This window comes from Megascapheus bottae, chromosome 15 (genome assembly GCF_031878675.1).
Source record: "Megascapheus bottae isolate mThoBot1 chromosome 15, mThoBot2.hap1, whole genome shotgun sequence".
Lineage (NCBI taxonomy): Eukaryota > Metazoa > Chordata > Mammalia > Rodentia > Geomyidae > Megascapheus > Megascapheus bottae.
The window spans coordinates 15779329-15923507 of NC_143523.1; the positions used below are offsets into that span (position 1 = coordinate 15779329).

At 43.2% G+C, this 144179-nt stretch overlaps 2 protein-coding genes across 9 annotated transcripts; one reads left to right on the plus strand and one right to left on the minus strand.

Annotated features, from left to right (window-relative positions):
* Window positions 1-27772: 27772 nt before the first annotated feature.
* On the plus strand, window positions 27773-40705 carry Smndc1 (survival motor neuron domain containing 1). 3 transcript variants are annotated; one of them, XM_090345908.1, is made up of 6 exons: window positions 27773-27969; window positions 29260-29379; window positions 34712-34854; window positions 36137-36298; window positions 38448-38601; window positions 39419-40705. In XM_090345908.1, exons 2-6 carry the CDS (start codon window positions 29260-29262, stop codon window positions 39554-39556), a joined length of 717 nt encoding a protein of 238 aa, XP_090202034.1. In that variant the 5' UTR covers window positions 27773-27969; the 3' UTR covers window positions 39557-40705. The 3 variants fall into 3 exon arrangements, with proteins under 3 accessions (XP_090202034.1, XP_090202035.1, XP_090202036.1); XM_090345909.1 differs by lacking the exon at window positions 27773-27969 and adding an exon at window positions 28743-28766; XM_090345910.1 differs by lacking the exon at window positions 27773-27969 and adding an exon at window positions 32324-32511 and having other exon boundaries at window positions 29304-29379.
* An 8611-nt stretch (window positions 40706-49316) lies between these two features.
* On the minus strand, window positions 49317-116214 carry Mxi1 (MAX interactor 1, dimerization protein). Of its 6 annotated transcripts, none has more exons than XM_090345911.1 (6): window positions 115713-116214; window positions 94839-94971; window positions 84319-84348; window positions 53774-53888; window positions 52990-53161; window positions 49317-51077 (listed from the first exon to the last, which is right to left on the minus strand). In XM_090345911.1, the coding sequence occupies exons 1-6, from the start codon at window positions 115993-115995 to the stop codon at window positions 50914-50916; spliced, it is 897 nt and encodes a 298-aa protein (XP_090202037.1). In that variant the 5' UTR covers window positions 115996-116214; the 3' UTR covers window positions 49317-50913. The 6 variants fall into 6 exon arrangements, with proteins under 6 accessions (XP_090202037.1, XP_090202042.1, XP_090202038.1 ...); XM_090345916.1 differs by lacking the exon at window positions 115713-116214 and adding an exon at window positions 114195-114284; XM_090345912.1 differs by lacking the exon at window positions 115713-116214 and adding an exon at window positions 96188-96410.
* Window positions 116215-144179: the final 27965 nt, after the last annotated feature.

Consider the following 144179-nt stretch of genomic DNA (forward strand, 5'->3'; position numbering starts at 1 on the left):
TGGTGTATGAGCATTTTCAGAATGAGCTAGAGTGTCGACTATTGGCCCGGTCCTTCATGTAGGGTGGGAAAAGGTGCCAGCCAACACTAGGAAAGTGTTTTCGAAAGCCAACGCTTACAAGCACGGCCAGTGAGTATGTCCCTCTAGAGGAAGACAAGTGGTCTGTGTCATCTGGGGGCCATTCCAGTTATGTTTCACAGGAACACATGGGTCATTGCCCCTTTAAGAACTCTGAGGTAGTCAGCAAACTGGTTTAGATTGCATGGCTACAAAGGCATTGATGAGATTCCAGCAGGTCTGGCAAGGACACTTGGAGCTCTGTGTGTTCTGCGTGTGTGTGTGTGTGTGTGTGTGTGTGTGTGTGTATCCATGCACATGCGTACCAGTAACCGGGGCTTGAACTCAGGACCTAGGCGCTGTACCTTGGCTTTTCACTCAAGGGTAGAACTCCACCACTTGAGTCACAGCTCTACTTCCAGATTTCTGTTGGTTAAGACTTTTCTGTGTAGGTTCCCTTCAAACCACAGTCCTCAGATCTCAGCCTCCTGAGTAGCTAGGATTTTAGGCATGAGCCTCCAGTGCCCCACATGTCTGGCTTTTATATAATTCTTATTTGTTTTGAGGTACAGTTCCTTTCAGCACTTACTCTTTTCTGTTTTCTAGTTTTAGGCCTTAGGGGTTGAGGTTAGAGACCCAAAGGTGGAGTTTGCTATTTTGCACAACCGGCTTGCTTTGCACGTCATCCAAACGCCAAGTTCCGTTCACAGAGGAAGTGAGAGGTGTCTGATTTGGTCATGCAGAACACAGCTGGGCTGCATGGGACGTAAGGCAGGTGCCCTCCCTTCCCCAGGCAGGTCTGGCTTGAGTCAGAACAGATGCCACGCCCACATCGAAAAGACTGGGCCATTGTCCCACGATAAGCAAGCTTGGCCCCTGGCTCAGGTCATTTCCGGCCTACTTCCTGGAATCCACATTAAAGTGGAAAAAAAAGGGAAGGAAAGGAGATGAGGGGAAGAGAAGGAAGAGAAGGCGGACACTGGATGGCTAAAGGAGCCTGACAGAGCAGCCTGGCCAGTGCTTCTGAAGGTTATCTTGGCTTTGGGTATGCCAAGGATCCCAGGAGCCAATCTAGGCTGTGTGAAATCCTAAAACTTGTAATTTAGGATGTATCTTAATAAAAAAAAATGAAATTGTGGAAACAAAATTAAGTACAAAAGTGAATATATATTTACAAGGAGGAAAGGGATCTCAGCAAATTGCTGACACCTTACAATTTTGAGTCTCTTCCTTCAGAGATCTCAGTGGGTCATTTACCAGAATTGTAACAGCAACACTTCCTCTCTGTAACCTGGCCTCCTTCCCCGCACCCCCCTCCCCCACTGTTTGTTGTACCCCTTTCCCAGCTTGTTCTCAGTTTCACAATAAGTATACTTGTGATGAGACCAGAAAGCTATAGGTTTGGGGATGTCACCCAGAACAAGTAGTTATAACCTTTAAAAGGCCTTGGGCCCATTAAGAACTGAATGAGGACTGTGGCTCCCGCCTATAACCCTAGCTACTCAGGAGACTGAGATCCGGAGGTCAATTGCTGATTACTGTTCAAAGTCAACGGGTCAGACAAATCCAAAGGACTGCCATCTCCAATTAACCGGCAAAAAAAGCTGGAAGTAGAGATGTGGTTCAAATAGTAGCAGAAAAAAGTTAAGGGACACACACACACACACACACACACACACACCCCTCTCAATGGATCTCTTTTAGGAAAACTACATAGATCATTAAGATCACTCAGTTTTATATACAATTTCAGGGATTCCTATATCCTCTAAAGCCTCCCTGTAGGAAATTATCAATCTAGAACATTCCTCTTATTCCAGAAGTGAGACAACACAAACCCAGAAGGGGAAGTGACTTGGTCAAAGTCACCTAGTAAGCAGAGGCAGAGTGAGGACAGGATTGAGCCCCACCCCTTCCCTCCTCCAGGGTAGCTGCTCAACCTTCAACTAAACAAAATGTGGCCTCTGAGGAAGGAGATCCCAAATGAAGGCCCTTCAGAGGGTTTTCCAGAGGTTTTTGTTTTGTTTTGTTTTTTATCCTCTTTGCCAGATTTGTCTTTTTGTCCACTGTAACAGACAGACAGAAGAGTGCTGCAGGATCTGGGGGCAGGCAGAGGGTAGGGGAGGGGGAGAGAGGAAGCCAACAACAGCTTCCTCTCCTGAGGCAGACCTTGGGGCTCCGAGGTATCCAGTCACACCTGGTTACTTAAACCCTTGCGAAGTCTGGGGAAGAGTCTTGCCCGATTGGGCCCTCTCTTCATGCCCAATGTGGGCACTTGGCCACTGTGTCCTTAGCAGGCTTGCTGCCCTTGCCCACACAGCTTCTGCCTCCCACAGCCCCCACCCCAGGCTGCCTCAACACTTCCCAGTGACTGGATCTCCTGGTACCTTCCACTCTGCCCCTGGGCCTCCTCTCTCACAGCTGGTCATTTGAGGTTGGATTTACGTTCTGTGGTTTGAAGGCTGGGCATCCCCCAGGACGGAAAGTTCTATTGGAACAGGGCCTGCCTGGGTCCTTCATGCATGTCTCTGGTACATGAGGCTCTCCCATAATCCCATGCTGATTTAAATGGATGTTGGCCTCTGATGGTGTAGACCAGGGCCCTAGGAGAGACTGCCCACCAGCCAAATCATCCATGGGTACCCAGGAGGCTGGTTAAACACCCAAGGCACCAGCGCTGGCACGCACCCACCCCCCCGTGGGTCTCTCTGCAGTGCCCCATTGGAACCAGGGAGCCAGCCAGGGTACTTGAGGCTGCTGGCCAAGTTGGTGAGCCACTAGCCAAGGGTGTCTCCTGAGGCTGTTCACACCTAGGGGTGATTAAGAAACAGCCCCCTCTCCTGTCTTCTGGGATGTCTCCAGAAAATGGAGTCGTCTTCAGAAGACAGCGGTATCTACCGCTCTCCACCCCCTTCATTCTATTTAGTGTTTAGGAACTAGACTGTATTCTTGTTTTATTTTTATTTTTCCTAATCTGACACCCCCAACTCCAGGGAGCCCTGATCAACAATTCTTTCTCTTTCCTTTTGATCGTCTCTGTGTGGCTGTGGGCTGGGGAGGCGAAGGATTTAGGTGACAAGAAACAATGAGGTACAACCTGTTTTTCCTCCTTCCAGGCTGGGGAGCAGGGCTTGTGAGTGGAGAGCCCTGATAACCAACTGCTCTTTCTAGACTCCCTCTGCAGTCAGCAAATCTCCTCTCCAGCAGGGGGTTGGGGGTAAAGTCTGATCCTTGACCTCAGAGGCCAGCGGGTGCTGGGGACAGGTGAGTTCCCCTCAGCAGGTGGTGCCTCATCACATTTGCTCCTGGGGCTTGGCCGACATTGTCCAGCAAAGCAACTTGCTTGCTTGCTTGCTTGCTTGCTTCCTTCCTTCCTTCCTCCTGCCCACCTAGAATGGAATAAGCACGATAATTTCTCCCCCTTTTGACAAGCACTGGGGACTTAATTTTCTTCTACCAATCACCTTTGCCAAGATGAGAAAGAAGCTATGATGGTATTTAGGCAGCTGAAAATAGCTGGTAGGTGCCGATGGGAATAGTTGTGGGAAAGGCATTCTCCTACCTTTCTAGTTAATCACAAGTGGCTTTCAGCAGAGCCTGCAGCCTCAGTAGCTGTGAGCTGTCCTCAAGGCCAGGCTGGCTAGTCCCTGGGCGTCGTGATCAGGCCCCCTGCCTTACTCAGCGGGTGACTCTGCCTTAGATCACTGCACCATGGCTTTAGTGCTTTGTCTATTCCGGAAGGAGCTTCCCTGTGTCATAGCTTCCCTCCTCCCAAGGCCAGTGCATCAAAAGAGAGTCACCACCCTGTCAGTACTTGGTGCTGCCAGGTGAGGGAATCCAGGTGCAAGAGGCTGTCAGAGGGGGAAACAGTGGTGTCTTCTTATGTCCTGTAGCGCCAGGCTTGCATCCCAGCAGGGCTGCATTTGTTCTGTCCAGTGAGTCACTGAACACAGGGTTCTCAAGGGCGAGAGATACAGCTACAGGGCTGTATCTGGTAGGCCTCTGGTAGGCTCTGCCATGTGCCAGCTGTGCATGATACGGCGGCTCTTCAGCAACTTAGGGGTCCTCTGTCTCCTCACCTATGAAGCAGGTCTGGTCTTATTCTTAAGTTGATTGTTACATATAAAACTATTAAAACATTGCCAGCGCACAATAAGCACCACAAAAGTGTTAGCTGTTATTCTGAAGGCTGAGGAGCCACTCCCAGGAATTCAATATTACTTTTTTTTTTTTTTTTTTTGCCGGTCCTGGGGCTTGAACTCAGGGCCTGGGCACTGTCCTTGAGTCTCTCTGTGCCCAAGGCTAGCGTTCTACCACTTGAACCACAGCACCACTTCTGGCTCCCCCCCCCCCCCGTTTATGTGGTACTAAGGAACTGAACCCAGGGCTTCATGCATGCTAGGCAAGCACACTACCACTAAGCCACATTCCTAGCCCTAGATAGCATTTTTTACTCAAGGCTAGAATTCTATCACTTGAGCCACAGTTCTACTCCTGGCTTTTTTTTTTTTTTTGGTAGTTGGAGATAAGAGTCTCACCTCACAAACTTTCCTGCCGCAAGCCTCAGATCTCAGCTTCCTGAGTAGGTGGGATTAGAGGCACAAGACACTGGTGCACGGCTATTACTTTTCCTTCTAAGCAGGACACCATTTCAATCACAATTAGCCAGCTCTGTTGATAAAAGTGTGAAAGTGACCATAGGCAGTATGTAGAATGATGAGGGAGGATGGATTCTAATAAAGCTTTATTTACAAAAAAAAAAAAGTAAAGCCGGGGCACAGTGGTAAAAGTAAACCAGATTTAAAAAGCAGACCATATTTTGCCAATTTCTGAAATACTGTAAACTATTTTTATAAAAATTCAATTTGTAGCCTTGTCTTCTCGTCTTCCTCCTTCCTTTTGTGACAGGCTCTCATTCTATAGCCCAGGCTGGTCATGAACTCAATCCCCTGCCTCAGCTTCCCACTGCTAAAATTATAAGCATACGCCATCACACTCTGTTTTTGCTGTTTATTATTTTTATTTACGTTTTGTGTGTGTGTGATGGTCCTGAGTCTTAAATTCATGACCTGGGCACTGTCCCTGAGCATTTTTGTCCCTCTCTACCAGTTGAGCTACAGTTCCATTTCAGGTGTTCTGATGAATAATTCAAGATAAAAGTCTCACTAGACTTTCCTGCCTGGCTGGCCTTGAACCGATCCTGAGACCTCAGACTAGGATTACAGGACTAAGCCACCACACCCAGTTTGTGGTTTATTTATTTATTTATTTTTGTCCATCCTGGGGTTTTGAACTCTGTGCCTGGGTGCTGTCCCTGAGCTCTTCAGCTCAAGTCTACCACCCTACCCTTGGGCCTATGCCTGGGCATTGTTCCTGAGTTCTTCAGCTCAAGGCTACCCTTTGAGCCTCAGCTCCACTTTCTGTTTTCTAGTGATTAATTGGAGCTGAGTCTCACGGACTTTAGTGCCCAGGCTGGCTTTGAACCACGATCGTCAGATCTCAGCCGCCTGAGTAGCTAGGATTACAGGTGTGAGCCACTGCTTCTGGCTTGTGGTTTATTTTTAAGCCAAATTCTCCTGGGCAAGCTGAGCTCAAACTCTTAATCCTCCTGCCTCAGCTTCCCAAGTATTAGAATTAAAGGTGTGTATCCCCATGTTCCGCCAGTTGTCCACATGGTGAATATGTTACACTTAACTCATCCATTTTCTTTTTGCAAGAGGTGCAGATTGTTCATCAGTCGGTACTTGTATAATAGAGATCCCTTGCATGGGTTTTGGAATCAGAAATTGCCAGGAGAAAACTTGGCTCTGCCAAAAAAAAAAAAATCTGATTGACTTCAAGAAGCAGTACAAGTAGGAGGATCATATATATTGAATTCCTGGGGGTGATTTTGCAGTCTTAAAAATAACTTGCAAAGTCCTGGAAGTGGCGCTGTGGCTCAAAGGGGTAGAGCAGTAGCCTTGAACTGAAGAGCTCAGGGACAGCACCCAGGTCAAGCCCTACAATTGACAAAAAAAAAAAAAAAGACCAAAATTCTTACAAGTTCCTGAATTGAATCTTAGTACCACCAAGTGTGTATGTGAGTTTGAGGTGGGGGAAGGCACAGGGTTGGGAGGGAAGGGGAGAGAGGACTGTCAGTGGGTAGACATGCCACCTGTGTTTTGCCACTTCAGGTGACGTATGGAGGGAAGGAGTGGTAGAAGTAGTCTGGAAGGCTCCATCATGGATGTCCAGGAAAACAAGGAAAAGCCAGTGAAAGAGTGGCAGAGTGGGATGGCCCAAGCCTGGATGCAGGTTTGGGCACTTCAGCACTGAGAGCCGTGTGCCTCATCCCTCCTGAGTAGCATCACTTGGTGGTCTGGCCTTTATTACTTGGTGCATGAGATCCCGTGCCCTTGTCCTGCATCTTCTTCCACTCATGGTTCCCTTGCTGTCCAACACTGACCCTAGGCAAGCTCTAGACTTCCTTTAGTGGTTACCATTGCTTTTTGGGGTCTTGGAAGTAACAAATGGAACCTACTTGTTCTGATCACGGGGTACATTACCCTAGTAGTTTATTATCAACTTTGTGAGCAGTGTCTATTCTACTGCTGTGCATTCCCAAAGGGATGGCAAATACCAAATGACTGCCCAGTGTTGCTACCCTGTGGGTCCAGGGAAACAGCAACCATCTGGTTGGTCCTACCTGACTATGCCCAGCATCTTCCAGTCATAGGAACCAGAGGAGGGAAAAGAACTTAGCGGACACTGAGGGCACCAAGGAGAGACATTGTGTGTGCAGACAACCCTGAGACCAAGCCCAAGCCCCAGTCCTGGTAGGTAGAAAGGGTACATGACTCAGAGGCTTCGTACAATATATACTGACCACTCTGATTTCTTCCCATTCCAGTAAGCAGGACCCTCAGTGACTCTCCCACACAGAAATGATAATAGGGGATAAGGTCAACCCCCCCGCAGGTCAATACACGATGACGACCCAGGCTCTGGGGCTTTCCAGGGCTTTGCTGCAAGAGGAAGGAAACTGCCCTCAACCTGAAGCTCAGGAGATACATGTGAGTCAGAGTAAGAGTCCCTTCCCACAATACAATGTGCAAGCACACAGTCACTGCCACATCTCAGCACCAGACCAGACCCGAGCCCTGAAAGCTGCACTGTCCTTCCTGAAAAAGGGGACGCTCACCCACGGAGGGGGGCCCTCCGGCTGGTGCTTGGCATCTCCCTCTATTATTCAAAGATAGCAAACTCCAGGAAATGAAAACGAGATTTTTTTGTTCTCTTTTGCTGTTTTTATTTTCTTTTTTGTTCTGCATGTTTGCTTTACATCTTTGGGAGTGAAAGGGGGAGGCACAGAAATGGAGGGACAAAGGGTGAAACAAGGCAGCAATGGTCCTCCCCGGACACTCTGTTGACCATGAACTATACAATTTGTGGGTGGAGATGGGAGGGGAAAAGAAGTGGGAGAGAGTGAGGGAAGGGATGGTACTGTCCAGAAAAGAAAGGTACCTAACTGTAACACCTCTGTACAGCTCCTTTATAATAATACAAAAAATTTAAAATAGCCAAAGTCCTGAATAAGTCAGCAAATTCAATTGATCTATTTAAACTTCTAACAAAACGAGTTAGGTAAAAGCACAAATGTTTACTCAACTCAGTGTTAAGTGCTGCCGGAGGCCAGTGCCAAGAGGAGAGAAAATGAACAGTCTCCCAAAAGTCTCTGATTTCCAGAAGATGGAGTTTACATAGAGTAGGAAATTGGCTAAACGGGGCTGAAGTCAAAGGGCTCATGGAAGCCAGGAAAACTCTTCGGCCTGTGTATGTGGGTATCTTCCATGTGGAAATGGAAAGAACAGCTCAGAAGCTTTTAGCTTCATGAGTGAGGCAAGCACTAACACACCACTGAGCCATACCTGTCACTCCTTCACCAATTAATGAGTTGAAAGTCCCCAGCTTTTTGAAACACAAAGGTTTGTCATCTTTTGTGTATCTTTTCATGGAGAGATTTTTTTTTTAACACTTTAATGCTGCCTATTCATTGATCCTCAAACTAGCTTCAGGTAATAGATATTTTTTGTTTGTGGTTTTTCCACTAGTAGTTGACTGGTACATACTAAAATATTATTATTAAAATAAGTTAAAAATGAAAGCAAGCCGGGCACGATGGCTCACGCCTATAATCCTAGCTACTCAGGAGGCTGAGATCTGAGGATCGAGGTTCAAAGCCAGCCCAGGCACTAAGGAAGGTGAGACTCTTATCTCCAATTAATCACTAGAAAACAGGAAGTAGGGCTGTGGCTCACGGGGTAGGGCTATAGCCTTGATCTGAAGAGTTCAGGGACAGGGCCCAGACCCCCCCCCAAAAAAAAGCAAGCAAGCAAGCAAAAAAATATACTAAGACAATTGTCATTGACATTTTGCTGTGACTTAGGCTCTTTGTGATCACCTATATTGATTTAGACATATTGAGACACTTGACAGATGCTTTACAGTGTAGAATGGAGATTATAAAAATATCATGAGGTCTGGATGCTGAAAACAGCATGAAAGAAAAGAAAATCAAGCTGGCAGATGTGAAAAAGAAGAACACTAGCACACTAAGATAATGACAAGATGTTCTCATGAAGTCTGAAAACAACTAGAGGAATACATTCTACCCAGCACATTTCTTGCCATATGAGATGCTCTACCAGAACCATAAGCCAGAAACACAGTGATCTTCTCATTTATATGCCATCACGCAGAATGTTCTAGGGCCTCCTCACTTTAAGGAAGAATGCTGCTAGTGTCAGAGTTTATAAACAAAAGCAAATTAATTTTACATATGACGTGATTATTCACTTCTTTATGGGATTCTCTATTAAAGTTTTAATTTTATGTCACTCAATTAATTACTTTATCCAGATGGTTTCTAGAATATTCGCTAAACTTTCAAATTTTGTGGAGGAGTTAATTCAGAAATGACCTATTTCAAACAGATCTCCTTTAGAAGCCCTAGCACATATTAACTTTTTGTTGAACTCATTTCTAACTGGGTCACCTTTCTGGGCCAGCCATTCCAAAATCAAAGAAAGGGATAGACCGAGACAGAGAGACAGAGACAGAGACAGAGACAGAGACAGATAGACTAGTAGAAAAGACAGGTCTCTCTACTACCCACATCTTCATTTGTAAGAATGAGCCAATCATTTTTTCTTGACCTCTTTGCTCCAGGCTCTGGTCCGGCAGATAAGTGACATGAAATTTTATTAGTGAAGGTGATAGATTTCTTCTGATTCACCACAGTTTCAGTGTGCTGGGTAACGAAAGCAAAGAAATGGGAAACAACTGTAGCAACACAGATGTTCAGACGATGTGACTGTTTGCTTGAGTGTTGAATGTGTGGATGCCAAGGTGTGTGTTGAGTATGTTTATTACATAGGTGCATCTATTATATTGAGTGTGTGTGTGCTGTGTTGAGTGTTTGTGCATGTGTAGAGTTGCATGTGTTGGGTCTGTGCACTGAGGTATGCGTATATGTATGCAAAGTATGTGCATGTATAAAATGTCTGATTAGTGTTTATGTCATTGAAGGTCTATTAAGTGTAGATATGTGTTGAATGAATGTGTTTGCCATGTAAGGGTGTCCATGGTGGAAACGTGTGGCAAAGACACCAGAAAAATTAAGTCACACATTTTGGGGCATACACATTGCAACAGGAATCTAAAGGGCTGCTTGCGTCCAGAGTCTAATTTCTTTTGTGTGCTTTGCAGCTTGGCACCAATGAGACAGCAAAGACCAGCTAGTGTTTATTTGGACTAGTCTGGAACATCAGAGAGGATCCCAGGGCAGATCTTATGGTGGTATCTTCTTAGTCATCTCCTCACTGCAATTCACAGCCCACTTTTGCTGGCTTTCCAGTTAAAAAATAAATCAGGGAACAAACACTGGATAGAACCCAATTCACCAAGAAAGTGAATAGAAATGACCACAGGAGGCCAGCATGAAACTGGCTAGTTGTTACCACTCTAACAGGTACAATCTCTCTCTCTCTCTCTCTCTCTCTCTCTCTCTCTCTCTCTCTCTCTCTCTCTCTCTCTCTCTCTCTCTCTGTCTCTCTCTCTCTCTCTCCCTCCCTCCCCTCCCTCCCTCTCTCTCTCTCTCTCTCTCTCTCTCTCTCCGCCCACTCTCTCTGCATTTTGGTATTGGGGCTTGAACCTTGCTGTCTGGCTTTTTACTTTCCGCTCAACACTGACACTCTACCATTTGAACCACAGTTCCACTTCCAGCTTTTTGCTGCTTAACTGGTGGTAAGAGTCTCAGACTTTTCTGCTCAGGCTGACTTTTCAAACAGCAATCCATAGACCTCAGCTTCCTAAGCAATGAGAGTTGTAGGTATGAGCCACCAGTGCCTAGCTGTAACTGGCACAATGTTGACCACTCAACAGGACAGAAACTATTTAAGGCCTGAGATTTTTCTCTCCCTTCCCCTTCTCAGTCCCTTCCCAGACTACTCAAAGTTGGTGCTGATAAGCTCTTCCCCATAGCTGTGGTAGAGGCCAACATCAGGCATCTGTTTGTTACCTGAAACTTCACTCCAGGTGACAAAATACATGTGGCTTGGGCCCTGTAGGCCTCTTCCTTCTTCACTCTTGCTCCACTCATACCAGTCTTTTGTGTGTGCTGGTCCTGGGGTTTGAAGTCAGGGCCTGGGCTCTGTCCCTGATCTTATTTTCTTAAGGCTCTACCACTTGAGCCACAGGTCCACCTCTGGCTTTTCGGTAGTTCAGTGGAGATAAGGGTCTCACAGACTTTCATGCCTGGGGTTGGCTTTGAACTCAGATCTCAACATCTTGAGTAATTAGGATTATAGGCATGACCCACTAGGGCATGGCTTCATACTAGCTTTTTCTTTTCTTTTTTTTTTTTAATGTTCCTTGAGCTCTCTAAGCTTGTCTTCACTTCAGGGCCTTTGCAACTGCAGTTGGAATGTTTTCTTCAATTCTCAGCAGGGTCAATTCTTTTCAGTGCTACTGGAAGACCAGACAAGTTCAGAACAGGGCAGTCACTGTTGCACCTACACAATGTACACGTTTATTGGACATCCTGACAGATGTTATCTTAGTGGCTTAGCAGTGGAGAGTACACAAAATTGGTAATTACAAAGAATGTATGCAAACACAAGCAGAAAATGCAAGTGCTGTTGTAAGCTTCCTTTGAAAGCCAGAGAGAAGACAGCATGTGTGTATATAGGCATAGGGTCCAGAGAGAAGCGAAGCGGGAGGGAGGAGATAAATTGTCTGGAAGAGTCATTTTGGAGTTGGGCAAAGTAAAAATGGAATCTCATTGGAGTCTTGTGGGGTCGCCAGGCACTGTGGAGTCTGCCCAATAAATGTTCACACAATCCTATGAGGTACATGTTCTTTTTATTTTACAGAGGAAGGACCTAAGGATCAACATGTTAACTTAGTTTAAGATCACATGGAAGGCAAGTGGAGGAACTGGGATTCCAGGAAAGATTCTGACTCCATGTTAGTTGCAAGATTCAAGTGCAAGAAGATGAAGGTTTTTCAGGTACCATTGGCCCAAATCTGTAATCCTAACTACTCAGGAGGGTGAGACCTGATGATTCAAAGCCAGTCTGCTCAGGTTGAGACTTTTTTTGTGGGTCATGGGGCTTGAACTCTGGGCTTGGGCACTGTCCCTAAGCTCTTCAGCACAAGGCTACTGCCCTACCCCTGGGCCTAGGCATTGTCCCTAAGTTCTTCAGCTCAAGGTTACTGCCCTACCCCTGAACCATAGACCCACTTCCTATTTTCTAGTGATTAATTGGAGATGAGTCTCATGTTCTTTAATGCTCAGACTGGCTTTGAACTGCGAGCCTCAGATCTCAGCATCCTGAGTAGCTAGAATTACAGGCATGAACCACTGTGCCTAGCTTCAGGTTGAGACTTTTATCTCCAACTAGCCAATAAAAAGCCAGAAATGGAAGTATGGCTCACATGGTAGAATGCCAGCCTTGAGCAAAACTGCTAAGGGACAGTGCCCAGGCTCTGAATTCAAGTCCTAATATGGCACAAAAATGGAGAGGGTTCAAGGTCAAGTTCTTTTTTCTTTCTTTCTATTGTCTCCAACTCAAAATCCTGCTTCCACCTCCCAAGTGCTGAGATTATAAGTGTGTACCACCATGCACATAATAAAGTCAAATCTGCTGGGCTCGATGGCTCATGCCTGTAATCCTTGCTACTCAGGAGGCTAAGATCTGAGGATAACAATTCAAAGCTACCCTGGGCACTAGAGTCAGTGAAACTCTCATCTCCAATTAACCACCAGAAAACCAGAAGTGGAGCTGTGGTTCAAGGGGTAGGGCGGTAGCCTTAAGCTGAAGAGCTCAGGGACAGCGCCTAGGACCAGAGTTCAAGCCTCATGACCGACAAAAAAAAAAAAAAGAGTCAACTTTAACTAGTTAGTCGAGAGAAATTTTAAAAGTCCCCAAGGCAAAGAAATGATTTATGTATGCTTGATATGCCACTTATTTTGATTATATATATATACATATATATGAATGTCACATGCTATTCTCCAATAAATAAGTATAATTACTCTCTGTCAATTACAAATCAACACATTTTTAAAACAGAAAGAAGTCAGTTTCTTAAATCAAAGGGGATCAATGATATAACTTAAAACCCAAGATGCTACAGGAGTGGAAGAACTCCAGTAGTTTACAGTAGGGACATTTTTAAGACTTTGTTTAGTTGCCAGAGACATATATTGGCACTACTCTATTTCCTAAGCATTAGTGGGACATGGGTATTTTCACTGAGCTACATCACTGAGCACAGGTCTATTTGGGACACTTTTCTGTGTATTATGTTTCACAATAAAAGGTTTAAAAATGAACCCGAGGTGCCTTGCTGATGATAGCTGGTATTTAGTCATCTTCTTTCAAAATGTGTCTTAATTTAGTAACTCCCAAACCCAACTGGTCTTCAGACCACCTGGGGAAACACCTGAAATGATGCCTTTCTACCCAAGACCCAGTGACTCTGTTTCTTGGCACAAACCCAGAACTCCTATGATGAGAGAGCTACCTATCAGGATAATTTGAGGCAAGTTTTGGGAGCTACCAGGTTCAAGTAAAATGCAGTTTAAATTCATGTTTTCTATGGTGTTGGTGCTTAAGGCCTGTGGAGATGGTCTATAGGTGCCTGGTGAGAGACAGAAGACTGCTGTTATGTGCTTTGTTCCCTTGGGACAGGCGGAACCCAGCTCCAGCCTTTACTTAACTTCCTTCTGGTCTTTCCATTGCTTTGTGCCAAGGAAATGTGTATGCAAATATGCCATTTCACATATCCTTTAAACATCAAAGGATCATAAACATAATGGCAGCTCCTTGTTCCCTTTTAGCTTTTGTCTTTTGAAACCTTGTAGGGAAAGACCTCAAGGGGGGGAGGGAGGGGGAGACAGAACAGGCTGTGGGAATGAACCAGCATCCTATGGAATAAACACAGTGGCAAATCTCTACCTGCTAAGAGGGCTGTCATTGTGCTGCTGGGGAAAGGAGATGTCCTCCAAACTTTTCCTTGATCTAGGCTTTTCAGGAGAAGGTGAGAACTAAGCTGAGCAAGCCTGTGATCACCATGCCTTCTCCGGTGCCTTAATGAAGCCAGCTCTGGGAGTATCTCAGAAACAAGACAAAGCAAAGTTCTATTTGCTGCCCTTGCTGGGAAGACAGAAGAAAGGAGCAGGAGTTCAGGACTCACTTTGCAATCTGAATCTCAGGGATGCATAAGAAGTGGCAAGCTGTGCCTCGGAACCAGAGCCAGCGAGCAGAGATGCTCTATTGAAATTTGACTCATCCTTGGTGGTTTATTGTGTTTTCCTCTCTCCTTCTGTGACACAGAGGAGTGAGGTGAGTAATGCTCTGCTCAGTGAGAGAAAAATAGATCTCCAAATGCCTTCCATTATGCTAAAGGCCTGTGTCACCAGCTGTGGCGGCAGGGGGTGTGGTCGCCATCCATTAGCAGGGGGAAGATTCAGAGCATCCAACTCCCTTGGTTGAGGCTATTTGTGGTTCAAAAAACTCTGGCAGGAACTGGAAGCTGATAAGCATAGAACTGTCTAAAAGCCCTGCAGGGGATCTTAGGGATAAGCAGTGCTCCTGAGCCCTTATGTACAGTAGTTCTCAAGGCCACCCAGGGGGAACAGTCAGCCTACTTCCTGCACCAGCGAGGTGTTTGTCCCATCCCATCCCCGAAGGTAACCTCTGCCACTGAGAAGAAAGGAAAGAGCTAACCTTTGCGGAGTGAAAAGCGTTTTCCATATTTCATTTGCTTGTGTACACTTATGCACAGTTGAGGAGTGCTCTCAGTTTATCTTTCCCCAGAGGAGGAAACCAAGCTCCAGGAAGGTTCTTTCACTCTCCAGAGACAAGGCAGAAAACAGCTCTAATGACACACATTCACGTGGGAGTATCTGCTTGGCTAAATTCTGTTGTCTGAACAACATGTAAAAATGTAGTGATTTGAACAAGAAAAGAAATGAAGAAAAGACAATCTTTGTTGCTTCATTAGCTTGCTGGGTGGACAGTCCAGTTTCCCGATCAATAACCCCAGGCTTCCTTGAGCTCTTCTGCTGCTGTCTAAAAGGAGGAGGAAGTAAGGATGTGGTCACTGCCGGAGGCAGAGGCTTCTTAATATGGCAGCAAGTGCAATGCATAGCTAATTATTCTGTAGCTTCTCCATTCCCTGTAAAAAAAAAACTTTAAAAAACAAATAAAACCTCCACCTTCTATGCAGTTTTTCCCCCTAAATACATTAAGTTCCAATCTATCAGAAACAAATTTTTTCCCCTTCTGGAATTCACAACATTATCCTCCTACCCAGCTGGATCCAAGCTAGGGAGAAAAATAAATGTTTGTCTCAATGGCATTTTCTTATTCAGCTAATTGATTTTTTCAAATCCCAATAATGCTTGCACATCCAGCCACCTAATTGCCAGCAGCTTTTTATTTGTGCTATCATTAACTCCACAGCTGCCTTGTCTTTGACAAGTGGGACCACAGAGATGTCAGCCACTGCTGCTAGTTTCTAAAAGGAGGAACAGAAAAGAGGTTGGACTCTTGCAAAGTTCCAGTAGAGTTCAGGGGACTTTAGTGGAAGTCGGGGGAAGCTATGCAGAATGATGTTGAGCTGGAGGAGGCCTGAAGAGAATCTGGCTCAACCCTTCCACTTACAGATGAGGAAACTCGAGGTCTAGGAAGGTTAAGGGACTTACCTACAGTCACATGGTGAACCATGGTCAGGGCTGGAACAGAAGCTTAGGCCTTCTGCTTCCTTGGTAAGAAAAACATAAAAATGGTGCCAGAACTGGAGCCTTGTGCTCTCAACTGGACTTCTATGCTCAAGGCTAGCACTCTACTAATTGAGCCACACCTCTACTTCCAGTTAGAAATTTTTAATTGAAGTACCCATTAGGAAAAGTGTGATGCACTGTATTCATAAACTACTCTGTTAACTGGCAACTCTTTTGTACAACTATTTAAATACAAAAAGCTTTTAGAACATGGGTGCATACATGTATATAGTGTAAGTAATTATTGTTACATGAAGACCTTCATGGAACCTCCATCCAGGTCCAGGAAATGCCACTAGCATCCTATGGGACCTCTGATGTTGCACTTCCCTCCACTGCAAGCTCTTCTCAAAAGTAACCTTTAATACCATAAATTGGTTGGGCTGGAAGCTTCATGTGAAGCTCAGCTACTCTTCCACATATGGCAGTACATGCCTGTAATCCCAGAGGTAGAAATTGCAGGAATACAGTCTGAGGTCATTTGGGCAAAAGCTAGGGAGACCCCATCTCAAAAACAAAGTGGGGCCAGGCATTGGTCTATAATCCTAGTTACTCAGGATGCTGGAATCTGAGGATAGTGGTTCAAAACTAGCCTAGGCAGAAAAGTTTCTATGACACAAACAAACAAACAAACAAAAAATAACAAGAACAACAACAAGAAAGTCAGTGGAGTTGGCTCAAAGTGGTAGAACATTAGCCTTGAGCAAAAGAACTCAGGGACAATGTCCAGGACCTGAGTTCAAGCCCAGTGCCAATCCAGGCAAAGAAACAAGACCCTAGCTGGACAACAAATGAAAAGACTGTAGTGTGGCTTAATTAACAGAGCACTTGACTAGCAAATGGGACTCAATTCCTACATTGCCAAAAAAGAAGAAAAAAATCCCAGCCCTTCCTTTTTTTCATAGAGTACATCTGTGATGGAAGGAAAACCCAGACTCATTAAGGAGCATTTCATCTCCTTTGAAGTCTTTTGGTGTCTATAGAGGTGTGTGTGTATGGGTAACACAACACTGGATGTGCCCAATGTTACTAAGTCATTTACTTAAGGTGGTTAATTCTACTGTATAAGATTTTTTAATCTTTAAAAATAATCTCTTAAGGGCTGGGAGGTTAGCCTAGTGGTAGAGTGCTTGCCTAGCTTGCATGAAGACCCGGCTTCAATTCCTTGGTACCACATACGTAGAAAAAAGTCAGAAATGGTGCTGTGGCTCAAGTGGTAGAGCTCTAGCCTTGAGAAAGTCCAAGGGCAGTGCCCAGGCCCCCAGTTCAAGGCCCAGGACTGGCAAAAAAAAAAAACAACCTCTTAAGGTAAACATCTTTTGTTGTATGCAAGCTTAACTAAGAGCATTCATCCCACACATCTAAGTAGTGCTCAGTCCCTGGACGAAGTTTCTGCCACCACTGGGTGCCTTTCCCCAGCTCTGCTCCCCTCTCCTAGACTACTTCCCCATCTCCCCACCTTATCAGGGTTATCTTGACAAAGCCAAAGGTCAGTTCTCTGTCCTTATCTCAGTTCTGTTGTGGGCGGCATTCTACCTAGACAACAGTGTCATGGTTTGTTATTTTCATTTTTTGCCAGTCCTGGGGCTTGAACTGTGGGCCTGGGCGCTGTCCCTGAGCTTCTCTGACTTAATGCTAGTGCTCTACCATTTGAGCCATAGTACCACTTCCGGCCTTTCTGAGTAGTTTATAAAGCGTCCCAGATTTTTTTCTGCCTGAGCTGGCTTTGAACCACAATCCTCAGATCTCAGCTTCCTGAGTAGCTAGGATTATAGATGTGAACCACCAGTGCCCAGCCATGGTTTAAAGAAACAAAACATAGGCTGGGAGTTTTGCCTAGTGGTAGAGTGCTTGCCTCGCATGCATGAACACCCAGGTTCAATTCCTCGTTACCACATATATAGAAAAAAGCCGGAACTGGTGCTGAGGCTCAAGTGGTAGAGCTCTAGCCTGGAGAAAGTCCAAGGACAGTGCTCAGGCCCTGAATTCAAGCCCACGACTGGCAAAAAACAAACAAAAAACCCATATGTCTATGCTTTGGTATGCCAGGTTGGTTTGACTGACCTCTACCAACCTGTTTTCTCATTCTCCTTTTCTCCTCTTCCTTTCACTACCTAGCCTAGGGCTCTGTTTGTGACCTGTTTTCTCTCTCTTTAGCTGGACAGCCTCATCCTGTTCACCTCTATGTCTATGACTTATAAATATCTCCAGACTGAACATTACCCCCAAATTCCAGGCATGCTCTGTCCTATGGCCCATTTGTCATCTCTGGGTTTTTTTTGGCGGTCATGGGGCTTGAACTCTGGGCTTGGGCATAGTCCCTGAGCTGTTCAGCTCAAGGCTACCACCTTACCCCTGGAGCCACAGCACCATTTCTGAACTTCTAGTGGTTAATTGGAGATAAGAGTCTTTGGGACTTTAGTGCCTGGGCTGGTTTTGAACCATCATCTTCAGATCTTAGCCTCCTGAGTAGCTAGGATTATAGGCGTGAGCCACCATGCCCAGCTCCTGTCATCTCTGTTTTAATGTTTCACACAGCCAAAACTGAAATGTAGATTCCTTAGTCTTAAACCCACTGAGGGTTTCTCACTTTTAAAAAAATGATAACAGTATTCACCTTAGTTCTTGGGCTAAAACTTACTCATCATGAATCATTCCTTTCATTTCACTTCTAACCCAAACTATATCCGATTTTTTTCCTCCAAAATGTGTCCCTAATGAACTCCCTTTCTTTATTTCTATCATCAATGCTCTTTTAAACCTGGCCCAAGGCCTTCCTGACTTACCTGGATTATCATTCTCTCCTGAGGTCTCTCTTATTTCTATCTTGTTTTCCTGCAGTGCTATCTTAATTCAACAGCTGAAATCATGCTTTCATGATTCCAAGACTGGGTTTCACCAACCCACAGTGAAGTGGCCTGCTGCATTCATAATGAAACCTAAGTTCTAACAAGGTCAAGAGGACTGACCTCCCTGGCCCTGGCACTTGCCGCTTATTTCCTTACTGAGGACACTGCCGCCCACTTGTCTTTTCTAACAGACTGGTTTTGTTTTTGTCTCTGTCTTTGCATTTGCTCTTTCTTGAAATGTTTAAGCAGCTGTCTCTTCTCTTTACATTGTCATGGCCCCAACTCAAATGTTGCCTTCATTAAGAGAATCTGCCCGCTCTGATAGCAGGTATCTGCTACTTAATCTTCTTGATAGTTCGTTTTGAGATCTAAATTGCTCTTAGGTATTTGTTATTATTTAAAGATGGTCTCCTCTTGCTGGAGTGAGAACTCCTTGAGGACTCATGCATGGCCATCTCCTTGCTATCTGGCAATAGTGGTGAACCAGCTGGCAAAAAAAAAAAAAATCACCTCATGTAATACTGTTATTTATCATTTCAGGACACCAAGTTGCAGCTCGTGAAATCCCAATTCAGGCTGTCTTAAGCAATACTAACAAGACAAGAGGTCGGCCACTATATTGGTCCGCCTTTTATTTCCCTGAGACTGGGTAGGGTTCTGGAGATTCAAGGACACAGTACTGGCATCTGCTAAGGACTTAAATGGCAGATGGCATCATAGTGTTGTAGAAACACATGTGGAAGGAAGAGACTATCGGTGAGACTGCAATCCAGAGTGGAGAAGAGCTAATCTTGATCTTTTATAACATCTCTTTTGAGAAATTGTGACTTTTCTTTAGGTCTCAGTAGAGGCACTCATCCTAGCTCATATCCCCACTATCTCTCAAAAAAGTGTGTATGGGGGCGAGGGGGAGTGCTGTGATCCATAGCTTGTACAAAGATTAAAATTAAGACTGTCTTGAAAGAGCATCTGCTCCGATCTTTATGTTATAAGCATTTGGAGAGCTGGTCCTATTTCTCATGATTGCCAGTCAAATCTAAAGATCAATATTCAATAAGTCATCAGTTTCCTTTACTTCCAATGTCATTCATTTATCAAAACGACCTTTCCTAATTCTTTCCATAAAAATGTAGCCAAAACATTTCAGTCATAAGTAATAGAATTCTCTTAAATAATAAGCACTTAGATTGATGCGAGCTAGGTGTTGATGATTCTTATCGATAATCTTACTCAGGAGGCTTGAGATCTGAGGATCATGGTTTGAAGCCAGCCTGGGCAGGAAAGTCAATGAGACTCATCTTCAATTAACTACCAAAAAGCCAAAAGTGGAGCTGGGACTCAAACAGTAGAGCACCAGCCTTAAGAACAACAGCTCAGGGACAGTGCCCAAGCCCAGAATTCAAGCCCTAGGACCCATAAACAGACACACTAAAGTAGATTGACTTAGGTTTGTTCAATCTGCTCTTTCTTGGCATCATCCTAAGAATTAATTGTTCCTAGGACTTAGAAAAGGAAGACAGGAGAAGGAATGAGAGTGATCATAGGACAGTTGCCAGTAAAAGGAGATTAAGAGCAGAAAAGGAGGTGAGCTTCCCAGAATAAGACCTCTCAGACCAGACTTTTGCTGACACTGAGGGTGGGGTAAACTTCTATTGGAAGAAGGGTGTTGACTTTCTGAGGTGAAAGTGGGTGCTAGGATACGGGTGGATGTGTAAAATAGCATGAGTATATAAAAATGTAAATATCAGAAAGCCTATCATTAAAATAAAGTGTATATTAGTCATGTGATCCTTCAGTGACAGTATAGCTGTGGTTCTCATTTTCTGGTAAGTCCAAATCACCTGTGGTGATTCTGGTTCAGAAGATGTGTGGTGTGTCCTGGGTATTTGTAACTTTACAGGTAGTTCTCATGACCAGCCTGCATTGCTCACCAGGCTGGCAGATAAACATTAGTACCCCACAGTTATGCCAGAGTTCAGCACAGTCCTTGTCCTGAAAATCTACTCAAAACACTAAGAGTTTACACTATAAGCTAGAGGGGTTCAGAGGAAAAGGTTCCCATGGACTGGTAGGTTGGATCCTGGGAGACAGTGGGATCTCCAATGATGACTAAGACTTGAGAGCCAGCAGAAGCAACATAACCAGAAGGGCACAGCATGAGCAGGGGTGGAAAATGAAGGAACATTTGTCACATTGATGTGTCATCTTTGTTAGGGGACAGAGCGATCTCTGGTTTGTTGACATATTAGTTCACTGGAAAAGGAAGTTTTCTCATCTTGAACCAACAACTAGAGAAACTGAGGTTTGTTTCTAGAACTGGTGAATCAGTGTTATCTGATATTCTTGAAACTATTCACCTAGCTTCCTCTTTGAGCACAAAGGGGATTTTAAGAGATGCTATTGGGGCTTTCACATATTTTATTTGTTCAAAATCAGATCTACTGAGTGGAAAAACCCTATGAGATCACCTTTGTGTTCTACCCAAGCCATGTGAGGGATATACAATCAAGTTAGATGGGGTTCTTTCTCCATGCAAACAAAGATAAATCCAATCAAACCTAGCCAGACTGCAAAAGTGATTAGGGGGAAAGCTGGGAACAACCTGAGAGTGTGGAGGAAGTTTGTACATTGGCTGGCAATTGGATTCCATTTAAAGATTCAATTAGTGACAGATTCAGAATAGAGCTTCCTTTAGTGAGTGTGGTAGTGCCAGGCAGGGGCCGGGTGCTTGGCTGATGGCACAGAAGTGAGTCATGCTACATTGGCTCCTTCCGCCAGGCTGAGACAAATGTCACCCACTTAACTTTGATGGATGTACTTTAGGCCTAAAAAATATATGGACAGATATTTTTTTTGAACTCCACCATTATTCCTCATTCTTAATGTCACTTTCTTTGTTGTTTTACCTTTGTTGGCGCTATTCTGGCTGCTCATAAGTTGCTGTGTAGCGAACTGGGAAGGGGTCTCCCGCATGCTAATGGGGTTTCTGGATGTTACAGATGGGAGCAGGCATTCAGTGGCTTGGACTGGAAATAGTGCCTTTGATAGATGGAGCTGGTATTCAGTTGAGGTAGAAAGAAGCATATGCAAGCTTCCCATAGCCTAAAATAAAACATCAGAAATCTACTTGAAACCAACACAGCAGCTTCAACCAGAAGTGTCCAGGTGTTTTCACATTAGTTTTAACCTGAGGAAAACCAGGTAACAGTTTCAAGATTTCTGATATGCGTGTTCCTACAAGAAAACAAGCACCAGAGATGTCCAGATATGGTACATGAAAAGTCTGCCTTCTTCCTGACTTTAGTGGAGGCTACTTCTCACTGCAGAACTCCTTTACAATTCTGATGTTTTTGTTTATTATTTTTGTTTTTGTTTATTATTTTTCTTATTTTCCTTTGGTGTGGCGCTAGGGCCACATGCTGGACTAACCTCTCTCTCGCCAAGCTCTGCCCTATCTCCTGTAGCAAGCTCCCCCTTCAGGGCCGAGGTATTCATTCTCCCAGTAGCAGAAATGCAGGTGGTTGACAGCTTTTAGGGGAACTGCTCTAAGCCCATTCTACAGGAGCCGTGGATCACTTAGTTGATAATTTAGAGATGGATAAATACAAAGTCTTGACCTCCTAGACATAAGGGATCTGAGATCTCAGAAGGACCAGCATAGCTCCAGAGCTCCTTCTATGGAATCGACAAAAGCTCCTATTACGACTACACAGCAGCTCATCATCTTTCCATCTCCCTCATTGGTGATGTTTTCAAAGTACTCTCCAACAAATCCCTCGTGCAGAAATCTCAGAGTCCTTTGCCTAGGAAACCTGACTTACAAAACTTATCAGGACCACAAACAGCTTTTCATGAGCAGTAATTACAGAGGAAGTGTGTATCCCTATAAAATTACCTATTACATCGATTGGGCCTTGAACACAATGAACTACACTCCCATCTATGTAGCATAACACAAAAATGGTCTTAAAAGGGCTTTGGAAACAAAAGAATGCATGAAATGTATTAATTGTAGCAGGATACATAAAAACCTTTATCAGAACCAAAATAAGAATTGAGTAAAAGAATCTGCAATTCTTTATTTGGGCATATAGGTCGTTTTTGGTAAGTCAGTTTGTATTATTGTTTATTTTTCCTTGCTCCTTTCCAAGCTACTTGGCAATGTTATTCACTAAAATGCCCACATTAGAGTTTAAATAATCAGATATTGGAAGATGCATGGATCATGACTGCCACCTAATGGAATTTTGGAGTATTAAAGCTCCAATTATGTAGGTTTATTTGGACTTTTGTTTTCTCAACTGCTGGCACAAATAAAATGACTAACTGCAGTTTTGATGAACTACAAACCACTGGTCTTGAGGGGACAAAACTCTGGGTTCATTTTGGCTTTTGTAAAAAGTCACTTGGCTTCTTTCCTTTCTACATCTGGCAATGTATATCCCAGTCCAATTATGGCTGTTTGGCTCAAGGAGCCTTCAAAAACATTCTGCCAGGGTGGTGGCTCACGCTTCTAATCCTAGCTACTCAGGAGGCTGAGATCTGAGGATCATGGTTCAAAGCCAGCCTGGGCACTAAAGTCCGTGAGACTCTTATCTCCAATTAACCACCAGAAAACTGGAAGTGGCAAGGTGGCTCAAGGGGTAGGGCAATAGCCTTGAGCTGAAGAGCACAGGGACAATGCCCAGGCCTAGAGTTCAACTCCCACGACTGACCACCCCCCCCCAAAGTTATTCTACCCTGTAATAGTAGTGTATTCCTCGGTAATCAAGCATTCAGCAGCCTAAGGCAGGAGTACCATGAGTTCCAGGCTAGCCTGGTTACATCTCCTCTCCAAAATAGACAAAAAGATTATTCTGTCATCCACTGTGCCATAAAAAGGATAAGAAGCATTTTCATTTTCCTCTTTTCTTTAAGATAAACATAGCCAGGTGAGGTGGCTCATGCCTGTAATCCTAGCTACTCAGGAGGCTGAGATCTGAGGATTGCGGTTCAAAGCCAGGCTGGGCACTAAAGTCAATGAGTCTAATTTCCAATTAATAGGGAAACCTTCCCCTACAGAAAACTCCTACTAGCTTTCTGAAAAATTTAACGCAGGTCCTTACAGATGTCCCACACATTTTATACAAAGAAAAATTCCTTTTCCCCACACTTTGGACTTAAGTTTGAAGTATGTATTAAAAGCTTTGATAATCTAGTAGTCATTATTTTTAGTGGCTAAAGTGTCTTGTCTTTGGCCAGTGGAATCTCTGGAAGCTAGGTTCCATGGGATTTTGACTTGATCTGATCAGCTGGGGGTATTTGCTTCCCAGTAAGTTCGGGTTAAACTTTGTACTTTTTATACTTTCTGGGCCTGAGATCCAAAGCTAACCATTTCTACAAGAAATTCCTTTTTTTTCTGGCCAGTCCTGGGGCTTGAACTCAGGGCCTGGGCATTGTTTTTGGCACTTTTTGCTCAAGGCTAGCTCTGTGCCACCTTAGCCACAGAACCACTTCCAGTTTTATCTGTATATGTGGTACTGAGGAATTGAAACCAGGGCTTCATGCATGCTAGGCATGCAGTCTAGCATTAGGCCACACTCCCAGCCCAAAAAATTCCATTTCTTTTCTTTTCTTTTAGTGGGTCATGGGGCTTGAACTCTGGACCTGGGCATTGTCCTTGAGCTCTTTTGCTCAAGGTTACTGCCCTACCCTTTGAGCCACAGTGCCACTTCTGGTTTTCTAGTGGCTAATTGGAGATTAGAGTTTCATGGACTTTAGTGCCCAGGCTGGCTTAGAACCATGATCCTCAGATCTCAGCCTCCTGAGTAGCTAGGATTACAGGTGTGAGCCACCACATACTGGTCAAAATTCCATTTTTTTTTTTGCCACTTCCAGTGCTTGAACTCAGGACCTGAGTACTGTCCTTGGGCTTTCTCAAGGCCAGAGCTCTACCACTTGAGCCATAGCACCACTTCCAGCATTTTTCTTTTGTACATATGTGGTACCAAGGAATCGAACCCAGGTCTTCGTGCACTCTACCACTAGGCCAAATTCCTGGCTCTAGAAATTCCATTTCTTAAATGATCTTTTCTTTCTTTGGTCTGAGCTGGGGATTCCAACACAGTACTTAATGCTGTCATTGGCTGGTGCTCTGCCAACTGGGCCATGCTTCCAACCCCCTTAAATGGTACTTAGATATTAAGATTTAATTACCCCCTGTCAGATGCCGGTGGCTCATGCCTATAATCCTATCTACTCAGGGGGCTGAGATCTGAAGATCATAGTTCAAAGCTAGCCCAGGCACAAAAGTCTGTGTTAGTCTTGTTTTTTTTTTTTTTTTTTTTTTTTTTTTTGCCAGTCCTGGGCTTGGGCTCAGGGCCTGAGCACTGTCCTTGGACTTTCTCAAGGCTAGAGCTCTACCACTTGAGCCTCAGCACCAGTTCCGGCTTTTTTCTATGTATGTGGTACCGAGGAATCGAACCCGGATCTTCGTGCATGCTAGGCAAGCACTTTAACCAAGTCTGTGTTACTCTTATCTCCACTTAATCACCAGAAAACTGGAAGTGGCACTGTGGCTCAAGTGGTAGAACACTAGCCTTGAGCTGAAGAGCTCAGGAACAGTGCTCAGGCCTAAAGTTCAAGCCCCATGACTGGAAAAAAAAAAATAAAAAAAGATATAATTACTTTCTAATGGGGCAATATTACTTCTATGAAATATATTTTGATATACTAACATATTAAACATGTTTGTATATTATATATAAATGATAATGTCATACGTATAGATATATGAAACATATAGTAATATATAAATACAACTAATATACCGTATATATTTAATAACATGCTACATATTATATATAAGCATGCATAATAATATATACAAAATATTTTATAGAAGTAATATCTATATATGAGTCAGGTGCTGGTGGTTCATGTCTGTTATTCTAGCTATTTAGAAAGCTGAGATCTGAGGATCAAGATTTGAAGCCAGCCAGTGCAGAAGAATCAATGAAATTCATATCTCCAATTAACCATCAAAAAGCCAGAATTGGGGTGTGGCTCAAGTGGTGGAACACAAGATTTGCCTTCTTTTGAAGGTGTTTTTCTTTTTTTTTTTGGTTTAATTATTTATTTTGAGTAATGTAGCTTCTCTTTCTTTTGTTTTTTAATATTTTTTATTGTAATTAATAAAAGGGTTACATGATATTTGCCAGATAGAAGGTGCATTAATTCACATACATTGATACTCTTTCACATGTCTTGGTACCCATCACCCCCCCCCTCCCACCTGAAAGTGTTTTTCTTCTCTGCATACACCCTCATAGCTCTTACAGTGGGTCACATAACCTGTAAAGTTAGAAAGTATGTTAAGCTTATGCATATGATTTAGACAGAAGGCAGGTTGAAGAACTGAAAATGCTGCAGGAGGTAGCTCCAGTACCAACACACTTGAAAAAAAAGCAAGCAACAAAATAAAGATGTCTTCACTGAGCTTCTTATGAGCCTGACAACAGAATCCAACCCTTCAAGGAAGGTTCCTTCTGTAGATCAGCTCGATCTTTTTCTAAAGCTGCACACGGGGGAGAATGTGAGGTGGAAAGAGGAAAAAAGGACAATACCAAAAATAAAAAAAGAAAGTCTGACCTACATTCCAAACCTTTTGTATCCAATGGTCCAATGTACAAACGTATACAACCAGCACTTTTTAAATATAAATGGAAATATTTAGCACTGTTTATCATTAAAGATTATAACTTGAAGTGGCACAGGTGGCTCATGCCTGTAATCTCAGGGGACTAATTATAGTTTGAAGCCAGTGGGGGCAGAAAAGTTAAGTCTTCTCCAAAATAACCAGCAAATACTAGGCTGGAGGTATGGCTCAAGTGGCAAACAACAGCCAAGGAAGTATGAAGCCCTGCATTCAAATTTCAGTACCACAAAATTAAAGACTATAATTTGTAGACTGTTCTTTATTAGGAGAGATTAACCCAGCTAAGGTCTCTTCTCCAATAGTTCTCGAGACCCTTTACCTACTAAGAATTTTTATTACTAAAAAAGAGGTTCTAAGCCGGGAGCGGTGGCTCCCTCCCATAATCCTAGCTACTCAGGAGGCTGAGATCTGAAAATCAAGGTTCAAAGGCAGCCCGAGCAGTAAAGCCCATGAGACTCATCTCTAAATAATAGAAAACCGGAAGCGAAACTGTGGCTCAAGGGATAGGGTGGTAGCCTTGAGTTAAAGAGCCCAAGCTGAATCCAAGCCCCAAGAGCGACAAAAAGAAAGAAAGAAAGAAAGAAAGAATGAAAGAAAGAAAGAAAGAAAGGAGAGAGAGAGAGAGAGAGAGAGAGAGAGAGAGAGAGAGAGAGAGAGAGAGAGAGAGAGAGAGAGACAGACAGACAGACAGACAGACTGGCTTGGGTGAGGCAGCTCTCATCTGCAATCCCAGTTACTCTGGAGGCAGAGCTCTGAAGCACCAAGGTTCTAGGCCAACTCCATAAAGAACCAGGGAGAGCTCTGCTAGCTCCACCTGTTAGGAAACTGAGTAATGAAGGTAGTTGGGGAGAGAGAGAGCGCCAGCAGAAAGTGAGCTCAACAGGCCGGATCAGCATTAATGAAAAGTGGAAGAGGGATGCCATGGTAACCTGAGAGACAGGAGACACCAGGCATACTGAGGGGACAGGGCTTAAGTGGGGAAAGTTGCAAGGAACTTCCGGGCATGCCTCCGAAGTTCGTGGTTAAGGCGCGAAGTGGCTTGGTTCCGGGAACCCTTGGTGTAGGTTAATGGCTTGGCCAGGTGTGGCCTGTGCCTCCTGGAGGAGCAGGAACTCACCAGATGAGTGCCGGTGTGCGCTCACGTTTACGCCAACATTCTGGGCTGGGGTAGGGTAGTTCAGTGGGCCACGCAAAGGAACCGACGCCGTGATGAGAACAGAGCCGCCGGTTCCCAGCAATACCCTCCTCTCAGGTACCTCCCGGGAAACCGGAGGCTCTTCGCCTAGGCCTGTCGGAGGTGAGAGCTGCGCCTCAAGAGTTACGGAGCCTGTCTAGCAAGCGCGAGGGAGTGAGTTGCCAAGCCCCGGTTCCTCCAGGGGGAAAGCGGCCTCCGAGTTGAGTTGTATCAGCTCGTGGGCTGGTGGGGCGCCCCCGCCCTCCCCAGGTCTCCGGACCCAGGTGGCTGGGGATGGAGCTTAGGAACTTGTATGTCCAGGTTAAGCAGACGATGCGCGGATTCCTCCCAAGCGAACGGCCGGAATGGGAGGTAGTGGTCAGTCTCCGTCGGCCCACTACCGCACGCCAAAGGCGGCACGCGCGCGTGCACGCCACCCCAGTAACCCGCAAGGCGGAAGGCCGCCCGCTCGGAGAGACCGGGGTCGGGCGCAGACTATCTACGTCACTTCCTTCCCGGGAGGTCCCGCCCATTCCGCCCACCTAACGCGTAAGGCGGACGGCCTGGGAGGCGCCAGAAATCCCGCAGAACGAGAGACGTTTCGCGAGGGTTCGTAGATCTCGCGATACTTCTCTCGCCTTGTCTTTTCCTCCTTCCAGCGCCCGGCTTGCCTCCCCTCCCCCGCCGCCGCCGCCGTCGGAGCTCCTTCCCCCACCGGAGTCGCCCCGTCGTCGACGCGGAGGACTCTTTTCTTTTTCTTTTTCTTTTTCCTGCCGAGTGCTGCTGCCCCTCCCGCCCGGTTGCTCCTGGGCTCCTTGGCCGGGACCCCTTCCCGCTGCCCCATCCCCCAGCCCCACTCAAGGTAACAAACCCCGGGAGGGAGGCCAGGCCTCGCCCGGCCGCGGCCGCCCCGGAGTCGAGGCGGAGGCCGGAGGTCGGGGTCGGCCTCGCCGGGGACTTCTGGGGGCCCAGCGCCACCCCGCTCAGGCCCGAGCCGGGCGCGGCCTCGGGGCGGCCCCGCCGGGGAACCGGTCGGGTGGGGTCCGGGCGCCCGCGCCGATCCGCCGGGAGTCCCCGCGTGGGAGGCTGCCGGCTGGGCTTCCAGCTCTGGGGTGGTCCCCGGCCGGGGCCGGGTGTCGGCGGCGGGGAGCCGGCCGAGGGCAGCCTGGCTCGCCTGAACCCTTGGGAATCTGTCCAGTTCCAGGCTTCTGGCCGACGGGAATTTTGAGAAAAGACGAGGTTTCCTTACAGATCACGGAAGGGTTAATCCAAGCGTCAAGTGTTGGTGATCTTTTAAAGAGGTTTCTTAGAATTTCTGCGCGCGAGAGTGTGGTGTTACCCTTAAGACGGGTGCACAGATGGGTAACGGCTCTCAGTGACGGAAACTTTTGCCTAAGCTTTCACTTGGATCGCTCAAACAGAGAGTACTGTTGTTGTTGTTGTTGTCCAGAGGACACGTCTATTTAACCTGCTTGAAAAAAATAGGCCCTTTTCTCCCAAGCTCTGACTCTGAACAGCAGTACTTACAGACCACCACTGCCTTCCCCATATTCGCGTTAAGAGAAGTCCATAGTTTCCTCTTTATCTTTATGTGGTATTTATCTGATTGTAATTTTTGGAATCTGTTTTCTTCAAATTTGCGATTTAGCTAAGTCTCAAGTAAGTAAAAACAATGGTCGTGAATTCGTGAATTAAGTTGCAATGTTGTTAAGGAGTTAGGAGCTTATCGTCATTCAGGCCGGCTAGGGAGAGGGGGGTGTGTGTGTGGGGTGTGTGTGTGTGTGTGTGTGTGTGTGTGTATGTATGTGTGTGTGTTGAGTGCCAGTACTGGGGCTTGAACTCAGGGCCTGGGCATATTATTCCTTATTCCTGTGTGTGTGTGTGTGTGTGTGTGTTGAGTGCCAGTACTGGGGCTTGAACTCAGGGCCTAGGCACATTATTCCTGAGCTTTTTCACTCTAGGCTGGTGTCCTGCTGCTTGAGCCACAGCTCTACTTCTGGTTTTATGGTGGTTAATTGGAGATAAAAGTCTAATGAGCTTTCCTGCTAGGGCTGTCTTCCAACCACAATCCTCAGAGGGATAAGCCACTGGCCTCCAGTTGGAGGTTATTTCTTAAGGTTTTTCATAGTCTTACCCCTTTTGTTCCCCCCAGATGTCAGAGGATCTAGCAAAGCAGCTGGCAAGCTACAAAGCCCAATTGCAGCAAGTAGAAGCTGCACTGTCTGGAAATGGAGAAAATGAAGATTTGTTAAAACTGAAGAAAGATTTACAAGTAAGTGTGGGAGGACAATTGCAGTTAATATTGCTGGGAAAGAGTACTTATGTATTTTTCAAGTAATTTATTGTTTAGAAGAATCCATAGGTACACAGAAATATCCTTGGAAGGTCTCCCCATGTGTATACCTGGGTATATGTACATAACCTGTGAGGCTTCTTGGAAAAGAGAGTTGCTTTCTCACTCAGTTTGAATACACTTCTGTAAATCTTGTGTGTGCTCACTGGAGTTGATTTTGAAAGACGTTCAGAAGAAGCTTCATAATGGAATGTGCTTTTTAGTTTTCAAAATTTGGCAAGGGAAATAGCTCAAAAGGTTAAAGTTGAATCTGGTTATGATCCTTTTAAGTCACATAAGATCTTTGAAACTGAAATGTGGCTTTTTATTTCTCAAAGTTAGTGGGTAATACTGTAGATTAAAAACACATCTTCAAAATACTCGGTGATACACATTTTCTGTATCAATGTGTGTAGGTTTTGGATTTAGGACTAGACTTTGAGTGCTTGTTGATCTTTGTTAAAGTTGATAAATTCAAAAGGAGTCCAATAAGTGTGAAACTTTGGAAAGCATACTTATTTTTAAAGGCAGAAAGAAAATCCATGATGGTAAATACCTGTTTCTCAGGGTACCAGATTAAGAAAATTTATAAGTACTGTTTATAAATTTTCAAAAATTTCTTCAGGATTCTGAACCTGAATTTGCAGTTTTCATTTTAAGTTTTGATTCAGTGATCTTTCTCTACTCAATCTTTGTTTTACCTAGTAAGCATTCCCTTTATTTTAGGGATTTTACAATTACAAACAAATGAATACTTATCTGAAAGAGATTTCATTCTGGGATTCTGAAAGAGCATACCTGGGCATAAAATGTGTTGGATATTTTCAAAATCAGAATCTGGATTTAGGATACACTTGCACTAAGCATATTATTCTTAAAAAGAACTGTACTATTCATTAATATATGGAAGCAGACAGACCTATGAAACTCAGGCTGCCATTCAGTAAGAAAAAGTGTTGGAGGAACAATTTTTCCCACTTCCGAGTCCTTCTGTAAAAATAACATAGGGGCTTGTTCTGTGTGTTTTGTTAGATTTGCTCGTAGGTTCTGTGATGCACGTTGAAGGTGAGGTAACTGACCTCTTGTGTATTTAAAGCTTCTTGTCTTAGCCCATCTACCTTTACCAACTTTGAAGCAGTTATTTATTGTCTTTCTTTGAAGAAAAGGAAACATTGAGTGTGAATATTTATGATGGTTGCTTCCTGGGCTGTGGGAAGAGAGGTGTATGGAACCCGCGGAGCAGGAGTCTGAAACATTATTACCGGATCTTTCCAGTATCTCTGGAATAAATTATCTTGAGTATAGGCACAACTGTCATAATATGATATAATTTATAGAGCCAAGTGCTGTAGGGAGAAGCTATTCTGTTGGGCACCTTAATGTACACTGAAAAGGCTTACCTAAGGTTCAATTCATTGTGATCTAGGAGTCACTTATCTATGAAATACCCTCTTTTCTATAACTGTTTAGAACATTTGTGATGATGAGCCTGTTCTGTATTTGCTGTTTCCTGCTCTAACCAGTATGTAACTGTCGAATATCCGAAATACAGCTAGCTGAAGTTTTCATTTTACTCAAGTAGCTACACGTAGCTACAGTTGGATTGCATAGATTTAGAAGCGTAAGTACCGCAAATAGTGATGATTCACAATGTTTTGTCTGACCAGTCTTGATCAGTTTCTTATCTTTTTTTTTCTTTTTCTTTTTGGTCAATTGTGGGGCTTGAACTCTGAGTTTGGGTGCTGTCCCTGAGCTCTTCAGCTCAAGGCTACTGCCCTACCCCTTGAGCCATAGCGCCACTTCCAGTTTTCTAGTGGTTAGTTGGAGATAAGAATCTCACAGGGCCGGGAGTTTGGCCTAGTGGTTAAAGTGCTTGCCTAGCATGCACGAAGACCCGGGTTCGATTCCTCGGTACCACATACATAGAAAAAAGCCGGAAGTGGTGCTGAGGCTCAAGTGGTAGAGCTCTAGCCTTGAGAAAGTCCAAGGACAGTGCTCAGGCCCTGAGCTCAAGCCCAGGACTGGCAAAAAAAAAAAAAAAAAAGAATCTCACAGTCTTTAGTGCCTGGGCTGGCTTTGAACCTCAATCCTCAGATCTCAACCTCCTGAGTAGCTATGATTACAGATGTGAACCACTGTGCCCAGTTTTCTTGATCAGTTTTTCTCTTAATTCCATTATGAGGGGAAACACTTTTTTTTTTATTTTGATCATGAAAGATTTGTTCTTTTTTGAATTGAAAACTGCAACTAAAGATGAAGGGCATCTTGAAAGATTAGGTAAATTTTTATTTGGTAAAATGAGTACTTAGATGTGTGCTTCCAGTTACTGTCTCCACTGAGTTAGTGATAGCTTCTATTTTACTATGGATCCCCTCTTTTCTCTCCTCCTTGGGATGTTTGTTATCCTGTGCCAGTAGTGTTTAATTCTGCTTATTATTACATTTGATGAAAAGTCTGCTCAGACTGATATTAAGTTTGTCGCTTCATTTTTATTTTTTGGATCATATGATTTCTGATTTCTTATGTTCTTATGGAAACACATTGTTAATCTGGGTTACTAATTTGTTCTTTGATTTATGGCACTTTCCTTTCTGAGTTTTTTGCAGTGACTCCCACTTTTCCAGTAAGGTGTCTGTGTTTTATTTTTACATGTATTCTTGTTCATATAGAATGTTACTCAGAAGGCAGTAAATTAATCTACTGAAATCCTGACTGCCTATCTTTCTCTTTAAAAGTAGATGTAGTAAAATCCAGACGGGCTAGCTGATTAGCTCCCCACACAGTCTGTGCTAATCACAAAAATAGCTGATTGATTAGGTTGTTGTGCTGAATAAAGTGGTTCTAAAGGAGGCAGGGGTCAAGTCACTTGTCTCATATATTACAGTGGCTCTCTGCATCCCCGAAACGCCTTCCTTCAGTAGCAGAGTGCTTGAATGCACCCCTTTGACCTGCTGATATGTAGATCACAACACCTGATGCTTCCCGGAACTGCCGATTATTGTAACTGCTGCCCATCTGTCAATGAAGGAGCAGTTTCAGAACTCAGACTTGGGGGAGGAAAAGTAATTAATGGTATGTACCTTTAAGAACCCCCTCACACATACTATACTTTTTATAATACTTTGGTCAATATGCACATGTGAAAAGAAGAATCTGAAGAGTCTTCATAAATTGTTGGGAGGGGCATGTAGACAAGTATTAGGGAACAGATGCTCTGGGTTTTGTTTTTTTTATAGAGGCTCACTACACTGGGGCCTGAAAATTCTTTATTATGCGCACAGCTTTCCAGGACCCTCTTCTTTGATGGAAATGTTTCGTTATGAATTTAGAAAGAAAATATTCTGCCTTTAAAAGAAATTGGAATTCCAAATCTCTGGCTTCCAAAGGCAGAATTCATATTTGTGCCTCAGTTCAGTGGAGGGTGTGTGATAAGGAGTTTGTAAGCTCCTGAGTCATGCTTACTGGATGACTTTTTTAGCTGTCAATATGATTAGCTAAGATCAAGAATGAATAATTGGCTCTCCTTTTTGCATACTATAGTATTTGAAACAGCTTTGCTTTATTTGCAAAGAACTATCTCATTGAAAGGACTGAAGTTTAACACTGGTAGAGCACATGCCTAGCATAACTAAAGCCCTGGGTTCTATCTTCAGCACTGTTAAAAATGATCATTCAAGTAGTTAAACTTGTTCTATGGATTATGTAAAAAAAAGTATTTGGTGACTTGGTAATTCGTAAAACTTGAAAGGTTACTGTTTGTTTTTGGTGTAGTGAGCTTTGGACTCAACTTTAACTTGCTAGGTCAGTGCCCTACCACTTAAGCAATACTCCAGCTCTTTTTGCTTTTGATTGCTTTTCAGGTAGGTTTCAGAGTGCCCAGGGCTGGCTCAGAATCCACCTAGTGCGTAGTCGGGATTAGAAGTGCCTGGCCACTTTGCCCAGCCTATTTGTCGACATGAAATTTTGCTGTTTGCCGAGGTTGGATTTAAACTGCCATCCTCCTGACCTGTGTCCAGAGTAGCTGTTTGCCAGTGTGAGCTGTCGTGCCCAGCCACCATACTACGTTCTTCATTCCAATTCTGAATCTTCTGTCTTGTTTATAAAACTGACCCTTTTCCAGCTGCTTAAAATTGCTTTTGATTTTATGTTTTTAATGCCTATGCATATTTTAGTAGCCAGGGAAGTGGCACTGTGGCTCAAAGTAGTAGAGCACTAGCCAAGCTAAAGAGACAGCGCTCAGGCCCAGAGTTCAAGCCCCATGACCAAAAAAAAAAGCTGGGAATACTTAGAATCTTTGGGAGAAAGATAGGATTTGACTTCCTTGGCTACTAAACTAGAACAACTATTATAAAAACCTCAGTGGGAGCCAGAATGGAGTTTGATTTTTCCACTATTTCTCCCCAAACATATACTGTTTTATATTCAGCAGAGTGAAGAATAGCAGATTGATAACAGATTCTTACCAATCTGTACCTTACATCAGCCCTTTCTAACACACCTTGTAGTGAAACCAATAAATATAAACCTCAGTTTAAAAAGAACTTGCCACAAAGGCATCGCCTGCCTTTGTGTGTTCCTTTTATTTTTTTCTTTTAAATGAGGCTCTACTAATGTGTTTAATAAATACTAAGGAATAGAATTTTTAAACTCTAACCTGATAGTTTTGTGCTCAGTTGGGATGAGGTGTATGGAAATAGGATACAACTACAGTATGTTAGTAGAAGTATGTGTAAGCAGGGACATTGTGTACTAACCTGGCTGTTTTGGGTGTGTAGGAACCTTCAAGGGATGTGAAGGGTAGAAAGTCAATACTATTGCTACTGATGAACACTGAGGACCCTTTCTCTTATTGATGATCTTCAATCTAATTCAATCTGTCCTACTTTATTTCTCATCTTTAGATTTATTCAGCCAAAACAGACAGAAGTAATGTGTGAATAAACCTGCATCTGCTTTTATTTCTGTTAATATTTGGGGTTAAGGTGGAGGTAATACAGGTTTAAAGCACAGTTCCGCTACCAGCCAGTATCAAATCTACATGGAAATAATTATAGCACCCTGTTAGTGTTATAAAGGACATGTAAAGACATGTAGAGCACTTGATAAGTTACATTCAAAATTGAAAGATTGAGGATATGGCTCAGTGGTGTAACTTGCCTATCTTGCAAGGCACACTGGGTTCCCTTCCCCACACCCAGGGGTGAGGGGGGAGGCTAAAAGATGGTTGATAATGCAAATGATTAAAAATGCTATGGATTCTGTTCTGTTTTAGGAAGTTATAGAACTAACCAAAGACCTTCTATCAACTCAGCCGTCAGAAACACTTGCAAGTTCAGACAGTTTTGCTTCTACTCAGCCTACGCATTCATGGAAAGTAGGAGACAAGTGTATGGCAATCTGGAGTGAAGATGGACAGTAAGTGTAGAAAAAAAAACCTAACTATAACATGACATAATAAGATACAATGGTAAGATGTTTTTATTCAGTTCACACTGCTCTGTGTTAAATCTTTTGGTATAGGCACTGTGGTTTATAAAGCCAGTTTAGTTCTTGGCCTGCCCTGCCCCCCCCCCCCCTCTCTCTCTCTCTCTCTCTCTCTCTTTCTCTTCTCTCTCTCTCTCTCTCTCTCTCTCTCTCTCCCTCCCTCTCTCCCTCCCTCTCCCTCCCTCTCCCTCCCCCTCCCTCCCCCTCCCTCTCCCTCCCTCTCCTTCCCTCTCGCTCCCTCTCCCTCCCTCTCCCTCCCTCTCCCTCCCTCTCCTTCCCTCTCTCCCTCCCTCTCCCTCCCTCTCCCTCCCTTTCCCTCCCTCTCCCTCCCTCTCTTCCCTCTCTCTCTCCTTCCCTCTCTCCTCTCTCTCTCTCTCTCTCTCTCTCTCTCTCTCTCTCTCTCTCTCTCTCTCTCTCTCTCTCTCCCTCTCTCTCCCTCCTCTCCCTCCTCTCCCTGTCTCCCTCCCCCCCCCCAAGACTCTCTTGTCATGGGACTTGAACTGGCCTGGGTGCTGTCCCTGAGCTCTTCAGCTCAAGGCTACCACCCTACCCTGAGCCAAGCCTGTAATTATAGCTATTCTGGAGGCTGAGATCTGAAGATAAAAGTTCTAAGCCAGCAGGGCACAAAAGGACCTGAGACTTATCTCCAGGAAGTGGGGCTTAGCACAGGGACAGGACCCAGGCCAGTTAAAGCCCATGACTCACACACAAAAAAGCTGGGCAAGGTGGCTTATGTCTGTAATCCTAGCTACTCTAGAGGCTGAGATCTGAGGATTGGGGTTCCAAGCCAGCCCCAGCACTGAAGTCCATGAGACTCTTATCTTCAATTGGCCACTAGAAAACTGGAAGTGACACTGTGGCTTAAGGGATAGGGTGGTAGCCTTGAGCTGAAAAGCTCAGGGACAACGCCCAGGCCCAGAATTCAAGTCCCATGACCAACAAAAGAAAAAAAGAAGTATCTTTTCTCAAAGAAATTAAAAGCTCATCGGGTAGATATATATGGAAAGAATTTTTCTGGCAATATTTTGATTAGGACTTACTTGATAATAGACCTGAACTCCAAACTCTTTTGTATTGCTTTTGCCCAAAGGGCCATTTAATTGGAGAGGCTTAGTTTTAGACCCATTTTAGTAATTGAATCACTGCAATATAAATCTTGTAGGCTGAGTACTAAATCTTTACTCACCTGCTTACAGCCATGATATCTTTACAGGTGTTATGAAGCGGAGATCGAGGAGATAGACGAAGAAAATGGCACCGCTGCAATCACCTTTGCTGGTTATGGCAATGCTGAAGTGACTCCACTGTTGAATCTCAAGCCTGTGGAAGAAGGCCGGAAGGCAAAGGAGGACAGTGGCAACAAACCCATGTCAAAGTGAGTGCTGCATTTTGGATGTTCTTGGTTAGAGTACTTGAGGTAGCCTGCAATGAATCTGCAGAGTATGATAATTGATTATATATTTGTTCTTGACCCTTTTGCTCTTATTGGTGAGCAATTGACCTTAGGCATTAATTCGAATCTGTCTCCCTCTGTAAATTGGGGCAAAGCATTATCTAAGTTACTAGATGTTAGCTAAAATGATAGTCTTCATAAAGCTTGTAACAGTTCTTAACATATAATAATAATTCAGTAAATGCTTGAGAAAGGATGGGGGGCTTCGGGGTAACAGAAAGAAATTCCTGTAGTAAAACCATGGAGCTGGAAGTGGATGGTTTAGAGAAGCAGGCTCACAAAGCACTTGTAAACCATTGATAACGTTTTAATGTAATAGGATGAGGAGTAGTGAGATTCAGCTTACAAATGACCCTGTCTGTAGAGAGAAGGCAGCTGCTGTTTGTAATTCAGGCATGTGATAATGATGGCTTGAACCCAGAAGTAACCACTGAGATGGAATAGCTAGTTTTCAGATATTTATGAGTCAGAAGCAACACTGGTTAACTTACGCATGTTTATCACAATTTAAATTTTAGTTACATGATATATTATGAACTTAGAAAAAATTATACATCATTTATTAAATGCCATAAATAAAACTTCAATAAGATGGCTTTACAGTATACTAAAGTCACATCATAAAGCAATGACCTTTGAGTTTGTGTTTTTTAAAAGTTTTCATTTCATGATGGTGATTTTATTACCTGTCTTAAAAAAAAACTTCATTTTGGTTGCTTTTTACTAAACAGAGATTATTAATAGTTTTAGGTTTGATCCTATTTAATTTAGGATCAGAGGCTTGTTTAGAAATTCATGGAGTTCCCAGAGTTTTTTTGTTACTGTTTTTATAAGTTATTAGTTGCACCAAGTGCCAGTGGCTTGCGCTGTAGCCACAACTTCCTCAGGAGGCTGAGATCTAGAGATCACAGTGTGAAGCCAGCCCACATGAGCAGAAAAGTCTGAAAGAATCCATCTTCAAAATAATCAGAAAGAAGCGGGGCTGGTGACATGGCTCAAATGGTAGAGTGCCATCTGAGCAAAGCTAAGCTGAGCAAATTTGAAGGTGTTTTCAAATCTGTATCACTAAATACTGTTCCATCTTCTCTGTGTTACTTCTTTCTTCCAATCTGAGTAAAAGTGTGTCATTTGTATTGTCTTGATACACTTTTTACAAACATTACTTGTTAACTATATTTACTTAGAAAGGTTTAGCTGGTTATTAGTGTTGGAAATCAACACGTTCCTAAAACATAATTGGCAAAAGCTATATATAAAAGTAAGTAGGAGGGCCGGGAGTTTGGCCTAGTGGTAGAGTGCTCGCCTAGCATGCACGAAGACTTGGGTTCCATTCCTCGATACCACATACATAGAAAAAGCCAGAAGTGGTGCTGAGGCTCAAATGGTAGAACACTAGCCTTGAGAAAGTCTAAGGACAGTGTTCAGGCCCTGAGTTCAAGACCCAGGACTGGCAAAAAAAAATATTAAAAAAAAAAAAGTTAAGTAACAGCCTGGTGTGGTGGCTCACACCTGTAATCCTAACTACTCAGGAGGCTGAGATCTGAGGATTGTGATTCAAAGCCAGCCAGGGCATAAAGACCATGAGACTCTTACCTCCAATTAACCACTAGAAAACTGGAAACCTTGACCTGAAGAGCTCAGGGACAATGCCTAGCAGTTCAAGCTCCATGATCGACCAAAAAAAAAAAAAAAGTAAATAGGAAATCATAGTTGAATATTTTATTTATACATATAATAGATTATATTTACAAAGTTTACAAAGATTGTGTGTGTGTGTGTGTATGTGTGTGTATAACACTTCTCCCTACCTTCCCCTGATCCCTTACAGCTGGGCATGACACACCTGTAATCTCAGTCTCCTGCTTGAGCAGGAGAATCATGAATTCAGGGCCAGTCTGGATCTGAACCCTTTTGAGACATTGTCTTATAATTGTTTTTTCTTAGTAGTGCTAGAGCATTGATTTTAATTAAAAGTTTGTTGGATTTTTTTTTCTTTTTGTACTGGTATGGTATTCAAGAAAGTCATCTTTTAAATGTTTAAAAATGTTAAAAAAATTTTTTTCTACCATAGAAAAGAAATGATTGCCCAGCAGCGTGAATATAAAAAGAAGAAAGCTTTGAAGAAAGCACAGAGAATAAAAGAACTTGAGCAGGAAAGAGAGGATCAGAAGGTGAAGTGGCAACAGTTTAACAACAGAGCTTATTCAAAAAATAAAAAAGGCCAGGTTGGTAAATTTTATCATATTTTACAATATGACAAATGCAAATATTATTCAAATGATTTTTAAATGAAACTTTTTTTTTTTGGTCTTTTTTGGTACTAGAGATTGAACTAGAGATTGACATTGCAGTTACTAGGCAAGCTCTTTGCACTGTGCTACATGCCAGCCTTGAAATGTTCCTTTATAAAGTATTTAACCAGCTCTTAATTCAGAATCTTGGGATTTCAGCAACAAAACTAAAATTTTGATTCATTTCATGGCAAGCTTTAGATGACTAAAGTTGTCCAGGTAGAACCATTTTCTCTATTCAGTTTTAACACTAGGCAAACAATGCACTTAAAATTGTTATTATAAAGGTCATATATAAGTTGGGTAATGAGTACTCTGTTTTGAGGGCCATTTCTGGAGCTTGAACTCGGCCTGGGTGCTGTCCTTAAGCTTCTTTGTGCAAGGCTAGCATTCTTACCGCTTTGAGCCACAGTGCCACTTCCAGCTTTTTCTGGAGTAGATTATTGGAGATAAGAGTCTCATGGCCTTTCCTGCCCAGGCTGGCTTTGAACTGTGTTGCTCATATCTCCCCTCCTGAGTAGCTAGGATTACAGGCAGGAGCCACTGGCACCTGGCATATATATATATATATATATATATATATATATATATATATATGTATTTTATTTTAATTTATTTACAATATCACCCCTCCCCTTAACAATGCACATTTAAAAAGTATTGAATGTAGATTATATTTTGACATTAAGGCTTGAAGTTAATTTTTTTTGCCCAGCACTAATTAGGAAATGGTTTCTTTTTTTTTCCTTAGGTAAAGAGGAGTATTTTTGCTTCACCCGAGAGTGTAACTGGCAAAGTCGGCGTAGGAACTTGTGGAATTGCTGATAAACCAATGACACAATATCAAGATACCTCTAAATATAATGTCAGGCATTTGATGCCTCAGTAATCAGAAAAACTGTTGATTTCATCTCTGCAGGGCTTTACATTTACCTTTTTATCCTTATATTTTTCTAAAGGTAAATTATTTGTTAGATGAGTAAGGAGGTTACCATTGTTGTCATTGTTTGACTTCAATAGAGTGAAACTTGAAGAAACTTCATTTGATAACTGCTATTCATTTAACTTCCTGTTTCTACTACCCCAGCTCCTCACTCTGTTGAATCAGGCATCTTTTCTAGATAGATGCTGCTTCAATTGGCACTAGGATGAATTGTTGATCTTTCCTGATACCAGCCTGTCCACCACCCGATGTGTATATTGCAGGTTATAAGTCATAACTTGGGGTTTTTAGATGATTTGTACTCGAGATATATTCTAGCAGTTCATTGGAACGTGAAGGTAAAGCACCAATCTGCTAAAAGGATCCTTTCATTTGTTCCTCAATATTAAAACCTAGTGGTTGTCCTGATAAAGCCTAATTAGAGGTTAACTTGCAAATGGAAAAGTTTGTTTTGAGGTTTTTTTTTTTCCTTGAGTAACTTGTTTCCTTGCCTACGGGGATGTGTGTCAAATTGATCCTGATTTAATTTTATTTTCAACTGAGTTAGATTTTCATGTAAGAAACCATGTTTAGGATGAGCTCCCTTTCTGTGGTGTTTTTTGTTTAATTTTTTGTTTTGATGTATGTGTTTTTTTATTCCTTTGTTGATTTTTTTCCCCTCACTTAATGGTAGCAGTACCAGTTTCTGGATGTGTAATGTTTATATGAGAAAACAAAAGGCTGATGTATAGCCCTGTATACAGTGTAGATACTATTTTTGTAAAAAAAGAAACAAAAACAAAAACCCCAAGGCTAAATTAATGAACAAGAGTACTGAATATTTCATCACTAAGTATCTTGTATTTCTTGTGCATTAATCTGACCATAATTCCCCTGTATATTATGTTCATGTAGCTGAGTTTTTAATTTTTATTAACTAGATCAAGTTGCCAGCATTTGTTGGTGTAAGTGAATATCATAGTTATCCCAAGTTGAGTTTAAGCCAAAAATGCATAAAAGGGTTTTCCTGTTAATGGAAAAGGAGGACTTTTAGGATGTGTATTAATTTCAGTTTTGTATGTTTAACTTTTATTAAATAAAATGTTTAAAAAAAAACTCCAGGTGTGTTAACAAAAGGGGAAGTCTATGATTGCCAGCTTTTTTATGATTCTCAGACTTGCACACATAATTGCTGTAGGAAAAAGTCTTCAATAAATCTTTAGAAATATTTCTGCAGTAGCCATAAGAAATGGGAATGTGGCCTAGTGGTAGAGCGTTTACCTAGCATTCATGAAGCCCTGGATTCAATTTCTCAGTACCACATATGCAGAAAAGGCCAGAAGTGATGCGTTGGCTCAAGTGGTAGAGTGCTAGCCTTGAGAAAGCTCAAAAAACACTGCCCAGACCCCGAGTTCAATCCCTAGGACTGGCAAAAACAAAAACGGGGCGGGGGAAGGATCTCAGAACACCAACTTGGGTTATTTTAGGACTGGGTTAAGTAGGGGTGTTTGTAGATTTAATTTTTTTCTTCCTTTTTTTTTTTTTTTTTTTTTTGGTGGGCCGTGGGACCTGATCTCGGCCTGGGCACTGTCCCAGAGCTTTTCAGCTCAAGGCTATTGCCCTCCCCTGAGCCAGGCCTTACTTTCTGTTTTCTAGAGATTAATTTGTGCCCAGGCTGGCTTTGAACCTTGATCCTCAGATCTCAGCCTTCTGAGTAGCTAGAATCACAGGTGTGAACCACTGCATCCAGCTAGATTTAAATTCTTATTTCATAAATTTTATCTTTGGTAAATTGGATTTTTTAGAAGGACACTGGTGAGAATTTGGATTCTCTTTCACTTCCCTCTGCACAAAGTCCTTTCCTAGCCCAGGAGGTCACAGTTTTTCCTTCGTAAATATGTAGGACAAAAGATATAATAGAAAAAGGACTTTTGGGCAAAATGAAGCCTACTGGTAGAGTGCTTGCCTCACATGTATAAGGCCCTGGATTCATTCCCAAGCATTGAACCCAAAAGTCAAAAAGAAAAAAATGAGGATAGGGTAAATATTTTAAAGCCAGAAACCGAATAAATATGAAATCTTAAAATATAATAATCATACACTTGCTTGGGCTTGAACTTGGCCTAAATGCTTTTGGGCTCAACACTAGCGCTCTGCCACTTGAGCCACAGCTTCGCTTCTGGCTTTTTACTGGTTCATTGGAGATAAAGAGACTCAGACTTAACTGCCTCAGCCTTCCAAGAGGTAGGTAGGATTACAATGGTGTATCACCACAGTCACTGTTTTGTAACATCTTAATAACATAACTGTGTACCCTCAGAAAAGGAAATCTGAGGTGAACTTAGTGTATTTGTCGGAATAGTTTACCTGGTGTTTGTGTAGCGGGACTGTCATAGCTGAGACCATTTGTAGTAGGAGATAGAAGTGACTACATCATAACAAACATTTCTTTTAAAAATAGATTTTTAGGGCCGGGAGTTTGGCCTAGTGGTAGAGTGCTTGCCTAGCATGCACGAAGACCTGGGTTCGATTCCTTGGTACCCCACATATGTAGCAAAAAGCCGGAAGTGGTGCTGAGGCTCAAGTGGTAGAGTGCTAGCCTTGAGAAAGTCCAAGGACAGTGTTCAAGCCCAGGACTGGCAAAAAAAAAAAAAAAAAATAGATTTTTAAGCCGGGCACTGGGGTCACCAGCACCCAGCACAAATACAGTCTTAAAAATTTTAATAGTTACATGACGAATGCTTTTCTAATTAATAGTTCAGTGTTTTAATCCTGGCTTCCTGCTTACTAGCTAATATGTATAATTTACTTGTCCCTCTAAGGTATCAGTCACTGAGTCAGTATGTGTAAGAGGCACAGTGTCTAGCATATAGTAAGCACTGGAGAAGTATATGCCATTTATGTTGAGTAGAGTAATGAAAATTTGATGTTTTTTTTCTGTCTGACATGGGGCTTGAACTCTGGGCCTGGGCGCTGGCCCTGAGCTCTTCAGCTCAAGGCTAGTGCTCTACCACTTGAGCCACAGCGCCACTTTCCATTTTCTGGTGTTTAATTGGAGATAAGAGTTTCGCAGGACTTTTTGCCCAGGCTAGCTTTGAACTGATATCCTCAGATCTCAGCCTCCTGAGTAGCTAGGATTACAGGCATGAGCCACTGGCGAATATCTGATTTCCCCCACTTAATTCACACAATAGCAATTCATGTTATAATGAATAATACCACCTACTGCTTAAGTTTGGAAGCCCCCAATTTCAACTACTGTTGAAATGTTACAAAGTTCTATATTAAGTAAATCAAAGTAGAGGTTTTTAAATAATCTTAATGGGTAAAGGGGCTGAAGATTATAACAAAAATCTTAATTTTTGCTGGGTATTGGTGGTTCATGCCTGTACTAGCTACTGAAGGGGCTGAGATCTGAGAATTGCAATTCAATGCCAGCCCAGGCAGGAAAGTCCATGAGACTTATCTCTTAATTAACCACCAGAAAATTGGAAGTAGATCTGTGGCTCATGCAAAACAGCTTAGGGATAGTGCTTAGGCTCTGAGTTCAAGGCCCATGACTGACCAAAAAAAAAAAAATCTTAATTCTTAAAGAGTTGGCTTGCCCAAACCAAGGTATGTGTGACAGGCATCATTAATTGAGAACCATACTTTGGGCTAAATGTCAAATGAGTTTGATTTCTAAAGTGAAGAGCAAAACTACTTGCAATAGCAGTTTTATCAGCCTAGTTAAAACTAGGCATCAACCCAAATTGCTTCAGTTATTGCAACTTCTTTTGGTGCTGGTACTAGAGCTAGAACTCAGGGCCCGGGCACTGTCACCTAGGTCAAGCCACTTGAGTCCCACTCCAATCTGTTTGGTAGTAAGAGATGAGTCCCATGTACTTTACTGCAGGGCTGGCTTTGAACTTCGATCCTCAGATCTCAGCCTCCTGAACAGCCAAATTATAGGCGTGGGCCATCAGTGTCTAGGCCAGTTCTTCAAATGTCTTTGGTCATAAAGGAAGGATTATGTATGTGTGCATGGGTATGCCTGTCCAATGTGATGCGGCTATACTGCTGTGGGTGTCTGCCATGAATATAGCAAGGGACCATTGGCTAATAATGGAAAATGATTTGTGTGTGTGTGACTCAGTTATCAAAAGATAACTTTATAATGACAATAGACTTCCTTTTCTCTTTGAGTTAGTTTGAATTATGCCCTCACCCTTGCTAAGGCAGGTACTTGCCACTTGAGCTACGCTCTCCCCACTATTAGATTAGATCTTGTAGACAATGAAATGTTCCAATTTTAAGTTCTGCCAGAAATATATTTAAAGCACTGGTTTGGCTTCTTGCCTAAGTTGCATATTAATTGAAGTATAAAAGGGAGAAAATGTATTTAAACCAATAGGTTTTATATTTATTGAAAATATTTAGAGTTGAATAAATACCTTCTGAAGTACATTGTTATTTGTGTTCTATGAAGAAGTCAACAGAAATAGTAATTTAAAAATTCAATGGTAAATGTAAACACTACAATTTTTGAGTTGTAAGTTTAACTGAATTTTTAGTGCAGTTGAGATGAAGAACACAGCAGGCAAATTAACAGGTAGTTCCATAGTTTTATAGTGGCCTGTTGGTATGCAGGGTGTTGTAGTTCTAATGTTGAGGAGAACTCTCAGGGTCACTGAGTTCTGTTCCTTACTCCTGCAGCAGTGCCCACCTCCTCCTAAAGACATGCTGCCCTTTAACTAGCTTACAGATTCCATTTTACCTCCTGAAACATATCATGTCCTTTCTGGCTTACGACGATTGTTTTGGGCACAGTGTGCTTCGGGAAAGATACCTTTTTATACAACAAAGGGCAGGGAGACCACATTATATAGCTTGAACACCTGATGGATGATAGCAGGTCTGAGGTCTGAACTTGATGCAGTTACAAGGGGTTACAGTTACGTAAGTTGGGTAAAGAATACATTTATTTTGGGCAGTGTCACTCCTTCCCTTGTTTTCTATTTTTCCCTCCTACCTCCACTCACAAGTTGAATAGTTCATTTTTAACGTAGGGTCTGGTGAGTACCACTGCTGTAATCCTGTTGTCCCTTCATTTGCATCCCCTCCCCTTACCCTTCCTAAGATTGACAGGATAAAAAAAGATAAGCCCAAGCTCAAGCTCAGGACTGGCAAAAAATAAATAAATAAATAAACAAAAGCGACAAAGCCTCATTCCCATTTCCTGTCCTTTGATTTTTTATTCTTTTTTTTTTCTTGCCAGTCCTGGCGCTTGAACTCAGCACCTAGTCACTGTCCCTGAGTCTGTCTATGCTTAAGGCTAGTGCTGTACTACTTGAGCCACCATGCCACTTCTGGCATTTTCTGAGTAATTTATTGGAGATAAAAGAGTCTCACTTGCCCTTCAGGTTGGCTTCAAATTGTGATCCTCAGATCTCAGCTTTCTAAGATTACAGGCTTGAGCTACTGGTAACTGGCTGCAACTGACAGTCTGAATTTGCTAAAATGTCAAATTTTGGATTATTAGTTTCCAAATATTAGTTGATTTTTTTTTTTTGTCAGTCCTGGGGCTTGAACTCAGGGCCTGGCATTGACTTTGGGCTTTCTCTGCCATGTGAGCCATAGAACCACTTCTGACCTTTTCTGTTTTTGTGGTACCCAGTAATCAAACCCAGGGCTTCTTACATGCTAGCCGAGCACTTTACCACTAGTCCACACTCCTGGCCCATTAGTTGACTTCTTGTATGCACCTTATTTATGAATCCAGTATGGACTTAAGCTATAGGTATCTAGTGTACTTTGTTTCCTGGGTTGTCTTTTTTTTTTTTTTTTTTCTTGCCAGTCTGGGCCTTGAACTCAGGGCCTGAACACTGTCCTTGGGCTTTCTCAAGGCTAGTGCTCTACCACTAGAGCCACAGCACCACTTCCAGCTTTTTTCTATGTATGTGGTACCAAGGAATCGAACCTGGATCTTTGTGCATGCCAGGCAAGCACTCTACCACTAGGCCAAACTCCCAGCCCCCTGGGTTGTCTTTTAAAGAGCACAACAAACAAAGTGAGCCATGGTTATTACTCATTTAGAGCAAAGGTTGAATTTAGTTTGAAGTACTACTTTCTTAACTTGGGCCCCTAAAATCATATTTTGGCTTGCTTTCCTTTTCTTGGTGAAACTGATGTCCTTTTGTTTCTTTCCCCTTTCAAGCTCTTTTATTTTAGCAAGATGAAGTGGCCTTCTGACTTGGGAAAAGAATACAGGCTTGATGGTCTCAGACTTCTCTGTCCAGGCTGGCTTCCAGCTGTGATCCTCAGATCTCAGCCTCCTGAATAATTAGGATTACAGGTGTGAGCCATCAGCACTCATTTATAGTCTTGTAATGTTTATTTTAGAAGACTTGTGACTTACTTTTTATAGTGCCTGCTCTTGTGTCCTGAACATCTGAAGTAAATATCATTACCTATTAGTACTTTAGTCATGGTAAATGCTAAGAACTGAGGGAACAGAAAGAATTGCAAAACTACAATAAGTAGGCAGTGTTTGTTGATGCTGCCAGTCTTGGAGCTTGAACTTGGAGCCTAAGCACCAACCTTGAGGTCTCCCTACCTCCCCTCTTCCCCCTCTTAAGGTAAAATGAAGCCACAGCTCTGCTTCAGCCGTTTTTTGGTGGTTAATTGAAGAGTCTCATTGACTTTTCTGCCTAGGAAGGCTTTGAACCACTGGTACCTGGAATAGTAATTTTTTTTTTTTTGTCGGTCATGGAACTTGAACTCTGGGCCCAGTCATTGTCCCTGAGCTATTCAGCTCAAGGCTACTGCCCTACTCCTTGAGCCACAGCACCATTTCTTGTTTTCTGATGATTAATTGGAGTCTCACGGCCTTTTTGGTGCTCAGGCTGGCTTTGAACCTCAATCCTAAAATCTCAGCCTCCTGAGTAGCTAGGATTACAGGCATGAGCCACCTCGCTCGGCCATAGGCAATATTTTGCTTTTATTCAAGCTGTTTTTTTAAATAACTTATGATTCTGAAGAATGATAAAGCCAAGAAGTGAAATTGTTGGCCAGTACTTACCTTTTGAGCTATATACTACCTGTTTAAAAGAAACAGACAAACTGAAGCTATAGCTCATTGGTACAGTACTTGCTTAGTATATGAGGTGCCATGGTTTCATCTTCAACGTCTCACAAACCCCATAGTCCACAAGAAAACAAATTTTCTATTAGAGCCAGGAAGACAAATTCTGACATTTAGGAAAAGTAAGCACTAAATACCTATCTAGGGCACTCAATTTCCATACAGTACTTACAATCAGGTTAGTCTTTAAAAAAAATAAAGCAAACAAACAACCAATCAAGAAAACTAACAATAGATGTTTGGTGGGGATGTGGCCAAAACAAATGCTACTACTGTTAGTGGGAATGCAAACTTGTTCAACCACTCTGGAAATCAGAATGGAGGTTCCTCAAAAGACTGAACTTAAGAGCTTCTCTATGACCCAGCAATCCCTCTCTGGGCATCTAATTGACCACAAGCCAGGGCACACTCAAGCCACTAGCAGGAGCAGGTTCATTGCAGCATTGTTTACCACAGCTAAGATATGCCCCTCTGTGGATGAATGGATCAAGAAAATGTGAGATACACACACATACAAACACACACAATGGAATTCTATGCTACCCCTCAGAATGACTTTCTCCTTTGTAAGGAAATGAGAAAATGAAATTATACTAAACAAAATCAAAAGGGCTTAATGGTTTTTTGCATATGATCATATAAAGTGCTGTTCATCGAAATGAACTCCAAGAAACAGAAGAGGTTTTTCATTATACTGCTTGTGGTGATTTTTTTTCTTTGGTTTATTCCATTCTGCCTTGGTTTTTGGTTTCTGTACCTTTGTCCTGTATCTGATTGGGGGCAGGGAAGCACAGAAACAGTGGGATAAAGGGAACCAATTCAGCAGTGAAACCCACTAGATATGTTGGAAATGAACTATACAACTTTGGGGAGGAATGTTGGGGGGACAAACTGGGGAGACAATGAGGGAGGGGCATCACTGTTCAAGAGGAAATGCATTCATTCCCTGACACCACTCCTCTGAACATCACCTTTACAAGCAATTTTTAAAAAAGACAAAACAAAACAACTGATGCTACTGCTCTTATATTTTAAAATTTCTACAAAACATCAAACTCGGTGCCAGGAGTGATGGAGCAGTCTGCAGTCCCAGCTACTCAGGAGGCTGCAGCAAGAGAATCATTTAAATTAAAATGTAGTCCTTGCTGTTTCGACACTGTTTTTGGTAGATGTGACTTTGATTTGCCTCTGATTTTTTTTTTTTTTTTTGTATGTGGAGAGGATACTATGAAGAGGGAAAGTTTCAACTCACACACACAAAATCCCTTAAAGGCTAAACAATTCTCAATAGATTTGAACCAGGAAGTATTACTACCTAATTTGTCGATGCCTTTTAAAAATCCCTAATTGTAAAAGCAGGCATTGTCCTGGGACTAGAAAAGGCAATTTTAATAGGATTTCTCACTTCTCTGCTAACCAGATACCTATGCTACCTCAGAAATATTTACTGGTTCCTCCTGGCCCAGGTGTATCTGAACCTGATGTATCACTCACAGGCACCTTACTAGAAAAGTACTACATGAGAATGCCCAGGCTTGTTTTGTTTGCCAAAGGGATTTTCTGAAGTAAAAGAGATCAGATAATGAGAATGACCAGTGTCTTTATGTCCTACCTGAAGCTATTAAGTACATTAAACCACATGCAGCTAGGTTATAGGAAATTAGTAGAATAGGCATTTGTCTAGATATTGGAATAAGCACAGTGATTATAATTCAAATTTTCATGAACTCTAGACTTCATTTCAGAAACAGTTGTGAATACTCCTAACCAAGTTTTGCTTTTATGAGAGTGTTAAAAAAAAAAAAAAGAATCTTGGGTGTCTTTAGTCACAGTTCTTAACTTTTTGTTAACTTTTATTTATGGCTTCAATATTTTATATCACAGTCTGCCCGTGTCCTTGAATAAAGACCTGAGGAAAGAGTAGATTAGGGGACAGTAGGAAGCTGCATTGTAGGTTTGTAGTCCATTCTATACAAACGGCAGTACCACAGTTTGCCTGGATGATGACCCCAGTTCTAGCCACTTGCCTAAGGATGCTGATGTCCTGAAAGTAACAATATGGACCTGTGAACTGCATTCCACTTCCCATGCTCGTTAGCACCCTTTCAACTGTCTCACTTCCTACCGGCAAGTGTACTACTTTTTTTTTTTGTGCCAGTCCTGAGACTTGAACTCAGGGCCTAGGCACTGTCCTTGGACACATTTTTGCTCAAGGCTCACACTCTGCCACCTGAGGCACAGCGCCACTTCTGGCTTTTTCTGTGTATGTGGTTCCAGGGAATGGAACCCAGGGCTTCGTGCATGCTAAGTGAGCATGCTACCACTAGGCCACGCTCCTGGCCCCTTATTCTTGAAACTCACCAAAATGAGTTTATGCATTTAAGTTCCCAGTACCTGGAATGTTCTAATGCTGAGTTTCCAAATATATGCAGTTTCAAAAACTTTCCACTCAAAGCGCAATTAAGGCATGTGAAGGGTACATGTGTGTGTGCGCACGCGCACGCGCACACACACACACACACACACACACACTGAGGGTGTGAGTGGATGCTATTAAGGTACTACTCAGAATAGTCTTAAAATGAACACACAAGTCACTTGGACTGCTAGATATGGTTGTCTTTATTTTCTTTTTTCTTGCCCAGCCCTATCTAAACATAAAATAAAACTACAGGACTGAAATTAACAACCCATTAAAATCAGCAATAAGTTATGAAAATCATAAAGCTTTTTTTAGGTAATTAGGGTAGTTAAATTATTTAAAGTATACAAAGTCCAAAGAGCTGAGGGTAAGGTCTCTGGGAAAACTCCCCAGGGAAAGGGAGAGGGCCAGAAGGAAACCTTACAGTTTGAAAGACAAAGGGGACACATGACATCAAAGTGCAGGCTAGAAATCTCACGTAGAAGAAAAATAACATTTCCAAAAATGTAAGAGCAACATTAGCACCTGCACAGTGGGATTGTGGGAAGGAGACTGCTGGGAGAAAATGGAAGCAAATCTTTACATTAAAATGAGACAAGTGCTGAACTCAACTATGTTAACTATGATCGCGTGTCTACTATGGAGATCAGATGGGTTAAAAGCTGGTAAAAGGTAATGATCCTAAAAGAAAACAAAAACAGCATTGACCTTTTTCTACCTAGCCCAGACCTCATTTTGTGCACTAAAAAGAGAGGTGTGAGGTGTTTTATCATTATCAAATGCTGCATCAAAATAGATGATTTTTTTCCCATGTGTTTTTCCACTATAAAAGACATCTATGTTTACTTATGGACAAGCTTTAAAAAGATGTCATTTTGGTTTTCAACACATATAAACAGTTATCAAAATCTCAAATAAAAATGCTGCCGTGGCTCAGACCTTGGCCTGCTAATCTGCGTGCACAACTCTTCTGACCCACGCAGACACAGAGGCACATGGAGCTTTTTCCTTCTGGCTTCCCAATCCACACTCACAGGCCTTGTGTGACAGAGGCTGTCATGCATGGGCTTGCTCCTAGGCAGCCTAGGGGCAGTGGGCTGGCGAGCGGGCGGTTGGGTGCCCTAGTGATAACAATGCAGGTAAAGGTTAGCTTGCTTAGCATGGAATCCAACAGAAAGCCGAGCTGCATCATGATCTCTCAAAAGGCTTCATGTCGTCTCTCCTTTTGTAGAGCATGAAATGATTTTTTTTTAAGTTTTAAAGAATTGATCATCCACAGGCTTTATGAAAACTGTCCCAGGCTGAGTTTTAATAGCTCTTGTAGCTATCCCAAAAATAATGCCTGATTATCTCGTCCTTTCCTTACTATCTTTGACTTTGTTTCTAGGGCCATAAAGTTCAGGAAGTTCAGGACCGCATCCTTCAAGGTATCTGCTCAGTATAGCATGAGCCAACTAGAAAAGAAAGAGGATGGAAGCTCCACTGTCCTCTTACATCAACTACAACTCAAGACAATTTCACACACTTTTCTGCTGCCATTAGAAACGGTGGTGTTTTTTTCCCCAATATGAATGAATATTCGGAATATTTGTTCTGCAGGGGAGGCTCTACTCCACTTTTTGCTAATAAGTATTTGCTTAAATACAGGTCCTTTGACCCTTTTGTTCAAGTATAGTTTTGTGTAGTTCTAAAGGAGACTGCATCACGAACCAGTTTAAGAGATTGGATTGGATTGGCCCAGTGACTGTTTTGCCCTGCACTGTTCTGTCATGCTGGGTTCTAGGAAGTGAAGGGAAGTTTGACACTGGCACTGGAGTAACCTTCGTCACTCCCAATACTCTGCAGGCTGCTGTGGTCATCAATGTCACTGATGCTGGTGGTGCTTATACTGTCCACTTCTCCATGGGAGAACTCTGTGCTTTCAACATCCACTTCAATTTCCTCTGCCAAAGGAAAGGAAGAGAACGTCAGTATCCACGTGGGCACCTTCCAAAGTTAAAAGGCAGGGGGAAGAAGCGGTTATCAAGGATACATCCCACAACAAGCTCATTATTAGTGATCTCTGGGGAACGGGGGAACCGAAGGTGAAGAGACAGGCCTGTTTCCCACAAAGGAGGATGTCTGGTATACAATGGTGGTCTTAATTTAGGCAGCAAGTTTAATAAAAACCCTTTGACGCCAGGCTGTCTGGACCTCCCACTAAAAGCACTTGGCCTATTTGGAAATTAATACTTAATATTAAAAGATCCCAACCCAAGTGGTTTAACACATCTGTTTTGCATTAAACAAAAAAGCAGTTCTTGGTGCTGTTTATTAATCAAGGTTCCCTTAAAGTTTGTGGGGTGGGGTGAAGAGAAAAATTGAGAAATAGGCAAGATATCCATCAGGCCTTTGGTGGCACCATTTTACAGACATATCTACAGTTTACTTTTATTTTTTTTGCTCAAGACTGGTACTCTCCCACTTGAGTCACAGCCCCACTTCCAGCTTTTTGGTGGTTAATTGGAGATAAGAGTGTCATGAACTTGCCTGCCTGTTCTGGCTTTGAACCTCAACTCTCAGATTTCAGTTTCCTGGGTAGCTAGGATTACAGGCCTGAGCCACAGGTATCTGGCTTAAGATTCTTTACTGTTCAGTAACTAAAATAAGCCAGTCAAATATATTTGCATTAAATATAGCTTGAAACCTTCTCCCTATATTTTTTTGCTATGCTAGAAATTGAACCCCAGATTCTTCTGCATACCAGGCAAACCCTCTGCTACACTGCCACTGAGGTGGTGGTAGCAACAGATGAATGCAAAATAAAACTGAGACCCTTTCTCTTCTGATTTTTCTTTCTTTCTTTTTTTTATTGTCAGGATAATGTACAGAGGGGTTACAATTAGATACGCCAGGTAGCAGGTGCATTACTTCTCACACACTAATGCCCTTCTCATGTTTTTGTCCTCATATCCCTCCCCCCCACTGATTTTTGTTTCTTAATACTGGCAAGAAATGAAGGGTGGAGTGTCCTCAAACAAAAATCACTATCACTGGTAATTAAGATATAACAGCAGTGTATCTTTTTGACACGTTATCACTTCTGTGATACTTCTTGCCCCAAATGTAGACCTTCAGTCTAATGATTTGAAAACATGCAAAACAAAAACCAAAAACTCCTCCACTCGAATACTGAATAAAAGATCGGCCAATATTCTGTGGAATAATTCTAGTGCTCTGAGGGACCCCACCACAGGCTCCTAGACCACACAAAAGTTAGTAGTGAAGTCTGAACATGTAATCAATAGATTACTTATTAGTATTCTATCAGTGTTCATTTCTTGGTTTCAATAACTATTATATAAGGGATGGTAGATAACTTAAAATTTTGTATAGGAAACTTTCAAAATAGAAAAAGCCAAGATTCTGTACTTCACGAAGTCACTTCTAGACAATGCTATGATTAATAAAACCTAGAATGAGGGCTGGGAATGTGGCTTAGTGGCAGAGTCCTTGACTAGCATGTATGAAGCCCTGGGTTTGATTCGTTAGTATCACATAAACAGAAAATTCTGGAAGGGGTGCTGTGGTTTGAGAGGTAAAGTGCTAGCCTTAGCAAAAAGAAGTTCAGGGACCGTGTCCAGGCTCTGAGTTCAAGCCCCAGGACTGGCAAAAAACCCAAAAACATAACATAGAACAAGCTGGGGTTTAGTTTATTTTACAACATTTTTGCCTAGCACTTGTGAGCTTCCAAGTTTGATCCCACATCAAAATAAACAAAACCTAGAATGCTATGCTGGCTAAAATAAGCCATCCTCCCTAAATATAGATAGAGAGATACTCAGCCTTTCACTAGAGAAAAAGCTCATGGCCTACCTCGCTCTGAATCAGAACGATCTGAAGAAATAGTTGATCCAATGCTGTCCATTCGTATTCGTTCCATCTCCTGAGGCCCCTGCAGCTGCTCCAGTCTCCGCTTTAAAAATCTCTGTTCTCGTTCCAAGTTCTCAAGCTGGTGCTGGCTCTTCCTTTCAGCTTCTTCAAGTTTCTAAAAAATGAAATATTTACATTTGTGTGTAGTCCAAGACAAACATTAAAACTTATTTCTACATAATGTCTTAAAAGGGATCTTTGGCATAGGCACATGAATGGACCTAAATATGTATGTGTGTGTATGTGTGTCCACGTATATAAAAACATAAAGAATTTACATTTCAAATATCAAAAGTATTTTGATATGGTGTATTTTAGTGTGTATGAATGCTGCATTACTTGAGAAAAACAGAACTCTAAGTCTGTGAAGGAATCTCCACAAAGGGAAAAACCCTCACCCGTGTGAGGTTTGATGGAAAAATACTGAGGCACACAGTCAAATAGAGTCCTGTCCGCCAGAGGGCACCCCCACCTTCCTTCTGGGGATCAGAGAGCGGATTGTTCATTTTCCTAGTGTTCTCAGCTCTCCAAATGGCTGTTGTCACAACAATCAAGTTATGTTACTCCCTTATTAGCTGGCCAGTTTTTAGAAAGATTCTTCTTGAGGTCAATTATTAAAGAGGGCATGGTAAGTAAGCTGGCTGATGTATGTAAATAGAAATTGTTGCTAATAATTAACCCTGGGCCCTGAGAAGCATATGCCAGTGCGCAAAGTAGACATTGTTACCTTGATGTGTGCTTTGGCTTTGTTGAGCAAACCAAGTGTTGTATGCCTGGTACAGTCTGGTCCTAATGGAATCAGGACTTTTAAGCGTTCTAAACATAGGCGCAGATGAGCTCGTCTAACAAAGACAAAAAAGAAAAAAAAACTCAACAATGATTTGGACACTTTTTAAGAAACATTGTAGCTATGGGTAAAAACAAGAATTTGCAGTAATCCACCCTACAATCATTTTATATCTATCTTAACTGTTCAAAGGATCTACAAGTACAGGGATAGCCAGTCCTGGGCTTGAGCTCAGGGCCTGAGCACTGTCCTTGGACTTTCTCAAGGCTAAAGCTCTACCACTTGAGCCACAGCATCACTTGCAGTTTTTTTCTGTGCATGTGGTACTGAGGAATAGAATCCAGGGCTTCATGCATGCTAGGCAAGCACTCTACCACTAGACTATGGCTCCCAGCCCAGGGACTGGTTTTTTCAATCTATCCAATATAACCCTCCAATGTATTAATATGCACATATAAAAATTTAATGGAAGTAGGCACCAATGGCTCACACCTATAAATCCTAGGTACTTAGAAGTCTAAGGTCTGAGGATTGTGATTTTGAAGCTGGCCCAGGAAGGAAATTCCATGAGACACTTATCTCTGATTAAGCAAAAATCCACCTCTTGTGAGTCAAGAGATAGAGTGCTATCCTTGAGCAAAATGGCAAGGATACCACCCAGACCTAGAGTTTACAATCCAAGACTGGTATGTATGTACGTACACGTACATACGTACACGTACAGGTACACGTACACACACGCACACACACACACACACACACATACAATTGGAATTGATTTTCAATGCCTAAAACCACAAGCTAGAAGTTTCAGTTTTGATACTCCAAGCAGGTATAAAATTCTCAAATGTTTCTTCTCTCCCTCCTCCCTTCCTTTATCCCTTCTTAACTCTTCTTCTCTCCCTGTCTTCCTCTCTTCTCTCTCACACACTCCTACTTCACCTATTAGGTTGAGCTGCATGAATGTCCCAAACCACCACCATTTCTCATTTATACAAAGGCAATTTGATATGATCCAATGGAACAGAAACAACAAAAATGTTGCAGCTTGCTAGAATAGTTAGGCTAAAATATATGACCCTAGGCTGCGTACTGATGGCTTAAGCCTGTAATCCTAAACTACTCAGGAGGCTGAGATCTGAGGATTAAAGTTCAAAGCCAGCCTGGGCAGGAAAGACCATGAGATTCTTATCTCTAATTAATTACTAGAAAACTGGAAGTGGAGCTGTGGCTCCAAGAAGTAGAGCACTAGCCTTGAGCTAAAGAGCTCAGGGCCAGTGCCCAAGCCCAGAGTTCAAGACCCATGAATACCTAACTAACCAAGAGTCCAGACTGCTGAACAAAGCCTTCTCTATTTTTCCATCCTGTCCATGTTGAAATGACTCACACATATCAAGGATGATGGGATCTGAACAAATGCAGAGACTGTTAATGGACGAGGTAGACTTGCAAAAGAAGTTCCAACTGGACTGAAGGATACGAATTTGTCTACGAAGATGCAAGGATTCCCAGGTAATTGAAAGAAGATAAAAAGGACCTAAATTTATAGAATGAGGCCAAATGTAGACCTAAGATGAAACATACCAAAATTATAAGCCTAAGACTGACTTCAGGAGCAAGCAACTCTCTAAGGTAATATCAGCTCTCTAAGGTAATATCTATAAGGTAATATCAGCAACCTGGGGATCATCAAGAAACACCTGAGGGATGACAATAAACCATGTATATTTATTAAGTAACAAATCAGGAATTAGCCAGACCAAGAGAGCTGAGGTGAGGTTTAATGTCTAAATGAAAAGGCAGCATCCCCCCCCCCCCTTTTTAAAGCTACTCCTGGACATTTCTTCAGTCAAGTAATACAAATCATCTGCGAGACACCTTGTCTCACAAAGGCCAGTGATAGCATTCAACACGTTTCCCAAGTCCAGCATGGCAACATGGACGGTGGTAGGAGGGTAAGCTGAGGGCGCTCCTGTGGGAAGAGGTGCAGTATGGGAGCTGAATATCATTACCTCCTGTCTTGCACTTACAAATAAGCAGATTTTTGGAGAAGAGAATAACAGAGGGGCCATGGCGGCAGGAGGGCAGCAGCTGGCCAAGCTGGAACCTCATTTGTCAGAATTTCCTTCAACGAACACAGTTTCTACGCCCGATTCCAATCCATACAGAAAACATGCGTGACCTTCCCTGTGCAATGGCTATCCCATGACAATCACCTGAAGAGCCTTAGATCACATTCTCCTCGGTCATATGCACTTTCTCTTGATGCATGTCAATTCCTTCAACAAGGGATGAATGGCAAATGCATCCCCCACTGAGCTACCACTCACTCCTGTTTCCCCAGATTGCCAGCTCAGCCATCAGTGACCTAGAAAGGTGTATGTTTTGATGCCATCTGGTCTTTTCTTCTTTCTGGCCTTAATTCTCATGTGCTTGGTGGCTTGGGCACCACCTATAAGGTGCTGCCAAACCCACGGGCTTTAAGACTTGGGGAGAGGAAAGAAGAGGAGTCAGACACACAGGAGGCTGGTTTGATTTTAAAATCCTTATTCATTGAGGGGGGAAAAAAACCATTACAAGCAATCTAATACTGCAGAATTTACAGAACTAGAACTGATGAAAAATGATCAAAAAAAGTTTAGAATTCTGGTTAGCCTTTATATAACTTCTTTTTAACATGTATAATCCCAAACACAGGAAAACTCCAGAGAACCTATATAGCTAAATCCTTCCTGAATTAACACAGGGAATGGCAAAGCAAAGTTAGACACACTGCAGCTAGGAGGCGAGCTGGTAGAAAACCCCAGCCTCCTTGAAAGATTGCAATGTGTTTCCATTTCCAAAGACACTTGGCAGTCTGCTTTGAAATGAGGTTTAAAGCAGCTTCCATGGGGAGAACGAGGCAATTCCTAACCAACCACCTGCTAGAAAGATCCTAGCAAAATTGCCCACACCCTCAAAACAGGCAAAGCCCTCAGGGGAAAAAAAAGAGAACCATCAGCATGTGTTTGGCTCTTATTTTGGTAGTCTGGGATCATTTTTCCCTGAAAGAACCAGTGTTATTTTTTGAGTTCAAAGTCTGTAAACTTTACTGCCAAACTGCCTTATCACAGAATATGATTTTGCTGTAAAATGAGGGCATTCTAAAGCACAGTTATATCAATTACAAGAAGCATACCATTGTAGGAGTAGAGGGAAAATATTCCCTTTCAGAAAGAAGTTGCAAGTTATCTTACGACTGTGTTTTTCATTGCTGGTGTTTTTCAAGTCCTCTCTGGAAACACTAATCCCGCTGCCCAACAATAAGAAATCAAACCCTGCCAGGACCCACAAACCATCTACTGGCTGGGGCCGCTGGAGGCCCAGTCCTTTATTGGAACTTGCTTGTCTTTCATTTCTCCACTACAGGATAGGGAGACTTTGCCAAGTAACTAAATCAAAATGGAAAACAAGTCAAATGATAGGGACAGTGCTTGTATTTTCCTCTCTGCTCAAGGTTACGCAACGGGCTGTGAGTCCTTTATGAGCCACATTCTTCAAAGCTGCAGTGGCTTGTGGCCAAATTTCTGAAACACACACATACACACACACACACACACACACACACACACACACACACACTCCTGCTCACAACAGCAGCTAGTTGTTTCTCCTACACTGTCTACACCAACTTCCTCTAAAATGCAATATGTTGAGAATCTAAGACACATACAGATACACACGAGCATACATGCCCACAAACACTGCCTATCTACTTGCATGAACATATTAAATGTGGACGCAGGGGCTGGGAGTATGGCCTAAATGGTGGAGTGCTTGCCTAACATGCATGAAACCCTGGGTTCAATTCCTCAGTACCACGTATATAGAAAAAGCTGGAAGGGGCACTGTGGCTCAAATGGCTGGCAAAAAAAGAAGAAAGTGGATGCAGGGCTGTAGCTTAGTGGAAGAATCCTCACTTAGCATGCATGAAGCCCTGGGTTCAAATCATCAGTACTACATAAACAGAAAAGACCGGAAGTGGCAATATGGCTGAAGTGGTAAAGTGCTAGCCTTGAGCAAAAGAAGCTGAAGGGCAGTACCCAGGCCCTGAGTTCAAGTCCCAGTACTGGCAAAAAAAAAAAAAAAGTGAATGCAGATAAACTAAGCTAAGTACACTTCTCCTGAACTTTATTTACTCAAATCATATTCTGTTTAGCTTATGCTGTTTATAAAGCAAGGAAGCCAGCAAGCCACTCCTTAAAATAGCACTTGATAATTATATGTTTCACCTACATCTTACACATTATCTACTTCACAGAAAATAAACAGATGATTAATTCCCACATAGTAAGTTTAGCAATTGGCATCTATCTCCCTAGCCAGATTTGACTGTGCACTCATGGGATTCCATGACAACAGAAATAAAAGGAGAATCGCTGGGATCTCTTCTCAGTTTTCAAAGAGAAGCTATTTTCACTTAAGAGCCTTCTTAATTGGTATCTTGTAGAATAAGCAAATAGGAATATCACCAAGTTTACAATGAAGTTGAAAATTAGACAGTATGACATAGATCACATCATAATAGAAATTCTAGTTGTATTGTCAACCTCAGAAAGATCTGTATACAAATGAGAATTAAAGTGAGTTGTGAGACATGTGCTTGTGGGAAGGCTGTGTATGGATGGGCCTGGGGTTGACTTCAGGGCCTCACACCTGCTAGGCGGACACCTGAGCACTCCAATTGCCCCAGCCCTTCTACTGACTCAGTGACTTTTCAGGCGGTGCTTTACACGGGCTGGCTGCAGATGGAGACCCTCTGTGACATACTTGTCTATGGAGATGGCTTCTCTCTCACTTTTTGACTGGACTTACCCTGAATCACTTCAGCCATCTTTCTACCTCTTGCAGTGTTTTGGGGTCTTTTTAAAAGTTTCTATTTCCTGTGTGGGATCAGAAAATGTTTCTTTCTCTCCCTTCCCTACCTCTTAACCAAGTCTTACTAAAATTTCTGCTAAAACTTTAAAATGGAATAAAAAATAAAATAATAAAGAAAACCATGTTCTCATGAAAAAAGGCTAGGCAGTTCCAAGGATCCTCAACACAGCCACTGACATTTGAAGCCACAATGTCAAATATGGTCCCTCTTTCAAAGGGCATCATTTTCTCAAAACATCTGGGAGCAAATGCTTGCTGTGAAAACAAGCACACATAATGCAAATAGACTTTTTTTTTTTTTTTTTTTTTTTTTGCCAGGCCTGGGCTTGAGCTCAGGGCCTGAGCACTGTCCTTGGACTTTCTCAAGGCTAGAGCTCTACCACTTGAGCCTCAGCACCACTTCCGGCTTTTTTCTATATGTGGTACCGAGGAATTGAACCCGGGTCTTCATGCATGCTAGGCAAGCACTTTAACCACTAGGCCAAACTCCTGGCCACAAACAGACTTTTAAAGTTAAAACTTGAAGTAAACTTTATATTATTTCATACCACATTTGGGGACCTTTCCAGAAATCTATGTTCCGACTGCTAGAATTAAACTACTACAAATCACTAGTAGAGGTTTGGACTTCAGAACATTTCTGGCTCATGGCTGAGATTGAATCGCAAATATTTAGAGAAGAGAGAAGGAGCAGAGTGGCAGGAATGAGGGGTGTAAGAAAGAAGGATGAGGGAGAGGAAAGGAATGGTATATATTTTTTTCTAGTCTTGGGGCTTGAACTCAGGGCCTGAGCACTGTCCTTGGGCTTTTCTCAAGCCTAGAGCTCTACTACTTAGGCCACAGCACCATTTCCAGCTTTTTTCTATCTATGTGGTACCAAGAAATAGAACCCAGGTCTTCATGCATGTTAGGCAAACATTCTACCACTAGGCCAAACTCCCAGGTCCATACAAAGAAAAAATCATATTAAGTGAAGTAAGCCAGACTCAAAGGAACTTAGGCTCAATGGTTTCCCTCATTCATCACAATCAGTAGAAACCTTGGGCTCTACTAGCAGAGATCTGCAATAGAGCAAAACCTTGATACATAAGGCCATAGAGTATGAAGCTAATTGAAAGGACCTCTAGGACATTGAAACAAAAGCCATATAATGAATGATTGTTGTCCTTAATGTACTATGTTGTCTCTCATCTCCTTTGCTGTCCCTTGGTTATCTCATATTGTTACAGTATCTCACTTTGTTATCTGATATATTGGATATATTTGTATCTGGTTACTTGAAATTGTATAGGGAAGGGGGGAAAACCAAGATGGGGGGGTGGGGGGAGGGTAATGGGGACCAAGACATGTGAAAGGGTATCAATGTATGTGAATTAATGCACCTTCCATCTGGCAAATATGTGAATTAATGCACCTTCTATCTGGCAAATATCATGTAACCCTTTTATTAATTACAATAAAAATATTTAAAAAAAATTTTTTTGGGGGGAGTCATGGGGCTTGAACCTGGCCTGGATGCTGTCTGTGAGCTCTTCAGCTCAAGGCTACTGCCCTACCCTTGAGCCAAGCCCCGCTTCTCATTTTCTAGAGGTTAATTGGAGATAAGAGTCTCAGGTCCTTTTGTGCCTAGGCTGGCTTTGAACCTTGATCCTCAGATCTCAGCCTCCTGAGTAGTTAGGATTACAGTCATGAGCCAGAGCGCCTGGCTAATATCTATCTATCTATCTATCTATCTATCTATCTATCTATCTATCTATCTATCTATATGTATATATATATTTTCCTTTTTTTTACTCCACAGCCAAACTATAATTTCTTCCTCTAGACCTTTCTTTTCATAGTCTTTCTTCAGGTAGGTAATTAATATATGATTTTTTTTGGCGGGGGAGTCATGGGGTTTGAACTCTGGGCCAGGGCAGTGTCCCTGAGCTCTTCAGCTCAAGGCTACCACTCTACCCTTGAGTCACAGCCCCACTTCCGGTTTTCTAGTGATTAACTGGAGATAAGAGTCTCATGTTCTTTAATGCCCAGGGCTGGCTTTGAACCACCATCCTCAGATTTCAACCTCCTGAGTAGCTAGGATTATAGGTGTGAGCCACCTCACCCAGCAATATATGATTTTTATATTAACCATACTGCATTTTGAGAACAAATTAAATTATCTCCACATTTCTAATATTAAATGGATGGCTGGTATGCAGTATGGAGAGAAGTTAGAACAATTTTTAGTGGATGTTTCTGGAACACTCTTAACTAACCAAAGTTGAGACAACAAATAATCTTGGGGTGTACATAAAGTATAATCAGGTCAGCATTTGTGGGAGATTTGCTCATGAATGCCAGAGCTCGAAACACCTGTGTTATTTTGGGTGCTGCTGAGGTCACTAATAGATAGTATGGTGGTACGCCCCACCAAAGAGAGCGAGGGACAGTCTTCAACCCAAGTCCTGATTATAACTCACATTTCTCCTAACAGTGAAGCACAGTCTTAAGAATGCTAACATTACAACAGAATGACTTTAGCAAAGCATTTATAGGTACATAACATGACATTGAGTTGATTTTTTTTTGAAAATCCAGTTTTCTGTAACCAATGTCAGCTCCTATGACCTTATTAACTAACATATCTCCTAAAAAGTGAGAAATGTGACCTAAATTCCAGTTTGGCCTCTGCTCCAGTTGTTCAAGTAGTGGTGCTAATAATGTCAAGTATACTGCTAGGAAGACAATCATGAAAGAGAAAATAGGAAAGAAATGGCTAAGAAAACCCAGAATGAACAGGAATCCTAAAAACTACAATGCAAGGGAGAAGAGACAAGAAGCAACTCTTATCTCACCTTTAAATGAGAAGCTAGTGTTTGGATTTGTTTACAAGATCTCTGACTTCTGACTAGCTGGAAGAATACAGTGCACAAACCATGATTAGGAATTACATTCAATATCAATGAAAACTTGACATCTCTTCCTTCCTCCTTTCCCTTTTTACTAAGAGTATTGTTATGTAGTACAGGTTGGCCTGGCACTTGAGCTCTTCTGCCTCCACTTCCAAAGTGCTGGAATTACAGTGTACACTACCACCAACTCAGCCTCCCGCTCAAGTCTTCACTTTTGCCAGTTTAAAAAAAAAAAATCAAATCACATGTTTTTCACTTGAGCTCCTACAAGGTACCACCAAAAAGCATTAACAGAAGTTGTTCACTTTATGTCCATTTATGAATATTTAGTTTTTGTACATTTATCCCTCCCTTCTTATCTGTTGATAGGATTGGGTTCCTCCCCTCAAACAAAAATGAACTAGATTCATTCATTCATTCATTCATTCAACATATTTCTTCTATCACACAAGAACTTTCTGTATTCCAAGTTTCAAAGTCTGGGAAATAGGGCTACATCACTGGAGAAAACAGTGGCAATTTGTTCTAAATACAAAATAGCTTATTTTCTTTTGGCAAATCTCCAGCGCTTTGGGTGGAGAGAAAGGCTACTCCTCTCTGGAGAGAGCAGGCTCTGAACCCGGACTACCATCAAAACATAGCTGTGGGTGGGAGAGAAATTTTTCTTTATTTATCTTTCACATCAGTGTGGAAACAGATTTTTAAAAATTTAGCCTTCGAACACTTTCTACTATTTGGCCTTTTGTTGGTTCTCACCCCATCCTGGCAGCCCTCACTGGCCAATTTAATGGTACCAGGGGGCTGAGAAGTATTGCTGTCCAAAGGAAAAAGCATTCTCTCACAGGGACTGGGAAGGCAATCTGCAACCACAACAGTAGCTACTTGTTAATTTTCTACTTGAAACCCAGTGATGTCAATAGCATTGTACCCTGCCAGCCACCATGGGGTAAAGTACATTTTGAAACCAAAACAAACTTCCTACGTGCTGGCAAGTCAGATACCAGACACTGAGACAATGCACTGTAAAACACGGCCCAGGTTTTATGAGGAGACATTGCATGTAAGAAGCAAGTCTGTTTTACAGAAGTTTAAGTCGCTCCCAGTGTAATTGTTTTACAAAATCAAATCATTATCCAAGATGATGGAGAGAAATGAAGAAATAGTTACAGATCTCGAATATTGCACAAACAGCCTGCTCAAAGTATACTTTGTAATAGAATGGTTCCATTATTTATTTATTTATTATTCTTTTTGGAACTGTTCATTTAGAAGCATAAAGTGAAATCAGTCAAGAGTGTCTTCACACATGGCCCCACTAATCAGATATGATTTGATGGTTGAGGAAGAAAATCATCTTTCCTAACTGAAACACGAATGTTGGGGTCTGAGAATTAATGGATCCTTAGAAGCTTTGCTCTTCATTGGAAGAACCTGAGATGGAGAGCTGAGTGACTCAGTGGAAAAGAGCAGAAAGGCTTGACATTGGTAGACATTTGCCAATTCAGTCAAGCCAGCAAGAGATGATTCGTTTAAGTCCCATGTTAGCATAATTTTCCCCAAATCAAAAAAAAATTGGGGGGGGGTGCATTTGTTTCGAATGGTAGAGGGAATAAAATTTGGAGTAGGAGAAAGAACACAAAGAGCAATTGTTGGTTAATGTGTTTTGTTTTGTTCTGTTCGATTAATGCCGAAAAACATTTTTAGCAGCCATTTGGAACTCCTGGAAAAATAAAATTCACAGAATTTAAAATATGCTACAATTTCCTGATAATGACAGAGAATTGATGTTTGAGTATATTTTTTTATTTCTAAATGACTTAACTGTTCTCAGTGTTCTCTTCCACGGTACCTTACCAGTTTGTTTCTCTTCTGATCATAAGGGCCCCAGTGAAGGCGAGTCTTTTGAGTCCCTGCTGGGGAGAGTCCAGCCTAATAGCAGCTCGTCCCCACTGCAGGACAGCACAATCCCTTGGTAACCCACAGGGCACACATGGGCAATTTCAGGCACGTAGAATGTAAACATGATGTAAGAACTACTGTTCTGCTTAAAACCCTCTGTGAAGGGAAAGGTGTTCAATAGGCTAACAATATTTACAATAATGTCCTAATATATTTAGTTACTTATTTATTTATTGTGCCAGTCTTGGGGCTTGAACTCAGGGCCTGAGCACTGTCCCGGAGCTTTTTGCTCAAAATTAGTTCTCTATCATTTGTGCTACAACTCAAGTTGCTTACTTCCAGCTTTTTTTGGTTTAGTTGGTTAGAAGAGTGTCATGAACTTTCCTGCCTTGGCTGGCTTTGAACATGGATCCTCAGATCTTAGTCTCCTGAGTAGCTGGGATTATAGATATGAACCACCATCCTGAAAGGTAAACTTTTATCTAGTGAAAGAGTAGATTCAAGTTATCACTGTATTGCAGGATTAAAGCCTGTGATTTGTTTTTATCTATTTATATTTGTTTGCTTATATTTATATTAATCTGAATCTCTTGAAATGTTCAGAAACCAGAGGACTCAAAGATCAGGTTTTTTTTTTTTTTTGCCAGTCCTGGGCTTAAGCTCAGGGTCTGAGCACTGGCCTTGGACTTTCTCAAGGCTAGGGCTCTACCACTTGAGCCTCAGCACCACTTCTGGCTTTTTTCTATGAATGTTGTACCGAGGAATCGAACCCAGGTCTTGGTGCATGCTAGGCAAGCACTCTACCACTAGGCCAAACTCCTGGCCTATCAAAGAGCAGTTTTGTTTTTTTTTATATTGATTGTAGTCTCAGCTCCACACTATTACAGTTTCTTGTTCATGGACAGCTTCCCAAGTTTTATTTTCACGTTTTTGTTAACTGATAAGTAAATGGCAACTGTATACTTTGATTCCCTTAGGAACTCAGAAGAGCAATCTCAAAAACGAATGTAGTTTCATGGATTTGGAAAAAAGAACTAGGCCCAGGGACCCATTTTCAATATTATTAACACAGTTTGACTATTTCTTACAGCAGTGTTGTGGTTCTCGTCTAAGAAACTACCAACAAGAGAATAAAGACAAAAAATTGTGGAGATTAACTGCCAAGTTTAACTCCATTTCCTTTCAGATACTGTGGGATGAAAGGCCTGATGCATCCTGTATCACCAACGTCTTTTACCTCATAGAAGAAAGGCTACATGAAGGATCTTTTCAGATGGTGAAAATAAGGCCGTGTGCGCGCGTGTGTGTGTGTGTGTGTGTGTGTGTGTGTGTGTGTGTGTGTGTGCGTGTGTGTGTGTGTGTGTCAGTTCTAGGGCTTGAAGAACTTAGGGCCTGGGGACTGAGCTCCTTTGCTCAAGCCAGTGCCACTTCTGGCCTTTTCTGAATAGTTTTTTTGTGTGTTTGGTTTTGTTTTTTTTTTTTGAGGTAGAGTCTCACAGAGGGACTGGGAATGTGGCATCACGGTAGAGTGCTTGCCTAGCATGCATGAAGTCCTGGAAAAAGCTGGAAGTGATGCTGTGGCTCAAAATGTTATAGTGCTAGCCTTGAGCTAAAAGAAGCTCAGAGACAGGTCCCAAGTTCAAGCTCCAGGACTGAAAATAAAAATAATACTGATGATGATAATGATAAATGATAATAATGGTAATAACAATAATAATAATAATAAGTCTCACAGACTTTACTGCAAGGACTGGCTCTGAACTGCATTCCTTAGATCTCGGCCTCCTGAGTAGCTAAGAATATAGGCATGAACCCCCAAGTACTCAGCTAAGACCCAATATTTATTTAGTATTTTCTTCTGAAAACACCAGTATTTCTTAAACTTTGAAAGTTGGCAGAGCCATGCTCCCTCTCATGTGACTAACACATGAGGCAAGAAATCCCAGCTGCTTTCAAGATGGCCCAAAGAGTCCAATGTCACCAAATTCTCTTTAGGAAAAGCCTTCTCCAGGACAAAAATAGCAGTCCTGTAAAGTTATTCCGCTCTTTCTATGTTATGTTTACAAATGCTTTCACTGTAAAGATGAAATTTCTAATTGAAAGAGATTCTTATTTAGAAGAGACTGAATTATCTTTTCTTCTTGCCTTTGTCGCCCGCCCTCCCTCTCCCTCCCTCCCTCCCCCCTTCTTCCCTCCCTCCCTCCCCCCCTTCTTCCCTCCCTCCCTCCCTCCCTCTCTCTCTCTCTCTCTCTCTCTTAACAGATTTGCTAAATACAAGCTGTTCTGTAAAGGAATAACGGTCAACCAGGCTGGAGAACTTTAAAAGATACAGATATGACAATCCTAGAGAAAAATATGACAATCCTAGAGAAAAAAAAATGCCACAGCTGGTCACACCAATGATGAGAAGGACAGTGTGGTGTTCGTCAGTGGCCCAGGGATGGCTCGTGGAGTCCTCCACAACAACCACCACATACACATAACACATTGCTATCTTTTTATTTCCTCAGTCTGAAAATTTCTTTTCCATGTTTCCTTCATTTTAATCAGAATGATTTTGGTAAAGAAATCTAAGTGTATTTTTTCTTACTTTTCAAACTATCCTTATTCTAATTTAGTCACTACATTTCTAGATTTGAAAGTTTATATCTGTATCATTTAATTTTAGATAATTTTAACAAGTCAGCTTTGCTCTAATTCCTGAAGGAATTAAAGAACTGGAAAGCCACGTGCCCAGAGCTCAGTGGCCCAAGCCTATAATTCTACCTACTCGGGAGGTTGAGAACTGAGAATTGCAGTTCGAAGCCAGCCAGGTCAGGAAAGTCTGTGAAACTTACCTCCAAATGACCACCCAAAAGCTGAAAGTGGAGCTGTGGCTCAAGTGGTATAACCCTAGTTTTGAGCATAAAAGCTCAGGGACGGGACCCAAGGCTTAAGCCCCAGGATCCGCACAAAAGAAAAAGTACTTTAGCTGGGCATGGTGGCTCATGCCTATAATCCTAGCTACTCAGGAGGCTGAGACCTAAGGATCGAGGTTCAGAGCCAGCCGGGGCACTAAAGAACCCGAGACTCTTATCTCCAATTAATCACCAGGACAGGGGAAGTGGGGCTGTGACTGAAGGGGTAAGACAGTAGCTCTAAGCTGAAGAGCTTAGAGCCGAGTTCAAGCCCCATGACCTACCAAAAAAAAGTATTTTTTCTGTGAAAAAGAGCTGGTTTGGAATACCAAAACTCACTTGTCAACTTCACCTTTTAGATGAACACGAGATATCCCTGTGTGGAAATTTAACATGACTAGGCTCTTTATTGTAGCCTACTAGAAATCAAATGAACATCTTCAATCGTGATCCAAAAGAGAATGACATTTAGGAAATTCTGGAGAAACTCCCCCCTTCCACCCCACTATAGACAACTAATCCACACTAGGTGGAATTTCTGGTTGTATTCACTTAAGACTCTTGGGCCTGCAGCAACACACACCCTATTAAAGGGAGAGCCACAGCAGACACCTCTTGATAAGGGAAAATACAGCCATTAAAAATGGCTGCCAGGTGCTAGTGGCTTACCTGTAATCCTAGCTACTCAGGAAACTTAAGATCTGAAGATCATGGTTCAAAGTCAGCCTGGGCAGAAAAGTCCATGACACTCTCATTTCCAAGGAACCACCAAAAAGTTGCCAGTAAAACTATGGCTCAAGTGGTAGAGTGCTAGCATTAAGAAAAAAAGCTCAAGGACAATGTGCAGGTCCTGAGTTCAAGTCCTAGGAACTGGCCCACACATAAAAAAGACAATGCTGTTTAGCTGTCATTAGAGACATAGTAGGAAGGCAAACAATAAATTATGAGAATAAAAAAAAGCTGACCCACATTCTCTAGGTGTACTTTTAGATCCTAATACATTTTATCCTTCCTAAATAACAAGTTCACTTTCATCCCAGAGTAAGTGGTACATTATGCTTCCATGATTAAAAAATAAGAAAAATTCAAATACAACATTTCTTCCTGAAAGCCCTTTCAAAGAAACATACTGTAAGCATGGCAATTTTGGCAAACTCCTAGGGAGAACCATCCATATAACAGAAATAATAGTTCATAACTAAGCTGTTCACACTCGCTTCCATCAGGCTACCTCCTGCTAGCAGTTTACCTCAGCCCCCACCTGACACATAACTCAGCACTAATTATACACTTTCAAAATAATATCTTTTGTCTCTATCTAGTCAGACAATAAATCCTCAAGAGCAGGGTCTTGTCTTATCCACAGTAACTAGCACACAGTCCAATGCCTAATAAGTGCTTGTCAGTTGATCTGTAATTATCTTTAGGAGTTCTTTGTCAGTGCCAGGAACTAAGCCACTTCAAATGAACTCTTATGACCACCCAAAGATTCTGAATTAAAAAGAGAAAAACACATGATCTTGGGATTAATGATACACAGGACAGTTAAGAGATATTCACATACAGACTTTACAATGATTTATTATTAGTCATTCTAGACTGAGTGCTCAAAAGAAGCTCAAAACAATCCCTAAAATTTCAAGACTGAGGCAGAGATCCAAGGATCATGGTTCAAAGCCAGCCTGAGAAGAAAAGTCCCTATGAAACTCCTACCTCCAAATAACCACTCAAAAAATCGAAAGTGGTATTGTGGCTCAAAGTGGTGGAGTGCTAGCCTTGAGCAGCAGAGTTCAGGGACAGTGCCCAGATTCAAGTCTCACATGAGACAAAAAAAAGTTTTTCTTTTTCCAAGATCAAATGACCAAGGAAATACTACATCAAATTCTCAGGACTTCCTAGTTACATCACCCAAAAGAGCAAAGGGTAAGAGGAGAGGAAAGTGTTGGAGAGAGAGTTCAAAATATGAATAATGAAACTACTAAGGTGCCGGGAGCACAGCCTAGTGGTAGAGTGCTCACCTAGCATGCACAAAGCCCTGGGTTCAATTCCTTGGTACCATATACACAGAAAAGGCTGTAAGTGGTGCTGTGGTTCAAATGGAAGAACACAAGCCTTGAGCAAAAAGTGTCCAAGGACAGTGCCCAGACCCTGAGTTCAAGCCCCAGGATAGGCCAACAAAACAAAACAAAACAAAAACCACGCACACAAAAACTGCTACTAAAAGATCTTAACTATTATTTCTCACCACTGCTGGAGCTGTAATAGTATCCACCTTCTCCTTACTCAAGTTCTCCAAGCTCTATTTAAAATGCTGAGAAGCATCTGGCAAATGTAACTGTAAGCCCTTTATACATTAACCCCGACAATAAAAAAATATAAAAACAAATGCTGAGAAGCCAGGGAGGTAGTAAGTTCGCACCTCTAATCCTAGCTACTTAGGAAGCTCAGATCCAAAAGACTATGGTTCAAGGACAGGCAAGACAGAGAAGTCTGTGAGACTCTATCTCCAATTAACTAGCAAAAGAAGGTAGGCTATAAGCTGGGCATTGGTGGCTCATGCCTATAATCCCAGTTACTCAGGAGGCTCAGATCTGAGGATTCTGGTTCAAAGGCAGCCCACCAGCAAGAAAATCTTCGAGACCATTTTTTTTCTAAATTTCTTTTCTTTGGTCAGTTGTAAGACTTGAACTCTGGGCCTAGAAGTTGTCCCTGGGCTCTTAAGCTCAAGCTAGCGCTCTACCACTTGAGCCACAGCGCCTCTTCCTTCGAGACTCTAATCTCCAATTAAATCACAGAAAAAGCCAGAAGTGGCACTGTTGCTCAAGTGCCAGAGTGTTAGCTTTGAGCAAAAGGAGCTCAGGTATAGTACCCAGGATGACAGTTTAAGTCTCAGGAACAGGAAAAAAAAAGAAAAGAAAAGAAACCAGACTAAAGGCACAGTTCAAGTGGTAGGGTGCCAGTTGAGCAAGCAAGCTGAATCAAGTTTAAGGCCCCAAGTTTAAAGCTCAGTATTGCCTCTCTCCAAAACAAATGTTGAGAAACTTCACGAATCTGCACTTGACTAGATGGGTTCATATTGCAGAGTGAAGGTGCCAAAGTCAAGTACATGTCTGCGTTCCGGCTTTCCACATCCAAATTTAAACACAGAAAGATAATGAAGTTCTTATTTTCAAAGGCTTATTCATTAAAGGACCACCATTAAAAAACAATAGCAATATTTTTTCCATGTGTGTGCTACTCTTTGAACTCAGGGCCTGGGTAATATCTCTTTTTTTGCTCAAGGATACCACTCACTTGAGCCATACCTCCAGTTCTATTAAAAAAATATTTAAAAACTGAAGCACTAACTAAACCAATACTATATTCCAGACAGTGTTTTAAAAACCAATTTTCTGCCCTGGGCACGGTGGCTCACACCTGTAATCCTAGCGACTCAAGAGGCTGAGATCTGAGGATTGAGGTTCAAAGCCAGCCCAGGCACTAAAGTCCATGAGACTTTTATCTCCAATTAACCACTAGAAAACCAGGAGTGGCATAGTGGCTCAAGGGGTAGGGCTGTAGCTTTGAGCTGAAGAGTTCAGGGATAACACGTAGGCCCAGAGTTCAAGCTCCACGACTGAGAAAACAAAACAAAAAACAATCTTTTGGGGCCGGGAGTTTGGCCTAGTGGTAGAGTGCTTGCTAGCATGCACAAAAACCTGGGTTCAATTCCTCGGTACCAAATACATAGAAAAAAACTGGAAGTGGTGCTGTGGCTCTAGTAGTAGAGTGCTAGCTTTGAGGAAAAAGCCCAAGGACAGTGCTCAGCCCTGAGTTCAAGCACCAAGACTAGCAAAAACAAAAGCAAAAAAAATCTTTTTTAACAATCTTTTTTAAAATTGTTAATGTTGTTAGTCATGGGGCCTGAATTCTGGTCCTAGGTGCTGTCCCTATGTGCTCTTCAGCTCAAGGCTAGCATTCTACCACTTGAGTCACAGTTCTACTTCCAGTTTGTTGGTGGTAAAAACCATTTCTCTATTCCATGCAAGTATTACTAATTTTTTTATCATAATTGTTAAAATAAAAATATTGTTTGATTACGGCAGATTTAAAAAAGTTTGTTTTAAAATGATAATATGCAGGGGGGCCAGGAGTTTGGCCTAGTGGTAGAGTGCTTGCCTAGCATGCACAAAGACCCGGGTTCAATTCCTCAGTATCCCACATACATAGCAAAAAGCCAGAAGTGGTGCTGAGGCTCAAGTGGTAGAGTGCTAGCCTTGAGAAAGTTCAAGGACAGTGTTCAAGCCCTGAGCCCAAGCCCAGGACTGGCAAAAAAAATAAATAAAATGATAATATGTAAAGAATAACTTATAATAAGCAAATTTATATAAAAAGTCTCCAGACGGAAATTAAACATTTACAATTTCAAGAGTAGAGGAGAGCAACCACTAACACCTTCCCTTCTAAGAATACTATATCAGGATATGCTAATCATAAATGCCTTTTAACTTTCTAACAAAAAATATCCACAGAACAAGTCCAATGTACTGTATTTGAAATTTACTAGTTACAGCTCATTTCCTACTTAATAAGCTCATCTTCAAGCTGAGTACCAGTGGCTCAGAGTCTTGAGATCTGAGAATCACAGTTCAAAGCCAGCCCAGGCAGAAAAATCCATGAGATCTGCAATTAACCAGCAAAAAAGCTGGAAGTGGAGGTGTGGCTAAAGTGATAGAGGGCCATCCTTCAGTGAAAAAGCTAAAGAACAGTGCACAGGCTGAGCTCAAGCTCTAGTACTAGCACATGTATACACATATACACATACACACTCATTCATCTTTACTTATTTCACAGCTTTTAAATGAGACAAATTTCTTTCTTTTCTTTACTTTTTTTTTTTTTTGCCAGTGCTGGGGCTTGAACTCAGGGCCTGAGCACTGTATTTGGGCTTTCTCAAGAACTGCCCTTGGGCTTTCTCAAGGCTAGAGCTCTACCACTTGAGCCACAGCACCACTTCCAGCTTTTTCTATGTATGTGGTGCCAAGGAATTGAACCTGGGTTTTTGTGCATGCTAGGCAAGCACTCTACCACTAGGCCAAACTCCAGGCCCAAATTTCATTTTCTTTAAACAAAAAGATCTATCTTTATAAAGATATAAAGATGTATATGAGTATATGTAATTGCACACACACACCCTTTTAAATTGGGTGACATGAGAATGGCTCCAGATGCACACCTGTTAAACATCAGTGGATCACTGCAAAAACAAGCTCTAGGGCTCGCAGCATTTATAAAGTCACAGCATCCCATGATGCTTTCCTAAAGCTATTAATTCTAAACAAAGTAACATTAGCTTTTCAAAAAACAAGAATAAGTCTTCCTAAGGCCCTGCCTAAGAATGCTATTCTAGCTGAGATGGAAATTTCCATCTAGTTGTTTAAGTCTACTGCCTTGCCTTTTAATGATGTCAAAGAGCTAAAAAAAAAAATAATAATAATCAGAAGCAATAGGATCCACACAACTGCAGATGAAAACCACAGAGAAGAATCTGTCTCAAAAGCAATCCAAAATTTAGTTAAGACATTAATAGTAAGTTATAGAATTGGATGGCAATTTCTCAAAGGCAAGATGTGGAAAATTCACCCAACCTGAAGAAATGTTTTCTAACTATAACAACAAAAGATCTGCCACACTTCTCTGCTACTTACAGCAAAAACTTGCATACACAATTGAATTTCTTGGTCACTGGTACCGATCAAATATGGAAAGAAATGTGCCCTCATCTGTAAAACAGTCCCAGCCCAGAGGCGTGTTCTCACATACCCCAACCAGAGTAGAGGGCCCATCAGGGGCACAATCGCCACATTTTTGCACTGTGGCTCGTGTTACCTACGATCCCTTATGGGGACAAACTGTTCTCTGAAGCAGCAGTAGAGAACAAAACTATTTTCCTTGGAAAGGAAAGATGTTTGTAGGGTTGCAAATAACTCTCTACATGCCTTCCTAAAATACTTTCTATCTTCAAGTGGCAAGTTTCACACACACACACACACACACACACACACACACACACACACACACACACACACACACGCACACTCAGACACACAAAGAGAGCACATCGATGTTTCTCACTTGGTATTTACGGGTTTTTGGTTTTTTTCTTTTTTCTTTCCTCTTCTCTTAATCTAACATAGCAAGCTATGCTACAAAAGCATTCATTTTTAACTCACGAAGTACCTGTTCGTCAAGGTACTTACCTTGAATACTGAGCACAAAGTACCGTGTCATATACAAACACAAGTAAGTTACAACGCCCTCATGATGTGCATACAATCTAGAACGAACACATCTGGTCTACGGAGAGGGAAAACGATAGCATGAAGTAGTGTGGGTTAAAGTCATGTAAGTGACAGAGTTAACCTTAACCCTAAAGAATGTTGAAAGCTCACTTTGATGGTCAGGAAAAGCTTTGTGAAAAATATGCTATATCCTGAAGACAGTACGAAAATCAAGTACAAGAAATCAGAGAACCTAGGCTTTCATCCTGCCTTAGTCACTAAGCAGCTTGGTGGGCACATAATGTTCAAGGGCTTAAGTTTTGAGGATAGACTGCATAGTTTTCTAACATTTCTTTCTCCTTTATAATCTATGGAAATGAGTGGATAGGGCAATAGTTAAAACTAAAAAAAATTTCCCTTAGGTTCACAAGCACTCTTGCCACAAAACCCCAAAGAAAAAAAATTAACATGATAGTTTACTATTGAATCTCACTACCTCAACCCAATTTTGATAAGTACATGTCTTTTTTTGTTTGTTTTTGAGGTCCTTCTTTAGAAATCAGTCTAAATTTACTGTATATACAAACTTATGTGATCCTTTTTGTCTGAAGCTAAGTATAGATTACACACATTTTGACTATGAACCTTTTTGGCATTTCCCATCTCCCCTCTCTCTGTGCTTGAGGACAATTCAGAAGGGGTTTGGGATACAGCATACAGCACCAGGTAGAAAATACAGATGACAGCCTATTATGCATAAGGCTAGGAAGTCACTGACCACCAGCACTGCAATAAGTGAGTAAATAAGCAAATAAAAAAAAATACTGCCGATGAAGAAACTTGAACATCCACATTCTCAGAACAAGAAAAGTCACAAGTGTATGCAAGAGATACCTTCAGCTATGAAATGGGAGATAGGTCCTTGGATCAAAACTAGATTTCAAGATATGTGTATGTATGAGTTACTCGAGTATGAACACGGGGCCTCTCATTTGCTAAGCATCAGCTCTGACACTTAGGCCATGACTCTCTAACAACTCAGACTAGATTTGAAAGTAAAAAGTGGGACTAGGATAATGGAAATTTTAGGACTATTTTGGATGGAAGGAAATCATCTTAGATGAATTCTTTTTCACTGTGCTAGGGGTCAACCCCATGGCCTCAAGCACATTGGCCAAATGTTCAACTGCTGAGCAGTGTCAGTCCTTCAAAGGCATCTTACAGAGGACTTAATTCTAATACCTTATTTTAGAGAAGCAGAGACTAATGTGTAGACTAGAATGTGATTTTAGTTACCCAGTAACTCTGTGCTTTTGCCCTATCCTTTGTGAGAATGGTTGGGGGGAAAAAAGGGTTTGAATAGTTACTAGGGTAAGTGTTATGTATGGATAAGGGACATGAGACTGAAGACTGCAATTAAAGGGTATAAATTCCTAGTAAATACAGTCAGTAAAACTGATTTCCAGCCATTCTTAGCCAATGAGAATGAAAACTTAAATTAAAAAATGGAGATGTCCTAACATTTTTAATGCATTTGGCAGATTATTGATGCAGTGAGTGTATTATTGGAAAGTTACTTTTATTGTCCAAATAACAAGGAGGAAAGATTCCAATTTACTGACCTGTGGCTACTTTCTCTTGAGAATGTTTACGAAGTTTTAGATGAGATAAGCTAAGGGTCTTTTGTTTTACATAAAGGTATGCTTTTTCCCCCTCCTTTGGCACACTTCATCTAGTTATTACTAGAGTACCTTAAAAGTGACTGATTAGATACAGCAACAAAATACAGTTATTATTAAAAACAGGATTTCTCAAGATTGGAGACATGGTTCAAGAGGTAAGTACTGAATATGAATCCTGGTCTCTGGCAAAAAAAAAAGGGGGATTTCAGGAGCTTGAGAAAATATACAAATAAAGGGAAGGGGATAAGGAAGAGAAGAAAAGAACAAGGGTAGGAAAATGGAAGAGATGGAAACAGACCTAAAGGAAGGAATAAGAAAGAGAAAGGGAGAAAAAATAAGAAGAGGGAGGAAGGAAAGAAGGGAGGGAGGGAGACAGAAGAAATGAATTAAAAGAGAGGGAAAGAACTAGAATATAATAACATTTACAGATTAACTTACTACATATCTCCTTAGAAATGAGTAGTAAATAGTTTTCCAAAAGGGATATAATCCTTAATATTTATTAGTCAGGGACAGCACCCAGGCCCTAAGTTCAAGCCCTATGACCAACACTCAGAATAAAATATAAATGAATACCTCAGGGTTATAACTACAGTATCATGCTATGATAATCTGCCTTCAGCCTCCCAAATAGCTGAAACTACAGACATGTACCACCACACCCAGCTGGTTTCTTCCTTCCACAGCCAAGAAAAGTAAGACCCCCCAACGGTTGTATAAGTAACATCTTAAGACTATCAGCTGTAGAGATAAAAGAAAAAAATTCTGTTTTTATTTTTACTTCTGGCATAATTGTCATATCAATGTATTACATAGCCTCAAAAAAGCCATCTGTGTTGAATTCTTGATACCTTTTTGATAATTTACTACACATTGTTTAGTATTAAAATCTGTCTTCCTCCACTAGCTTTCCTCAAAATAAAAACAAAACAGGAAGTCATTTACTTATAAATTAAGTTCCAACTTTTTCCAATATGTAAGATATGTATGTAGACAATATGTCATGTCTGTCCCAGAGCTGAATTAATTTGTCTTCAAAGCTAGTTAGCAAATAACGATATTTAACAATTCTCTTCTCATTACTGAATCCTTGTTTAGGCCTGAAGGTTTTCACTAGTAACTTAGTGGACTTTCAATTTATATCATTTTCTAAATAAGCAGAAAAAATGTATAATACTCCTCTTTCTCACAACAGTTAAACAATAAAAGCATCTGAATCTCTTCATTTTAAAAACATAAATATAAGCTTGGCGCAGTGGCTGTAATCCTAGCTACTCAAGATCTGAGGATCAAGGTTCAAAGCCAACCCCGGGCACAAAAGGACCTGAGACTCTTATCTCCAATTAACCTCTAGAAAATGGGAAGTGGGGCTTGGCTCCAGGGTAGGGCAGCAGCCTTGACCTGAAGAGTTCAGGGACAGCACCCAGGCCAAGTTCAAGCCCCATACTAAAGAAATCTCTCATCTAATAAAAAGATTTACATACATATATACTTATATACTTAAAGTACACAACACACACACACACATACACACTCCTCTGCTATAACTACCAGAATTTGTACTAGAATAGAAATGTGTTTATATTAGTTTAAGAAAAAGATAAGTGAGGCTGGTGGCCTATGCCTCTAATCCTAGCTACTCAGGAGGTGGATCAAAGAACCAACGTTCAAAACTAGCCTAGGCAGACAAATCCAAGAGACGTTTTCCAATTAATTAGCAAAAAGCTAGAAGCAGAGGTATAAGTCAAGAGTGAAAAAGCTGGTGAGAGTTTGAGACTCTGAGCTAAATTCGGTTACTTTTAAAGAAGGAAAGAACAAAGATGGGGGTAGGAGTGTGGACGAGTGGTAGAGTGCTTGCCTAGCATGCACAAAGACCTGGATTTGATTCCTTGGTTCCACATATATAGGAAAAGCCAAAAGTGGTACTGTGCCTCAAGTGGTAGATCTCTAGCCCTGAAAAAGCCCAAGGACAGTGTTCTGGCCATGTTCAAACCTCAGGACTGGCCAGGAAAGAAAAGAGCAAAAGGAAATAAGAAAAAGGTATGTGAATATTTTATTAGTTTTAAACATTCAGTATTTACTACAGTATTTAGATGGCATTACTAATTCACCATATATACTAAAAAATTTAGCAAAAAGTATAATTTTGCTGTATAATTATGAACATCATAACTATGGGCATAACCAGTTTTGTATTTAAAAACATTCTTCAAAGCTTCACATAAAATAACTACATACACTGTTATCATCTAAACTATATACGGAAAACATTAAACTTTGTGGGGTTTTTTTGAATTATAAATTTATAGTTTGGTAAGAGGTGCTTTTTTACAGGAGTTTCAGCTTTACTGACCCACAGCTCTCCAAATTCTTGGATAAAAACACTGAGCCTTTGCTATAACCACCACACCAATTATTCAACACTGAGCTTAATTACTTGTTTACGTCTGCATGTGATCTCAGATTTACAATTTCAAATGAAATTTCAGGGTTAGTTTTAAAGACTTAATGAGCTCATCCTTTCCCATGCATCATTTTAGACTCAATTTAAACTTCATGAATCGGCAGATGAAGATGGTTTGTAGCAGCCTTTGTCTGAGTCAGCCACTGTTCAGCCTGGTCAAGGAGTAGAGACTTTAGTCTTTTTTTTTTTTTTTTTTTTTGCCAGTCCTGGAGCTTGAACTCAGGGCCTAGGCACTATCCTTGGACACTTTTTGCTCTAGGTTAGCACTCTGCCACTTGAGCCATAATCCAGCCTTTTCTGTGTATAAGATACCAAGGACTCGAACCCAGGGCTTCATGTATGTTAGGCAAGCACCCTAACACTAGGCCACACTCCTGGCAAGAGTTTAATCTTAATGAGCTATTTCTGCCAAAGGTCACTATAGAAACTATGAATGTATCTAGACAAAAATTCATTTAAAAATGCATTTAAGATGTGTAACTATCCTAGCTACACTTTCTCTATTAAACTATGCATTTTATCTCCAAATCCCACCCATTACTTCATCTGTATCTCATGAAACATGCATTTCTAACTCTAACAGGTGCCTATCTCTGGCAGCTATTTTCAGTTGTCTGCAGTTTACAGCATTCTTACCCCCATAAAAATACGATTATTCTAGAATAATCACTTACTTGCATATAAAATAAATATATCAATTATATGTTTTTCTGGAAATGATGCTGTTATTTTTCATATTATTTGGCAATGTTAACCTACATTCTTAAATGGCTTTATAAGAGAATTGTATAAAAGATTGGGGACATAGCTCAATGGTAAAGGCTTTGCCTGATGAAGTCTGGGGTTCAATCTCCAGAAGCACAAAACGTGAGTAAATTCTAAATGACTGTCTTCTCCTGTCCAAGACATGTTACTTCTTTAGTATCCTATATGAAAGTTATCCTCTACAGCTCTGTGTGATAATGGACTCCTACTGTCTAAAAAAGAAATCACAAAAAAATAATTACCTTAAACACCATTGTACCTTTCTGCAAGCTTATTCTATATGTAAATATATACACATATGAGCATAGATATGATATAGACTGATTTCCATCATAAAATACTGTTCTAAAATGCATCACATGGGAGAAACTATCTATAGTTAATTACATGTCTCAAGTAACTGCGAAGTGTTGAATCATTTGGGCTGCACCATCAGCCATTGATGACATCAGCGGTCTTTGCATGCCAGACTTCCAAGAGCACCAGAGTTTTCAGGACCTTTCTCCTCATTACTGGTAACTGCTATGATGAATGGATGTCCACAGCATTAATGAGAACCTAGTTAGCATGATCTCCTATTTTTGGTTTGCCTTTTTTTTTTTTTGCCAGTCCTGGGCTTGATCTCAGGGCCTGAGCACTGTCCTTGGACTTTCTCAAGGCTAGAGCTCTACCACTTGAGCCTCAGCACCACTTCCAGCTTTTTTCTATATGTGGTACCGAGGAATCGAACCCGGGTCTTCATGCATGCTAGGCAAGCACTTTAACCACTAGGCCAAACTGCTGGCCTTTGATTTGCCTTTTTGCACTGATTGTTGATACTGAGCATGCCTACTGGCCATTTGCAAGTTTTTCTAAAAATTTGAATGTCGATTCAAAATCTTTGTCCACTTTTAGACTGGATTATTGGCTTTTTTATTATTTACTTGTAAGAGTTCTTTATATGTCCTGAATATAAATCTCCATTCAGTATTTTCTTCTACTTTTCAAATTGTCTTTTAACCTTCTTAAGATATCCTTTGGACCACTCAACCACAAATGTCTTTAACTTTGATAGTCTAGTGTCCCTATTTTCTTCTACTGCTAGATATACTCTTTCTGTTATATATAAGAAACCACTGCATAATTTGAGGTCACAAAGATTCACTCCTATTGTTTCTTCTAAAAATTTTATAGGTGAACTCTAAAATCCAAGTCTACGCTTTATTTTGAGTCAACATCAGTATGTAGTATGAGATAGAAATTAACCTTCATTATTTTGAACATGAGAGAAATTCTTCTTAAATCCAAAGCATTAACGAAAAGATTTTTTTTGCCAGTCCTGGTCTTGAGTTCAGGGCCTGACCACTGTCCTTGGGCTTTCTCAAGACTAGATCTCCACCACTGAGTCACAGCACCACTTTCAGCTTTTTCTATGTATGTAGTACTGAGGAACCAAGCCCAGGTCTTCATCCATCACTAGGCCAAACTCTTGCCCCCACTGAAAAGATTTAAAAAATAAAAAAAGACAAAAAAGTCAAGGCAAATTGTGGTGGCACATTCCTGTAATCTATCCACTGTGGAGTCAGGAGGTTTCCAGTTTGAGGCCAACCAAGCAAAAGTTCGTACGACTCTTAACTCAAAAACAAAAACAACCTGGGTATGGTGGCACATGCCACCATAAGAGCCAGTTCAGACAAAATTAGTGCAAGATCCTATGAGAAAAACAAACTAAAAAGCTAAAAAGTTAGAGATGTGTTTCAAGTGGCAGAGGACTTGAGTTCAATCTCTAGTTTGGAAGAGAGGCAGAAGAAGGGAAATGAGGGGAGGTTAAGGGAGGGGATGGGAGAGGAGAGGGAAAATGGAAGGAGAGGAGAAGATTAGAGAAATGGAAGGGAAGAGGTAGGGACTAAAGGAGGGAAAAAGGGAGAGAGGGAGGAAGGAAGGGAGGGAGCGAGCAAGCGAGCGAGCAAGCGAGCAAGCGAGCACCTGACGTTATGCAGAGGTTAAGATTGGCAGGATTACAATTCCAGATCAGCTGAAGCAAAAGTAAGTTTATAAGACCCCACCTCAATAGAACAAACCAGTTATGGCGGCATAGGCTTATCATTCCTGCTATTAGCAGAAGAGAAAATAGGAGGATCCCAGTCTCTGTGAAAAGTGAGGGCTTATCCCACAAACAGGGTCATCTTTCCTTCTGAGGTATGTGAACATCCTTATACAAGGAGAGTATGTGTTGACACGCACTGGACACGCATCCTCTTACCACACTGCGCAGTCTCTGCTGCTCTGCCTTGGAAGGCGTCATTAGTCCAGCGTCCTCATGTAGCCTTTCTAGCTTTGCCAAGCTTGTAATAAGGATAAGCCCTTTGTTTCAATGGAATGACAGCAATTAAGGCTGAATGGTCTCTCCTGCAGTCAGCACTAAGGTTCTTGACCATTAAAGTCCTGTTAAAGTTGTTGACTGTTCAAAACATCATCAGTAATTTGAATTAAGAAAATGAAAAGGCAATGAAGCGATCTAAAATCCGTATTAAATGGTTTCTTCTCTGGCAAAGAATCAAATTCATAAGATATGCATAAGATAAGCTAACGGACAAAGTAAATTCTTAATTCTTCAACCTCAAAGACTCATTAGGTTTACCACTAGATACTTCATATAGGTTTTTGAGGAATCCAAGGGTATTCTGCTTTTCCTCCACATCACAGGCCTACTACGACCCACTATGGAACTGGGGGACAGGGCTGACACACAGATTACAAATACTCTGAACCATCAGATCAGGCCCAGTATAACCAATACAGTTTTAAGAAGAATCCAGAACCCAGAGCCTATCCAAAAAATCATCTGAATTTGTGCTCTGAAACTCTCAATAGTTCATTAACAAGCTGTAGACATCCATACTGAAGTTAATTGTAGGTTAAAATGAAGTACTTGGATATCTCAAGACACAAAATCCCTGGCAGTAGGCTCTGCTGACATGGGAGAGTCAGAATATCAACGTTAGTACTTAATGCCTCTTTGTAGCCAGTCCTGGACTTCAACCATCTTAGGGTTTTAGTTAAAAGAGCCAGCTGGAATACTCTGCCAGCCCCTGATAATTTAAAAATCTCTTATTCTTTCTACATTTGCCTTAAGGAAAAAAATAAAAAGAGAAAGAAAGAAAAAAGTCATGAACTTGAGAGAGCTTTACATATAAAATTTCAGAACTCAACTAAAAGGGAAAATTGGATGTTATGACATGAATGTAAGATACACAAAGTGAGTGGCAAATTTTCAAGAATATGAATTGCTTCAAGGATGAATTACTTAAAATTCAATGTAAGAATAGCATTTGCTTTCTGACAGGTTACTCATAAACATGAAGCAGAGAGGCCAAAAGTTGTAAAACATGTGGATGCAGCATGATTATAGGGCATAATTTGACCATAGGTGCAAACTATATGAAATACCAACATGCACTGGGGTTTAGTTACATAAAGTATGTAGGTTAGCTGCTTGAGCAAAACAACTCAGCTCTAAAGCACCTAGCTCGGTCTCTCACATCTGTCAGTCTCTCTTTTTCTCTCTATGCTAGAGCTTGAACTTGGGGCTTAAGTATTGTCCCTAAGCTTTTGTGCTATATCTCTACCACTAAGCCATAGCACCACTTCCAGGTGTTTGCTTTTTTCCTCGAGTTAAGAGCCTCACACTTTTTTCTACCCAGGTTGGCTCTGAGCTGTAATCCTCAGATCTCAGCCTCCTGAGTGTAAGCCACTGACATCGTCTCATTCTTCTATTTGGTTAACCCTGTAAAAGGATGATGCCTCTGTTTTGGTTTTCTCTCCAAGTTATCCATGCAGTCCTGCTGTTTTTGTTTTGGTTTTTGATATATGAGAGTCCCTCAGACAAACTGTTTCTCCCAGAAATGAGCAAGGCAGACCAAACTCCTTGGGAACAAACTTTACTACAAACAAAGCCTATCTATCTACCTTCTCTGTGCTGTGTACCACACCCACACTCCGCCCCTCAGATCTATCATTTCTTGGTCTTTTTTTTTTTTTTTGCCACCATTAACCAACCAGATACTCCTTTAAACCATTAACTTGGCTCAGCAGTAGAACACCTGCCTAATAAATGGGAGGCCTTGGGTTCAAACCCCAGTACTACTACTACTACTACTACTACCAACAACAACAACAACATCAACCCTAAAACAGACAAAAAAAAAAAAAACCCAATAAGCCATTAGCATCTACGCATCAAATGCTGGATACTGAAGATACAACACTGAATGAAGTTTTGCCTGTGAGGCAGTCACAGTCATTTGGCAGATGAGATTATGAGCAGACAACCACAACCATTCTCACAGTGGGAGAAGTGAGCAGAATATGTGCCAACAAAGTAGTAAGTCTTCCTGAAGGGCTATACTAACTCTCTTTAGGAAGATATGACATCTCCACTCCCCAGTAACAAGGCAGTGAGGCCAGCCCGTCTGTAAGATCCTTTCTTCATTTTTTTTTTGTGTGTGTTTCCATATGCTTTCCATTTCTTTAATTTAATGATTATATTTTAGGGCCAGGAGTTTGGCTTAGTGGTAGAGTGCTCACCTAGCATGCACGAAGACCCAGGTTCAATTCCTCAGTACCACTTACATAGAAAAAGCTGGAAGTGGTGCTGTGGCTCAAGTGGTAAAGTTCTAGCCTTGAAAAAGCCCAAAGACAGTGGTCAGGCCCTAGGTTCAAGCCCCAAGACTAGCAAAAAATAATAATTTTATTTTATTGTCAGGGTGATATATAGTGGGGTTATAGTTACATTTGTCAGGTAGTGGGTACATTACTTCTTGCAAGATCCTTTCTAGTTGCAAGTCATGATATCTTTGTCAAAAATGATGGGTACAGCCGGCCACGGTGGCTCACTCCTGTAATCCTAGCTACTCAGGAGGCTGAGATCCGAAGATCACGGTTCAAAGCCAGCTTGGGCACTAAAAAGTCCGTGGGAGTTATATCTACAATTAATCACCAGAAAACTGGAAGTGGAGCTGTGGCTCAAAGGGTATGACCGTAGCCTTGGGCTGAAGAGCTCAGGGACAATGCCCAGTCCCTGAGTTCAAGTCCCATGACTGACAAAAGAAAAAAAAAGTGGCGGGTACAATCCAGGAACTGATGATTCACACTTGTAATCCTCATTCCTCAGGAAGCTGAGATCTGAAAGCCAGTAGTCCAAGGTCAAGCTGGGCAAAAATGTCTGCTAGCATCCACCTCTAAAATCACAAAAAGCAGGGCTAATGGTATGTTTCAAATGGTAGAGCACCAGCCTAGTGAGCAGGAGGCCTGAGTTCAATCTGTAGTACTACCACCACCATCAAAAAACTCCCTCAAAACAACAAGGGGGGGGAAGAGGGCTGCTGCAGAAAATTCCAACCAATGATTAATCTAATCTCTATACCAAAATATGAATCATGTTACTCTAGAATTCTTTTAGTTTCCTATTCTCCTATTTTCCAATTTTCTGTAAATGGCAAATCATCTCATTATTAATTTCTATTGTTTCCACTCCATATTGTCTTTATTTAGTCTGCTTCTATGTCTTAATCTCTTTCCTGAATTACTGCAATAGCTTTCAAAAGGATGCTGGTAGCCCTCACCTAACTACCACTCAGTAGCCTAAGCAATCTTCCCCAGTCGGCTCATATGGCAATCCATTTTAACAAGACTATCTGCTATCTACTGCTCCTAGGACAAGGGGCTTGTCATCTTCAGTATACTGTGAACCAGACTCTTCAGCATCTGATCTAGCTCCACTCTTTTACACTCATACTGAACTTCTTGTATTTCCTTAGTCTACAATGCTCCCTTCCTAAGGGCCTCCTCAAAGGGGAACTTTAGTAGCCTTCCCAAACCACCTTTCAGTGTCTACCAGAAAGTGTGCTCTGCTTTGCCATTATCGTTCTTACCACACTATACAGTATCACCTTAATTACTTACTGGTCCTTCTCCCCACAAAGCTCTGCGTTCCATTTGGGCAATCCCTATTCTAAATAGCCTTGTATTGACTACGTAAAGCCTTCTACGTGCCTGGTCATGACATTATAGTTCATGCTTGATAAGTATTTGCCCATTCCTTCATTCATGTGTTCAACAAACTGTAAAGCAAGACTCAATGTATTCCAATTTGTCATGTTTATGAAATATTCCAGAAACTAAATCCTTCATCAAGACCATATTTAATCTATAAGCCTATCATGAATGACATTTTCTCAAAGAAATAAAAGAGGCTATCCATACGTCCAAAATTCAAATGACTTTAAAAACCTCTTACTTCTTCTAGTTTAGATAGTATATGCTGGGCGCCAGCAGCTCATGTTTGTAATCCTAGCTAACTCAGGATGCTGAAATGTGAGGATCACAGTTCAAAGCCAGCCTGGGCAGGAAAAATCATGACACTCTTATCTTGAATTAAGCACCAAAAAAGCCAGAAGTAGAGCTGTGACCCAAGTGGTAGAGTACTAGCCTTGAGCAGAAAAGCTCAGAGACAGTGTCCAGGCTGAGTTCAAGCCCCAGGACCATCACAATAGACAAAGCTTACTTTCTAAATTGTTCATAATAGGACTGTTCATATAGGATTACTAAGTGCAGCATTTTAAAAAATAAACTTATGACTACGTTTGCACTATTACATTATTTTTACAGATAAAGTGGTGAGTTTTCATTTTAAACCTAGTGAAAGTGGTACCTTGTTACTGACTCACCGATTCTTTTCCAGCTCATTGTGTGTAGATCTAAAAGAAAACAAAGAAAAAAATGGAGCATTAGCCATGCTTGATAATCAGGATACACAAAAGGAGATGGGTTTATCTACTTCTATACTAAGACCATCAGACCTCTGCAATCTCACTCCTCAGAATGAGGGCCAGTCATTCAAATATTGTGTTTTCAAATATTCTGAAACTGAGGAATTGTTCCCCTAATAAAATTAATACCAGTACTTACTTTTCTCCCTATACTTTATTGACTGTCGACAGCGTTAGAACTCATACGCAATCCTGTTTTTAAAATGTTTTTAAGTGTTATTATAAAGGTGGTGTACAGCGGGGTTCCAGTTAGGTAAGTCAGGTAAGAGTATATTTCTTTTTGGAAAGTGTCACTCTCCCCTCTCTCCAGTTTTCTCCTCCCATTCCCATTCACAAGTTGTTTAGTTCATTTTCAATATTGTATCCAGTGACATAATCCTATTTTTTTAAGATCTATATGTGAAGATCTCTTCTACTCACTCTTAAACACAGAGAAAAAGGGAAGTTTTGGCTACCACAGAAACTGAAACACACTTGTCTTATTGCTAAGAGATATAGGCAATGCAAGCATTCCTGCCCTTTATATGAAAAGTTAAACAAGGAAGAAAAATACAGTAATAGAAAGAAAAGGTATTGTACATTAATAAAATTAGGACATAAAAAGACCAGAAGGATATATAACTCAAAATGTTAGCTGTGGTCATTTGGCCTCTCAGTATTGTTAAGAGACTTCTCATCTACTGAACACCTCCTGTTAGACCACATGTAAAGCAATGAAAACATCCTGTCTCATTTTATCCCTAAAATTATGTTTTCCTTTGGCTTTGGTGGTACTGATATTTGAACTCAGGGCTTTACCACTTAAAGCCTGTTTGTTGGACACAGAGTCCTACTATGTGGTCCAGGCTGGCTTCAAACTTTCCATCTTTCTGCCTCAGACTCCTAAATGCTAGAATTAGAAGTATGCCGCTACTTGTAGCAATCTTTGCTTTAAAAACAAGAATATAATACTGAGGCTCAGAGATATGAAGAGACAGGACCCCATGCCAAAAGTAGAGGCAGCAGGCTCGCTCATTAGTTGTGGGAATTTTACCGGTATCTAAGTTCCAAGGCAAAAGCTTAGACTTGGGATTGTCTCCTGTCTACCCTTTGCTTTCATAGCAGTTTCATAAAGTCCAGTAACATAGATGAAGATAAACTGATTTTCATCTTGAGGAAGGTAATAAAAGGACTTCTCCCTCAACAAATGTAAAAAAGAATTGTTGGATGTTTCAAGAGCAGACAAATTAACAGGAAATACATACATATGTATACAAATAAGATTTTTTTTTTTGCCAGTCCTGGGGCTTGTACTCAGGGCCTGAGCACTGTCCTTGGCTTTTTCAAGGCTATCACTCTACCACTTGAGACCTATAGCACCACTTCCAGTTTTTTCTATATATGTGGTACCAAGGAATCGAACTAGGGTCTTCATGCATGCTAGGCAAGCACTCTACCACTAGGCCAAACTCCTGGACTCACAAATAAGATTTTAAAAAAAAATCTGAAAACACAGATATTTAACTTCAAAAGAAATAGCGTTCAAAAATCAATTACAATGAAACCTCTATCACCATATAAGAATTTATTAAAATTGTTCTTTGTGTGTAGATGTTAAAAAGATAAAAAGGGGGAAGGTATATTTTAAAGATATTTTAAATAAAAGCGTTCTTCAAAGTAGGAGTGGCTAAGCTGGGCGCGGTGACTCCTGCCTGTAATCCTAGCTACTCAGGAGGCCGAGATCTGAGGATTGTGGTTCAAAGCCAGCCTGGGCACTATAGAATGTGAGCCTCTTATCTCCAATTAATCACTAGAAAACAAGAAGTGGGCCCATGGCTCAAGGGGTAAGATACCAGCCTTAAGCAGAAGAACTCAGGGACAGCGCCTAGGCCCAGAGATCAAGCCCCCAAACCCACAAAAAACCAAACCAAACCAAAAGAGTGGCTAATCAAAGATGAGATTCTCAGCCCCTTCTTGGCAAGTAGATCAGAGTTTAACTGCCTTTCTCTGAGAAAAAAACTAAGGAAAACAAAATTAAGAGACAATTCACACATAAAATATGAGAGCAAGTAGTAAGTGTACAAACATTTTAAGTAGGAATGAGTAGATTCTGGTTCACAGTAAACTTGTTCTCAATAATCTGGCAATCCCATGGGTACCAATTAAGATGAAAAAAGAAAATGCAAACAATAATATACACAAATATAACCAATTGTGAAACTCCAATATATTACATTGAACCTATTATAAAGAAGTTAATCTGACTTCCTGCAGTGAACAAAATTAAAGCAGGTTCTTTTTACCTCTCTCAAACAAAATCTTTTCACCAAACCAGAAAATATAAGTCACATTTAGTTATAACACTAACTAAGTTTAGTAAGACTCCTAAATAATGAGAAACAAGAATGACCACAAATATACTAATCATTATAATATTGCCATATTCTTCTCATTTTTTTTACTGTTCTGGTTAGTTAAATGTTTTTTGACCAAGTCAAAAAAATTAGAACTTTCAGTGTTCCAGACTGCATTAGGCTCCAGAATTTCCAGTTGGTAACTTCAGAAGTGCACAGGCATGATCACATCTCAAGGCAAAACATACGAAGAGAAGCACAACTCTGTGGGAGCTCAAAGAAGGCAGAGCTTACTTCCAAGTGAGACTACCAGGAAACTTTTAGAGAAGGATGGCATTTGATCTAGGGCTGGGCAATAAGTAGGGTACATCTGCCACTGGTAAAGTCTGGAAACTATTAAGGATGCCATTCTGGGTAGAAGGGGTAAATAAAAAAGCAGAGCTATGAAACTCAAAGAAAAATCAGGTAACATGGTATAAGTGGCATACAAACCCATGTGTATGAGGAAAAACAAACTTTCGGTTTGTTATTAACTATTGCTCACTAGATGTATTAACTTTGGGACAAATTATTTAACGTCTCAGATTCACAGTTCCTCATTTTAAAACAGGCATATTGTCATGTGCCTTGGTTAGTTATTTTGAGAAGTGGAGAAAAATATGTAAAAGCATCTAGCACACAGAAAGGACTCAATAAATGTTAGCTACTGCTCTTGAACTTTTTGTTCTTGAAGACAAGATTTCACTGTGTAGCTCAGGCTAGCCTACATTCACAATCCTCCTGCCTCAGCTTCCTAAGTACCAGGATTACAGGACTGTGCCACCCCTCCCTGGCTATTTTATTATTTTTCACAAGACTAAAAATACATTAAACATGAAAAGAGATTCTATTTGCTATCTGGATTAATATATACAATCTACTATTAAATTTTTAAAAAGTGCAAAAATATAAAAAAAAAGAGAATGAAACATGTTGAAATTGTTTTAAGAAAAAGAGAAAGGCTAAGGGCACCAAGTAGGATAAATTTATACACATATAGAAATGTCACAATGAAACCCCAGCTCATACAACTAATGTATTCTACTAAGGATATTGTCAAGTATACAACAGGGGTCAGGAGTTGGGCTTAGTGGTAGAGTGCTTGCCTAAAAAGCCAGAAGTGGTGCTCTGGTTCAAGTGATAGAGCTTTAGCTTTGAGAAAACCCAAGGACAGTGCTCAGGCCCTGAGCCCAAGCCCAGGACTGACAAAAAAAAAAAGTATACAATATAAGACAACATGATAAGTTTTCAAAAGGTTTTGATGCTTAGAGCTAATGTAGCATTATGCAAGCAAATACATATTCAAAATGATAGAGACACTGAAAGACATGACAGGTATCTGAAGCCATTTGGTTAGTCAGCTACACTGTGGTTAGCAGTTTGACAGTCAGAAAGAGCCTAATTATACGCACACATAGAAAAATAATAGTCCAAATAGTGATGGCAATAAGTGAGTAATTGAACAATCCTTTTGCTTCTGTGACAGTCTGTGTCATTCAGGTCCTTTTAATGGTATGCCACTGAAACACCCAACTATGGTAAAAATCCCTGCAAGGTGCAGATGTGGTGAGGAGTATGTCACCCATTTGGCTTGCCAACACATTTTGCTTCTAATGAAATGTACTTCTGAAGGTGAATACTAAGAACTATCCTGCTTTTTGACACTAAATGCTAAACACAACTTCCAAGGGCAGAGAAAGATGTTTCTATCATTTTATCACTGAATCATAGACAATCTTTTTGCCCTCCCCCCACAAAACACACAAATAACATGCTGTTTGGAGAGAAATCCTAACACCTTCCCTCCTTGGACAGCCATTGTTATTTCAACTAGAGCTGTGAGCTTTCACTGACTCCAGCATAGCTCCAATATGTAAACTTTGATCCTTTCCCCGGCAGTCAGTGAAATGAAGTGTAGGATTGACACTACTCAACAGGACAGCTGTTGTGGAAGGAAAATGGAAGCCTTCACACTCACCAGATTTTTACATAGAGTAAACCAAAATGAAGAAAATATGTGAGAATTGTTTTCAAGTGCATGCTTATATCAGTGTTATATAATAAGACTAAATCCAGGATCTGGGAAAAGCACGTCATCAGACTTGTATGATTAGATTAGTGCCTGGAAAACTGTCCTCACTGGAAAAGAAACAATAAAAGAACCATGCTGGGCCAGGAGTTTGGCCTAGTGGTAGAGTGCTTGCCTAGCATGCACCAAGACCCGAGTTCGATTCCTCAGTACCACATACGTAGCAAAAAGCCAGAAGTGGTGCTGTGTAGCCTTGAGAAAATTCAGGACAGTGCTCAGGCCCTAAGCTCAAGCCCAGGACTGGCAAAAAAAAAAAAAAAAAGAACCATGCTATACCCAAAAGGAAGCAATGTCATTTCATGTCTAAGGATAAATCTAAAAGAGAATGCTTTCTTCAAATCAACTGTGCTGCCTGCTTAGAATAGTGTACATACACACTGTTTCAAATGTAGCTTGCTATTGAAATCAGCCACCACCTGTGCCATAAGGGTTAAGCCAATCACTTAAATCCTCTCTTGGCCACTGTGCTCTAACCATAAAATGATGATAATATCTTACCTTCATCAGCAGAGAACTGTACTACATGAAATCTTAAATTCTATGACTTGTAATCTTCAACATCTATTCAGTATTTTGACCAAAAAAAGAAGCCTCTCATCTAACAGCAAGAGACACAGTTGTCTTTCCAACTTACATGTCATAACCAACTTAAGCCTCCTTCAAAATGATACAATATTGCTGAGCGATATGTCCACAAGTAACTCAGCCATAGGCAACTTACATTTCAACTAAGCATTTAATAGAAAGCCTGAGTTAGTTTAGTGTGAGGCATTTTTTTTTCCTTGAAAATTGTTCATACCACTCTCTTATGGTAAAGCAAACATCTCAGAGGATGCACCCACTTCAACTTTATGCTAGCTATTAACACTTTACTACTAATCTCCATTTTTTTTTGTTCTGAAACTTCACAGTTTTTCTTACTTTTAAAAACTGAATGAAAACTGTTTTTTAATACAGAAAAAAAATCTAAAGCTGGGCACGGTGGCCCATGCCTGAAACCCTAGCTACTCAGGAGGCTGAGATCTGAGGATCAAGGTTCAAAGCCAGCCCAGGCACAAAAGGACCTGAGACTCTTATCTCCAATTAACCTGTAGAAAACAGGAAGTGGGGCTTGGCTCCAGGTTAGGGTGGTAGCCTTGATCTGAAGAGCTCAGCGACAGCACCCAGGCTGAGTTCAAGCCCCATGACTCCCTGCCCCCCCCACCCCATCAAAGTATCACAAAACAAGTCTTCGTTCAATTCTCTGAATAAACAAGTATATGCTTAAGAATAAAACTATGGAGAAAACATTTGAAATTATTTCCATGACTCTAAAATTATTCTAGAAAAATATATTACCCATTCTCTTCCTCTCTTCTTCAACCATAAAAATCCATAAAGACTACAAAAGGCTACAAAGCTGAAAACATATTAATAAAATCATTTCTTCTAAAATAAAATGTCAACATTCTAAAATTTAAAAAGTTGAGGCCGGGAGTTTGGCCTAATGGTAGAATGCTTGGCTAGCATGCACGAAGATCCAGGTTCAATTCCTTGGTACCACATACAATAGAAAAAAAGCTGGAAGTGGTGCTGAGGCTCAAGTGGTAGAGCTCTCGCCTTGAGCAAGTTCAAGGACAGTGCTCAGGCCCTGAGCTCAACCCAGGACTGGCACCAAAAAAAAAAAAAAAAAAAAAAAGTCAAACTGGCAGGAGGCAGGGGGGAGGGGATATAAGGAAAAGCAGACAGATACAGAAATACTACTCAAGGTGTATAGGCGATAAAGGAAGTGGGAAATATGAAATGTCTGGTGGCAGGGAACAGACTGAACAGGGAGAATGATGTTGGGACAGACAGCACTGCACACTTAGATGGACAGGTTTAATTGTAACCCTTCTGTACACATTGTGAAGCTCAGAAAGTAATAAAAGCTAAACCAAAGCCATATAAGCAGGGGGGAAGTGTTTTGTTTTTTAACAGTCTTCATCTTAGCAGGTGAAACTGAAACACTGCTGATGTGGTAAGAGACTTTAATAGTCACAGGATGCTAAAGAGAAGAAATTACTGTACACAGCAAGTTGAAATTCAATTGGTTACCAAACTCTTTCCAGGTCACCTTAAAACAATGTAACTACTATGTATGTGGCACAAGCTCATGCCAATATTTGCTGCCCAAACTGACAAGCTTTTGATTTCCACATTTCTACAACATAGGAATACAGTGAGTGTTCTTTAAAATAAAATACAACATTCTACAGTCTATTACAATACAGTTGCTTAAAGAATTGGCACACCTGTAGTCTCAGTACTCGAGAGGTTGAGGCAGGAAGCCTGCTATGTTGCCTGAACTACATACAAAGACGTCGTCTCAAAAAAAAAAAAAAGAAAGAAAAGAAAAGAAAGGAAGGAAGGAAGAAACGAAGGAAGGAGAAAAGAAATGGCAATTTGGAGATTTTACTCTTGAGATATTACATATTGTTTTTCTTTCCAAATGCAGTGTCATTAAGATCCCTTAAAACACAAAGTTTGCCAATGCAGAATTATATTTTCTTCTATCATTTTTCCTTCTAGTCTAATATGGTATGTGGCACAATAAATAATAATCAACCAAAAAACCTCTGAATTTCCATTTTAGATAGTCTACCTGAAGTTTGAAATCTTTGACAAACACCATCTGCACAGCTGCACAGGCAGCATAGGTAACTGTCACTGCAGAATAAAGCACAAGACACTCAGTCCTTGTTCCCAAGAAGGTGTTAGTACAACAAATGGGCCACAAATTTGAGAAGCAGTCAAGGCAACTATTTGAGAGACAAGAGGTTTCTGGGTTCTGCTGCTTATACTCCTGAGTGGCCTTTACTTTCTCTTTATTAAAGTCTGTGTGACCTTACTATATTTTTTTTAAGAAGACAACTAGTTGGGCAAACACAGTGAATGCTGTCAAGTATTTAAGGATCTGATCTATTGCAGAGGAGGAAGAACGACTTCCCTGAGGAAGCCACGGCCTGTTGAGGAAGAAAGACAGAGATAACTTGGCAAAGGAGCAAGAAGACTTATTGCCAACAGGGAACAGAACATAAAAAGACCTTGAGGTAGAAGCTGTGTCTTATTAAAAGGTGGCCCAATATAACTCATGGGAATAGCAGCAAAAAGAAAAAGAAATAAAACTATTTTCTAAATACTTTATTAGATTTTTAGATTTTACTCTCCTACTCCATAAAACAGAAATTTTAAATAAATAGCTACAGGGTAATTATTTCTGGTGTTTCAGCTTACTACACAACTAGTCTGTTTCATAAGCCCCAGCTGAAACCTCACATACGAATATCTCTACCTGAAGACAATGCATTCTACAATCTATTTCTCTTTCTTGCTTGCAACCTGAATTCCCACAAGAAATTTCCTTCCACAGTTTTAAGTGGTGCAAGGTCTGAGTTCTTCCTGACACTATCAGAATATAACATGCTTATGATTTTACAAACTTTCTCAAATGCTGTGCTAAATCACAGTAATCAGTACTGTGGTACAACACAATATAGTAGAATCTTAATAAGAACACTACCATGAAAGAAAAAAAAAGTCAAAACCCCAAGCTGAGTCAGTGTTAAAAAGATGACAAAGATTGCCCTATTAATGACTCATTATGTAATTAGCAAACTGTAGAAATGTATGTCTTATTTATCCCTCTGTAATCCTTCAGCTGTTAGTAAAAATGCTGTACATTCAATGACAGAGAAGTAAACAAATTCAAATAAGTAAGTAAAACTGCCAATAAATCAGTCTCAGAATGCCAGGGGAGTACGGAGCCTTGGTGAGGACTTCACACATTATCTTCTCTGACAGATGAAAACAGTAGGCGACGAGGAAAATGTCATGTGATCCTAAACTTGGCTTCTAGAAAATAGAAATTATAGTACCACACAATTCAGGTCCTATTTTGTATATGGTACTCTATGTCTTCAAGTTTTGAAAACAAGGTTTTTTATTTTTGTTGGTCATGGAGCTTGAACTCGGGGCCTGGGCGCTGTCCCTGAGCTCTTCAGCTCAAGAATACCGCCCTACCCCTAGAGCCACAGCCCCACTTACCGTTTTCTAGTGGTTAATTGGAGATAAGAGTCTCATGGACTTTAGAGCCTGGGCTGGCTTTGAACCTCAGATCTCAGCCTCTTGAGTAGCTAGGATTACAGGCATGAGCCAATGCATGTCAAGTTTTTGTTTTATGTGTGGACTGTTAGTTAAATTCCTAAAGAGGCCATAATTTCTGTTAATGTAGCCAGAGAAACTATAAAGGCTAGCAAATTTATATTTGTCTTTAGATGTGTCTTAAGCACACCATACTACAATAATATAAATTCACCAAACATAAATATATATTATACTTAGGTTAATGGTCTAACTTAAAATTTTAAGTTTAAGCTAATTATGAGTGGCTTATGCCATTAACCGTAGGAACTCAGGAGGCTGAGATCTGAGGATATTGGTTCAAAAACAGTCCAGGCAGGAAAGTCCATGAGACTATTATCTACAATAAATCACCAAAAAAGATGGAAGTGGAGCTGTGGTTCAAGTAGCAGAGTGCTGACCTTGAGCAAAAAAGCTTAGGGACAGCATCTAGACCCTGAGTTCAAGCCCCAGAATGGGCACAGGAAAATTTTTAAGCTTAAAAAGCGTAAGAGCAGGGCTGGGAGCACGGCCTAATGATAGAGTGCTTGCCTAGGATACACAAAGCCCTGGGTTTGATTCCTCAGTACCACATATACAGAAAAAAAGCCAGAAGTGGAACTGTGGCTCGAGTGATAAGAGTGCTAATCTTGAGAAGGCCTAAGGCCAGGGCCCAGGCCCTGAGTTCAAGCCCCAGGACTAGCCAAAAACAAAACAAAACAAAAAATAGCTTAAGAAGAGACAAAAAGGCAGCATACTGTTCTACAAGGGGAAGAGTGAATCAAAGGGAGAATAGTGAATCCTTGCCTTGGAGAGGTCAGCAATGCAGAATAGGTCAGCTTCATGAGCTAACTACAACTGATGTCTATGAGAACCTGTTGTTGCTTTCTACACCAAGCATTCCCTGCTGCTCACTCCCTACCCAATAACCCTCTTGGAGTGCCCAGATGCCTCTAGGACAGCCCACCCCCCAAGTGAATCATTCTCTAGCTAAAGCTCAAGGAATCAGGAATAAAGTCCCAGTGAATTTCTTCATATCAGTGGGAAAGGCAACCTCTGTTGCTCTTCTTTTAGGAATGGACCTTCGAAAACTTCATGACATGACTCTCTGGGCTTCACAGCTTCCTGGAACAAAAACCCTGGACGACCAGATGCTACCAAAATTTTTCAAAAGTGGAGGTCAATTATGTCTCAGGACACATAAATGCAAGCACATGTTAAAGAAATCTATTTGGGGAAAAAAGCATATCTATTCTAGTTAAAAGGTAATCATCTGTTTTCTTTTCCCTTTTGCTTTAAAGCCCCTTTCCTCATCAAGTAATGTTACTATTAAAATGTACACAAGATGGTCTTTCCTTCCTCCTTAAAAAAAAATAGATCAGGCTCACTGTCTTCCTATTCTACCTAAAAATTTTCAAAAAATGTAACACTGGAGTTATTTCAGATTTTTAATTTTTTTCTTGGATCATTCTAAATTTGGAAAGAAAAGAAAAGGTGGTCCAAGATTCCTTTTAGCACGTGACTACATGTATGGACACGTGTTGTTAAGTCTCCTGTCTGTCTGCTCAGTCATACATATCCCATCTTAATCATCTCAAGCAAGAACTTTTCTGTCTTTATATATTCTATTCCTTCCCTTCTACACTAAGTCAAACTCCCATACTTTAGTGCTTTCAAAAGGTCACCCTCCAGGGTGGTGAACAAATTCATTTTGTGTTGCTCCAGATCTGGAAAATCAGGAGTCCAGCACAACCAATACCTCCAAGTCCAGTTCCTTTCCCTCTTGTCCTCCTTTCTAAATGTGCCCCGTTTGCTACCTGTTGGCAGTGCTGGTGGTGCTGCTCCCAGGGCTGTGTTTCTGTGCCCGGTTCAACCTCCGTGGGGGCTTTGAATGCTGTAGTCGGGGGCTTGGCATGGAGGGGAATGATGAGGCGTAGCCATGTTCACACTCTAAAAAGAGCAAGGGGGAAAAAGGTGTAAGAAGAATAGAGAAATCTGTAAATCTTCAGTCCAATAGGTTTCTGAAAACAGGAATGGAGGTAAACTATCTCTACTCTTTTTGGTTAGAAAAATAATAACATCCCAGTCCTTGGCTGGACATGATGGTGAACATCCCAGCACCTTGAATGGAGAAGCAAGAAAATCCCGAGTTTAAAGCCAGCCAGAGCAAAGCTTCCCCATAATTCCCAGGCCTGGACATCCAACTTGTGGCAACCCACTCCCTGGGGAGTGTACTGACACCTTCTAAACCAAGTAATTTCTCCTGTTCCCCAAGAAGACTTTTCGATTTAAGCACCCTATCCTCTAAGTGCAGCTGTCCCCAAATTACTCCCTTCCCTTAACTGTTTCATTCTCCAGTGTCCCCCTAGGTCTCATACTTGCATAACTCCAAATACTTCAATCGCCAAGTCTTGGTCAATTTTCTCTCCCGAGACCGCTTTCCTGGTCTTTTCTGTGTGGTGCCCAACACCCCAATCCATTTCTTCTGTGGTCTCCATCCCTACAGGGGCCCCATCTCACCACATCTCCCACATCACCAGGGCACGGGGTCCAGCTGACAGATGTCCGGTGGGCATTTCCGTCTCTCCCACCCTCCCAGGCCCCACACAGCTCCCGCTGCTTTTGGAAAGCTCGCCCCCTCCCTCCACCCTGTCACCTCCCCCCTCTCTTTGGAACGCCCACCCCGCAGGCCTCCAGTCCCACTCGGGGTTCACCCAGTACTCCGCACCCCAGCCCCGCCCCGCTCTCACTCCAGGGGTCCCCGGCCCCTCCCGAAGCCCGTACACCCCCCTCCCCGCATCAACTCACCAGTCTCCCCCCGCACGCGCCCCGCCGGCCACTCTCGCGCGCGCGCTCGCTCCCCCGGGCCCACCTGTCACTCCCGCATTCTTTCACACGTGCGCGCGGGCTTGGCCGTGCGCGCTCCCACGTGTCCCTCGTGCGCGCGCACTCTCCCCACCGGGCCCTCGTGCACGCGAACCCTCCGCGCGCGCGCCGCTGCACGCCCCGCCTGTCACTCGTGCGCACACCGCCCCCCCCGCGCGCCTCCCCTCAGCAGCGCACGCACTTCCTCCCGCACACTCGCGCACCTCTCCTCACCAGCCGCACCGCGCTCTCCACGCGGAGCAAAAGCCCACGGGCTCAGGCAGCGGCGCCTAGCCGTTACCTCGCTCCCGGCGCTCCAGAAACTCGGCGGCCTCCAGCAGGCGCTGCACGTTGATCATCCGCACCCGCTCCATGGGCACCGCGGGTGGAGACCGGAGCTCACCGCGCCCCCGTCCCTGGCCGACAGGAGGCGCCACAGACGGCTAGAGCGTCACGCCACCCCGGGATGTGTGCGGCGGGCGGGCGGGCCAGCCCGGCCGCGGCTCGGCGCGCTCTCCGCCGACTCGGCCGCCTCCGCTGCGCCCGCCGCGCCCGCCGCGCCGCCTGCAGCACGCGCGCGGTTTGTTTACCTCTCTGCGCGAGCACGGGGGTGGGGCGGAGGCAGCGACGCGGCTCGCTCCGCCTCCTTCTCTACCTCCTGGGAAACGTAGTCCCGCCCCTACCCACTGCATGCCGGGAATCGTAGTACAGGAGTACGGGTACACTACAGGGCGCGCTTGCGCCTCACGATTCCGCAATGGCTTCTGGGAGATGTAGTTTCCAGCGGTTTACTTAGCTCCCTTCAGGATAGCTAGAAGAAGGTGCCAGGGCTTAGCGTCCCAGAGGGAAGGATGTAATTACAATGAGTCTACACCCGAAGTGGCTCATGTCTCCATATTTCCCACATTTTTCCAGGGGCTGGAACGGTGTCCCATGTTTCAGTCAGTCATCCATCTACTATATTTTCATGTAACTACTGTGCCTGTTTCCTTATCTACAAAATTAGAAAAATAGCACATTTGCAAGGACAGCACACCCAGAATCACTTGAGAAACCAAAGAAGCATTGTTCAGAAATAAGACATTCAAATCAGAAGCAGAACGGACTTCTATTTTTTTTTAAATTGTTTTGCTCTCCCTTCCCCCAACAATCTCTCAGGGCTGCTTTTAGACAACAGGAAGCCCACTTTGGTTCTATAAGGAAAGGTCATTTGAGGCGTGATTTGGTAACTGGAGTAAACCATAATTCTGGTCAAATCTGGACTCTGCTACTTAAGCTGAATGTATGGACTCTTTTTTTTTTTTTTTTTTGCCAGTCCTGGGCTTGAGCTCAGGGCCTGAGCACTGTCCTTGGACTTTCTCAAGGCCAGAGCTCTACCACTTGAGCCTCAGCACCTTCCGGCTTTTTTCTATGTATGTGGTACCAAGGAATCGAACCCGGGTGCATGTTAGGCAGGCACTTTAACCACTAGGCTAAACTCCCGGCCCCATGTATGGACTCTTTAAGCCTCATTTTCCTCCTGTAAAAATGAATGTAATTCTTCCATTTATCCATAATGTTGAGGACCTGCAGTGAAGTCAAGGACTGATGCAGACTTAATGTGCACAGTAATGAGGGAGGCAGACTCCATGGAACCTGCTCTCGCAGAACATGTATCATCAGCAGGGCTTATTGTGAAGATTAAATAAAATAAGTCCAATAGTACACAGCAGGCACTCAATAAATAGAAGCAATGGTGATTGCTTCCTCCCATGCTCTCCTCCCTAAAAAGATAACCAACAGCCAAGGCTGAAGAAAGCAGAGAGCACATTAGCAAGCAGCCACTTTCTCCTCCAAGTCCTCCATCTCATAAGTCATCGAAGTCAAGACCAGGGTTTCTCAAGCTTGACATTATTGCCATTTGGAGTCAGATACTTCCTTTTTGGCATGGGGATTTTCTTCTGAGCCTTGTGGGATGTTTAGCAGCATCCCCGGCCTCTACCCACTAGATGCCACTAGCACACCACCACCCAGCAGGCATGACAACTGAAAATGCCTGCAGACATTGCCACATGTCCCTGGAGCCACAAAACCACCCCCAGTCCAGAACAATCCTAGTGAGAAGAAGGACAGAAGAACTGGAACTGCTCAGTGCTGTAGGAGCAAACTAGGAACTATGTAAACATATTTACCATGTCTTCCAGCTCTGATTATTTTAACCTGCTGGTAGATATCCAAAATAACAGGAAGCTCTTAGTGAGGTAAAAATTTCCCCTTCCCCATGGTTATTTCATTGGCTACTTCAGAAAATACCATGGTGGAATGGAGAGCTTACCTTCTCAAAAAGGTTAGGTGTTCCATGCTGACTTTAATAACCTCTCCTTTCCCCCTTGTCTTTTTTTTTTCCTTCAAAATGAACACAATCTCTAGCGAGGTCATAAGCTGAAAATTTTGCCAGCATTTAAAAGTATTTGGCATAACATTTAAGAAATCGATGTTCCATCAAATTTGGAGAGACCTAAAAGAAGAGTTGTTCACAAACCACATAAATTTTTTTTTTGAAAGGCTTTGGAGACTGCTTTTTCTGCTGTTGCCCTAGGCCTTTATTTTTTTGGCTAGGCCATTTCTGATCTGGGCTTTCCCATTAGGTAACATAACCGTCCTGCATCTTCAGCAAGGGATGTGTTGGGAAGGATAAGAAATTTTTTTTAAAGAAAATACCATTCACTCAGAACATCCCATTAATTGAGGATAAAACTTATTAGGTTGAAATTTTCCAATCCGATGGGACATGTAACTGAGAATAGTATAGCCTGAAAAACATGGAAGAATTCAAGATGGGTTTAACCCACCAGATCAGGTCAGAGAGTCAGCAGGTTAAGAGAAAGCAGGATAGGTGTGTGAAGCCTGTATCTGGCTTTTCACAGGTGACTGTGGGTGATGTAGCCTAGAGCCCTAATCAGAGGAAGAGATGGAAAATATCACGAGAGTCAGGAAAGGCCTTGTGCTCGTGTTGAAGAAGAGAGGCAGAGGTCATAAGGGCTAGTTCAGGAACTGAACTCTTCAGCCTTTCAGTCAGTCAGGGAAGCTCCATTTCCTTCTTGCTCTAGCCTGGAAGTCTTGGACATGGGCCACCAGTGCTTCCCACAGCCCCCAGCATAAGGTTTTGTCGTTGTTGTCATCTCCGGAATGATGCTATCCATACCAGCCTCACCTGGGGGAAGCCAGAGGCAGCCATGGCTTTGCTGGAAGTTCACATGAAGCCAGCATGCCCTACAGATGGAGTTGGGCAAACCGGAAGAGCAAAGCTTCCAAAGTGTACTGATAGAAGAACCTTGGACTCTTACCTAGACAGTTCCATCCCCTCCTTGAAGTATCTCTTTCAATCTGGGGAGTATTTAGAAATTTAAAACATCCCTCAGAGTCTCCCAACTGTATCACAAGCACAGCTTGGCTGGACAATCTGCCTTCTGAAGAAGCAGGCAAAGCTCTCAGGTCTTAGCAGCCCCACCCCCTCCTTCCCCATCCCCCACACAGTTTACTACAAGCACGTCATTTATTGCAAAAGTCTTAACAGTAGAGGCTGATGTGTTGTTATAGGCAGTCAGGAGAGATGGAGGAGGTTGGAGGGTGGGGGGAAGTCATTGCTTTGATGACACCCGGTGCTTGGGAGACTGTCCCTGGATCTACACTGAGGTACCATGAAGGCGCTGTTCCCATTAAAGGGGTGAGGGCTTTCAAATAATCCAGTTGGGGGGCCGGAGAGGGTGAGCTTCGAGGTCCTAATATTGATAACCATAAATAACACTTCACACATCTTTCCAGCTCCCCCCCCACATGACGACCACATCCTCCCCCTCCCGCTTCTTCCTCCAGTCTCACGAAGAGCAGCAGTGAGCTCCTGCTCTGCCCAGTGAGTCAGCCTTGCTTAACTTCATGCGTAAGCTCTCCACAAGTCATCAGCAGCTCAGAGCTGCTGCGGGGCTGTGTGCAGAGATAAATTTGGGTCTGAAGGAATGACGTAATGCTAAACCCGAGAGGTAGCTGCTCCCTCCCAAGGCTCCTCCTGTCGCCAGGGCTGCCAGCTAACATCTCCACCACACTGGAAAGCACCAATCCACCCAGGTGCCCAGTTAGGGAGAACAGAAAGGAGGGGAGGCAGTGTTCATCTCAGATCGCTGAATCTGGAAGTTTGTTTTCTGTTTTTGTGGTTGTTTTTGTTTTTTTAACTCCAGTTTTTCTGGTGAGATCAGACCACTGGCAGAGGCTCAAACAGCTGCACTTGACTTCCATCCTGACCCATCTCTTCCTTCAGAAAAGGGCTTTTCACATTCTATTAAATGGCTCTTATTACAGGCAGCCTATTTCAGTGGTTATAATAGCTGTATTAATCTCTCAAATGTCCGTTTCTTTTCTTTCGCATCAACTTGAATCCCAGAAGAAACCTGCATTGCAGGGCTCAGCTATGGTACGAATCTGAGGGGTGTTTACCTAGGAGCACTTACTCCATTTGGGGATCTACTGGGGTGCAATTAGCAAGGTATGAACTGGTAAATGAATGCTCTGTCAAGGAACTTTCTATCATTCAGCCACCACTCAAACCAGTCACCATGTTTTAGTTAAGAACATTTTCGTTCAGAGAGGTGTGGTAATTTGCCCAAGGCCCCACAGCTGCCTATAGAACCAAGAGACCAAGGGTTAGAACCCAGGCCTTAAGCACTCTTCTCATCTCCATAATTCTTTGTTTCTGGTTGATTCATGTTTAAAGGAGGGGAGGGTGGACTGAAACGGAGTAAGCTTTCTGAGATCGTTTAAGCCTGTGGGGCCCCAATCCTTTAAATATCAAGATCAAGTTACATCCCCAAAGGATCAGAGAGCTGCTTTGGTTTTCTGTGTAGGATTCAATCTTCCCCAAGGAAAGGCTGCCTCCAGCATCGATTGTTTCTCTGTTGGTGATGTCCACAAATCCTGGGCCCAGCCTCCTGATGCCAGTTTAATTAAAAGACCACCAGGATAAACAATCTGTTGTGTGAAGAAGCTGCCCTCCTTAGAAATGCCTCCTGAATACCCTTTCTCTTTTGGTTGTTTTTCCAAATACTTGTTTCAAGTGCTGGAGTCAAAATTATTTTCCTGTCATTTGCAGGTTGTATGACTTTCAGCCACATCGAGCATAGAAATTAGTCAGGCATGATGTTATTCTTTTGAAGCACTATTTAATTCCATGAATATTTTACTTAATTTTTTTTGAGTCTATAGCCCAATAAACTACAAATCTTTTCACTTCATATGTTAAAATCTTGGTATTATAATAACCTAGTCTTTCAAAACTAGATGTAACTTATAAGTCTTAAAAAAAAAACAGAGGCTTTCTCTTGTTAAGAGAGTGCCCCACATTCTCGTCATAGTCTCTCACTGCCGGGCGCTGGTCTGGAGTAGATGTGTTCTCACCTCTTGGTACTATCACCCCTTTTTAGGTAGCAGGAGTTATGACTTGTATAGGCCCAGGTAGGCCCTGTAATATTAGCTACTCAGGAGGCACTGATCTGAGGAGGTGGTTCAAAGCCAGCCCAAACAGGAAAGTGTAAGAGTTACCAAAAGTAGACCACCACGTGGTTCAGACAAAAGAAAGTTCATTGGGAGAACCAAACCACTGGCCTGTAAGAGTGCAGAATTGTGCCAGGCCACACTGGAGAGCAAGGTGCAGAGCTGTAATGAGGAGCAGGTATCATGCAGTAGGTAACAGGTTGTCACTCGAATGACAGGTGGAGAGAGATTGGTAATATAGGGAAAGGAAAGGAGGAGGGGTGGCCTCAGTGGATACAGAAGTGACCTTAAAGCCTAGGGTCCTTTTGCTGATTCAGTCAGGAGATTGACAGGTACTGGTGATTGACAGCTACTGGTGATTGGCAGTTATAGGTGATTTGGGTTTGGGGCAGTTGATTTCTAGTAAGGCTACACAAAGAGGGGAAGTTCTCCCAGGCAGACCTAACAGAAAGTCCATGCGACTCTTATCCTCTTATCTCCAACAAAACACTAAAAAAGCCTAAAGTAGAGCTACGGCTCAAGTGTACAGTGTTAGCCTTGAGCAAAAACATCAGCGACAATGTGCAGGCCCTGAGTTCAAGACCCAAGACTGGCACCAAAAAAGAAAAGAATTAACACACCAAAAAACAAAACTACAGATCCTTATTTGTCCAAAGATACAAAGACCTCATCTTTTCTTTCAGATCTAGTATTCCCATTCTGGAATCTCAGAATAAAATGCCTCCATTCACTTACTAGCTACCATGTAGCTTGCACCAGCTACATGTCTCTGCAGTTCCTATACCAGTTCATTTAATCCTCAGCACACCTGTGAGATTCCTGTTTACAGATAAGGTACAGAAAGGGTGATCAGTTTGTCCAAGGTCACACCTGCAGTGAACAGTCAACCATGGATCTCTGACTCCTGCGTTCCCACAATAGGTATTACGTTCTATTCAATCAGATATGGTCAGACCAGTGGTCTGATTCCACTGGTCTCAACCAATGCCAGTCCTGTCCCCAATGTAATAACTTGTCAAGCTTGGTTGCCAAGCTTGTTTTTGTAAAAATGCTTAACCTGCTTGGCCATCTGTGTGGGGTTTCTTCCTCGTGGTTGACTTAGGGCATCATATGATGACGTTATACAGTGACGACCACCTGCGTGTGGTTATGACAACCTGTGTGTGGTGTTTACCTTTAAAATCTCACCCCCAAGGGCCGGGAGTTTGGTCTAGTGGTAGAGTGCTTGCCTAGCATGCACGAAGACCCGGGTTTGATTCCTCAGCACCACATCCATAGAAAAAAGCTGGAAGTGGTGCTGAGGCTCAAGTGGTAGAGCTCTAATCTTGAGAAAGTCCAAGGACAGTGCTCAGGCCCTGAGCTCAAACCCAGGAATGGCAAAAAAAAAAAAAAAAAAAAATCTCAGCCCCAGTGGAGCTTTGGGGTTGTTCTCTACCAGCCCAAAGGTAGAGAGAGATCAGACACTGTGCAGCTATTAAAAATGACAGTTAGGGGCCAGGAGTTTGGCCTAGTGGTAGAGTGCTTGCCTAGCATGCACAAAAACCCGGGTTCGATTCCTCAGTACCAAATACATAGAAAAAGCTGGAAATGGTACTGTGGCTAACGTGGTAGAGCTCTAGCCTTGAGAAAGCCCAAGGACAGTGCTCAAGCCCCAGAACTGGCCAAAAAAAATGACTCCTGGCTTGATTCACTGAGTGCTGGTGACTAATGCTGGGGGTTCAAGTCCCGCCTGAGTGTCAGAGATAGAACACCCAATAACTAGAGTGAAAGGGGGGGGGGCAGGCAGGAGGGTTTTGATGGCATTTAGTGAAAACTGGCAGTGGTAAAGGATTCCAGACTGATTTGCACAAGAACTGGCCCACAGATAACTTTCTTATAGAGAAACTGTAAGTCAGAACGTCAAAGGCACAGAACTGGGCATTTGTTGGTCAAATATTTCTTAATCATCTATTATGTACTGGGTATTAAGTTAGATACTAAACAGAGAATAATAAAACTGGCCTTTGGCCTCCAGGTGCTTACATTCTAGCCCAACAGACAAGAAGCAAATCAAATGAGTGTCAATTGTTCTCAGTAAACTGAATGATGAGAGAGAGGTGGTTTCAGAGGGTGGGGAGTCAGGGACAATCTCAAAGCCTGTGTGGACATCTCAAACTTGAAGGTGCCCACAGATGTCCTGGGACTTTAGTAAATGACGTTTCTGACTGGGCAGGTCGGTGTGGGCCTGGAAATGCCCTTATTTACAAGCTGGAGATGGATGCTCACCTTCAAAGCATGCTCAGTCTCCACAGCCAAGATGAAGGTCATGGCAAAAGATTTGTATTTTATTCCAGATGAGACAGAAAGGTATTGGAGGGCTTTCAATCAGGGAGTGATATTAACTCAGTTGTATTTAAGATCACTAAGTTTCTTAGAGGTTGGAGCCTAGGCTGTTGGATGTTCACAGTGGTGGCCAGGCCTTGAGCTCATATCCTCAGCTTCTTCTGAACAGAAGCACTGGGTTCCCAGCACAGGCCAGCCCACTTGCTCTACAAGCTCAGATACCTGAAGGAAGCCTAGTAGAGCTTGACAGGGTGTGTATCCACAGAAGGGAGACCTACTGGTTGGGTGAGTTCCCCAGAGGATGCTGGGCAATACAAGCAAGTAGAAACACCCTAGACCATTGCCGTACAGGGAAAGGCTTCAGTGTCAATGCCCGGAAAGTGCTGGAAGACTTTGGCTTCTTCTCTTTAGCCTAGCATGAATGGGGAGAAAATGAAGTCACTCCAGGGAGACATCCCCAGTGGTGCTCTTGAGCATGGAGTTCAAACTTTCTGGATTCCACTTCTTGCCTCTTGCTAACTGGAGGCTCCCTTAGGCAACTTTCAAATCCCAAAGGAAGATGGAGAAACCTGAGTTTGAGTCTCAGCTTCACTATTGTTAGCATGGGGCCTTGGGAAAATTAGTCAGCCTTGGGAAGACTAAGACCTATAAAATGGAGTAATTACAGCATCTGCCTATTGGATGTTGGTAAGGCTTTAATATAAAACACTTAGACTGGTATCAGCACATAGTAAATGCCTAGTAAAAGGGGGGCATTTCACAGGCCAGGAGTTTGGCCTAGTGGTAGAGTTCTTGCCTAGCATGCACAAAGACCCAGGTTCAATTCCTTGGTACCACATACATAGAAAAAAAGCTGGAAGTGGTGTTGTGGCTCAAGTGGGAGAGCTCTAGCCTTGAGAAAAGTCAAGGACAGTGCTCAGACCTTGAGTTCAAACCCCATGACTGGCAAAAATGGGGGGGGGGCATTTCCCTATTCCTTTGGAAAACAGATATTGTCAGCAGCCCTCTCGGGGGCATTGTATCAGACGCCCAAGAGACCAACTGGAATTATTTATCCATTTCTATTTGGCTAATATTTGAACTGGAATATGCTACTGGAACTAGAAAACCTTACATGCCTCACTTTTGAAGCACCAAGACAGCCCATGGCTCCTGGCAGCTTTTAGAAATTATGTATTGCATGACGCTAAATTTCACAATGGTAGAAAGAATGAAAGGAAGTTGTTTGCAAGGCACTCAGAGTTTAGGGGACACAGGAACACAACAGGGATGGTCAGATTGTGGTGGTGAGAAAAGAGGGGGAGAACTTGGGGAGAAATTAGCACTGGGGCTCTATAGAAATGGAAAAACTGTGATACAGAATCAAATATTTCAAATAGTAGTTAATCCAAGTCTCCCCCCCCACCCGCTCTTTTTGGCTTAAGTCTGAATTTCCCAATCTCTTTTTCCCTCAGGACAATGTGTTTATCTTTCTAATTTTACTGTGTTTAAATTTCCTTAGCAGACATGGGGGCTGGGGAGTGGAGGTATGTGATCACAGCATGGGGGGGGGGGTGGCTGGACAGCTACACTGGTGGGAGCCATTCTTCAGGTACCAAAGGCCCCATCTGGAGAGAACTGCAAGGGAATGGTGTTTATTCACAAGGATGATTAGAGAACATTTGGATTCCTAAGTGCAGGCAGTTGTTCATTTGTATGTTTGATTTCGTGCTGGTCCTGGGACTTGAACTCAGGGCCTGAATACTGTCCCTAGGTTGTTTTTTTGTTTGTTTGTTTGTTTGTTTTTCCTCACCTGAGCCATAGCTTGATTTCTGGCGTTTTTGATACTCAGTTGGAGTTAAGTCTCTTGAACTTTCTTGCCCTGGATAGCTTTGAACTGTGATCTTCAGATTTGAGCCTCCTGAGTAGCTAGGAGTAAAGGTGTCAGCCACCTCGCCAGGTAGTTATTTTGTTTTTTTAAAGTCAGATTTGTAGACATTATAAAGACAAACACAAAAACACAAAGCATTTGAAACACTGGGTAGGGATGGGGAAACAGTGATGGAAACTCAGGGTCAGTTTTGTTCTATCTGCAATGATGGCTAGAAGCAAAGACACAGGGTCAAGTTACATGCCACCCTTCATCACTGCTGCTCTGTTGATTTGAGATAGGATTTCCCTATGTAGCCCAGGCTGGCCTTGACGCTGAGATCCTTGTGTCTCGGCCTCCTGAGTGCTGGGCATATACCACGACACCTGTATTGGGATCTACTTTAAGACAAGCAAGTTTCAAACTCCAAATACTGGAATGAAGTACATATTCTATGAGGGCAGAATCTATATTGACAGAATTAAGTGGAGTGCCTGCCAGAAAGCAAGTATGTGCTCTATAAGTATGTGCTAGTTTAAGAAATACATGAGCTGGGTATGGTGGCTCACGCCTGTAATCCTAGCTACTCAGGAGGCTGAGGTCTAAGGATCATGGTTCAAGCCAGCCCGGGCACCGCAGGACAGTCCATGAGATTCTTATCTCCAATTAGCCACCAGAAAACCAGAAGTGATGCTGTGACTCAAGAGGTAGGGCGGTAGCCTTGAGCTGAAGAGCTCAGGGACAACGCCTAGGCCCAGAATTCAAGTCCCACAAATGAAAAAAAAAAAGAAAAGAAAGAAAGAAAGAAAGAAAGAGAAAGAAAGAAAAAGAAAGAAAGAAATAGGTTGGTGCCTGTGGCTCACGCCTGTAATCCTAGCTATTCTGGAGCTTATCAGATCATAGCGTGAAGCCATCCAGGGCTGGAAAGTTGTGGAGACTTCTTTCCAATCAATCACTGCAGAGTGGAGCTCATATGGTAGAATGCCAGCCTTGAGCCAAAAACCTAAGGGACAACAACACCTAGACCTTGAGTTCAAACCCCAGTACTGGCAGATACATACACACCCAAAAAAGTACACAGAACGAATTTGGGAGAATTACTGGTCCACAATATAAGCATAATTCTACATTTATTCGATACAATTGCTGTAAGAATCTTTTCAAGAGTTTCTCTGGTCTAAACTTTGAAAAAGGGATTACATTTATGTCTATTTCCTGGAGATGTGTTGCTCCAAAGCAAGGGTCATCTGGCCAGGAGTTTGCCCTAGAGTAGAGTGCTTGCCTAGCATTCACAAAGACCTGGGTTCGATTCCTCAGCATCACATACATAGAAAAAAGCTAGGAGTGGTGCTGTGACTCAAGTGGTAGAGCTCTGGCTTTGAGAAAGCCCAATGTCAGTGTTCAGGCCCTGAGTGCAAGGGCCAGGACTAGAAAAACAAAAAAAAACAAGGGTCATCTGAGTTTCCAGAAGTATTTCCGCAGGTAAGGGGTCCAGCACTATGTTCTGCCACAATGAGAAGCAGATGAGAAACCTCTAGCTTGGATGATTGTAGCAAATCCTTAGTATTTGGGGTGAAGGAAATCAAGTCAGCTGTTGACAGCTTTAACACCTCTGGCCAGGCCACACAAAGCCAGTGGTATCAGAGACCACTATTCCCGTAAGATTAGCAGAGACCCCAGGAAGCTTTCTCCCTCTCTCTCTCCCTCTCTCTCTCCCTCTCTCCCTCTCTCTCTCCCTCTCTTTCTCTTCTCTCTCTCTCTCTCTCTCTCTCTCTCTCTCTCTCTCTCTCTCTCTCTCTCTCTCTCTCTCTCTCTCTCTCTCTCTCTCCTCTCGCCCCCCCACCTGGGAAACTGAAATCAGCCTGTCTTTCCTCCACTTACCTCCCCTCAGCCCATCTGGGAAGACTTGAGTTCTTCCTTCTCATTTAAGGCTGGGGTGAACATCTCATTACTTCTGCCACCACCTTCTGGCTCCTTCCTGTCTCTCTCCTAGGTAAAAAAGTCTTTTTCTAAGGATGACAAATTCAAATTAGCTTCATTTGGAAAGACTATTGAGAATGTTGTAATAACCACCATAAGAACCGAACCTGCCCTGAGATCAGTAAGCCAGGCTTTAGAACTGCTGACTTTAGGAGCACCTGACCTGTAAAAAAGGCATTGGGGACTTTGTAACCCCTTCTCCCATCAGACAGGAGGGAACTCGGTGCACAAATAAGGACCCAGTTCTGTCTCTATTGTGTCACCTGGGACAAGCCACTTGCTTTCTCTGAGACTCTGCCTCCAAACCTGGGTGAAGAGGATAGCAGAGGCCCCGTGACCTCCGGAGCTCCTTTTAAACACGAAACCCCAACTGGAGAGGAAGAACAGGAAATGGAAGAGAACAGCAGAGAAGGTCAGACTACCAGAAGCATCTCTGCATCTGCCCAATGAAAACTGTTTGCTTCACACTGCAAGCACTTTCTGCTGGGTTGATGTTTGGTTTTTTTTTTCTTTCTTTCTTTCTCTTTCTCTTTCTTTGTCTGTCTACTACACCCTCCTCCCTCTCTCCCTCTAGCAGTATTGGGTCTTGAATTCAGGGCCTGGTCACTCACTATCCCTTAGCTTTCTTTGCTCTAGGTTGGTGCTCTACCTCTTCTGACTTTTAGATGGTTAACTGGAGTAAAGAGTCTCTTGGACTGTCCTGCTCAGGCTGGCTTTGAACTGTGATCCTCAGATCTCAACATAGTGAGTAGCCAGAATTAGAGGTGTAAGTTACAAATGACTGAGTGACTCCTTTTTCTCTTTCTCCTAGGAAGAAAGGAAGGAAGGAAGGATAAAAAGGAAAAAAAAATCCAACACAAAAACTCAAAAGCCACAAAGCCACAACTCACCTCCCCAAAACAGGTCAATTGGAAGGCAGAGCTGTCTGGTGTTAGGTGTGTCAGGCTTAACACACTGCTGGTGTCTAAGTGAAGACCAAGCAGGGGCAAGCATGTGCCTCTCTTCCAGAAACCCAGTTTAAATCAATATTTATCCAACTGTATTTATAGAAAGTGGTGGTGGTAGGGGGGAGGGGTGGGGCTGGAAGCAAGGGGATCTAAAACAGAACAAGCCACAATGACTGATGCAAATCTTTGTGGCCAATTCGTTTCTACTGAGCCTGGGGTGGCTGCTTCTCTTCCTCCTCCTCCTCCCCCCCCCTCCTCCTCCTCCTCCTCCTCCTCTCTTCCTCCTCCTTTTCCTCCTTCTCCTCCTCTTTCCTCCTCCCTCCTCCTCCTCCTCCTCCTCCTTCTTCTTGCAAAAGACCAGGCTTTTGATGAACCTGCTATTGGCCCCAGTACCATAGCAACAGCCCCAAGTCCTCTAATATGCCCAGAAGACAGACTTGGGAAAGGCAGCGAGGGTGGGGGGGCTGGGAGGGCGGGCTGTTTCCTAGGAGTCTTAAACTTGAATTAGGGCCAGGAGGGTTGAACAAGTCTAGAAAACAAAACATCCTTCTCTGGTCAGCTTAGTGTGTCTCCCATCCTAGTTGTAAATGTTTTCTAAGTAAGGTGTGTACAGGAAGATCTTAGACAAGCAACAGGGTGTTCCAAATACCATCTCTGCCTCACGTTGTTGGGTGACCTTGAGCAAGTCGTTTCACCCATCTGGACTTCATTCCTTGGCTGTAAAACTAGTACACGTGTATATGGTTAAGGCCTCATATATGTTGGAATTAGAGGCCTAGGTTGCAAACTCAGCTCTGCCATGTGACCTCTGGGAAAGTTACCCAGCATTCCTGTTCCTAGGTGACCCCATGTATAAGATGAGGGTAATAAAATTGCTAGGCAGGCACTCTACCAGTTGAGCCAGGGTAATAAAACTGCATGTGTCATGGAGTTATCGTGAAGATAAGAGGAGATGCACTGCATCTCCTACTTGGTCAGTGCTAAAAAAAAAAAAAAAGCCAGCAGTCAGAATAAATATTGTGCAACGCAAATAGTCACTGCTGCTCCATGCTGGTACCCTCTGCATTTCCCTCAGTTACACTTCCAGACTTAGGCTCAGCCATCCTCAAATGGAAGTCTTCATTTCTGGATGTATCCAGTGGAAGAGAGTTTGGGTGAGAGGCACAAGGTGTATGAGCAATGCTGTTGGCCCTTGTTCACAAAGTCTCCTTTACCCCCTAAAGCAGAAATACTACATCCATAGCTACCTCAGACCCTTTCCCTATTTCCTGCATCTCCTTCAGTGGCACTGGTATCTGGGAGCTCAGGGACTCTGAAAGCCAGAATGATATTCACAGACATCTACCGGCTAAGTTAGGTGCCAGTAGCTCATGCCAGTAATCCTAGTTCAGGAGGCTGAGATCTGAAGATAGCAGTTTGAAGCCAGCTAGGGAGGAAGGAAGTTTGTAAGACTCTTATCTTCAATTGACCACCAGAGCCAGAAGTGGAGCTGTGGATCAAACAGTAGAGTGCCAGCCTTGAGCACAAAAACTAATAGAGACCTTGAGGCTCTGAGTTCAAGCCCCAGTACCAGCTCCTTCTTTCCACCTTACTCCCCCTCACCCCCATTCTACCAGCCAAAGTCTCTCTCTAGCATTTACCAGTGGGTAGATACTACATTTAAGCCAAAAATAGATATCTAATTCGGAGAACACAACTCTCAATGCAGAGCGAAAAGGAGTTTGATTGAAGACTGTTTTTTCACACAACTTTCCTAAAAACAAACTACATATGTAGGGGTATGTGTATGCTCCAAGTTTTCAGGAAGAAAAAAAAACAATAGCAATAATAGCAATACTAGATGCTCAGTACAAATTTAGGAAATAGATTCATGAGAAGTTGGCACCCATGCAGACGTGAACCCTCTGAACGCTAAAGCCTTCCATTTTAATATAAGTTGCCTACTCCCATACTTTCTAAGCCTGTAGCTTCTTCATCCTCAGAATCTCAAGGATCCCTTGGTCATTCTGTGCAAAGGACAGTCCGAAATCATTCTTCCCAAGTCTTCAGAAAATGTGTTAGCCTCTGGCCTCCAAACCTGATCTCTATGCCATAGCTAAGAAATGACAGAGCCAAAATAAAGAAGAAAAAAATATATGAGTGACACATACTCAAAGATGATCTGTTCCCTTAAGACACTAATAATCTTCTTGTGAGGACAGGGCTAAGGCAGATAGCAAGTAAAGAACTCCTGGTACTGATTGTCCGAGCTCAGGGAGTTGCTATTTACTATGTATTACATTTCAGATATTTTAAATGTTTCAAACCAGGAATTCCTTGGTGCAAGGTAGAGTTGTTCAGAGAGGCCAAGGTCACACAGCCAGTGAACAGTGGAGAAGGAATCTGTACACCCTTGAGATTGTGAAGTTTTCATTCACTCAGCTATTGTGAGTCAAGGAATGGAGCCATCTTGGAATGCTGGGTACTAATAGGTGTTTTTCTTAAAAATGTATTATTTCCAAGAGAGAGAGAAAGAAAAAGAAAACAGGTGGAGCTGAGGGAGGCTTCTGGGAAAAGGTCAGAACTGACAAGACTTAAAGGGAGGATAGGATACATGTGTCCACGCACCTGCACTGAGACTTGAATTCAGGACTTTGTGATCTCACTTGGTTTCCTCTCCCCGACCCCCAAGGCTGGTGCTCTACCACTTGAACCACATTTCCACTTCCAGGTTTTTGCTGGCCGTTTGGATTATAAGTCTCGTGTACTTTTCTGCCGGGGGCTACCTCCAAACCATGATCCTCAGAGCTCTTGGTTTCATTGAGTAGCTAGAATTACAGACCCCTGAGCCACAACACTAGGCAGGAAGGTGTTCTTGATGGAGCGGAGAGCTGTATCAAGCACAGAGGCATGGCCGTGAAGTCTGCTAGCTGGCAAACCTGCTGGACTGGACAGGAGCAGAAGTTTCATGGCCCAGGAGAGGAAATTAAGTCAGGAAGGTGGGGTGAAGCCAAATGACACCACACAGCAGCAACTTCAAGCAGCAGCTTCCTGCACCAGGAGGAAGAGGCCTGCTCCTTGGCCTATCCATGCCTCTGGGAAAACACCCCACCCTCAGACCCAAGTAATCTCCTGGAGACAACAACCTACAGGCTCCACTCCCACCTCCCTGCCTACTGCTGTCTCCACAGCCTCCACCTCCGCGCCTTCCTTGACACAGCTGCTTCTACTTGCCAGCCTGCCATCTCATGCATAGACCTCCCTGCGACTCTTCTTCCCTTTTGGTTATAAGCTTTGCCAGAACGGAGACCAAATCATTCGTTTCAAATGATTAGTCCTTAAGGTCTACTCTTCCCATGGATCCCGTGGGCATGTTAGCTGCTGAGGCCAGGGGTTATTTACAGAGACTTTCTGAATACTGGCAGGATCATGCCTCCAGGATTCCTATTTTGGAGGTGTTGGATTTGGTTGTAAGGCCTTGGATCAGGTGACACATTGGGGAAAAGTACCTGCTTTTCCCAGGGAATCCAGTAGCCATGTACACAGAAGGTGATCAGCACTGAATCCCTTCTTCAAATTAACTCAGTCTACTGGGAATACTTCTTCACTGCGGACATAACTTGGTCAAGGCTTCTAGGATGCAAAGCTCAACAAGGCAAAGCAAATTAAGCGGTTCTCGCTATAATGGAAAAATAAGGCAAGCTCTGGGCCAAGTAAGAACTTTGCAACCAGAGAAAATGGGACGTGTGAACTCGTGACCACTGCTTATCCGTGCATCTCGGGAAGGGCTCACAGAAACCGAAATGGAGACTCAGAGGGCCAGACACGCTGATCTCTGGGGAGGACGGCCCTTTAAGAAAAGATTGGACCAGCTGGCTGCACTACAACTCCCAGAGATTTCCTGGCCAGCATCCTGGCTCCGCCCCTTAGCCTCCGGCCCCAGCAACGCGTGACGTCAGAAGAGACTGCCGCTGCCTATTGGCTGGATGGTGCAGCTAGGTCAAGTCCAGTCAGAGGAAAGAAGTTTGTCTCCATGTGGAAACCATGTGTCTCCAGCTGGGAGGGGGTAGGGGAGGAGGGGGAGGAGGAGGAGGAGGAGGCGGAGAAACTGAGATCCTGTGATTACAGGGGAACTCGCTGAAATAAAGGCGGGGAGGCTGTGCACCTGAGCCGGCTAGGCATGCCCTTTGCAGCAGTGACCTTAAAAAAAAAAAAGGAAAGAAAGAAAGAAAGAAAAGACTTTGCAAAACAAACATAACCTGAATATTCCTTCCTGGTGAATTAAAAAGCTCGGGTCCTGGCTGCCTTCGAGAAAGCAGGGACCTGGGGAATGCTGGAATCCGATCGGAACGCCCAGATCTCTCTCCTTACCCCCCCCCCCCCCCCGCCCCAACTACTGAATGATGTAAGCGTTTCGGAAAGCGGAGCTCGGGAGCAAAACAAGCCCCGCGCGCGCCGAGCGACCCGCAGTGCCCGAGCCCGGCGCACGCACGACCCCCCCCCCCCGGCTCGCGTTAGTGCTGCGCACACGCGGGCCGCCGTGACGCGCGGGCATTGTGTGCAGCCAGCAGAAAACAACGGCGAGCGCCGCCAGCATCCGAGAAGCGCCCGCAAGAAGACGCGACAGATGTAGACGTAGCGCCCCGCCGTCCTCCGCGCGGGCAAGGAGGAAAGTGGAGGGGATAAAGTGGTCTCCGTGGGGCCGTTCGTGTTTGCAGAAGGGAAATAATAAGGGGTCCGGTGGATGGTTGCGTGGAGTTTGCTGGAGGTCACTACCCCCCCTCCCTCCACACACACCACCCCTCTGCCGCTTGCCGGAGCTGCTGGCGAGGGGGGCGAGGGCCTAAGCCGGGCCGGGCGCAGCGCCCCACGCTCTCGGGGAAATCTGGGGGCCGTTGGCATCACATCGTGTAGAGCCAAACAAGCGGCGGCGAAAAGAGGCGAGAGCTTAAAAACACTCCCACGGGGCCAGAGGAAGGGGGTGTCGCGAGGCCGAGGTGCCGATCACGCACACGAAGTTGACTTTGGGGTGCTCAGGATCCGGAGGCCCCTCGGCTTCACGGGCCTCGGGAGCCTCACTTGGCCGCCAGGGGCCCGCCCCGCACTGGGCAGCCCGGCCCGGCGCGCCCGGCTTTCTGCTTACGTGACTGGTGGCCACGCCGGATCCCCGGCACGGGGTAAACAAGGAGGTGGCGGCCGCCAGGGCGGCGGGGCGGGTGGAGTTGGGGGGGGGAGTGCAGGTCTCGGACCATCTGCGGACACGAAAGTGGAAGGGGCGGCGGGGGGGGGGGGGAGGCACGGGACCCTGAGGAAGCCCTGACCACCTCCTTAATTCACCTCGCATGGAGGAGGCGGGGGGGTGGGGGGGCCGGATCAGGTTCGCCATTCCCTGCCAAGGTGCCCTCCCGTCGGAACCGGCGTCACGGGACAGACTCGAGAGACCCGGCACCCGAGAGGGGCAACTACAGAAACCGCGCCCCTCCCCCCGTGCAACAAAAGCAAACACACCGAAGAAAACGGCGTCCGCATCCAGTTCCGCACCGGTCCTGGCTTTTCCGAAACTACCCCCGATCCCCCCCCGCCCCCCCACTCCTCCCCAAGTAACCGCTCAGCTTCTGGGCCCCACAACCCACGACGCGGCGCCTCTCGCCAGCCAAGCACCCGGGAGTAAACAGGCAAGAAGAGAAAGAAAAGAACGCACCACCCACCTCCCCGACACAAATCCTTGTTTGGGTCTCACTGCGTCTGCACAATCGCGCTGCCAACACACGGCTGCTTTGCACCCTCCAGGCCTGGGGCGGCGGTGGGCGAAGGGGTGTGTGTGTGTGTTGTTGTTGTGTTGGGGGGGAGGCTGTACAAGATCTGACACGTTGCAATCGGATCTCTCTTTCTCTCGCTCGCTCCCATTGATCTACCTACTTATTCCGACAGATCAAGCATCCCATTTTCCTCTAGTCTGTCTGCTCGTCTGCCCTTCCTTCTCACAGCTATTATTCTCGGAGATGGTGGTGGAGACATCGCACACGCGTGCCCCCGTTAGGGCACTGAACCGACTGCCTGGGACTCGGCTGGCAGAGACAAAAAAAAAAAAAAAGAAACAAAAAATACGAAAAGGAAGCCAGGCCAGGGTGGGGTTCCTAGCAGCCCCCGCCCCCGGCATCGCGCTCCACCGGAATGGCTGGGGGGGGGGGGAGAAATGGACCCAGGAAAGCCTTGGCGTTGCCCCGCGCGATCACTCGGGAGCCGGCTCTCCCGGAAAAGAAAGACAACCGTCCACCACAGCAGCCCACACCTTCTTCCCCAACTATTGTTTCGGCGAGATCCCAAAGTTTCCTTCCAGCCACGTCCCCCTCGCCAAGTTTCCCGGGCGCAGCACGGCGGGGCTGGGACGAAGCCGCGGGCGCTGCCAGGTCCCGCCGGCCTGTTTCTTTAGGGGCTGGGGGTAATGGCACCCCGGGGCCTCGAGGATGCCGGGGAGGGGGGGGACTGTGACCGTGGACGAGACGGCCTGGACTCAGTCCCGCTGAGAGAGGAGGAGGGGGGAGAGACAAACAACACGGATGGAAGTAGACGGTAGGGCGAGCCGGAGCCCTGGCGGTGGAGAGCTGCTCGGTGGTGGTGGTTGTTATTGTTGTCGTGTGCGTGTGCGCGCGTGTGCGTGCGTGTGTCTAGATCGGTGTGTTTTCTTTCGGATCTCTCCCCCCCTCCCCAGCTTTCCAACTTTCAGCTAGGAATCCTCTCCCCGATTCAGGAAGGAACAACCAAAAAAAAAAAAAAAGCAAAACAAAACAACAACACTTGTCTGCCCGAGAAGGCTCTGGAAAGGGGGGGGGGGAGAAAAAAAAAGGGAAGAAGAAAGGCGACATCGGAGAGAAAAAGCTGTGTGGGCCCCGTGGCCAGCAAACAACACCGGCCCCGCGCCTCGGCGGTCCCCACAGCCGGCCTGGGAAGGACGGACCCACGGACGCGCGGACGGACAGGCCCCCGCGCCCCCGCGCCCGCCTTTGTTACATCTTTAGCAGCTTTGTGCGTGCGTGCGTGTCCTTTCTCCGGTGTCATCGGCTTTGCTGCCGAGGGTGGCTCTGTGTGTGTGTGTGTGTGTGTTGGGGAGGAAAGGAGGGGGGGGAACCCCGGCCGAGCCAGGCGACAGGGGTCGCCCAAGTGGGCGAGAAAGAAAGAGCGGGGCGCCGAGGAGCTGCCAGGGCGCCCTCCCCCCCGAAACTTACTTTTGTTTTCTTTCTCGATCTGCTCCAGGTAGCTGGCGGCCTCCAGCAGAATCTGCACGTTCTGCAGAAAAGTGTTGATGTGCTTCTCCATCGAGTTCTCGCTGGTGTTGAAAATGTCCGAGAAGGGGCACCGGGGCTTGGCCCCCGCCAGCTCGTCGGGCTGGGCCGGGGGCTGGGGCGCAGCGGCGGCGGCGGCGGCCGGGGGCGCGGTGGGGATCGGGGCCAGCCCCAGCCCCGCGCCCTCGCTGCGCGCCTCCTTGCGCGGCCGCCCGCGTTTGCCCATGGTGGTGGAACTGGGGTCCGCCGAGCGAGCTCGCCCCCCCGCCCCCGCCCCCGTGCGGGGCTGCGCGAGCCGCCGAGCTCCGGGCCCCCGGGGAGACCCGGCCTGCCCGAGCGGAGAAGCCTCCCGGGCGACGGGCCGGCCTGACTTCCCGAGCCTGGCTGCGTGCAGCGGTGCGTGTGCGCGTGTGTGCGAGTGTGTGTGGGTCTCTCTGTGGGTCTGTGTGTATGGGAGATTGAATGAACCTACAGGACAGACGGAGGCGCTCTGGCGACTGGGTCCTAGTGCGAGCCGGTCGCCATCTGACCAGTCAAAATAAAGGTGGAGACTCAAGGCAGGGACCGCCCTTGGCCCGTCCCCACAGCCGTCCCCGCCTCTCCCCAAATCCTAGCACCAACGAGAACGCAAGTGTATTAACTGCGATGGAAAAAAAAAAAAAGGCTCCACGTCTCTGGGTGCACCTGCATAAACCCCCCCTTTTTTTTTTTTGTCTTTACAGAAAAACAATACTTAGGAAAGCATCCAGGACAATGCCTGGCACCCAGTAGGTCGCATCCAGTAGCTGCTGTTGACTTCTACTTTTCTTTCTTTTTGTCCTTGTCGTTAAAAAAAAAAAGTATAAACAAAAGCAAAAGCCCATTCACCAAAGCCTGAGGCAGGAGGACCGGGAGTTCGAGACCAACCTGGCCTACGTTGTGAGGCTCTATCTCAAAATCAAAAAGTTCAGGGGGCTGGGAGTTTGGCCTAGTGGTAGAGTGCTTGCCTAGCATGCATAAAGACCCGGGGGTTCAATTCCTCGGTAGCGCATACCTAAAAAAAAGCCAGAAGTGGTGCTGAGGCCAGAGTGGTAGAGCTCTGGCCTTGAGAAAGTCCAAGGACAGTGCTCAGGCCCTGAGCTCAAGCCCAGGAATGGCAAAAAAAAAAAAAAAAAAGTCCAATTCAGATGAGAATTGGATCACCATGTGTAACCAGGAACTCCTTTCCCCCAACACAAACATTTCTAACACACGCACACACACACACCTGTGCTATGTGTGTGTTCACACAGACAAATGAAATCCCTGATTTACTCTCTCTTTGCAACACCCCCTTTTTTTCCAGGAAGGGGAGGAGATGTAAGCATCACTCCACACTACTCTTCCTAGCCTTGGTCCAGCTGTGCAAAGCTCCCATCAGGGTGCCTAACAACTGGCTCCCCTGTATTTGTCAGAAGGCTACAGAGGCAGAAATGGCATCCTAGGACCCTCCTCCCCTCCCCAAGGTGAATCCAAGTTTTGGATTTGAAGATCCCTAACCCAAAAGACATGGTATCATTGCTACACTTGCTGGCCCCCACGGAGGGTTTCTGAGCCTGAAAAGTGGAATGGGAGGTGGTGGGGTAGCTGAGAACTTCTCTAGAGGGTCACTGACAGGGTTCTAGTCCCAGATGGTCTGCAGGCAGAAGATGTGAGTGAACGTCATTAACCTGTCTGGGCCTATGTTTCCCTAGGCTTGAAACCTCAGATAAGATATTGTGTGGATTAGATCATATCTACATCCAACACATTGTGAGTCCATAGTAAGTGTGTGTGTGTGTGTGTGTGTGTGTGTGTGTTTGTGTGTCCATGTGTGTCCCCTCCTGGCCCCCTGACTCATGCTAAGAATCAAAGCCAGGGTCAAGATTAGGCAAATGCTCCTATCACCTCCATCCCTAGTTCCCTAGTAAGACATTTTCTAGCCAGAGTCTGCGTCCTCTAAGGCTGATGTAACTTGAATCTAAGGGAGAAATGAAATGGACAAGACTTTCCTGCATTTTATTGAAAGCGATCTCTACAACCAGCCCATCCAAACACTGTCACCTTAAGGGTAAGGGCGCTTGGACTTCTAAATTTAAAAAAGTTTTAAATTAAACTATAATCTGGGCTGGTGATGTAGCTCAGTGGTAGAGTGCTTGCCTAGGATGTGCTGTGCCCTGGGTTTGGTCCCCAGTGGTGTGTGTATATGTAGCAACATGCATGTGCATGGACACACACACACATTGTTTTTTCAAATAAAAATTTAAAAACATAATAACCTGCTGCTGATATGACAGGAACAATCCGTGACTGGCATTTGAAAGCCAATGCACTCATGTTTTAGGCCCTAATGCAATCATTCTGTCCATACTCCTAGCTCATTTTTCATCTTGTGACAGATTTTGCATGGCTGATTTCTGCCTCCTTTGGCTAGGGTAAGAAGCTTCTAAGAGTTGTGAGACAAAAGTTTGTTGTCCATTGTCAGCACAATTACTGACTTTCTAGTTTCTATCAGAACCATAAACCAAATGTTTAAATGTCCACGAACATCTAAAGACTTTTTGGAAGGCCCTGGGAATGCACAATCTTGAACCAGTTTTATCCAATGCCAATTTAGTGCTTGTGTAAAACAGCTCTGATCTCCCTTGCCCCAAATGAAAGATGATTGCAATACAACAAAACAGCTAACTCAGACAAAATCTTGGCTTCTCTTTAATTCCCTAGTGGTGGGACGGGTCACATCTACAGGACCGCAAGCCACATGCATGCATGTGTACACCCACCGAGACAGACACGCCCAACACGTAAGTGCTGGGGTAAAGGAAGGGTGTTTCGTAATTATTTATTTATCCTTGTTCTATCTCTCATAGGTCTGTGAGTTTCAGAAAGCCCAGTGGGAATCTTCAAGCTGGGCCACAGATCCAGCCAAAGCCAAAATAAACAATGGTTTGAAGAAAATCTACCAAAAAAGGGGGGGGGGCTGATTTGCACTATTCCCACAGTCCATCCCAGCCCCCACCATCATTCCCATGGAAAACACCAGTACTGAGGCCAAATCAAGTCTTCTCCCCATCGTAGGGCATTGTTTTTTGTTATTATGTGAGTTCTAAGCATGAGACAATGGCACCACAAGAGACACAGTGCAGGCAGGAGAAATGCCTTTTTGTTTCATGGAGTCTTTGCGATTGTGCCCCCCAGAGTCTTGTATAAAGTTTAGTTGCATATATTCCATTTGGTAACATGGGCTTGGGACAATGAATGTGCCAAGCTAACGCCTGAAGCCCCTTCTTTATTATTATTATTTTTTTCAGAGTCCATCAAGTGTTAAATCATATTAGCATCGCATTGCTCCCTCCCCCTTTTCTCTCCTCCAATTAACAGATTTCTCCAATAAAGTTTGGCTCCAACCGAAAGCATGGTATTTTAGGGTTATATCACAGGACAGGCATCCAGGATGCTGGGTTACAAACCCAGCTCCATTCCCGATTAGCTTTGCTTCCCAGAAGGAGCCATTCAAACCCTCTTGCAGCCCCCTTTTGGCCTTTGATTCTAGAAGTAAACAGGCCTTTTTGGCAACTTGCTGAGAATCTGTGCAGAGAACAGGTAGGAAGTGGGAAGGCAGCCATCCTGAGTAGAAGGTGTGTGAATGCTTTCAAAGAAGAGCAAAAATGTCCCATGAGCTCAACTGTAACACTGGTATGTGGCTGAGGGTGGCCCAGCCTATCTGGGGTGCCTGCTCAGCCTGAAACTTGTTTTGCCAACTTTCTGTTTGTTTGTTTGGCTTTATTTGTTTGTCTGGTAATATTTTTCCATCAACCTCATTTGCATCGTAAAGCAAGACTGTTCTCACTTTTATTTACCCTTCTCTCCCTGAGACATTCTATATGCTTACATCAAAGGAGTTGTTTTGCCTGTAATTATGTCTTGATGTACACAGAAGATGGTTAATTACTGAGAAGGTTGCCACTGAGCACTCCCTGTCTTGCGTGGGGATGGATACTCTTCTGGTATGGACCGCTTGGCCTGTCCTGGACTCGTTAGCACAGTTCTTTCTCCCTCACCATCCCCTCTAGCCACCTCTGCCTGTCTGGCATTCCAGCCTCTGGCTTTCCTTTCCTTACTAGAATGTCCCTGTGAGGTTCTTCCCTGCTCTTTGCTCTGTGGTCTTTGTACTCAGACTTGGTAAACACCATCAAGAGATCTTCTGTCCCTTGCATTGTTACCTAAATCCTAATTCCAAGAGCTTTCCTAGCCATGCTTTTCTTCTTGGGGTGTCTTTCTCTTTGGAAAGGAATCAACCAGCAGTGAGCTAAGCCAGTTCCTTTTATCTGGGGGGGGGGGTGTTGTTTAACCTTGCCTTTGCTGGTTAAGAAAGCTCAGTGGAATGGCTAAGGACACAGAGTTAGGGATTATGAATGGCAGGAACAAGGAGAACTGTAAGACTCTGCCTTGGCTTAGAAGTGCTGACTGGTTTTCTTCAAGCACTCCCCATAAGTCACTATACATGCACTAGTGGGCATAGACAGGCCAGGGGCAAGTCTCTATTCTACATGGAAGGAAGATCACTTTTGTCACCTTGTGTCTGTTCTCCTAGATGCTGTCCTCCTTTCTCCTGGACCCCCAAGTCTGGTAGGTCCTTCCTGGCTCAGCCAAGTCTTGAGCTTCTCCCATCCATTTCCCAGGATTCCCAGGCTTTTGCTGGCTATGAGCTCATCACAAGATTGCAGTGTGCCTCACTCCCCCAGCTCCAGAACCCAGCACAACACAGGCACGGCCCAAAACAAGAACTTCAGTCATGAGAAGGAAAGGAATGAATGCCCTTCCCTGCCTGCTCAGAACCTTGGAGCTGGCTCTTCAGGGTCCCTTTGCTTCAATGTGACAAGAAGACACATTTGACAGACTGTGAAACTATTTCTGCAACATTTACATTAAAGTTTAAATACTTAAATGCTGTCTTTGCGGAGAAGCCAAGAAACCCATTGAAGCCACATGGTTGAGGTTCCCCTACCAAAAAGAGCAGAGGCTCAGCTATCCTTTCCTTGTCCTTACTGTTGGTAGCAGATCTGGTGACGAGGTGGGATTCCTCTGTAATAAGATGCCTCTGATGCAGATTAAAACCAAAATCACCAGGCAACAAAGGCTGTGGCTTAAAATTGGGAATTGTGGGGCATTTTCTTTCAAGCACCCCGTCTATCTCTCTGTCTCTGTCTCTCTGTCCCTGTCTCTCTCTCTCTTTCTGTCTCTCTCTGTCTCTCTGTCTCTCTCTGTCTCTCTGTCTCTCTGTCTCTCTCTCTGTCTGTCTGTCTGTCTTTGTCTCTCTGTGTTTTTCTCTGTCTCTATCTCTTTTTCTGATACAGAGGCCTGGGCTTAGGGCCTCACACTCTTGCTTAGATTTTATGCTCAAGGTTGGCCCTCTAGCACTTAATCTATACTTCTGGCTTTTGGGGGGGGCTAGTTAATTGGAGATTAATTGGAGAGTGTGAGAAAATTTTCTACCAGACCTCAGATCTCAGCTTCCCGATAGCTAGGATTGTAGGCATGAGCCACCAGGGAGTGCTTGGCCTTTCCCACTCAGATTTTCACAATGTTCTTTAAACTCCCAATTTCCTAAATATTGCCATGCTGAAAAAATGGATTTAGCAGGAAATTGGAATTTTTTTTGTAAGTTGGAGTATAAGTGACTAACATCAGCTTAAATTCAACTCTTCCCAGAGACATTTGAAATTAAAGGCAGCCAGTGCCTCCAGTTAAAGAAACGAAGTTCTAATAAGGAAAATTCAGCCATTGGGTGATGGGAAGGAAGAGTAGTTTGATTATGATAAATGGTCTGAACTCCTGACACACACTCCTTCCCCTCTCACACAAAGTGGACACAACAGCATCTGTCTGTGATGAAAGGGTATCTATAAAGTAACGTTGAGAACTAAAATGTTATTATGTACATGTTGGAAAAATATTGGACTATGAGAATCTGAAAGCTCTTCAGGGAAAACAGGAACAAAGAGATGAGACCAAGAGTAAAACCAGAGGCACTGAGTGCAAGTGTCTCAGGCCTATAACCCTAGCTACTCATGAGGCTGAGATTTGAGGATCATGGTTGGAATCCAGCCTGGGCAGGAACATCCATGAAAGTCTTATCTCCAATTAACTACCAAAAACAAAAGCCAGAAATGGAGCTGTGGCTCAAGTGGTAGAACACTAGTCTTGAGCACAAAAGCTCAGGGAAGGTGCCCAATCCCTGAGTTCAAGCCCAAGGAACAGCACCAAAACAAACAGAAGACCAGAGGGGGAGCCACCCTTCCTTAGCACCATCGTGTAATTTCTGCCATCTGTCCTCATTGTCCTGTTGCAGAGGAGTATCAGTAGGTCGGGGACCACCTCTTTCCTCCCTTCTGAAAAAACTTCATTAATTCTTCTTTCCTATATTCACGAATCATAGCCCTGATGTCACTGCCCATCTAATTTTGGATCTGCATAAAAGCACTGGTGGCAAAATTCTCAAGTGGTATTTTAAATCACTTCATTTGCCTTCATTCTGGGAACAGCCTGCTTCTCATTGGTTCTTTTCAAACACAAAGTATGCCAGAAGGATAGGCTCAGCAGGAAGAGTGTCTGTCTAGCACACACAAGCCATAAGTTCAAAGTCCAGTACCAACATAAAAGTAAAGAGGCTGTCTTTAACATGCCTGTCTTTAACATCACCCAAGGCCTTAGAATCTGGGATTAGGAGCTACTGAGATGAAAAGTCCCGGAGCATGACCTCTATGCTCAGAGATAAACAAATCTGCTGCTTCTAGCTCCTGGCCTGTGGTCTGGACACCTGCCCATTACTGTCCTCCTTCCCCTATAATACTTATTTTCTCTTCGTTTTTATTTTTTGGGTTTCTTTTACCCAAGGCCTACAAGATGGTCCTCTTCCTTTCCTGACTCAAGACACAGCTCGCATGGATCACAAAGCTGGTGCATTCTCAAGTGAGCAGGTTTCTTTTGACAACAGATTATTGAGCAATGTACTCAACACACACATCATTCCAGCGGAAGTCACCGATGCTTCCACACGCTAGGTGTCTTCAAACAGCCAAAGCTTCCCACCTTCCCAGGACACATTGCAGGCCAGTGGATACAGATACACACCTGGGCACCCACACACACCACAGCTGCACTTTCGACGCTGTGTCTTTCAGACAGTGAGATGTCAGCTCCACACTAGGCGGGAGGAAGATTGAAGTCCTCCCAGCCATCACAGGAACGGTCAGAAAAGAATGAGGAAGGGTGTGCCTTCATGTGTCCTTTCTCTCTCTTATATCGAAATAAACTTTTGTTGGGATGTAACTGATACTTTTCGTGTTTCTACAATAGCAAGGCACATCCCATTATGTGTCAGAAAAATTTTTTTCTCTTGGGGATCAATTTCAAGGCCTTACTCATGCTAAGCAAATAATCTACTCTTTTATTTTTTTTTTCCAGTCCTGGGGCTTAGACCCAGGGCCTGAGCACTGTCTTTGGGCTTTTTCCTCAAGGCAGCGCTCTACCACTTGAGCCACAACACTACTTCTGCCTTTTTCTGTGTATGTGGTACTGAGGAATGGAACCCGGGTCTTCGTGCATGCTAGGCAAGCACTCTACCACTAGGCCACACTCCCAGCCCCAAATGATCTACTCTTGAGCTTCACCTAACCCCTAGAATAGTATTTTTTTTCAAGTCATCTGTCATTCTAATTCACAGAGCTCCAAAGATCTCAGATACACGTGCCTTGCCAAAGAGTCACGTCAAAACAACTGTCTGAAATTATAACCTACCTGAAAAAGTCAGAAACATAATCAGAGGCTATTTCCATATAACTACATTCTAAAAACACACCCATTGCAGACAGGCAGGCACATGAGAATAACATGTTGGCAGAGTTTCAGGAGCCTACATTAGACTTTTGATACTTAATCACATCATTGTTAAATTAGAATGGAATTGAAAATCCCAAACACAGAAGTTGGAATTAGGAAATTCTCCATTTCCTGGTTCACTCTTCAAATTCTTAAAGAAACTGATCTCTTGAAATCTTCAACTGAACTTATATTAAGAAGAATACCTTCTAATCATGGGAATTTTAATTTTACATGCTTTGTACATGAACTCTTTTAAGAACATTATAAACATATGTAATTTGGTCCCATATTGTGTATAGGGTGTATGTGTGTGTACCTGCATGCACTTTTATATACATAGATTCTTTTTAAAAAACATTTGACAGAGGGTCTTGCTTTGTAATCTAGGTTGGTTCTGAATTTCCAGTCTTCTTGCCTAAGACACACAAGTTGGATTACAGCCATGTACTACCATGCCTAGCCCATATTACTAAGATACTGCAATTTGAGGTAGGTGTTTAACTCAATGATGGAGCAGTTGTCTATCATGCTTAGGTTCAATCTCTAACATGGCTTTAAAAAATACTATAATTGCAAGAGCTAATATTTATAAAATGCTTAATCAATTCCAGGTTCTGTTCACCATGTATCACATTTCATTTCTCCTTAAAATCATTCTACGAGTACTATCATCTCCCCCATTTTGCAGATGAAGAAGTGGAGACTGAAAACAAATGGTAAGCGTGTTGATCCAGATAGGTTAAGTGACAGCAGAGCTATGACATGCATTACGCAGTGCCCATGACTGGCGAGGCATTTACGAGGTAGGGGTTGTTATTACTGCATCACCTATCTTTCCCAGAAGCTCTCTGCAGACTCTTCCTTCAAGGCTTAGCAGTGAAAGGAGAGCAGGCACTGCTGGTCCCTGTGGGTGGGGAGTCAGCACTGGAGTTCTGCAAGGAGTCCCTCTGCTGAATGGAATGAAGCCCAGGCTTGGGGTCTTCCAGTGAGGCTTTGAGGAAAACCAAACCATTGGCCACACCTGTGAAAATAGGCTTGCTATTAGCACATAGGGAGAGGCTGAGGTGGACAAAAGGGACATAACTTCATGAACTCTAGTTGTGAGTAAACTAGTCATGACTTTCAACAGGTCATTGCCCCTCTCGGGGTTCATTTCCCACATCTGTCAGAGAGCTGCAGGCCAGATAACCCCTTGCACCCATAACTCTGTGATCAGCTCAACTGTAGAAATGTTGGCTTTTAAGTCCACAGCCTTCCTCCAGGCAGTACTGAGAAGCATTTTCTACCATGTCCCCAGGGTCTGACAGAGAGCATCAGGGCTCACATAGGTAGAGAGCTTTGCATTGAGTGTTGTGGTTTTCCCCTTCTTTCTTTTCAGGTGTATGTGCACATCTGTTTTGCTTAAAAAAAAAAGTACATCATTAACATCCCTTCCTTTCAAAGAATGAGTAGAAAAGTCTGTATTCATTCTACCTTTTGCCCAAATTCTTTACTAGGCCTTAAAACTCACCAATACTGACCACTGTTGAAGAACGTGGGTACAAAAGGAACAGAGATATGAAAGGGCAGTGTGAAGGCTGTCACTCAAAAGCTGACGCGCCTCCCCTCTCATCAGAGAGACCTACATGCACCTGTTCTTTTTCTCTTAGGTAATCCTTTCCTAATCCTTTTTCAAATTTCGCCTGCCATTGAGAGTCCACTGCTGCTGTCATTTTTGAAGGACAAACCTGTTTTTCAACTGATAATTGCATTGGCCATCTGTCTCCATTAGGCACCCCCGCCCCAATTTCTCTTTTTCCAAATCCCCAGGCGACTGAAGCAATAGTGCAATAAAAGACTACATCTTGTCCAATTGCAACTGACAGTGTTTTGTCCATGTGTGTCCAACATCAGGGTGGAACAAACTTGGGAACCAGAGGAAAAATCTTCATTAAGTTTCCAGAAGTTTCCTGCCACTGGGTTTAGAACTGGAGAAGCAGCTGTGTCTCTCACTTCTAGTGAGTAAAATCATTTTCTTAGTATATTTCCTCAGAAGGGATTTTATTACATTTTTAAAAGTGTAATTAAAAATTTATCTTTATGTTATTTTACAAAGGGATTTCAATTCTTAACCAGGAAACATAGCCTACAAGCATTCCTGAGCAGTCTTCTGAGTAAACATCTGTCTCTGCCGTTAGGACTTGAGGTGAAGACCCAACGTGCCTATGAACTCCTTTTGAAGCTGCACAGGAAATCTCTGAGAAACAGAGTTTAAAAGGACTATAGTTCAAAGGAAACCCCTCCTTTATTGGTAATGTCCAGAGCTTTGTTTCTGATTTAGTTGGGGTAACTTGCCCTTGCAGAAAGAAACACAACAGGAATTTAGGTAGCATCTCCAGGGAGACAACTTAGAAGGTAAGGCGGGAATTGTAGAACATTAACTGGAGGGATATGATGCACTCATAGTCAGAGTTTTGGCATGGTTAAAAACAAGATCCACAAACCAGTCATGGTAGTGTGTGTGGGTGAGCGTTTCTGAGAGTAACACACATTTCCCTCTTTGAACTACTATGACTTAATACCATTTGATGGGGGTAATTTTACTGTGATAACAGATTCAACCAGAGAAAATCCTCGAATTACCCAAGCCTGATCATCTCTCTGGAAATATTGGACCCAAAATTTCCTCTGAAGACATTCTCTTAGGGAAGGATTTGGGGGACTTAAAAATGTTGGTAAGTTATGCTAAAATTTGGAATGATACTGAAATTCCAAAGCGTTTTGTTTTGGTTAAGAGGTATAAATAAAAACAGACAGGAAAGAACTTCCAGGAATGGGTGAGGGGGAGACATACTTTTATCTATGACTTCTAAGCGCAGCTAAAATGCTTGGATATTACATATAAAACAAACATAAATCTTGGAAAGGAAGAAAGGAAAAGACCGTCTGGCCAGGGAGTTCAAGACACAAACAACCATACAGTGGTAGATTTTCTGGATTTTATTTTTTCCTTATGTATTCCAGACACAATGCTGAAGAAGCTAGCAAACTTATACAAAGAACTGAAAGTTGTTTTGTTGTTGTTTGCATGTGTGATGGTCCTGGGGCTTGAACTCAAGGCCTGAGCACAGTCCCTAAGCTATTTTTCTCTACCACTTGAGCTGTACCTCTACTTCAAGTTTTTCAGTGGCTAACTGGAGATAAATGTCTCTTGGACTTTTCTGCCAAGACTGGCTTTGACCTATGATCTCAAGACCTCAGCCTCCTGAGTAGCTATGATTATAGGCACAAATCATCAGTGTACAGCAAGAGCTATAGGATTAAACAACAAAAAATCCTGGTTCTCAGGGAAGGGTTAGCCTACAAGACAAAAAGCTCTTACAGCCAACAGAAAAACTGATCCTACTCACAGTCTCGCTGGGAAAGGCCAAGTGAGCTGCCTTGCCTAGCCAAGCTCTAGGAAGGCACCCAATACTTCCCAGGACAATGTCCAAGCAGACAGAATATTGAGCAAGGACCTTCAATTATCAATTGGTAATGAGAGTCCTCTCCTTGTAGTTAATAGAAACCATAGGGGGAACTCCAGTCCCTTCACAGTTTAACATGATACCTTTCTCAAGGACAAGGGAGGCTAGGAGAGGAACTTGAACTTTTATTTTTTCCTCACAGAAAGAAATCAGCAATTCTACATGTTCTTGCCATAGGGGGAATCAGAGGAAGAAATCTGAAACAGAGGAGTTAAAAAGGATGCAGAGCCAGTTGCTCATGGATCATGCCTGGATATCCCAAGCTATGTGTGGAGGTGTGCCAGCCCAGCCCAGCCAGGAAAGTCCCCGAGACTCCATCTCCATGGAGTGAACATGTAGGCAGTGATGCATACCTGTGAGTCCTTCCATATCAGAAAGCCCGAAAAGTAAGCAGATGATGGTGCCTGAGTCCACCCAGGCAGGAAGCAAGACACTAGGAGAAAAGTAACCAGTGAAAAATAGGGCTAGAGGGTTCAGTATTCCAGCAGCATAGCAAATACAAGGACCTGAGTTCAAACCTAAGTGCTACTAAGTGAAGGAAAAGAAGAAAATAGAAGAAAGAAAGGGAATGAAGAGGGGCCGGGAGTTTGGCCTAGTGGTAGAGTGCTTGCCTAGCATGCACAAAGACCCGGTTCAATTCCTGGGTACCACATATACAGAAAAAAAGCCAGAAGTGGTGCTGAGGCTCTAGCCTTGAGAAAGTCCAAGGACAATGCTCAGACCCTGAGCTCAAACCCAGGACTGGCAAAAAAAAAAGGGGGGGGAATGAAGAGTCTCATAACTTAATAGAGGAATGCCCTATTTTGAATATGAAATAACTTATTAGTCAAAGAACCAGGATATTCGCAAAATAAAGAAAACGGGGAAGAGGTAAGCCGAAGGGGGACGAGAATATTGAAGGGGTGGCATTGATCAAAATGCATTGCATTCACAAACTTCTTTGTTACATGGCACCTCCTGTACAACTATTTAAAGATGATTTTTCTTAAAATTAGAAAACATCAAAAGCAACCAATAGATATTGATCGTGAGTTTGGAGAGATACTGATCGAAGATACACAATTTCAGTTAGATCAGAAAAAAAACCTGGCCCCCCCCAAAAAATCTATCATACAACATGTATAGTCAATGACATTGTGTTGTCTACTTGCAAATTGCTAAGAGTAGACTCTAAGTGTGCTCACCATAAAATGAATAATAATTAGCTAGGCACAGATCATCCCTGTAATCCTAGCCGAGATCTGAGGAATGCAGTTTGAGGTTTTCCTGCGCATAAAAGTTCAAGAGAACTTCATATCAACCAATGGCTGGTGCGTGCCTGCCATCCTCAGCTACAGGGGACGCACAGGAAGGAGGATCACAGTTCAGACTGTTCCTGCATAAAGTAAAGCCTTTCTTTGAAAACAAAACATAAAAAGGGGCTGGAGGGGCCGGGAGTTTGGCCTAGTGGTTAAAGTGCTTGCCTAGCATGCATGAAGACCTGGGTTCGATTCCTTGGTACCACATATAGAAAAAAAGCCAGAAGTGGTGCTGAGGCTCAAGTGGTAGAGCTCTAGCCTTGAGAAAGTCCAAGGACAGTGCTCAGGCCCTGAGCTCAAGCCCAGGACTGGCAAAAAAAAAAAAGGGGGCTGGAGGCAAACACAGCTCAAGAAGTAGAGCATCTACCTCACAAATGTAGGGTCCCAAGTTCAACCCCTAGTAAATGGGGCGGGGTTGGGGGGGGGAGAAGGAGAAACTGGGTGCTAGTGGCTCACACCTGTAATTCTAGCTACTCGGGAGACCGAGATCTGAGGATAATGGTTCAAAGCCACCCCACGCAGGAAAATCAGTAAGACTCCTGTCTTCAGTTAAATACAAGAAAATCAGAAGTGGAGCTGTGGCTCAAAGTGGTACAGCTCTAGCCTTGAGCAAAAGAGCTCAGGGACAGTGCCCAGGCTCTGAGTTCAAGCCCTGTGACTGACACCCCCACCACCCCATACAGGAAAATAAATGTGAAAATAAATGAAAAGAGATGAAAATGGTACAAACTACCCAATTTGAGAAGCCAAAAGAAAGCAGACTGAAAAAAGAAATGGTGAGAACTTCTTAGGACAGTAGGACTATAAGAAATGGCCTAACACTCGTGTTCTTAAAGTTCTAGTGGAGACAAAAAGAGGGTGAGATTTTAAAAAGTGACTAGAACAGAGTTAGATGCAGTGGCTCACACTTGTAATATTACCTGCTTGGGAGACTGAGATTGGAAGGGTTGTGATTCAAGCTCAGCCCAAGAAAAAAGTTCGAAAGATCTTTTCTCAACCAATGGGGCAAAGTGGCTGATTCTTGTTCTCCCAGCTTTCCAGGAGGCTGGGATCTAGAAGATCACAGGGATGATCCCCAGGGTGAGAAGTAAAACTGTCTCAAAATAATCAGTGTATAAAAGGGCTGAAGGCATGCTGCAGTGTCAGAGAGCCTGACTAGTAAATATGAGAACCTGAATTCAAACCCCAATACTGCCAACCCACCACCAAAACAAAAAAGCAAGTACTAGAGAAGCGATAATTAATGATTAATAACTGAAATCTCAAATTTGTCAAGAGACTCAAATCTGCAGATTCAAGAAGCCAAGTGAACATACAGGATGAATCTAGAAAACTCTCCTACAAGACACACTATAACTAAACTTGCAAAAACAACATACAAAGAGAAAACCTTTAAAGCAATCAGATAAAAATGGTGTCTTATTCTGGGGAAAAAACAACTTGAATGACAGCATTTTTTTTTTTTTTTTGCCAGTCCTGGCCTTGAGCTCAGGGCCTGAGCACTGTCCTTAGACTTTGTCAAGGCTAGAGCTCTACCACTTGAGCCACAGCACCACTTCTGGCTTTTTTTCTATGTATGTGGTACCGAGGAATCAGACCCGGGTCTTCGTGCAAGCTAGGCAAGCACTCTACCACTAGGCCAAACTCCTGGCCAAATGACAGCATTTTTATATTCTTCACCAAAAACCTTGGAGGCCACAAAGGAAATGGCACAGTCTTCAGGTGCTTAAAAAGCTGTCACCTGAAAAATGTATACCCACAGAAAACATTCATCAACAGTAAAGAGAATATCAAGACATCTCCAGATAAAGACAAGTAAGAAAATCGGTCACCAGCAGACCTTTAAGATGGTTTAAAAAAAATCTTAAACATGAAAGAAAAATAAAGGAAACTTGAGACATCAGAAAGGAAAAAGAATACAACAAGCAAAAAATAATATGGATCAACATGCTAAGCTTTCTCCTCTAAAATTTTTCTAAATGTTGATTTTTAAAACAAAGATGATTAGATTGACTGGTGTGGTTCTGAATATGTGGAGAGGAAATGGCTAAAATAGTCATGAATGAGAAAGGTAAAGAGATATAAAAGAAAGTTATATAAAAGAATATTGTGTTTCAGACAATCTGGTATCAGTACACTGATAAGTTATATTTATACAATACTCAAATGACTCTTTAAAAAGCTATACAAAGAGAATCTCTCAAAAATACTATGGAGAAGGCCAAAGAGAATTCTAAAAAAAGAAAAAAAAAGTAACCCATAAGTAACCCAGAAGAAAGCAAGATAAGCAAAGAGACAAATAGAAAACAAACAAAAAAACCAATATGGTAGACTTATGTGTAATACATAACTGTTTGGTTAATTCATCAAACAATAGTCAGATTGACTGATTAAAAAAACATGACTGCTTGTTGCCTCTAAGAGACGTTCCTTGATAGACCAGTGGCAGTGGTTCACCCTTGAACTCTAGATCAAAGCTCATCAGTAGGATCATGGTTTGAGGCCAAACAGTTATTTAGACCTCTTCTCAATCAACATGATGGCATGTATCTGTGATCCTACCTCTATGGGAGAAAGACTGTGGGCTGAGTCTACCCCAGCCAAAATGGAAGGCCTGGATGTGGTTCAAGTGTTAGAGCATCTAAGCAGACAGAAAGAAGAGGAGGAAAGAAAAAAAAAAAAAGATCGCTTTGAATAAAGAAACTCATCATACTAAAACATAAACAAGTTGGAGGTAGAAGGACTGATGAGAAGGTATATCATAGAAACATTAATCAAAGAAAGGTAGATATGACTATATGAATATATCAGATAAAGTAGAATTCAGAACAAAAAAGAAAAATGAGTGCTGGGCATGGTGGCTCACGCTTGTAATCCTAGCTACTCCGGAGGCTGAGATCTGAGGATCAAGGTTCAAAGCCAGCCCAGGCACTAAAGAACATGAGACTCTTCAATTAACCACTAGAAAATGAGAAGTGGGGTTATGATTCAAGGGGTAGAGTGGTAGCCTTGAGCTGAAGAGCTCAGGAACAGCACCCGGGTCCAGAGTTCAAGCCCCATGACCAACAGAAAAAAAAAAAAAAAGAAAAAGAAAAAGAAAAATGAGCATCTGAAACAGAAAAGGATATATGGGTAAAAGAATCAACAGTCACCAAGACATGTGAAAGGGTATCAATGTATGTGAATTAATGCACCTTCTATCTGGCAAATATCATGTAACCCTTTTACTAATTACAATAAAAATAAATAAATAAATAAATAAAAGAATCAACAGTCAAAGAGGATAGAGCATTCTAAATATAAATGCTCTGAACAATAAAGCTGTAAATTACATAAAGTCAAAACTCGAAAGTAAATCTATAATCATAGTCTTTGATAATTGATCATTCTCTCTCAATAACTGAGGATGATCAGTGAGGACAGAGAGGAATTGAACAGCTCCATCAACCAACATGGTCAAATAGACATTTATCTAACATTCTACTCATTTACAATAGAATATATATCTTTCCAAAGAGCCAAAAAAATTCTGGCATGTAAAATGAAGTCGACCAGATGTAAAATATTGAAATTCTAGAGTGTATTTTTGAACTATCATAGGACAAAACTAGAAATCATTGATAGCAAGATAATAGAGCTGAGGGCAGTTAGTCAAGCCTGTAATCCAAGCTACTTATGAGATAGGGTTTAAGGGATTACTATTTGAAGTCAGCCTGGACAAAAAAGAAAAAGTTCACAAAACTCTACCTTGATCAATGGCTGGAAGTTCTAAAAGAAAGATTATAGTCCAGTTTGACCTGGACATAAAGTGAGACTTTGCCAATATTACTGTAATATACAAACATTCGCATTGTAGATTCCTCTAGTAACATTCTCCTTAGAGAATGCTTTCCCTAGCACTGTTCCTATCTACCTGTCTGTCTGTCTATCTATATCTATAGATTTAATTATATATATGATAGTCACTATGTACTTTTTAGTGGTACTGGGTTTGAACTTGGGACTTCATATTTGCTAGATCAGCTCTACTATATGAGTCACACTGTAGCCCTTTTTTGGTTTAGGGTTTTTTTTCCCCTTAGTCCTGGGGCTTTAGCTCAGGGCTTGGGCACTGTCCCTGGGTCTCTCTGTGCTCAAGGCTAGCACTCTACCACTTGAGCCACTGCACCATTTCTGGCCTTTTCTCTTTATGTGGTACTGAGGAATCGAACCCAGGGCTTCATGCATGCAAAGCAAGCATTCTACCACCAAGCCACATTTCAGCCCCTAGTTTTTGTTTTTTGATAGGGTTTTAAACTTATTTACTTAGGCAGGCCTGGGCGCTGATCCTCACCTCTCTGCTTTCTGTATACTAAGGCTGTAGACAAGAATCACCATACCCAGACAATGTACAAGCATATCATTCATCGATACATCTCTGTACAGATGCATTTTTTGATGAAAAGGGTATCATACCAAACAAGGCTGCTTACTAACCCCTCCTTTCTTCAATTTTCCGGGTCAATAACTATGCTTTTATAATATTTCAATGGCTGTACAATATTCTATTATATAGTCACACTATAATTTCTTTACCCAGTATCCTGATGGCTCAAACCTGTAATCTTAGCTACTCAGAAGGCTGAGATCTTAGGATCATGGTTAGAAGCCAGCCAACCAAGAAAAAAAAAGTCTTATCTCCGATTAGCCAGCAAAAACAAATCCAGAGGAGGAGGTGTGTGGCTCAAATGGTAGGGCGATGCCCTGGCCCTGAGTTCAAGCCTCAGTACTTGCATCAGAAAGAGAGAGGGGGAGAGGGAAGGAGAAAGAAGAAAGAAAGAGAAAAGAAATGATTACAGAAAGATTTTCTCAAACTGCCTTGCAGTCACTGCATCCCATGGGCTGTGTGAACCTGCCCACCTTGGGTCTGGCCCCCAGCACACAATGTTCCCATGTGTAAATGTTATTCCACCCCCTTGTGAACTCAACTGCTGCTTAAGGTTTCCACTGGCGCTCATTCCCACCACAGGTGGTGCTTTGGCCCCGGGAATCGCAGAGGGATGATGTGGGTATCGTGGCCCCTTTCTGTGGGTGTTCCCCACCTACCTCTGACTTGTGGGGAACACTGTTCCCCTGCTGAGTCCAAGTCTGAGCAGAGTCAACTTTCAGGTTTGCCAAGTGCAGGGATGACAATGCCACCCTGTCTGTTTTCAAATTCTGCTCAGGAGGCCTCATCGCTGCCAGTCTCTGTGTAGTGGGGCCTTGCCCAGTGGCTGCCCAGCAAGTGGGCGCTCAGGTTTCATGGCTGGCTGGCTGGCCAGATTGCCTGAGAGCCACAGCTAGAGACTTGGGAAAAGCAGGTCTTTAATGTCAACTTGAGCAGGAGATAAGACTCTCCACCTTCAGCCTTATCTATCTGGCCTCAGGAAGAAAGAAGTCCCGTTCCTCATCCTTCAGCCTGTAGGAGTGGACAGTTGGAGGATGAATATGGAACCTGAGCCCTTGGGACATGCTTGCCTGCATTGATCAAGGTTGCTATTGATAGCAGTCTCTGCTTTGGGACAAGCACAGCCCAAGAACCTATTACTTAATGGGTGATAGCTAGATTCATCTTAGCCCCAACTCTTAGGGAAATACAGTGCTAGCATTATCCCCATTTTCCTAAGAAGCAAACCATGCCACATAGAAATCAACAAAGGCCAAACTCCAAGCTCTGAAGAGAGAGTTGGGATTCTCACCAAGGTATTTTGACCCCAGAGCCTATGTCCCTTGTCGCTAGGTGAATTGCCTGGGCCATCATCACAGTGTCACAGCGACTTCAGCCACCAGCCACTAAGCCCTGACCAGGTGCTGGGTTGAGAACTTGAAATACAGAGTCGTGAGGTCGAGATTAGAGTCCCTGGATTGTAGATGACTAAACTAAAGTCCTGACAGATTCAGTGGCTTGTCCTGGGGCCACAAAAGAGTCCTGACTGTAATTGCTCACCCAGGCTGATTCTCCGGCAGCGTGCAAAGCCTTGGTCAGCCTAACCACAGGACGTGGAGAACTGCATGTGTGTGCAGGCTCTCCAGGCTCCCTGGCCAATGTGGCCCCTCCCACCGATCCCTGGCTTATCTCCTAATTAAGTATTTGTCAGGGCAAGTGGCTTCCCCCCCCCCCAAAAAAAAACAAAAACACAAAAACAGAACTTAATTCCTAGAGAAGAAAGTAATTTCCACTCTATCAAGATTGCCAATATATGGGCATTGTTCTTTCCTGGAGTGGAGGCTTCATGCCCACCTTCCTGAAGCCCTAGGTCTCATCTGCAGTGTAGCATTCTCCGTTTCCAAAGCCAGCAGGTTTCTGTTATTTCTAGAGAAAAAGAAGCTTTGGGGTTCTAACTAGTTTTGAGGTGCCTGTCCAAATTGGGAACTGAAACCCGGGTCCAAGGAACCTCATCTTTCCAGAACAGGAATTCTGAGACTCTCCCCTAGTCCTGAGACTTGAACTCAGAGCCTGAGCACTGTCTCTGGGCTTTCTCAAAGCTAGTGCTCTATCACTTGAGCCATAGCACCACTTCTGGCTTTTTCCATGTATATGGTACCAAGGAATTGAACACAGGGCTTCGTGTATGCTAGGCACGCATTCTACCACTAGGCCATGCTCATAGCCCCAAGCTTTCTTTTTTTAATCCAAAAAATCTGTTTATTCTTACACAAAACATTTGAAGTAGCATACATAAACATATATAATATGACATATAATATATGGTATAAATATATATAATACAACATATATGGTATAGAAAAAAGACAATTCTCATTCATCTTAATTATAGGAGAAATTACACATTATAATCTTTCCAGATTTTTCTTCATATGCTTTGCATTCATCTACACAAATATAGACATATGGACTCTTACAGATGCATACTTTTTTATTACCCTGAGAAAATAATATAGTATACACATGAAATGACTTGGTTTATTTCCTATGTAAGACATAACTTCATGTCTGTTCTAATTTTTTTTTTGTCAGTTAGGGGGCCTGAACTCAGGATCTGAGTTCTTATCCATGAGCTCCTTTTGCTCAAGGCTAATGCTCTACCACTTCTTGAGCCACAGTGCTGCTTCTGGTTTTCTAGTAATTAATTAGAGATAAAAGTCTCACAGACTTTCCTGCCTGGGTTGGCTTTGAACCCTGATCTTTATGTCTCAGCCTCCTGAGGTAGGATTACAGGCATGAACCACCAGTTCTTTTGAATAGATGTAGTGTATTCAAGAGTTCCGATGTGCTTGCTGTTTTGTGTATTAAAATGCGATTTTGATTTTGAAAGGCAAAAATCACACAGGAAACCCCTGAGAATGAAAAGGAGGTTTATTCACCATCTGTCTTGCCCCTGTCTTGCCCACTGACATCTCTCTAGTCCTTAAGACAGTGGCTCAATAAACCAGGGTGTCTCCTTTCACCTGTATCCCTCTGCCAAGCAACCTGGTTTCCTGTGGATCCTTCCATAGAACTCTGGGCACACAGAGGCACATATGTTTGTGCCTCGAGTCTATCTTCTGACAATCCCTTCACCACCTCCTATTCTCAAGAAGATCTGCAGGGGGGGCTTGAGGGACAGCCCTCCTCTCTGGTCATCTCACTGGCAGGAAGAGCAGGTGCAGAGCACTGTGGCTGAGTTGGGGGTAGGAATCTGTTTGGAGCCTGGAGTCTAGAGAGAAGAACAATGACCAGGAGGGACTAAGAGAACCAAAAGCTGAGAAACCCCTGAGGAATTTGACACAGCTGTCCAGGAGGGAGACAATGAGGGTGGAGGAAGCAGGTGGCTCTCCACATGAAGCAAACAGGAGAAAATCTTGAGAGAGTTCTTTCTAGAAGCCTCATACAACTTGGGGGCGGGGATGGGGGGGTGAGGGAAGGGAAAAGTTTTCCTCTTTGCTTCTTGATTGATTTGTGTTGTTGTTGTTGTTGTTGCCAGTCTTGGGTTTGAGCTCAGGGTCTGAGCAATGTGCTTGGACTTTCTCAAGGCTAGAGCTCTACCACTTGAGCCTCAGCACCACTTCAGGCTTTTTTTCTATGTATGTGGTACCGAGGAATCGAACCCGGGTCTTCATGCATGCTAAGCAAGCACTTTAACCACTAGGCCAAACTCCCGGCCCCTGGCTTTTTTTCTATATTTGTGATAGCTAGGAATTGAACCCGGGTCTTCGTGCATGGTAGGCAAGCACTCTACCACTAGGCCAAACTCCCGGCCCTTGATTGTTTTTTTTTGTTTTAAAATTTTTATGATGGTAAAGCTTGAATTCCATTTTCAACTGAGCAGATAAGACTGTGGCTACAAAGGGACATTTTGAGGAACTATATTATGTAACTCTTTCCACATTGAAAAACTTGTGTCTTTGTGTCTTTACTGGAAAGCTTCCCTTATTTTCTTCCATTCTGCTCAAAACGTCTGGCTCTAAGATCAAAAGTCACTAGAGGGTGTTTCTAAAGATACTAGCTTCCAGAATGGTAAGTTCTTTCTGTCTTGTATTGTTTTTCATCCTTTTTGTACTGGCTTCTCTTTAAAGATTGAACTACAGGTAACTGAAGCCCTCTGGTTCTGGGCACCATGATAACACCATCACAGCTTGTGATGGTTTGTGTTGTGAAACCACCTTAGACAGGTTCCATGAAGAGAGCCTGAGTCTCAACTCAACACACATGCACACGACATGCCTCACACAATTTTTTTTTTTTTTGGAGGCCTTGGCTTGCTCTTGGGTGGAACAAGAATCATTATAATACCTGTCTGCTCACCTCACAGTGCTGTTATGAGAGAATCAAGTTGACATAGTGTCCACAAGGGCTCTGTAATTGGTAGAGCACCTGACAATTATGGGGGTACTATCATTATTTTTTTCATGCCCAGACACTGATTCTGTTAGTTTTCTAGAAGATTACACTCTCTTCCATGTAAAAGTGGGAGAGCTTCGGGCAAAGCTAGATGTGTCAGACCTGAACATTGTAGGGTGGTGGAGAAAGTTCATGGTTCCTGCCTTTTCTCTTTCCTCACCCTTGGAAAAGCTCTGGCTGGGGGATTTTTGAACTACTTCTCTTTTGCTCTCTGTGGACTCACAGGCCAGTGTGGGCAAGGATGGATAAAGTGACAATTATCTCCTGCTAGGGTTAGCATTGTAGGTATGGGCCAACTATTTGTGGGAGATGGTGCCAGGACTAGCTCCTAGGGAGGTGACGTGGTGCTGCATTGCAAACAAACAAATGGACAAGGGGTGGGGGAGGGCACTGCAAGGGGAAGAAGAAGCACATGTGAAATCATGGAAAGTGAGAGAAAAGGTCAGGGGCCTTACATGGGATGGGCAAATGTGCAAGACACGGGTTAGCACATGTTTTCACGGGCTCTCCAGAGCCTAAAGCATGTCTTCTATTTGTTCTTATCTCGTCTAGGGTTTCTGCAGGCTGTGTTCCTGCCCCGGGGCGTAACTCCACACAGTCCTGGAACCCAGGCAGTTCCAATAGTTGGTGGCTCAACCCTGACTTCTTTTTCCATAAAAGGTTTGGGCTGCAGCTTCATCTCCTGGAATACATCTGCCTTGTAAACAGCCAGTCTGCCATGAAAGAGTTTCTCATTTGAAGGCTATTTAGTTATTAGGAAAAAGAAGAAGAAAGTAAAAAGAAAAAGAATAAAGGCTCCCACCCCTCTTTCCTCTCTGACATGAGTCCGTGTCATTCGTTACTCGCTTGAGCAGTTTTATTATGGAAATGACATATTGAAATACAAATTGGGACACGCACAGTATAATTACTAATACTGCATATTCATTTCCTCCCATAATGCCCTCTCACCAGCCACGTCCCAATCTTGAGTATAGTCAGTTTGGTGCCTTGTTTTTCTTCTGTGGCCAGGCGGGGCTGTAGGGGAAACACAGGGAAAGGAAGTACCTGCCTTCCCCGAGAAGGGATATTTTTGAGACTATGCTGAGCTGGCTTGATAGTCCAGGCCTTCCAGGTCTAAGGGCTTCCCAGATCTTCCCAGACCAACAGCTCTGTGACTGACAGGGACAGACACGGGCGGTCCCAGCCAGAAGACCTCTTTAAAATCAAAATAATAATAAACAAGCAATTGTACTGTCCCATGCTACATGGTGGCATTCTCCAGGCCCCTTTTCCTCTCTTTCCTCTGAACCTCCTGAGAATGAGGTCACAGAAGTTGGTTCACTTGGCCAACTGCCAGAGCCACACAGGCAGTCATTCATGCTGTGTAATTTATCCTATCTCCGTCCCTCGCTTGGAATGGGTCTCTCCCCAGGGGAGCACAGAGCTGGATTGCCACCTCACTATTATGCACCTGGGGTGAAGAGAATGGATGCTGAGTTCTAACCTTACCTCTGCCCTCCTGCCCCTTCGGGCTAATTTGCTTAATCCTGCTGTAGCTCATCGTTTCTCTCTGTAAAGTGGGGCTATGGCTGGTTTCCATTAAAAGGAGGAGTAGATGTGTTAAAGCAGGTTAAGCACAGGTATGAACACAAATCTCTGTGGCCAGCCGTGTATCTGAGCTTAGGTGCTAGGAGGTTCTACTCCCTTCTGGTCTTTGCAGTGAGAACAAGCCCAGGCTAGCCTGCTGGATGATAAGAGACCCTGGAAGGCAGAGTTGAGTCAGCTTTGTTGTTTCTGCTAAGGCCCCAGAAAGGTGAGAAAACCCAGCCAAGGTCAACAAATCAGCACACAGCTGACCCATAGCTGACCACAGGAGTTTGCCAGAGGCTGTTTTAGACTAGACCTACCAGCTCTTGAGTCAACCCACAGACTAAGTATTTGCATGGTATTTTAAGCAACTACATTTGGTGTGTGTGGGGGGGAGTTTGTTATGCAGCAATAGCTAACTGATACACATAGTAAGTTACTATTATACTTTCCTCTCTAGTACCTTATTTGTTCTCTTTGACTTTCTGATCACCTAGACTAAAGTGTCAGGGACAAGGACACAGTAAGTGATCAGGACAAGAGCAGAGTCAGTTCAAATTTTAGATGCAGCAGGCAGAAAAATAAGACTTTTAGGAAGTAATCTTTGTTTCATCCCATGGGAACAATAATATCTATCCTACACATTTGTCTTAAGGCTAAAATAATGCTGAAGGGGGCCAGGAAGGAGTGTGGCCTAGTGGTAGAGTGCTTCCTTAGCATGCACAAAGCCCTGGGTTTGATTCTTTGGTACCACATACATAGAAAAAGCTAGAAGTGGTGCTGTGGCTCAAGTGGTAGAGCGCTAGTCTTGAGAAAGCCCAAGGACAGTGCTCAGGCCCTGAGTTCAAGCCCCAGGACTAGTAAAAAAACAAAGTCAAAGAATGCAGAAGGATATGGTACCCAGGGACTGAGAGTTTCTCTTTTCTTTTATAACTGACTTTTAATTTTTTTTTTGCCATACCATCCATTCAAAAGTACAAGTCAAGTACTCATTCTAGAAATCTATGGTACTCATTTAGTATTTAACAGGTCCTTTTGCATAGAGTATTTTGTTTAATTCCACAGTCAATCTGTACAGTCCCTAAGTATCAGCAAGTCTGGCGTACAGCCTACGGAAATCACTGAGGCAGTTTTGTTCTTTGATTTATAGCTTCAAATGGCAGAGCTGCAACTTCAAGAGCCCATGCTGTCTCCCATATACCCATTTTTATGGTGCTGTTCATAAGACAGTAGCTTCTCCTGTTCAGCTTATTGAATGTGTACAGCTAAAATGCAAAGCTCTTACCAGGCACCTGTAGCTCATGCCTGCAATCCTAACTATTCAGGAGGCTAAGATCTGAGGATCATGGGTCAGATTTCACTTGTGCAGGAAAACTGGTGAGATGCTTATCTCCAATTATATACCAGACAGCTGGAAATGGAGTTCAAGTGGTATAGTGCTAGCCTGGGGCACAAAAGTGCAGGGTCAGCACCTGGCCTTGAGTTTAAGCTCTAGGACCAGAACACACACACACACACACACACACACACACACACACACAGCTAGACTTCCAGTGGGTCAATGATACATCATATTGAGTTGGCATTCTCCTGGGGACATTTCTTTTTTTTTTTTTACTCTATAGACATATTTTATTATTTTTTTCATATATTTTTCCTGGGGACATTTCTGAGGTGACACCAGGAGCCCAAAACCATATCAAAGACATGCATAGCTCCTCTGATAAAATGGAGCCCATAGAGCCAGCTAGTAAGCTTTAGCGGTATGGAGGGCTTCCCATGTCCTTCAAATGCAATCAGTGGTTGATAGGAATCTGCCTTGTTCTTATAACTCCATATTGCTTGCTCCATTGACTATTCTCCAGCCCAGTTTCCAGCCCAGAATCTTTATTGAACTATGAACTCCTCACTCCCACACCCTGGAGACACTGGGCAGGAGACTTATTCAAACAATAGGTTCCTGGAGCCAGACCTGCATCAAAAACTCACCAAGCTCTTTGAACCCTCCAGCTATCTGGGATCCTGCCCCTTACCTGTGACCTGTGACCCAACTTCAGTCCTTCCATCCCTGCCCCCGGTACACCTCCTGACTCCTGACTCTCCTCAGGTCCCCATGTCCTCCCTCTTTAGCTTTCCATTAAAGTTGATCTGGTCTGTTGAGTTCACTCTCTGTTCTTTCTGTATTTTAATGCCCTCATGACCCCATTTCCTAATAGTAGTAGCTTGGATGTGCATGAATCCCATGGGAGATATGGTCTTCAAATTGGGTCCAAATCTTCCCTTTTTTTGTTTTTGTTTTTGTTTTCTTTTGCCAGTCCTCAGGCTTGAACTCAGGTTCTGAGCACTATCCTTGGGCTTTCTCAAAGCTAGAGCTCTACCACTTGAGCCATAGCACCATTTCCAGCTTTTTTTTTTTTTTGTAGGTCATGGGGCTTGAACTCAGCCTGGACACTGTCCCTGAGCTCTTCAGCTCAAGGCTACCACCCTACCCCTTGAGCCAAGCCCCACTTCCCATTTTCTAGAGGTTAATTGGAGATAAGAGTCTCAGGTCCTTTTGTGCCCTGGCTGGTTTTGAACCTGGATCCTCAGATCTCAGCCTCCTGAGTAGCTAGGATTACAGGCGTGAGCTCCCACGCCCGGCTTTTTTTCTCTCTATGTATGTGGTACTGAGAAATGGAACCTGGGTCTTTGTGCATGCTAGGCAAGCATTCTACCACTACGCCAAACTCTCAGCTCCTTTTCTGTTTTTTTTGTTGTTTTTTTTGTTTTTTTTGTTTTTTTTATTAGTAGCACATGAGGCCTTGGATTTAATCCTCACTATGTGAGTGTATATACATACATACATACATACATACATACATACATACATACAATCATATCTATCTCTCATGTATGTATATGATGCACATATACAGTATATACTACATAATGATAAAGAAGACTAAAGATGAATAGAAAGGTGTTCTTCCAGGTGCTTTGCCTTTATCAGGAAGCTGGATGAAGGATTTTTTCTGGGATCAAAGAGAATCTAGTCTATTTCTTGGAATACATTCTCTACCCAGCACTCTAAACTGTACAACCTGAAAACCAACCAAAATTGTATTTAATCTGAACTGTTCTTTGAATGCTTGATAATAAATATACAGTCTGGGACCGCACACCTGATTTGGGGCCAGGAGCTGAACTATTTGTCAATACCACATACTTAATCCTGATATTATGGTCCTAGGAGTTGGAGAAATGTTGAACTAAAAGACTTCATTTTATTTGAAGTGTAAATACTAATGGAGCCTGTAGTCACCAGTTAGCCTCTTGAAGCTGTGTGAATTATTTTCATACAGCTATATGTGTGTGTGTGTGTGTGTGTGTGTGTGTCATTGGGGTTTGAACTCAGGTATTTTTTTGTGTGTGTGCCAGTACTGAGGCTTCAATTCAAGGCCCTGAGCAAGACCATGTATTTGTTTTTGTTTTGTTTTGTTCTTATACTCACATCTAACCCCCTAGCTCTTGAACCATGTCTTCCCAGTTCCTCCTTTTGGTTAATTCAGTAGTCTCTTATTTGTCTGCTGGCTTCAAACTGAGATCCTCAGACCTCAGCCTCCTGACTAGCTAGGATTGTAGGTGTGAGCCATTGATCCCTGCCGCCTTGGTGATTTTGATATAGGGTCTCACATTTATGCCTGGGCAAGCCTGGACCATGATCCCATTGATGCCTAATGTGTGGCCAAGATGCTAGGCACATGCCAGCATGCTGGGATTTATTGGTTGAGATATCCGGCCTTGAACCATGGTATGAGCCACAGCACCCAGCCCGTCTTTACATTTTCATAGGAAAATAGAAGGGAGGAAGGAGAGGCAAGGCCATAGGTCTCTGAGAAGGTATAGATAGATTCCCCTCCCTCTGGGAAGCCTAAGAACTTTGTACCTGATTTTATGATGCCACCTTAGCCAGAATAAGGCCTTGGCCCAGGGCTGTAGGACATCTCGTTCTCCACAGACTGAGTCAGACTGACATTCACAGGAGTGGACAGCAGCTGCCCTCCAACTCCGTCCAAGTGCTCTCAGTGAGAGCAGGGAGTCAGACTTCCATTGGTTATTATAGCAGAAAACCTGAAAACTGCTCAGGAGAACCATATTAGGTCTGGAAGGGAGCCAAGGCTTGAGAGGAGACAGTCAGGTCTCTGGGTGGGGGAAGGGAGGGAGGGGCAAGCAGGGTGGGGCTTGTGGGGTGATTAACTGATGACCTACCAGGCAGTAGACAGGCAATCATTCCATCCTTACAACAGTCCTGAAAGAGGAGGTGTACATGGACCCATGTTCTCGGAAGTCTTGGTTGTCATGACTAACATCACGCCCCTGCTGACCCAGACCTCACACGTGACCCGCTCTGCGGCCCTCCCTGCCCTCCAGGTGAGGAAAGGTAATTTTCCTCCTAGATACCACTCGGGCTGAATCACTTCCCTCCAGGTTCCTTGCTTCTGGATGCAGTCTGTGCCTCCTGCTGGACAGCCTCGGCGCTGTAGAAGCCTCTGTGGTGGGCATCTTCTGGGTCTGAAAGAGGACCTTCCAGCCAGCATGGCATCCAAGGCTGAGCCATCTCCACACACCACCTACCTCCATCCAAGGGGTTGCAAACCCAACAGGGAAATAAGCTAAGGTTGTTGTTTTTGTGTTTGTTTGTTTTTTCTTTTTCCCTGGTTTTATATTTGGCCTATCTCTATTCAGAAGTTTACGGTTCCTCAGTAGGGCGTGGAATACAGGAAATATTCTTTGTTCACAGATTTTTTTAAAAAATATTTTTGGCTACTGATGGCCCAGCGGCTCAGAGCAGCTACACAATAACTGGGCAGCAAAGCCTGGGAGGACCACACATCAGGCCCTCATTTCCCACTGTTCACAGGCAAACAAAAGGAAAATCAACTGTGAGCCATTTCCAACCCCTGGCTCCAAACTATTAGGAAGAGAAAGAATTCCCTCCTTCAACCCCCTGGACGCTGGCAGAATTCTCACAGCAAAGCCACGCCCACCTCGGTCCCTGGACGGCTCCAGTCACCCCTGAGAGGACAGGACCTTGAAGGAGCCCCTCTTCCTGGGGTAACAGCCCATGGATCAGTGCAAGGGATCACAAAGGGGTCAAGGCAGCTCCAGGAACAGTCCCGGTACCGCCCAGGCAGTCCAGGGTTAGGGACATTGGTGGCAGAGCCCCAATTCCTGGCACTGAGTCACTGACCTCTCTGTGGCCCCCTTGGCCTCTCCAGCCAGTCTGTGGGCCCTCTCGGACTTCCTGGGATGCTAT

Bases quoted from the DNA above. Each gene is read 5' to 3' on its own strand.
- Smndc1 (XM_090345908.1), top strand. From the start codon at position 29,260: ATGTCAGAGGATCTAGCAAAGCAGCTGGCAAGCTACAAAGCCCAATTG. The intron at 29,380-34,711 runs GTAAGTGTGGGA...GTTCTGTTTTAG, and splicing joins AACTGAAGAAAGATTTACAA to GAAGTTATAGAACTAACCAA. The intron at 36,299-38,447 runs GTGAGTGCTGCA...TTTCTACCATAG, and splicing joins GGCAACAAACCCATGTCAAA to AAAAGAAATGATTGCCCAGC.
- Mxi1 (XM_090345911.1), bottom strand. From the start codon at position 115,995: ATGGGCAAACGCGGGCGGCCGCGCAAGGAGGCGCGCAGCGAGGGCGCG. The intron at 94,972-115,712 runs GTAAGTTTCGGG...TGCTCTTTTTAG, and splicing joins GATCGAGAAAGAAAACAAAA to AGTGTGAACATGGCTACGCC. The intron at 53,889-84,318 runs GTGAGTCAGTAA...TGTCTTTGTTAG, and splicing joins AATGAGCTGGAAAAGAATCG to ACGAGCTCATCTGCGCCTAT.